Below are 110655 nucleotides of genomic sequence, written 5' to 3'. Positions count from 1 at the left end.
CCCATGTCCCCTCTGTGCCCCCCAACCCCAAGTCCCCAAGACCCCCCCCATTTCCCCCCCATGTCCCACTGCACCCCTTTAGGGTCCCCCCCATCCCAACCCCAAAACCCCTCAAGACCCCCCCCTCTCATTTCCCCCCCCCCCCATGTCCACACCCTCCCTCCATATCCCACTGCACCCCTTGAGGCCCCCCACCCCATATCCCCAACCCCAAAACCCCTCAGAGCCCCCCCCCAAATGACCCCCCACATCTCTTGGCATCACTCTATACCCCCACCACCACCAGCCCCCCCCCACCCCACAATGACAAAAAAAACCTCACGCTGTGACAACACCGTCACTCCTCTCCATCGCCACAACCCTCCATACCTCAGGGGCGGCTTGGTTTGGAATTCAACCCCAAACCCATTAATTTTTTGGGGCTGGTGTTGGGCCTCCCACGTCACATGAGGGGTCTCCATCTTCTCCATCTTTTCATGGAGACGGTGGCAACTCCAGCAGCCACCCATGTCCCCATCCTCTGGTGTCATCCCTCTGCCAACTGGGGGTCACCAGAGTGGGAATGGGACGGAATGGGGAAGAATGGGGACTGGGGGGTGGTTTTGGGGGTTTTGGCTCCCCTTTTTAGTCATAGAGGCCATGGCGGCCATCATGGCGACGCCACCAAACCCCAGCCCCACATCCCCATCCCATCCCCATCCCCAGCGTCCCCTTCATGGTGGGGGTCACCAGAAATAGGAACGGGGACAGAATGGGGATGGGGGTGGGTTTTGGGCTTCTTTGGTTCCCCCTCCAACTCATAGCAGGCGATGGCGGCCATCATGGCGACGCCACCACAAAACCCAACTCCACATCCCCGTGGCGTCGTCCCTTTCCATGGGGTCACCAGAATGGGAATGGGGACAGAACGGGGAGTTTAGGGGTCACCAGAAATGGGGATGAGGATGGGGGGGTGCTTTTAGGGTTTTTAGGGGTTTTTGGTCCCCCACACGACCGTAGCAGGTGATCGTGTGGAGATGGTGGGGCCCCCACCCCAAAACCCAACTCTCCATCCCCGTAGCATCATCCCCCTTCCATTGAGGATCACCAAGAATGGGGACGGGTGCTGGGTTTTAGGCTTTGGCTCCCCTTTTCACTCGTAGAGGCGATGGCGGCCATCATGGCGACTGACCACTACAAAACCCAACTCCCACATCCCCGTGGCGTTGGCCCCTTTCCAATGGGGGTTCACCAGAATGGGAATGGGGACAGAACGGGGAGATTTTAGGGGTCACCAGAATGGGAATGGGGATGGGGGGGTGCTTTTAGGGTTTTTAGGGGTTTTGGCCCCCCCATTCACTCATAGACAGGCGATGGTGTGGGAGATGGTGGGGCCCCACCCCAAACCCAACTCTCCATCCCCAGCATCATCCCCCTTCCATTGAGGATCACCAGAATGGGGACGAGGATGGGGGTCTGTAGGGGTTTTTGGCCCCCCTTTTCACTCGTAGCAGGCGATGGCGGCCATCATGGCGACGCCGGCCAGCAGGGCCAGGAGCTGCAGCAGGGACTGGAGGGGCGGCCTCGCGAAGAGCAGCTGGGGCAGCACCGCCACCGTCCCCACGTACACCCCCCGGCGGTGAAGGGCAGCACCCAAATTGGGGCGGGGGGCCCGGCCCCGTTGCCGTCGCCCCCCCCGGCCTCGGCCAGCAAGGAGCAGGCGGCCCCCGCCACCGCCCCCAGAGCCGTCAGCAGCTGGAGGCGCATGGCCTGGGGGGGGGGAGGAAAAAAAGGGATGGGGGGGTTACTGGGGGGACTGGGGGGACTGGGGGTGTTTGTACCACCCGGTGCTAGCTGGGGCAGGGGGGCTTGGGGGGGCTTTTGGGGTTGGGGATGTGGGGGGGGACACTAAAGGGTGTAGTGGGATATGGGGGGGGGTCTGGGATTGTGGGGGGGGAATGGGGGGGACCCTGAGGGGTTTTGGGGTTGGGGACATGGGGGGGGGACCCTAAGGGGATGTAGTGGGGCATGGTGGGGGATCTGGAGCGAGGGGGGGGAATGGGCGGGACCCTGAAGGGTTTTGGGGTTGGGGACGTGAGGGGGGGACCCTAAGGGGATGTAGTGGGGCATGGGGGGTCTGGGAGTGGAGGGGGGGGGACCCTGAGGGGGACCCTGAGGGGTTTTGGGGTTGGGGACATGGGGGGGGGACCCTAAGGGGATGCAGTGGGACATGGGGGGGAAAATGGGGGGGACCCTCAGGGGTGTTGGGGTTGCGGGCACGGAGGGGATGTGGGGGGGGACACTAAAGGGGTGCAGTGGGATATGGGGGGGGTCTGGGAGTGGAGGAGGGAAATGGGGGGGGTCTTGAGGGGTTTTGGGGTTGGGGGCACAGAGGGGATGTGGGGGGGGACACTAAAGGGGTACAGTGGGACATGGGGGGGTCTGGGAGTGGAGGGGGGCCATGGGGGGGACCCTGAGGGGTTTTGGGGTTGGGGGCACAGAGGGGACGTGGGGAGGGGCCCTGAGGGGCCATTGGGGTAATGGGGGACACTGGGGGGGGGGGGCGTGAGGGGACACAGGGGGACCTTGGAGGGGATGGGGTGGGATATGGGGGGGGTCTGGGAGCATGGAGGGGGTCCATGGGGGACTTTTGGGGTTGGGAACATTTGGGGGGGGGAGGTCTGGGAGCATGGGGGGGAGTCAACGGGGGGCTTTTGAGGTTGGGGTCATGAGCGGGGAAGGGTCTGGGAGCATGGGGAGGGGTCCTGAGGGGTTTTTGGGGTCCCTGAGGGGGTTTTGGGGTCCCTGAGGGTTTTTTGGGGTCCTTGGGGTCCTGAGGGGTTTTTGGGGTCCCTGGGAGGTTTTTGGGGTCCCCTGAAGGGGTTTTGGGGTCCCTGAGAGGTTTTGGGGGTCCCTGATGGTTTTTTGGGGTCCGTGAGAGGTTTTGGGGGATCTTAAAAAGGGTTTTGGGCTCACCTGGCGCTTGGTGCACCCCGACTGCACCAGGATGGCGAGGTCGCCCACCTCGTGGGGCACCTCGTGGAGCAGCACCGTGAGCGCCGTCACCGTCCCCAACCCTGTCCCCGCCAGGAAGGAGGCGCCGATGGCCAGCCCGTCCGTGAAGTTGTGAGCCACATCCGCCGCCAGGTTCAGGTAGCCCGACACCTGCATGGCTGTTTTTTTTGGGGGGGGGGGGGACGTCAAAGGGGTTAGTGACACGCCCCTCGTGTCCCCAACATGGTCACCAACTGATCTGTCGAGCGGTGATCCCAACACGGTTCCCAGTAACGGCCGTGATGTCCCCATTAATGTCGCCAACGCTACCTCCATTGACGTCCCCATCAACATCTCCAAGAACACCCCCCAAGATCCCAAAAACACCCCAGTGGTGTCCCCAGCAGTGTCCCATCAATGTCCCCAACACTACCTCCATCAATGTCCCCAACACCACCTCCATCGATGTCCCCAATGCGACCATTTTTGATGTCCCCAACACCACTCCAACAATGTCCCCAATGCTATCTCCAATAGTCCCCATCAATGTCATCTCCAACGCTATCTCCATCGATATCCCCATCAACATCTCCAAGAACGCCCCCCAAGATCCCAAAAACACCCCAGTGGTGTCCCCAGCAGTGTCCTATCAATGTCCCCAACACTATCCCCACCAGTGTCCCCAATGCTATCTTCAGTGTCCCCATTGCCATCTCCAAGACCACTCCCAGTGTTCCCAGTGATGCCCCAATGACGTCCCCAACGCCATCTCCAAGGGTGTCCACATCGACACCCCGAACAGACTCCAAACATGTGTCCCCAACGCTGCCCCCAACAATGTCCCCATCAACGTCTCCAAGAACGCTCCCCAAGATCCCAAAAACACCTCAGTGGTGTCCCCAGCAGTGTCCCCACCAGCGTCCCCACCACTATCTCCAAAAACGCTCCCAACAATCCCAATGATGCCCCAGTGGTGTCCCCAGTGGTGTCCCCAATGATGCCCCAGTGGTGTCCCAGTGGTGTCCCCAGTGGTGTCTTCAACAGCGCCTCCCAACGCCCTCCCCATTGATGTCCCCAACGCTACCTCCAATAATGTCCCCAACGGTTGTCTCCAAGAATGTCCCCACTGATCCCAGTAATGCCCCAGTGATGTCCCAGTGGTGTCCCCAACAGTGTCCCCAACAATGTCCCCAAGAGCACCTCCCAACGCTCTCCCCATTGACGTCCCCAATGCCCTCCCCATCAACATCCCCAACGCCACCTCCAACACCATCCCCAACAGCACCTCCAAGACGTCCCCAACGCTCCCATCAGTGTCCCCAACGCCCCCAGCAGTGTCCCCAGCGCCCCCCCAGCGCCCCCCCCCCCTTACCTGACCCCTCTTCCTCCTTCTCCACCTCCCGGCTCCTCCTCTTGGCCTCACGACCCTTGGTGGCCTTCCCGTCCCGGCGCCCCGCGGCGCCCCGCGGCTCCTCCTCGCCCTCGCTGGAGCTGTCCTTGGCCTTGGGCGCTGGGGAGGGTTGGGGTCAGCACCCCCAAATCCCCCTCCCCTAGCAGGGGACGGGGACGGGGGCTACGCACCGTGGCTGTGGCCGTGGCCGTGGCCGCCCTTCACGTGCCGCACGAATTTCTCCACCACCAGGAAGGCCACGATGCCGGCCAGCACCCACATCCCCACCGCCAGCATGCGGTCGTGCTCCGGGCCTGGGTGAAGGGACGGGGTCACTCCAGTCCCCAAAAGTCCCCAAAAGTCCCCAAAAGTCCCCAAAAGTCCCTTCCTACCTTGGTGTGAGTGCCCGTGACCGCGCGGCTCGGCGGGGACGTGCGCGTGGCCGCCGTCCGCGTGGTGCGCGTGGGGCACTGCGGGGACAAACGCCGGGAGCGTGAGCGTCCCCCTGTCACCCCCGTTGTCCCCATGGGGTTAGGGGGGGACACACTCACCCAGCGCGTGAGGGATGAGGTGGAGGAAGGCGTCCCCCAGCAGCCCCCCCGCCGCGAAGCTGAGCAGCAGCCGCAGCAGCGCCTGGTGCCGCGGGGCGTTGGACTCCAGCGGGATGAGGAAGAGGAGGAGGTACGGCGCCGCACTGATCACCAGGGTGGCCCCCAGCGTCTGGGGTAAGGGGGGGACAACGGGGAGGGGTGGGGGGCGTCATGGTGGTGGACAACCCCCACCCCAAGACCAGGTGTGGAGGGGTGCTCACCTGCAACCACAGCGTCAGCGTGTCGGGGCGCTCCCGCACCGGGGGATGCCGCATCTCGGGGGGCTTCTGGTGGCCCTGGGGGGCGTGGTGGTGGTCTTCATGGGCATGACCATGGCCATGGTGGAGGTCTTCGTGGGAATGGCCATGGCCATGGTGGAGGTCGTTGTGCGAGTGGCCATGGTCATGGTAGAGGTCTTCATGGGAATGACCATGACCATGATGGAGGTCTTCATGAGTATGACCATGACCGTGGTGAAGGTCTTGATGGGAATGACCATGACCGTGGTAGAGGTCTTCGTGGGAATGACCATGACCATGATGAAGATCTTCATGGGCGTGACTATGACCATGATGAAGGTCTTGATGGGAATGACCATGACCATGGTGAACGTCTTCATGACCATGACCATGACCGTGGTAGAGGTCTTCATGGGAGTGACCATGGCCATGACCATGGTGGAGGTCATCATGAAAGTGCCCGGGACCGTGGTACAAGTCCTCGTGGGAGTGCCCGTGGCCATGGTACAAGTCCTTGTGTGAATGCCCATGACCATGGTGGTCTTCATGCCCATGACCATGACCATGACCATGGTGGAGGTCTTCATGGCCATGACCGTGGTAGAAGTCCTCGTGGGAGTGCCCGTGGCCGTGGTGGAGGTCCCGATGCGAGTGGCTGTGGTGCAGGTCCTCGTGGCCGTGGTCGTCGGCGTGGGGGACGCGGCGGGGAGGAGGCAGAGGGCCAGCACCGCGCCGGCGGCCATGGTGGCAGCGAGGGGCGAGCCGAGTCGCCGCGTGCGGGAGGCCGTCGCCATCGTGCCGGCGTCCCTGCGGGAGAGAGGAGGGGGACGGGGATTGGGATGAGGATGAGGATGGGGACGAAGAAGGGGATGGGGATGGGGATGGGGATGAGGATGGGGATGGGGATGGAGATGAGGATGAGGATGATGGGGATGACGATGGGGAAGAGGACAGGGATGGGAACGGGGATAGGGACAGGGATTGGGATGAGGATGGGGATGGGGATGAAGATGGGGATGAGGATGGGGACAGGGATGAAGATGAGGATGGGTCGGGGACGGGGATGAGAATAGGGATGGAGATGAAGATGGCGATGAGGATGATAGGGATGAGGATGGGGATGAAGATGAGGATGGGGATGGAGAAGAAGATGGGAATGGGGATGAAGATGAGGATGATGGGGATGAGGACGAGGATGGGAACGGGGATGGGAACGGGGATCGGGGCAAGGGTGGGTATGAGGATGGGGATGAAGATGAAGATGGGGATGGGAACAGGGATGAAGATGAGGATGAGGGTGGGGACGAGGACGAAGATGAGGATGAGGATCAAGTTGAGGATGAGGATAGAGATGAAGATGAGGATGAAGATGGGGATGGTGTTGAGGATGAGGACAGGGATGAAGATGAGGATGGGGATGGAGATGATGGGAACGGGGATGAAGATGAGGATGATGGGGATGAGGACAGGGATGGGGATGAAGATGAGGATGGGAACGGGGATGGGGACAGGGATTGGGATGAAGATGAAGATGGGATGAGGATGGGGACAGGGATGGGGACGGGGATGAAGATGAGGATGAGGATGGGGACGAAGATGAGGAAGGGGATGGGAATGGGGACAGGAATCGGGACGAGGTTGGGGATGAAGATCAAGATGAAGACGGGGATGAGGATGAGGAAGAGAGTGAGGATGAGGATGAAGATGAGGATGAGGACGAGGAACAAGTTGAGAATGAGGATGGAGATGAAGATGGGGTGAGGATGAAGATGAGGATGGGGATGAAGATGAGAACAAGGATGAAGATGATGATGAAGATGGGGATGAAGATGGGGATGGGGATGAAGGTGATGATGAAGACGGGGGTTGAGGATGGGGATGAAGATGAGGTTGAAGATGATGATGATGATGAAGATGGGGATGAAGATGGGGGTGAAGATGGGATGAGGATGGGGATGGGGATCAAGATGAGGATGAAGATGATGATGATGAAGATGAGGATGACGATGGGGATGAGGATGAAGATGAAGATGGAGATGAAGATGATGATGATGAAGATGGGGATTACGATGATGATGAAGATGGGGATGAAGATGAAGATAAGGATGATGATGGTGATGATGAAGATGATGATGATGAAGATGATGAAGATGAGGATGGGGATGAAGATGGAGATGGGGATGATGAAGATGAAGATGATGATGAAGATGATGAAGACGAGCACGTGGCCGCGCCCCCCCCCCCGCTACCGTGGGCGTACCCGGGGGGCGGACCCCGAGCCCCCCCGGAGGACCCCGTACCATAGAGACGACACCGCTGGGCGCCTAGAGCGGCACCCGGAGGGGGGGGGGGCATACCATAGAGACGGCTCGCGCCGAACCATAGAGCGGCGGCACCGCGCGGGGCACCATAGAGACGAGGGGGGTGGGGGGGGTGCAGGGAGGGGTAGAGCGGCCCCGGGGGGGGGTGGGGGCCCCTCTAGGCTCCTCTCTATGCCCCTGGGGGTCTCTCACCGTCCGCGCGCTGCCTCCGGCTCCGGCCCCGACGTGGCACCGAGGCCCCCGCCCCCCTTGAGGGAATCTCGCGAGGCTTCGAGCGAGAGGAAGGAGACAGAGAGAGGGCGGAAGTAGGCTTGACGCCGCCGCCGCCATCTTGGATGCGGGCGAGCCATGGTGGTTTAGGGGGAAGGGGGGGGGGGAGAAACGCGCGCGCGGGGGGCTGCCGGGAGCGGGCGCGGGGCATTGTGGGGCCGGGGGGGGAACCGCAGGCGGCGGCGCCCGGAGCTAGGCCCGAGCCCTGGGGGGGGGGGGGGGGGCGGCGGGGGGAGGAGGCCGAGCCCGGAGCCCCCCCGGCGGCGCGGGATGGGAGACAGCGACCGCGGTCAGCGGGGGGGGGTTTGGGGGGGGTTGGAGGGGGTTTAGGGGGGTGGGGGGCGGTGGGGGGGCTCTGAGGGGGCGAATGGGGGGGGTGGGGGGGGCCTAGGGGGGGAGTGGGGGGGACTGGGGCCTTGGGGGGGCTCCTGAGGGGGGGTGGGGGGGGTCCTGGGGTCTTTGGGGGGGGGCTTGGGGGGGTTGAGGGGACCAGGGGGGCTTGGGGGGTTGGGGGGGCTCCTGGTGGGGTCTTTGGGGGGCTCTGGGGGGGGCTTGGAGGGGGTGGGGGGCTCCTGGGGGGGGCTGGGGACTTTGGGGGGGGGACTGGGGGCTTGGGGGGGGCTCCTGAGGGGGGGTGGGGGGTCCAGGGGTCTTTGGGGGGGGGCTCCTGGGGGGGTTGAGGGGGCCTAGGGGGGGCCTAAGGGGGTGGGGGGCTCCTGGGGGGGGTACTGGGGGCTTGGGGGGGCTCTGGGGGGGGCTTCGAGGGGATGGGGGGGGGTTGGAGGGGGTGGGGGCCTCCTGGGGGGGGCCTGGGGGCTTGGGGGGCTCCTGAGGGGGGCTTTGGGGGGACTTGGAGGGGTTGGGGGGGCTGGAGGGGGCTTGAGGGGGGTCCTAGGGTCTTGGGGGGGGCTTGGAGGGGTGGGAAGGCTTGTGAGGGGTCTGGGGGGGCCGTAGGGGGGGTGAGGGGGCTCCTGGGGGGGTTTGGGGGGCTTGGAGGTGGTGGGGGGCTCTTGGGGGGGGCCTGGGGGCTTGGGGGGCTCCTAAGGGGGGCTTTATGGGGGACTTGGGGGGTTGGGGGGGGCCTGGGGGCTTGGGGGGCTCTGGGGGGGGTCTCTGGGATGGGTTTGGGGGGCTGAGAGGGACCTGGGGGGGCCTGGGGGGGGCCTGGGGGGGTCTTGGGGACTTGGGGGAGCCTATGTTTTTTTTTTGGGGGGGGGGGTCTTAGGGTGTAAAAGGGAATTTTAACCATTAAGAGGTTTTTTTTTTTTGGGGGGGGGGCTGGGGGTTGCTGCGTGTTTTGGGGGGGCTCCTCACTCTTTTTTTTCTTTTTTTTTCCTTTTTTTCTTCCCCCCCCCCCCCCCCCCCCCCAGACTGCAGGAGCCCCGACAGCTCGTCCCTCAGCTCCTCACCCCCCCCCGCCGACCCCTCCGTCCCCCCCGTCCCCCCCCCACCCCAAACCCAACCCCAACAACCCCAAACCCCCCCCCAAACCCTCCTGGGCCCCACCATGGCCGCTTCCCTCAACGCCCCCCCCCCGCCGCCCCCCCCGGCCGTTTCCAGCCTGGGCTCCCCCTTCCCCGTCATCAGCTCCTCGCTCGGCTCCCCGGGGCTCCCCGCGCCCCCCCCCATCCCCTACGGCCCCGTCAGCAGCCCCCAGGTAAGCGCCCCCCCCCTAAAAACCCTATAACCCCCCCCCCGCGTTCAATTTTACCAATTTTGGCTTTTTTCACCCCAAGATTAACTCCACGGTCAGCCTGCCGGGGCTGCACGGGGCCGTCAGCAGCTCGGACGACGTGAAGCCCCCCCTGGGCTTGCGGCCCCCCCCTGCCACCCCACGGCCCCGGTGCCAAGCGGCTCTGCGCCATCTGCGGGGACCGGTCCTCAGGTAATGGGGTGGGGGGGGGGCCCTAAATAGGGTTTAGGGGGGTGCAGGGGGGGGATCCCGATGAAATGGGGGGGTTTGGGGGGGGGAAATGGGGTGGGGGGGGGAATGGGGGGAAATCCTATAAAATGGGGTATGGGAAATCCTATAAAAGGGGGGAATGGGGGGAAATCCTATAAAATGGGGTATGGGAAATCCTATAAAATGGGGTTTGGGGGGAAATTCTATGAAATGGGGTATGGGAAATCCTATAAAATAGGGAACGGGGGGAAATCCTATGAAAGGGGGAACGGGGGGAAATCCTATGAAATGGGGTATGGGAAATCCTATAAAATGGGGAACGGGGGGAAATCCTATAAAAGGGGGTATCGGAAATCCTATAAAAGGGGGAACGGGGGAAATCCTATAAAATGGGGTATGGGAAATCCTATAAAATGGGGAACGGGGGGAAATCCTATAAAAGGGGGTATCGGAAATCCTATAAAAGGGGGAACGGGGGGAAATCCTATAAAATGGGGTATGGGAAATCCTATAAAATGGGGTTTGGGGGGGAAATCCTATAAAAGGGGGTATAGGGGGAAATCCTATAAAGTGGGGTATGGGGGGAAATCCTATAAAAGGGGATGGAGGGGATGGGGTGATGGGATCCTATAAAATGGGATGTAAGGGGTAGGGGGTGGGGGGATCCTATAAAATGGGATGTAGGGGATGGGGGTAGTAGGATCCTATAAAATGGGATGTAAGGGGTAGGGGCAGAGGGATCCTATAAAACAGGACTTAGGGGATAGGGACAATGAGATCCTATAAAACGGGATGTATGGGATAGGGGCAGCAGGATCCTATAAATTGGGATGTAAGGGGCAGGGGCACTGGGATCCTATAAAGTGGGATGGAGATAATAGGGGCAGAGGGATCCTATAAAATGGAACGTAAGGGATAGGGACAATGAGATCCTACAATATGGGATGTAGGGGATGGGGTGGAGGGATCCTATAAAATGGGATGCAAAGAAGCAGGGATAACGGGAATGGGGACGTCTGGGGCCCCTCGAAATTGTTTTAGGATGGGATGTGGGGATATCTGAGATGGTTTTGGGTTGGAATAATGGAGATGGGGACATCTGGGGTCCCTGAAATTTGTTTTAGGGTGGTTTTGGGGATACCTGGGATGGTTTTGGGGTGGGAAAATGGAAACGGGGACATCTGAGGGTCCGTCATATTTGTTTTAGGCTGGGATATTGGGATTTTTGGGGTGGGATAACGGGAATGGGAACATCTAGGGCTCCTTAAATTTGTTTTAGGATGGGATGTGGGGATACCTGGGATGGTTTTGGGTTGGAATAACGGGAACAGGGACAGCTGGGTCTCCAAATTTGTTTTAGGATGTAATGTGGGGATACTTGAGATGGTTTTGGGATGGGATAATGGGAATGGGGACACCTGGGGCCCCTGAAATTTATTTTAGGGTGGTTTTGGGGATACCTGGGGTGGTTTTGGGTTGGAATAATGGGAATGGGGACATCTAGGAGCCCTCAAATTCATTTTAGGATGGGATGCGGGGATACTTGGGATGGTTTTGGGATGGAATAACAGGAAAGGGGACACTTGGGGCCCCTGAAATCTGTTTTAGGGTGCGATATGGGGATACCTGGGATCTTTTTGGGTTAGAATAATGGGAATGAGGACATCTAGGAGCCCTCAAATTCATTTCAGGTTTGGAAGTGGGGATTTTTGTGGTGGGATAACAGGGACAGGGATATTTGGGGCCGCTCAAATTTGTTTTAGGATGGGATATGGGGATACTTGGGATGGTTTTGGGGTAGAATAATGGGAACAGGGACATCTGAGGGCCCCTCAGATTTGTTTTAGGATGTGATGTGGTGGTACCTGGGGTGGTTTTGGGGTGAAATAATGGGAGCAGGGACATCTGTGTCTCTTCAAATTTGTTTTAGCCTGGGATGTGGGGATTTTTGGGATGGTTTTGGGTTGGAATAATGGGAACGGGGACATTAGGAGCCCTTAAATTCATTTTAGGATGGGATGCGGGGATACTTGGGATGGTTTTGGGATGGAATAACAGGAAAGGGGACAGCTGGGGCCCCTGAAATTTGTTTTAGGGTGGGATGTGGGGATACTTGGGATCTTTTTGGGTTGGAATAACGGGAATGAAGACATCTAGGAGCCCTCAAATTTGTTCAGGATGGGATGTGGGGATTTTTGTGGTGGGATAACAGGGACAGGGATATTTGGGGCTGCTCAAATTTGTTTTAGGATGGGATGTGGGGATACCTGGGATGGTTTTGGGTTGGAATAACAGGAATGGGGACACCTGGGTCTCCTGAAATTTGTTTTAGGATGGGATGTGGAGATAGTTGGGATGGGATAATGCAAATGGGAACATCTAGGACCCCTCAAATTTGTTTTAGGATGGGATATGGGGATACTTGATGGTTTTGGGGTGGGATAATGGGAATGGGGACATCTAGGAGCCCTCAAATTCATTTCAGGATGGGATGTGGGGATTTTTGGGGTGGGATAACAGGGACAGGGATATTTGGGGCTGCTCAAATTTGTTTTAGGATGGGATGTGGGGATACTTGGGATGGTTTTGGGGTAGAATAATGGGAACAGGGACATCTGAGGGCCCCTCAGATTTGTTTTAGGATGTGATGTGGTGGTACCTGGGGTGGTTTTGGGGTGAAATAATGGGAGCAGGGACATCTGTGTCTCTTCAAATTTGTTTTAGCCTGGGATGTGGGGATTTTTGGGATGGTTTTGGGTTGGAATAATGGGAATGGGGACATTAGGAGCCCTTAAATTCATTTTAGGATGGGATGCGGGGATACTTGGGATGGTTTTGGGATGGAATAACAGGAAAGGGGACAGCTGGGGCCCCTGAAATTTGTTTTAGGGTGCGATATGGGGATACTTGGGATCTTTTTGGGTTGGAATAGCGGGAATGAGGACATCTAGGAGCCCTCAAATTCGTTTCAGGATGGGATGTGGGGATTTTTGGGGTGGGATAACAGGGACAGGGATATTTGGGGCCGCTCAAATTTGTTTTAGGATGGGATGTGGGGATACTTGGGATGGTTTTGGGGTAGAATAATGGGAACAGGGACATCTGAGGGCCCCTCAGATTTGTTTTAGGATGTGATGTGGTGGTACCTGGGGTGGTTTTGGGGTGAAATAATGGGAGCAGGGACATCTGTGTCTCTTCAAATTTGTTTTAGCCTGGGATGTGGGGATTTTTGGGATGGTTTTGGGTTGGAATAACAGGAAAGGGGACACTTGGGTCTCCTGAAATTTATTTTAGGGTGGCTTTGGGGATACGTGGAATGGTTTTGGGGTGGGATAATGGGAACGGGGACATCTAGGAGCCCTTAAATTCATTTTAGGATGGGATGTGGGGATACTTGGGATGGCTTTGGGATGGAATAACGGGAACGGGGACGCATAGGCCTTAAATTCGGGCTTGGGAACACCCGAAACGACCTCAGCGCACCCACCGCAACCTGGATACGTGTTCCTACACCCCCCCAACCCCCTTTTTTCCCCTTTTCCCCCTATTTTTTCTAGGGAAACACTACGGGGTGTACAGCTGCGAGGGCTGCAAGGGCTTCTTCAAGCGCACCATCCGCAAGGACCTGACCTACAGCTGCCGCGACAACAAGGACTGCGTGGTGGACAAGCGGCAGCGCAACCGCTGCCAGTACTGCCGCTACCAGAAGTGCCTGGCCACTGGCATGAAACGGGAAGGTTCGAGGGGTTTTGGGGCTAAAAACCGGCCCAAAGGGTCGTGGTGAATGGGTCAGGTCCAGTTGGAGGCCGGTCGTTAGTGGGATCCCCCAGGGCTCGGTGCTGGGGCCGGTCCTCTTTGATATCTTCATCGATGGTTTGGATGAGGGGATGGAGCGCACCCGAAATTTGTAGATGACCCCAAGTTAGGCGCGTGCCTCGATCTGCTCGAGGGTAGGAAGGCTCTGCAGGAGGATCTGGATAGGCTGCGCCGATGGGCTGAGGTCAACTGCATGAAGTTCAACAAGGCCAAGTGCCGGGTCCTGCACCTGGGGCGCAATAACCCCAAGCAGAGCTGGGAGATGAGTGGTTGGAGACATCGAGGTGCTCGAGGTCTTCAAAAGCCGTTTAGATGTAGAGCTTCGGGATATGGTTTAGTGGGGACTGTTAGCGTTAGGTCAGAGGTTGGACTCGATGATCTCGAGGTCTCTTCCCACCTAGAAATTTTGGGATAAGGCCGGGAGGGCTTCTCGAGCCCCCCCCCGGTGTTAATTGTAGGGTTTTTCCTCCAGCCGTGCAGGAGGAGAGGCAGCGGGGCAAGGAGAAGGAGGGCGAGGGCGAGCTGGGCGCCAGCGCCAACGAGGAGATGCCGGTGGAGAAGATTTTGGAGGCCGAGCTGGCGGTGGAGCAGAAATCGGACCAAAACGTGGACGGATCCGGCACCGGGGGCAGCTCGGTGAGTATCCAAATCAAAACAAAAAACAACCCCAAAAAGGGTTTTTTAGTTTTTTGGGGGGATTTTTAGGGGTTTTTAGTTTTTTTTTTTAGGGTTTTTTTAGGTTTTTTTTAGGGTTTTTTAGTTTTTTTTTAATTTTTTTAGGGTTTTTTTAGTTTTTTTTTTTATATTTTTTTAGTTTTTTTTTATTTTTTTTTAGGGTTTTTTATTTTTTTTTAGGGTTTTTTAGTTTTTTAGGGTTTTTAGTTTTTTTAATTTTTTTTAGGTGTTTTTTAGGGTTTTTTACGTTTTTTTTATTTTTTTTTATTTTTTTAGGGTTTTTTTAGGGTTTTTAGTTTTTTTTTAGGGTTTTTTTAGTTTTTTTTTAGTTTTTTTAGGGTTTTTAGGTTGTTTTAGGGTTTTTAGGTTGTTTTAGGGTTTTTTAGGTTGTTTTAGGGTTTTTTAGGGTTTTTTAGGTTTTTTTAGGGTTTTTTTAGGGTTTTTTAGGGTTTTTTTAGGGTTTTTTAGGGTTTTTTTAGGGTTTTTTAGTTTTTTTTTTAGGGTTTTTTAGGGTTTTTAGGTTTTTTTTTAGGGTTTTTTAGGGTTTTTAGTTTTTTTTTTTTAGGGTTTTTAGGGGTTTTTAGGTTTTTTTTTAGGGTTTTTAGGGGGTTTTAGGGGGGTTTAGGGGTTTTTAGGGGTTTTTAGGGGGTCTCCGCGCCGCCCTGCTGACCCCGTTGCGTCCCCGTCCCCGTGCATCAGCCCAATGACCCGGTGACCAACATCTGCCAGGCCGCGGACAAGCAGCTCTTCACCCTGGTGGAGTGGGCCAAGAGGATCCCGCACTTCTCCGAGCTGCCCCTAGACGATCAAGTCATCCTATTGAGGGCGGGTGAGCCCCGGGATTTAGGGTCGGGGGGGATCCGGGGGGGTTGGGAAGGGGGGGAGGCACCAAATAGGGTGGGGAGGGTTGGAGGAGGAGGGGGAGGGAAGGGTTGGGGGGGGTATAGGAAGGGGGTTGTGGGTTTTAGGGGATGGGTGTCCCGTAAATTGGGGGGTTAGGGTCTGGGGGTGGGGGTTTGGGGTTGTGGAAGGGGGATCTGGAGAGATGAGACCCCATACGGGGGGGGGTTGGGGGGTGGAAAGGGGGTGTCTGCCCCATAGGGGATGTTGGGGTGGGTGTTTGGGGGATGGGATTTGGGCGCTTGGGGGGGATTTGGGGGCTTGGGGGGGGGTTGGGATATGGGGATTTGGAGGGGGGAATTTGGGGGTTTGAGGGGGGATTTGGGGAATTGGGAGTGGGATTTGGGGGGTGTGGGGGGTGGAATTTGGGGATTTGGGATGGGGATTTTGGGGTTTGGTGCGTGAGGTTTGGGGAGTGGGGTTTGGGGGTCTGGGGTTACAGAATTTGGGGATTTTGGGGAGTGGGGAATGGGATTTAGGGGCTGGGGAGGCAAAATTTGGAGCTCGGGCTGGAATTTTGGGGTCAGGGGCTGGAATTTGGGGGTCTGGGAATGGAATTTTGGGTCTAGGGGCTGGAATTTTGGGGTCTGGGAATGGAATTTTGAGTTCTGGAGGAAGGAATTTGGGGCTCTGGGAGTGGAATTTTGGGCTCTGGGGCTGGAATTTTGGGCTCTGGAGGAAAGAATTTTGGGTCTGGGGGTAGAATTTGGGGATTTGGGGGAGAAATTTTGGGGAGTGGGGTTTGCGGGTCTGGGGCACGGAACTTGGGGATTTGGGAGGGGGGATTTTGGGGTGTGGGGAGTGGGATTTAGGAGCTGGGGGGCAGAATTTGAGGCTCAGGGTATGGAATTTGGGGTCTGGGGGGTAGAATTTTGGGGTCTAGGGTCTGGAATTTTGGTGTCGGGGGCTGGAATTTTGGGGTCTCCGGGGCTGGAATTTGGGTCTCCGGGGCTGGAATTTTGGGGTCTGGGAATGGGATTTTGGGCTCTGGAGAAAGGAATTTTGGGGGTCTGAGGCTGGAATTTTGGGCTCTGGGGGCTGGAATTTGGGGCTCGGGCTGCAATTTGGGGTCTGGGAATGGAATTTTGGGTCTGGAATGGAATTTTGGGGCTCGGGCTGGAAGTTGGGGTCTGGGAATGGAATTTTGAGGTCTAGGGGGTGGAATTTGGAGCTCTGGGGCTGGAATTTTGGGGTCGGGGGCTGGAATTCTGGGTCTAGGAATGGAATTTTGGGGCTCTGGGGCTGGAATTTTGGGGCTCTGGGAGTGGAATTTTGGGTCTGGGGGGTAGAATTCGGGGATTTGGCGGAGAAATATAGGCAGGCGCTATCAGGGGAGGCCGAGAAGCGCCTCTGGGATTCCGGGGGGGTGTCTTTGGGGCTGGAGTGTTGTTTTTGGGGCGGAGGGGTGTCTTTGGGGGCCGGGTATTTTTTTGGGGGCTGTTTTTTTTTTTGGGGGGGGCGCTGGGGTTTTATTTTGGGGGCCGTTCTTTTTTTTTGGGGGCGGGTTTTTTTGGGGGGGGCCAGGTTTTTTTTGGGGGGGCTGTGGGTCGTCTTTGGGCTGGGGGGATGTCATCTTTGGGGCCGGGGATCGTCTTTGGGGCCGGGTTTTTTTTTGGGGGGGCGGGTTTCTTTTTGGGGGCCGTTTTTTTTTATTTTGGGTCCGAGGGGGTATTTTTGGGGGCTGGGGTTTATTTTTTTGGGGCCGGGGGGGTGTCTTTGGGGCCGGGTTTTTTTTGGGGAGGCTGTTTTTTTTGGGGGGGGGGGGGGGGGGGCGGGGGTGTTTTTGGGGCTGTTTTTTTTTTTGGGGGGGGGGACCAGTTTTTTTTTTTGGGGGGGGGGGCAGGGGGGGGTGTTTTTGGGGCCAGGGGGTGTCTTTGGGGCCGGGTTTTTTTTTGTGGGGGCCGTTTTTTTTTTTTGGGGGGGGGGGGGCATTTTTTTTTGGGGGGGTCTGGGGGGGTATTTTTGGGGCCGGGGGGGGGGCCTGACCACCCTCCCGGTGCCGCAGGCTGGAACGAGCTGCTGATCGCGTCCTTCTCGCACCGCTCCATCTCGGTCAAGGACGGGATCCTGCTGGCCACCGGCCTCCACGTGCACCGCAACAGCGCCCACAGCGCCGGCGTGGGGGCCATCTTCGACAGGTGGGGGGGCTTTTTAGGGTGTCCCCCCCCCACCTTAAATCCTGTTTTTTTTTTATTTTTGGGGGGGGCGGCAGGTCCACGCGCACCCCAACAGCGCCGGGGTGGGGGTCATCTTGGACACATGGGGGGGTCTCGGGGAGGAGCTGGGGGGGTTTTTTGTGTCCCCCCCACCCCACCCTAAATCCTGGGGTCTCCTTTTTTTTTTTGGGGGGGGGCGCAGGGTGCTGACCGAGCTGGTCTCCAAGATGCGGGACATGCGCATGGACAAGACGGAGCTGGGCTGCCTCCGCGCCATCATCCTCTTCAACCCTGGTATGGGCACCCCAAAACACCCCCCCTCATTAATTTCAACCCCCCTTTATTCATTTTACCCCCCTCTCATTAATTTAACCCCCCTTATATTAATTTTAACCCCCCTTTATTAATTTTAATCCCCCCTTTATTAATTTAACCCCCTCCTCATTAATTTTACCTCCCCTTTATTGATTTTTACCCCCCTCATTAATTTTACCCCCCCTTTATTAATTTTAACCCCCTCCCATTAATTTTACCCCCCCTTTATTAATTTCAACCCCCTCCTCATTAATTCTAACCCCCCTTTATTAATTTACCACCCCCATTAATTTCCCCCCCCATTAATTTTAACCCACCTTATTAATTTAACCCCCCTTTATTAATTTTACCCCCCCTTAATTAATTTTACCCCATCTTCATTAATTTTACCCCCCTTTATCAATTTTACCCCCCTCTTCATTAATTTTACCCCCTCCCATTACTTTTAACCCCCGTTTATTAATTTTACCCCCCCATTAATTTTACCCCCCTTTATTAATTTCAACCCCCTCCTCATTAATTTTAACCCCCTCCCATTCATTTCGACCCCCCTTATCAATTTTGACCCCCCTTTATCAATTTCACCCCCCTTTATTTATTTTCACCCCCTTTTATTAATTTTAACCCCCCCTCATTAATTTTAACCCCCCTCATTAATTTAATCTCCTCCCATTAATTTTACCCCCCTTTATTAATTTAACCCCCCCCTTATTAATTTTGACCCCCTCCCTTTATCAATTTTACCCCCCCATTAATTTCAACCCCCTCCTCATTAATTTTACCCCCTCCTCATTAATTTTACCCCCCTTTATTAATTTAACTCCTCCTCATTAATTTTACCCCCCCCATTAATTTTACCCCCCCTTTATTAATTTTAACTCCCTCCTCATTATTTTTACCCCCCCTTTATTAATTTTACCCCCTCTTCATTAATTTTACCCCCTCCCATTAATTTTACCCCCCCATTTATCAATTTTACCCCCCCTTTATTAATTTTACCCCATCCTCATTAATTTTAACCCCCCTTTATTAATTTAACCCCCCCGTTTATTAATTTTACCCCCCCCTTTAATTTTAACCCCCACCTTTATTACTTTTACCCCCCTCCTCATTAATTTTATCTCCCTCCTCAATTTCACCATCCTCCTCATTAATTTTGCCCCCCCATTAATTTTACCCCCCCTCTTTAATTTCCCCCCTTTATTAATTTTAACACCCCCCTTTATTAATTTTAACCCCCCCATTAATTTTAACCCCTCTTTATTAATTTTACCTCCCCTTTATTAATTTTAACCCCCTCCCATTAATTTCAACCCCCTTTTATTAATTCTCCCCCCATCAATTTTTCCCCGTCCTCATCAATTTAACCCCCTTTTATTAATTTTACCCCCCTCCTCATTAATTTCCCCCCCCCTTATTAATTCCCCCCCCCCAGACGCCAAGGGCCTTTCCAACCCGGGCGAGGTGGAGCTGCTGCGGGAGAAGGTTTACGCCTCGCTGGAGTCCTACTGCAAGCAGAAGTACCCCGAGCAGCAGGGCCGGTAAGAAAAGGGTTTAATTAAAACGGGGGGGGGCTTTTAGTGTTATTAACCCCCCCCCTAATTAATTTCCCCCCCCCAGGTTCGCCAAGCTGCTGCTGCGCCTGCCGGCGCTGCGCTCCATCGGGCTGAAGTGCCTGGAGCACCTCTTCTTCTTCAAGCTGATCGGGGACACCCCCATCGACACCTTCCTCATGGAGATGCTCGAGGCCCCCCACCAGCTGTCCTGAGACCCCCCCCCGAAAAAAAAAAACACAAAAAGACAAAAAAAACATCAAAAACGCGAAAAAAAACGACAAAAACGCAAAAAAAAACGACAAAAAAAGGGGTTGGGGAGCCCCCAGGATTAAAAAAAAAAACGGGGAGGGGAGCGGCAGGGCCCCCCTGGGGGGGGCTGGGGGGGCTCCCCCCCCCCCCAAAAAAAATAATTAACCCAGGGCCGGCCCCTCCCTCCTCGCCCCCCCCCCTTGTATAATAACCGTGCCCCCCCCCCCTCAAAAAAAAATATTTCAGGCCCCCGGGGTGCCGGTGCCCTGCGGCCGGGGGGGGGGCCCCCAAAACCGTGGCGTGCCCCCGGGGGGGGGGGTTATTTTTTGGGGGCAGCCCCCCCCCCTTTATGCCCCCCCCCCCACTCAGGCACCCGGATAGCACTTTGAATCCCTCCCTCCCCCCCCCACTATGCAGCAGGGGGGGGCCTGGAGGGGGGGGGTCTCCCTTTGCGCCCCCCCCCCCTTCCTCTCCCAGAGCTTGGGGGGGGGGGGGGTTGTTTTTATTGTAGGTCCTACCCCCCCCGCGCCCCCCCCTCGCCCTTTCCTCGTGGTTTTATTTCAGCTTCGGCGTTTGCCCCCCCCCTTAAAAAAAAAAAAAGCCCCCCCCCCCCCCCCGTCGCTTCGGAGTTCAGTGATTAAAGTTGCTGCTTCTCGGTGGGGGGCTCCGTGTGCGTGTGTCCCCCCCCTCCTCCTCCCTCTTCGGGGCTATTTTTGGGTCGAAATTCCAGGTTTTTGGCTCGCCCCCCCCCCCCCGGGAGCACAGAGGCGGCTCTGTGCGAGCTGAAGGGCCGAGTGTCTGCGCCTGGGCGGGGGCCATATGGGGGGGGGAATGGGGTTTTTTTTTGGGGTGGGGGGGGCGCTGCCACGTCCCATGGGGTGGGGGGGGAAATGGGGGGGTTTAGAGGGGGCTTGGGGGGGTGGGATTGGGGTGGGGTTTTGGGATGGGGTGGGGGGGCAGGAGGGGGGTTGTGGGGTGGGGACAGGGGATATGGGATGGGGACAGGATTTGGGGGGGGGGCTTTGGGGTTGGGACAGGGGCTGGGGACATGGGACAGGGGTGGGGACAGGGATGGGGTCCAGGATGTGGGATGGGGGCAGGGATTTGGGGTTGGGGCTGTGGGGTGGGGACGTGGGACATGGGATGGGGTTTGGGACATGGATTGGGGATGGGGACGTGGATTGGGGACAGGGGACATGGGACAGGGATGGGGACATTGGATGGGGTCAAAAGAGAGGGGATGGGGACATAGGATGGGGTCCAGGATATGGGGTGGGGACAGGGGTTTGGGGACAGGGCTGAGTGGGGCTGTGGGGTGGGGACATGGGATGGGGTTTGGGACATGGGATTGGGGATGGGGACATGGGTTGGGGACAGGGGCACGAGATGGGGGCATGGGATGGGGTCCAGGACATGGGATGGGGATGGGGATATGGGACAGGAATGGGGACCAGGATATGGGATTGGGACAGGGGTTTGGGTATGGGGCTGTGGGGTCGGGACATGGGATGGGACATGGGACAGGAATGGGGTTCGGGATATGGGATTGGGATGGGGGTGGGGATGGGGGCCAGGAGCGGGGCAGCTGGGAAGGGGATGTGATTTGGGGATGGGGATATGGGGACAGGGGTTGGGGATGGGGTGGGAGTAGGGTAGCGGGGATATGGGATGGGGAATAGGAATTAGGGGCATGGGATGGGGACAGGAAGGGGGGTATGAAATAGGGGAGGGAGATTTGGGGTGGGGACGGGGATATGGGATGGGATATGGGGTGAGGATGGGGATATGGGATAAGCTGGGGACACGGGATGGGGATATGGGATGGGGATAGGGGATGAGGATATGGGACAGGGCTGGGGATATGGGATACCAATATGGGACTGGGATATGGGATGGGAATGGGAATATGGGATGGAGATATGGGACTGGGCTGGGGGTATGGGATGGAGATATGGGATAGGGGATGGAATGGGAATTTGGGATGGGGATATAGGGTGAGGATGGGGGTATGGGGCAGGGCTGTGGATATGGGATGGGGGTGGAATGGGGATATGGGACTGGGCTGGGGACAGGGGATGGGAATATGAGATGGGGACTGGGATGGGGATATAGGATGGGGCTGGGCATATGGGATGGGGATATGGGATAGGGGATGGAATGGGAATTGGGGATGGGGATATGGGACTGGGCTGGGGATATGGGATGGGAATGGGGACAGGGATATGGGATGGAGATATGGGATAGGGGATGGGGATATGGGATGGGGACAGGAATGGGGATATGGGACTGGGCTGGGGCTATGGGATGGGGACGGGGCTATGGGATGGAGATATGGGATAGGGGATGGAATGGGAATAGGGGATGGGGTTATGGGATGGGGACAGGGTTGGGGATATAGGATGGGGATGGGATGGGGATACGGGACCGGCTGGGGATATGGGATAGCGATACGGGATGGAGATATGGGGATGGGATGGGGATATGGGATGGGATTAGGGATATGGGATGGGGACAGGGCTATGGGATGGGGACAGGGCTATGGGATGGGGATGGAATGGGAATAGGGGATGGGGATATAGGATGGGGACAGGAATGGGGATATGGGATGGAGATATGGGACGGGGCTGGGGGTATGGGATGGGGACAGGGGTATGGGATGGATATGGGATAGGGGATGGAATGGGAATAGGGGATGGGGATATGGGACTGGGCTGGGGCTATGGGATGGGAATAGGGCTATGGGATAGGGACGGGGCTATGGGATGGGGCCACGGCCCGGGGCCGGGGGCGTTCCCCTTGGGGGGGGGCGGGTTCGTTCCGGGGCAGCCCCGGGGGCCGGGCGGGGGCGGGCCGGGGGCGGCGGGGCTGGGACCGGGACCGGGAGCGGGCAGCGGCGGGGCCCGAGCGCACTCGGGACGGGACCGGGACCGGGAGCGGAGCGGGAACGGGAACGGGAACCGAGCCCCCCCCACCCCGACCCCAAAAATCCCCCCCCCAGCCATGGCCCGGAGCGGCCCCGCGCTGCCCCTCGCCCTCCTCGGGCTCAGCCTGGCTCTGGCCGCCGCAGGTGGGAGAACTGGGGGGGACTGGGAGGGACTGGGAGCACTGGGAGGTGCTGCTGGGGGGACTGGGAGGACTGGGAGATGGTGCTGGGGGGACTGGGAAATGCTGCTGGGGGGACTGGGACGGACTGGGAGCACCGGGAGATGTTACTGGGAGCACTGGAAGATGCTGCTGGGGGGACTGGGAGCACTGGGAGATGCTACTGGGAGGGACTGGGAGCCCCGGGAGATGCGACTGGGAGAACTGGGAAGGACTGGGAGCACCGGGAGATGTTACTGGGAGGACTGGAAGATGCTGCTGGGGGGACTGGGAGCACTGGGAGATGCTACTGGGAGGGACTGGGAGCACCTGGAGATGCTACTGGGAGAACTGGGAGCCCTGGGAGATGCGACTGGGAGGACTGGAAAGGACTGAGAGATGCTGCTGGGAGGGACTGGGAGCACTGGGAGATGCTGCTCGGAGCACCTGCGGTACTGGATCTGACTGGGAGCTGTTACTGGGATGGACTGGGGCTGTCTGGGAGCTGTTACTGGGAGGGAGCGGGGAGGCGATGCTTGGAGTAATGGGGGTACTGGTTCTTAATGGGAGCTGTTGCTGGGAGTACTGTGAGGGAGGTGCTGCTCGGAGCACCTGTGATGCTGCATCTAACAGAGGTGTTACTGGGAGCACTGGGAAGGACTGGGAGCTGTTACTGGGAGGACTTGGAGGGACTGGGGAGGTGCTGCTCAGAGCACCTGGGGTACTGGTTCGAACTGGGAGGGACTGGGAGCACGGTGAGGAGCTGGGAAGATGCAGCTCAGAGCAGCCAGGATACTGGATCTAAGTGGGAGCTGTTACTGGGAGCACTGGGAGGGACTGGGAGCCCTTCTCAGAGCACTGAGGACGCTGGGTGCTCACTGGGAGCTGTTACTGGGAGGACTGGGGTGCTACAGCTCAGAGCACCCAAGACACTAGACCTAACTGGGAGCTCTTACTGGGAGGACTGGGGACCTACAGCGCGGAGCACCAGAGGTGCTGGGTCTAACTGGGAGCTGTTACTGGGAGCACTGGGCAGATGCCGCAGGGCTCTAACTGGGAGGCACTGGGGAGCCGATACTGGGAGTGCTGGGGGATCCCGGAGATGGTAACTGGGAGGCGCAGAGGGGTGGTAGGTCGGAGAACTGGGAGAACTGGGCTGTAACTGGGAGACACGGAGGAGCCCTCACTGGGAGCTGGGAACCGCAGCGAGGCTTTAACTGGGACATACTGGGAAGGCTCTAACTGGGGAGCTGGGAACTGCGGGGAGGCTTAACTGGGACATACTGGGAGGGCTCTAACTGGGGAAGGGGGGGACGACTGGGAAATCCGCCGGGACTGTAAGCGGGACGTGGGGTGAGTGGCACTGGGAGCTACTGGGAGTACTGGGACCTGCTGGGGGCCGGCACTGGGAGCACTGGGAGCACTGGGAGCACTGGGGTGGCCGCGGCACGCCCAGCACCGCACTGGTCCCACCCGGGATATTTTTAGCCCCGTGGCCACCGCGGGCGGCTCCGGGCTTTTTATAGCCCTTGGGGTGTGGGGGGGGGGACACCGGGGGGGGGGACACCAGTGCCACCCCCCCACCCCCCCCATGGCACCAGGGGGTCCCGGCGGCCCCCACCCCATAAAAAACCCCAAAGAAACCTGGGCACCCCCTGGGGACCCCATCCTCTCCATCCCCTTTTCCCCCCCCACCCCATCACGGGGGTGCCCCAGGTGTCCCCCCCCCACTCCCCGTGTCCCCCTCACCCCCTCCCCGTGTCCCCCCCCCCACGGTGTGCCCCGTGTCCCCCCCCCCGGCCCCATAAACCCGGCTCCCGCCCCGGCTCATTTTCCACTCGCTCCCTGGCAGCGGCTGCTGGAAATTCCTTGGGTCGGGATCAGGCGCCGGCTGCGTGCCCCCCCCCCGTCCCCCCCCCCCCCCAGATCACCTTCCTCTCCCCCCCCCATACACACACAAAACCTTTTTTCCAGAATCGGACCCTTTTCGCCCCAAAAAAATTAACCCCGCAAACAAGCGGTGGAGGAAAGCCCCGGCACCTGGGGGATGGAGGGGAAGGGGGGTTTTGGGGGCGCATGGGGGGGGGGGCTTGGGGACACCTGGGGGGATTTGGGGACACCTGGGGGTCTTGGGGACACCTGGGGGTCCTGGGGACTCCTTGGGGTCTTCCTGGGGGTTTTCGGGACACCCAAAATTCTTGGGGACACCTGGGGGGCTTTGGGGACACCTGGGGAGTTTTGGGAACATCTGGGGGGGCTTTGGGGACACCCAGGAGTCTTGGGGACACCTGGGGGTCTTCCTGGGGGTCTTGGGGACACCCAAGGGTCTTGGGGACACTTGGGGGATTTTGGGGACACCCAGGAGTCTTGGGGACACCTGGGGGGTTCTGGGGACACCTGGGGGTCTTGGGGACACCTGGGAGACTTTGGGGACACCCGAGGGGCCTTGGGGCACCCTAGGGTCTTCTTGGGGGTCTTGGGGACACCCAGAAGTCTTGGGGACACCTGGGGGGGCTTTGGGGACACCAAGAGTTTTGGGGACACCTGGGGGTCCTGGGGACACCCGGGGGTCTTCCTGGGGGTCTTGGGGCCACCCAGGGGTCTTGGGGACGCCTGAGGGTCCTTGGGGACACCTGGGGACCTTGGGGCCACCCGGGGGTCTCCCTGGGCATTTTGGGGCCACCCAAGGGTCTTGGGGCCACCCAACGGGGTCCACCCGGAGCCCCGGGGGTCTTGGGGGCTCCCCGGCCCCGCACGGGGAGCTTTGGGTTCGGCGCCCTCGTTTTGGGGTCCCCAATTTCCCCCCTCCCCAATCCCAGGGGGAGACGAGGAGACGGCGAAAAACGGGATGGGGGCAGAGAGGGGAGGACGAGGGAAGGAAAAGGAGGGGGGGGCTGCATTTTTTTTTTTAATTTTTCCCCTGTGCCCCCCCCCCGGGAATTGAGTTATGCATCCGTAATGGGTTTTCCTCTCGCTGCGGGGCAGAAGAAAGGTGTCTCTGTGCCGGCCTGGGTGGGGGCCAAGCGCCGCGGGCGGCGAGGAAGAGGAGGGGACCTTCGGCCTCGTGTGTGCACGCGTGGCCCCCCCCCCCCCAAAAAAAAAAATATATAAAAAAATCCAGAGCATCCTTTATAGGGTCTTGGAAAGGGGGGGCTGCGAGCTTCCCCGCCGCGGTGCCCCCTCCGAAATCCCGGCCTGGGGAGAGGGGGGAGGAAGGAGGGTGAGGATGATGAGAAACGCAGGCTGGGGGCTGGCTGGGGAAGGCTAGGAGAGGGGGGGGCGGGGGGATGGAAAAAAAAATCAAAAAAATCAAAAAAATTAAAAAAATTTAAAAAAAGGGGGGGGGAGGACAGGAGGATGGATGGACGGAAGGACGGACGCGGGGCGCGCGCACGGTGTGGCCCCCGTCCATATGGGGTTGGGGGCTTGTGGGGGGTCAGGGAAAGGAGGGAGGGGAAGGGTTGGGGGGGTTTTGGGGAGGGGGAGGCCCCAGTGCGCACCCCCCGCCCTCCCCATGTCCCCCCCCCCCAAAGCTTGGCCGCGGCCCCAATGGGTTCTGCAGATGGTGGGGACGCGGGGCCGGCGCTGGGAGCTGGGCAGGGGGATTTGGGGTGGGGGTGGGGGGAGGTTTTTTGGGGTCTGCTTGGGGTCTTTGGGGTGGGAGGGGGGCGGGGAGGGGGGGGCGCGGGCACAGGTGAGAGCCCCCCGCTGCCGCCCGGCCGAACAAAGCCGCCCTTCATGGGCGTCCCGGGAGGGGGGGGGAGATTGGAATTCGGATAGCGGCCGGACGGGTGTGCCGGGCACGGCTGCGGTGCCCCACGGCGCCCCACAGAGCCCCATTGTGCCCCACAGCGCCCCATTGTGCCCCACGGCACCCCACGGTGCCCCACGGCACCCCCGTGGTACTCTTGGGGCAGCCCCTGTAGAGCATGGGGCACCCCACGGCACCCTATAGCACCCCATAGTGTATGGGGCACCCTATGGCACCCCATGGCATCCTATAGCACCCTGTAGTGCTTGGGGCACCCCATGGCACCCCATGGCACCCCGTGGCATCCTGTAGCACCCCGTAGTTCATGGGGCACCTCGTGGCACCCTTTGGTGCCCTATAGCACCCCGCAGTGCATAGGGCACTTTATGGCACCCCATGGCATCCTATAGTACCCCATAGTGTATGGGGCACCCTTTGGCACCCTCCTGCCCCCCTGGCACCCCTGCAGTGCTTGGGGCACCCTATGGCACCCCAGGGTACCCTACAGTGCTTGGGGCAGCCCTTGGTGTCTGGGGTACCCTATGGCACCCTATGGGACTCTTGGGCACCCTATGGGATCTTATGGGACTCTGGGACACCCTATGGGACTCTGGGGCACCTATGGGACTTAGGGGCACCATATGGCACCCTATGGGACTCCAGGGCACCATATGGCACCCTATGGGACTTTGGGGCACCTATGGGACTTTGGGGCACCTATGGGACTCTGGGGCACCCTATGGCACCTATGAGACTCTGGGGCACCCTATGGCGCCATATGGCACCCTACAGGACTTTGGGGCACCTATGGGACTCTGGAGCATCCTACAGGACTTTGGGGCACCCTATGGCACCCTATGGGACTCAGGGCACCATATGGCACCCTACAGGACTTGGGGCACTCTATGGGACTTTGGGGCACCTATGGGACTCCAGGGGACCATATGGCACCCTATGGCACTCTAGAGCACCCTACAGGACTTTGGGTCACCAATGGGACTCTGGAGCACCCTATGGGACCCTATGGGACTCCAGGGCACCATATGGGACTCTGGGGCACCCTATGGGACTTTGGGACACCTATGGGACCCTATGGGTCTCTGGGGCACCCTATGGCACCCTATGGGACTTTGGGGCACCCTACAGGACTTTGGGTCACCAATGGGGCTCTGGAGCACCCTATGGGACTCAGGGCCACCCTACAGCACCCCACCACCCCCACTTTCCCCCCCATGCAGATCCCGTCGACGTCCTCCAGGTCCTGCAGCTCCACACCCTGCCCGAGGGCGTGAAGAAGGCTCCGGGCTTCTGCTCCCGGCACGGCACCGGTGACACCAGTGGCACCAGTGGCACCGGCACCGACACCGCGTACCGGATAACGCGGCGCGCCCAACTCAGCGCCCCCACCCGCCAGCTCTTCCCCGGTAAGCCCCGGCGCGCCACCGGCACCGGTAACCACTTCCGAACCGCTCTCTCCATTTTGGGGTGATTCCCTGCGTTTTTAGGTAAATTCCCCGCCGATTTCTCCATCATGGCGCTGGTGAAGGCCAAGCCGGGGGTCCGGGCGTTCCTCCTCTCCGTCTACGACCGCGACGGCGCCCAGCAGCTGGGCCTGGAGCTCGGCCGCTCGCCCCTGTTCCTCTACGAGGACCAGCACGGCCGCCCGGCCCCCGAGGACTACCCCCAATTCCGCGGCGTCGACCTGGCCGACGGCGAGTGGGTACCCCAAAACCCACCCCTGGGTGACAAAAGCGGTCCCGTATCTCTAAGTTCTTGGGAACCCAGCATCGCCCCGTAGACACGTGCCGGTGACCCCGCAGGTGGCACCCTATGGGGTTCTGGGGAGCCCTATGGGGCTTTGGGGCACCCTAGGGCACCCTATGGGACTCTGGGGCACCCTATGGGGCTCTGGGGCACCCTATGGGACTCCTGGGCACTCTATGGCACCTTATGGCACCCTATGGCACTTTATGGCACCCTATGGGGCTCTGGGGCACCCTATGGGGCTCTGGGGCGCCCTATGGCACCTTATGGGACTCTGGCGCACCCTATAGCACCCTATGGGACTCTAGGACACCCTATGGGGTCTGGGGCACCCTATGGCACCTTTTGGCACCCTATGGGACTTGGGGCACCCTATGGCACCCTATGGGGCTCTGGGGCACTCTAGGGCACCTTAGGGCACCCTATGGGGCCCTGGGGCACCCTATGGCACCCCATCACCACCACTTGGATGTCCCCGCAGGTGGCACCCTCTGGGACTCTGGGGCACCCTATGGGGCTCTGGGGCACCTTAGGGCCCCCTATGGGACTCTGGGGCACCCTAAGGCTCTCTATGGGACTCTGGGGCACCCTATAGCACCCTATGGGTCTCTAGGACACCCTATGGGGTCTGGGGCACCCTATGGCACCTTATGGCACCCTATGGAGCTCTGGGGCACCCTATGGGACTCTGGGGCACCCTATGGGACTCCTGGGCACCCTTTGGCACCCTACGGCACCCTATGGGGCCCTGGGGCGCCCTATAGCACCCCGTCCCCACATCCCGCTGTCCCCGCAGGTGGCACCGGGTGGCCCTGAGCGTCCAGGGCCGGGGGGTGACGCTGCTGCTGGACTGCCAGGAGCGGGCGCAGCGCCCCCTGCCCCGCAGCCCCCACCCCGTCCTCGACACCCGCGGCATCACCGTCTTCGGCACCCGCATCCTGGACGACGAGGTGTTCCAGGTAAACCACTTTTTAAAATTAATTTTATTATTATTATTAATTATTAATTATTAATTTTTATTTTTATTTATTATTATTTTTATTTATCATTAATTCATTATTTTTTATTATCATTTATTAATTATTATTTATTACTATTATTTTTACTATTATTTATTATTCATTATTATTAATTAATTATTATTATTTTTATCATTTATTATTACTATTTATTATTATTTTTAAACTATTATTATTTATTATTATTATTATCACTTATTATTTATTATTATTATTTATAATTTATTATTTCTTCTTCTTCTTCTTCTTCTTCTTCTTCTTCTTCTTCTTCTTCTTCTTCTTCTACTTCTTCTCCTTCTTCTTCTTCTTCTTCTTCTTCTTCTTCTTTATTATTATTTATTTATTATTATTATATTTTATTCTTATTATCATATATTTTATTATTATCATTTTTGGGGAGTGGGGGTCTCGCCTCGCCCCTAAGGACCCCCAATTTTTAATTTTGTCCCCCCCCCCCCCCCAAAAATGTCCCTAGGGTGACATCCAGCAGCTGCTCATCGCGCCCGACCCCCAGGCGGCCTTCGAGTACTGCGAGCACTACGCCCCCCGTTGCGCCCCCGGCGGCCCCCAGGCGCAGGAGCCCCCCCGGCAGCGGCACGAGGTGGGGGCGCAGGGGCTGGGGGGGTGGGGGGAGCTTTTTTTTTTGGGGAGGGGGTGGATGGACTTGAGGGGAGGGCACGCGGAAAGGAGAGGCTTGGGGGTGAACGTGGTGCCCCCCAAGTTGAATTTGCGCCCCCCTGGGTAGATTTGCACCCCCCCCAAGTTGGATTTTGTGCCCCCCCAAGGAGGATTTGCGCCCCCCAAGTTGAACTTGCGCCCCCCAAGTTGGATTTGCACCCCCTAAGTTGGATTCGCGCCCCCCCAAGTTGAATTTGTGCCCCCCTGGGTGAATTTGCGCCCCCCAAGTTGGATTTGCGCCCCCCCCAAGTTGGATTTTGCGCCCCTAAAAATTTGGAGGGGGTGTCCCCCCCCCACCTCACCCCTTCCCCTTTGGGGGCGGCGTTACGGTGACGTCTCCTTCTTCTCGCCCCACGTCCGTCCGTCCGTCCGTGTGTCCGTCTGTCCCCCCCCCCCCTTAAATCCCCCGCCCCAACCAGTACTTTGAGGAGGACGCGGAGTACTACGAGTACCCCTACTACTACGCCAATAGCCAGGAGGGGCCCCCGCAAGGGGGGGGGCCCGAAAAAAAGGTAACGCCGGGCAGCCCCGTCCGTCTGTCCGTCTGTCCGTCCATCCGTCCGTCCGTCTGCTGTGTCGCAGCGCCCCCCCCCCCCCAATTTATTTGTGTGTCCCCCCCCCCCACATTATTTGTGTCCCCCCCCCCCATTAGTGGCTGGATAGGAAAAGAAGGGGAGGGCTGAAAGGGGGGGGGACACCCATTGTCGTCGTGGTGTCCCCCCCTCATTTTTTTTGGGGTCCCTCGTGGTGATATTGGGTGCTCTGCCCCCCCCCGACCTGGGTGGGTTCCTCATCGCCTTCCTCCTCCTCATCATCATCATCTTCATCCTCATCCTCGGAGCCGGACACCCCCTGACCCCCCCCTCGGGGGCCAGCCCCAAAAACCCTCAGATAACGATGATTTGGATGATCTTGATGATGATTTTGATGATTTGGATGATGATTTGGATGATGATTTTGATGACGATTTTGATGATTTTGATGATGATTTGGATGATTTGGATGATTTTGATGATGAGTTTGATGATTTTGATGATTTGGATGGTTTTGATGATTTTGATGATGATTTGGGTGATTTGGATGATTTGGATGATTTGGATGATGATTTTTTTGATGATGATTTTGATGATTTTGATGATTTTGATGATGATTTGGATGATGATTTGGATGATTTTGATGATGATGATGATGATGATGATGATGAAGAACACGCCGCCCACCTTCCGGGTACTATCCCGGCGGTGGCAAACATCCCAAAAACGGGATTTCTCCCCCAAAATAACACAAGAGGCGGGGGGGGCCAAGCCGTGCCTCCCCCCCCCCCACCCTTTGGGACCAGGGCTGTATGGAAGGGAGCCGACAGCCCCCAGCAGGTAGAAAACGACCCCAAATCCCCCCCCCCGACCCCAAATCCCCCCCCCCGACCCCATTTCACGCCCCCCCCACAGGGGGGGCCGCTATCACCCCGCGATCGTTTGGCTTCGCTTGTCCGTCCGTCTGTCCGTCCGTCCGTCCCATGACCCCCCCCATGACCGCTCTCCCCCCCCACCCCAATATCCCCCCCTCGCCCCCCCCCTCCCCCCCACCCCCACCCCAGGACCCCCATGGGGCCACCGCCGCCCCGGATCTGTGGGACCCCGAGGGCGATATGGGGCCGGCGGCCGCCCCCCCCCCGCTGGAGGTAACGCCGGGGTCTGGGGGGAGGGGTCCTGGTGGTGGTGGTGTTGGGGGGGGGTCTTAGGGTGGGGGGGTCCAAGATGATTTGGGGATTTGGGGGGGGGCACCATGTGTCTGTGCGTCCTGTCTTGAAGTCCTTGCGTCCGTCTCCTTGGCATCGTTTGTGTGCCCCCCCCCACCCCATTTGCCCCCCCCACCCTATATCCCACCCCCCCTCCCCATCCCCAATCCCTAAAATCCCCTCTCCTTTTGGGGGGGGGGCTGTTTTGGGGGTGGGGGTGTCACCTCGTCGTGCGCAGCTCATTGTGCGGAGAGGGGGGGTGAGTGCTAATTACGCCTGTGTTAATTGTGTGTGTCTGGGAGGAGGGGGGGGGGAGCGCTAATTAATTGGGGGGGGCCCATACTGACCTCTGACCTTTTGGGGTTACCTCCCTGCCCCCCCTCCCACAGGCTGTGCGAGGGGCCAGGGGCTACAAGGGTGAGAAGGGCGAGCCGGCCGTCATCGAACCGGTACGTGCCCCCCCCCCCAGCCTTAAAACCCCCCCAAAAAAAACCAAAACCAAACGGGGGGGGGCACATCCCCCCCTCCCCGTGTCACCGCCCTGTCCCTAATGTCCTTCTGTCCGTCCGCAGGGGATGCTGGTGGAGGGGCCCCCCGGCCCCGAGGGACCCGCGGTAAGACCCGGGGGGGGGAAAATTGGGTGGGGTGGGGGGGGGGGCAGCACCAGGACCCCCCCTCATCATGCTGCCCCCCCCCCTCCCCTCCCCAGGGTATGTCAGGCCCACCGGGGACGCAGGGACCACCGGGAGCCCCGGGAGAACCCGGCGAGAGGGTGAGTAGGGGGCTTTTTGGGGGGGGGGGGGGGTCACCGTGAGGTCACCGCCCGTGACCGTGACCCCCCCACCCCGCTCGTCCCCCCCCAGGGCCCCCCCGGCCGTGCCGGGCTGCCCGGCTCCGACGGGACCCCCGGCCCCCCCGGCACCTCCATGATGCTGCCGGTGAGTTTTTGGGGAAGGGGTTGCAGGGGGGAGGATTGGGAAAATTGGGGGTGGCCCCCCCCCTCCCCAAAATTAAATTTTGTGTGTCACCCCCCCCACCCCATCCCAGTTCCGTTTCGGCAGTGGCGGCGGCGACAAGGGGCCGGCGGTTTCGGCGCAGGAGGCGCAGGCTCAGGCCCTCCTGCAGCAAGCACGGGTGAGTTTTTTTTTTGGGGGGGGGCTCCTGGGGTGGGGGTGGGGGGCCCTCATGTCCCTCGTGTCCCCTCGAGGCCCCCCCATCCCCTTGGGGTCAAGGGACAGAGGCCGCCACCGTCGCCCTTCCCATGGCTTTGCACCGGCTTTTGGGGTGCGTGGCCCCAGAAAGATGCAAATTTTGGGGTGCCCCCCCCGGAAAAATAACCCCCCCCCTCTTTTTTTCTGCTTCTCCTCCAGCTCGCCCTCCGGGGCCCCCCCGGACCCATGGGGTACACCGGCCGCCCCGGACCCATGGTGGGTATCGGTGGGATTTTGGGGGGGTGGGAAGGGGGCTGCAGGTGCCTTTTGGGGTGGCTGGGGGGGGGTCTGGTGTACCCGTGCCCCCCCCCAAAATACCCCTTTTTGTTGCCCGCTTACAGGGGCAGCCTGGAAGCACCGGGATGAAGGGCGAATCTGGAGATTTTGGGCCCCAGGTGAGAGCCCCCCCGGCGTCGTGGTGGTGTCCCCCCCCCCCTCTCCGTTGGGCTCCGAGCCCCCTCGTTATGGGGGACCCCATTAATTTTTGGCCTTCCCCCCAGGGTCCCCGCGGCCCTCAGGGACTCACAGGACCCCCGGGGAAGCCAGGCAGGAGGGTGAGTTTTTTGGGGGGGTGGGGGGTGGAGATTGGGGTCAATGGGGGGGGGGTCCGTGCCCCTCTCACCCCTCCGTGTCCTGCAGGGTCGGCCGGGAGCTGACGGCGCCCGGGGGATGCCCGGAGATCCCGGTGTGAAGGTAACGGGGTCGGGGGGGGCTGCGGGATCCCCTCGGGATCTGGGGGTCCCCAGGGTGCCAGTGACCCACAAGGATCCCGCGGGGGGTCCTGGTGCCGGGGGGGACGCTCGGGATGTGGGGCGCTTTTGGTGGCACCGCGGTGCCATGGGTCTGGAGTGGATCTGGTGTGGGTTTGGTGTGGGTCTGGAGTGGGTCCTGTGTGGGTCTGGTGTGGATCCGGAGTGGGTCTGGTGTGGATTCAGTGTGGATCTGGAGTGGATCTGGTGTGGATCTGGTGTGGGTCTGGTGTGGATCTGGAGTAGGTCCTGTATGGATCCGGTGTGGGTCCAGTGTGGGTCCAGTGTGGGTCTGGTGTGGGTCTTGTATGGATCCGGTGTGGGTCTGGTGTGGATCTGGTGTGGATCTGGAGTGGATCTGGAGTGGATCCAGTGTGGGTCTGGTGTCGGTTTGGTGTGGGTCCAGTGTGGGTCCTGTATGGATCCGGTGTGGGTCCAGTGTGGGTCCAGTGTGGGTCTGGTGTAGATCTGGTGTGGATCTGGAGTGGGTCCTGTAAGGATCTGGTGTGGGTCTGGTGTGGATCCAGCATGTGTTTGGAGTGGATCCGGAGTGGATCCGGTGTGACTCCGGTGTGAATTCGGCACGCATCCCTCCCTGACCTCCCTCCTTCCCCCTCCCCAGGGTGACCGAGGCTTCGATGGGCTGCCGGGGCTGCCGGGTGACAAAGGGCACAGGGTGAGTGACGGGGAGGGGGGGGGACACCCACCCCCCACCCCCCACCCCCACAGCGGGGGTCCGCTGCCAAACCCTTCTACTCCCCCCCCCCAAAAAAAAAACCCACACACCCCCCCTCTCCGCCTCCCCTCCCGGTGCGCACCGCGGGCTGAGCAAACACTGGCGCCCGCCGCCAGCCGCGTTGTCCCCCCCTCAGCCCCCCCTGCAGCCAGCACAGAGCCCCCCATTGAGGGGGGGGAGGCGGCGCAGACACTGTGTGCATTCATGGCCCCCCCTCACCCCCCCCCCACCCCAAACCCGCTGTCGCTCAACACCCCATAGCCGCCGGTGCCACCGGTGCCGCCACGCTCCGGCACGGGGATGTGACCCCCCCTGGCTTTTCCCCCCCCCAGGGTGAAACCGGCTCCCAGGGCATGCCAGGACCCCCCGGTGAGGACGGAGAGAGGGTGAGTGGTGCCGTGGGGGGGGGGGTTATAGGGTGGGGAGGGGGTCGGTGGTCCGGCCCCGCTCACCTTTTTGCGCCCCCCCCTTGCAGGGAGATGACGGCGAGGTGGGACCCCGAGGGCTGCCCGGAGAAGCGGTACGGAGCGTGGGGCTGGGGGGGGGGGCACACAAAGACCCCACACCCCCAGGCGTTGGCATGAACCCCCTGAGGGTGAGGGTCTCGGGGCGAAGACCCCCCCATGGGTGCTGCCCCCCCCCCCCCGTAACGCCCCCTCTCCCCGCACAGGGTCCCCGAGGTTTGCTCGGCCCCAAAGGCCCCCCGGGAATCCCCGGTCCTCCGGTAAGTGCCGTGGGGGGGACCCCATCCCCGTCCCCTCCCAAACCTGTTGGTGGCCCCCCCGTGTCCCCCCCCCACGGTGCCCAAATTGTGTCTCCCCCACAGGGCGTGCGCGGCATGGACGGTCCTGTAGGGCCCAAGGGGAACCTGGTGAGTGCCACCATCCTCCCCCCCCCCAACACTGGGACCCCCACCTGGGGGGGTTGTCCCCCCCCCCACTGGGGTCCCCAGTGCTTCCTCTGGGGTCAATTTTGGGAACTGATCCCGTGTCCGATCCGTCACAGGGGCCGCAAGGGGAGCCCGGACCCCCCGGCCAGCAGGGGACCCCCGGCACCCAGGTGAGCACCCCAAGGACTGGGGGGGGGCAAACAGAGCCCTGCCCCCCCCCCGGCACAACCAGAAATGCTGAGGGGGGGTCACAGGAGGTGACTCCCACCTCACCTCTGTATTTTAGGGTCTGCCGGGCCCCCAGGGCGCCACGGGACCTCCTGGAGAGAAGGTGACGCGTGGGGGGGGACGACGCGTGGGGACGGCGCTGCCCTCTGCCCCTCGGTGACACCCTGACCCTATTCTGACCCTAATTTTCTTCCTATAGGGCCCCCAAGGCAAACCCGGCCTCCCCGGCATGCCCGGCTCCGACGGCCCCCCCGTGAGTGCCCCCCCTGCCCGGTGTCACCGCAGGCGCTGCCCCCTGCCCGCGGCGGTGACGCGCGGAGGGGCCCCGGTGCCTTGGGGTGGGGGGAGGGCTGCGTGCCCTGTTTTGGGGTCTCTCCATCTCCATCCCTTCTGCTTTAGGGTCACCCCGGCAAGGAGGGACCCCCCGGCACCAAAGGCCACCAGGTAAGGGCGCAGGGGGGCGGCGGTGAGGGGACGGGGTCCCCGCGTGGATGGCACCCGTCCCTCACCCCCCCCCCCCCTCCTCTCCTCCCCAGGGCCCCTCGGGTCCCCAGGGTCCCATCGGATACCCGGGCCCCCGCGGCGTGAAGGTCAGTGCCTAAAATTTGGGGGGGGGGGACGGGGGCAGTTTTTTGGGGGAAGAAGAGGAGGAATCGGGGCAGGAGCCCGCCTGCGGTGCTCGGGGTCTCCCCGTGACTCTCCCCCCTCCCCAGGGCGTGGACGGCATCCGAGGGCTGAAGGGCCACAAGGGTGAGAAGGTAGGAGCCCCCCCTCGCCCCCTCGACATGGAGGGGCACCACATGACCCCCAAAAACCCCAAAAAACCCCCAAAACTGCCTCTCCAACCCCGCAGGGCGAGGAAGGCTTCCCCGGCTTCAAGGGGGACATGGGCGTGAAAGGAGACCGGGTAGGTGCACGCGGGGGGCCGTGACCCCATAGGGGCCGTGACCCCATTGAGGCCATGGTCCTGGTGAGGCCGTGACCCCATTGGGGCCGTGACCCCATTGAGGCCGTGACCCCACTGAGGCTGCCCTGACGCCCCCTCTACCCCCAGGGCGAGGTCGGCGTGCCGGGGTCCCGCGGCGAGGACGGACCCGAGGGTCCCAAGGGGCGCACAGGCCCCACCGGTGACCCCGGCCCCATTGGGCTGGTGGGCGAGAAGGTGAGGGGCTGCGGGGGGCTTGGGGGATTTGGGGGGGTGCAGCGGGTGCCCTGTGACACCCCCTTTTTCTCTCCCATAGGGCAAATTGGGAGTGCCGGGGCTGCCCGGGTACCCGGGGCGCCAGGGCCCCAAGGTGAGCGCGGTGGCGGTGGCCGTGGGGCTGCCCCATTTTCACGTCCCCGTTCCCCCTCCCCAAATATTGCTGCCCCCCCCCCAATCCCCAAATTCTCCCTCCCCAGGGCTCGCAGGGGTTCCCCGGTTTTCCGGGCAGCAACGGCGAGAAGGGCGCTCGGGTGAGTGGCCGCCCCCCGCTGTGGGGCTGTGTCCCCATGGGGGGGGCACGATGCTATGGGGTCCTGCCCCATGGCACGTCCCTGAAGCTCTCTCTCTTTTATAGGGTCTCTCGGGGAAATCGGGGCCCAGGGGTGAGCGTGGCCCCACGGTGAGTCCGGGGTAGGGATAACGGGGAGGGGGGGGGTCCTCTCCAGCTGGTTTTGGGGTCCCAGCACCCAAATCTATGGGGCGGGGGTCCTCGAGCCACCTCTGCCTCTTCCCACAGGGTCCCCGGGGCCAGCGGGGTCCGCGAGGAGCCACCGGGAAGTCGGGGGCCAAGGTCAGTGTTTTGGGGTGGGGGGGTGCGCTCGGCGGGGTGCCCGCACTGGGCGCCCTAAACCCCGCTCTCCCTGCTCCCACAGGGCACCTCCGGCAGCGACGGCCCCCACGGTCCTCCGGGAGAAAGGGTAAGAGGGTGCCGGGATTTTTTTGGGGGGGGGCGAGGGGGGGTCCCATGCGCCCTAAATACCCCTCTCCGCTCCGCTTTAGGGCCTGCCGGGACCGCAGGGCACCAACGGCTTCCCGGGACCCAAAGGACCTCCCGTGAGTAGTGGGGTCCCCGTTCCCCCCCCCACCCTGGGGTGCCACCCGCACCTCTCACCCCCTCCCACTCCTCTCCCACAGGGCCCCCCCGGCAAGGACGGGCTCCCCGGGCACCCCGGGCAGCGAGGAGAAGTCGTGAGTGCCCCCCCCCTCACCCCACACCCTAAAATTGCCCCCAAACCACCTTGGTGGAATTTCACCTTGACCTCTCCCCCCCCCCCAAATTTCCTTCCTCCTCCAGGGTTTCCAAGGCAAGACCGGCCCCCCCGGCCCCCCCGGGGTGGTGGGACCGCAGGTGAGCATCTCCCTGGGGGGGGGGGTGCTGCACTTTAGGGGTGCACCCGCTCCCTTTTTGGGGTCATGCTGATTCTCCCCCCCCCCCATACCCTATACACCAGGGCCCCGCTGGGGAGTCTGGCCCCATGGGGGAGCGCGGCCACCCGGGCCCCCCCGGCCCCCCAGGAGAACAAGGGCTGCCGGGACCCTCGGGCAAAGAGGGCACCAAGGTGAGGAGGTTTCGGAGAGGGTTTTCAGCACCGTCCCCACACGGGGGGGCTCGGTTCAACCACCGGGGAGCAGGGTCCCCTTTGGCTCAGACCCCCCCCCTTTTTTTTTTTTCCTCCCCCCACCCTAGGGAGACCCCGGCCCCACCGGCTCCCCCGGGAAGGACGGCCCCGCCGGTTTGCGGGGTTTCCCCGGCGAGCGGGGTCTGCCCGGCACCCCGGTGAGTATCACCCACCCTCGGGTGCCCCCCATCACCACCCCACCCCAAAAGCGCGCCGATGACCCCCCCCTCTTTTTGCAGGGCGGCCCAGGGCTGAAGGGCAACGAGGGTCCGGCGGGACCCCCAGGACCCGCAGTAAGTGCGCGCGCCCCCCTCATCCACTATCCACGATCCCACTGCCCCCCCCCCCCGCCTCATCCCCATCCCTTTCGCCCCCCCAGGGCTCCCCAGGGGAAAGAGGAGGACCAGGACAAGGTGGCCCCGTTGGCCCCCCCGGGCGACCGGGGCCACAAGGACCACCGGGCCCTGCCGGAGAGAAAGGCGTCCCCGTGAGTACCGGGGGGAACGGCGAGGTGTCCCCAGATGTCCCCGTGCCCCTCACCCTCATTTTCTCTTCCCCCCCCCCCCATTCAAGGGAGAGAAAGGTCCCATGGGTCCCGCTGGCCGCGACGGCGTTCAGGGCCCCGTGGGTCTCCCCGGCCCCGCTGGCCCCCCCGGTGGTCCCGGTGAGGACGGTGACAAGGTGAGGTGCCACCCGGTCCCCCCCCCCAATGTCCCCGCACCCCCCGGTTGGGGCTGATCCCTCAGCGTCTTCCCGCAGGGGGAGGTGGGCGAACCGGGCCAGAAGGGCAGCAAGGGCAACAAGGGCGAGCACGTGAGTAGCCCGCGTCCCCCCCCCGTGTCCTCCCCCACCCTTCTGGGCTGTCCCAGCCTCGCTGACCCTTCCCTTCCCCTCGCAGGGTCCCCCCGGTCCCCCCGGACCCATCGGGCCGGTGGGGCAGCCCGGAGCCGCCGTGAGTAGGGGATGTGGTTGGGAGGGGGGGTCCTGCTCATGGTGTGACACCCCGGGGAGGGGGTGACAAGGGCCAGGAGGTGTCCCTGTGTGTCTGTGTCCCCCCCCAAACCCCATATTGGGGGGGGGGAGCCGGGCGGCACTGACCCTCCTCCCTACCCCGCAGGGCGCCGACGGGGAGCCGGGTGCCAGAGGTCCCCAGGGCCACTTCGGTGCCAAGGGTGACGAGGGGACGCGGGGCTTCAATGGGCCCCCTGGCCCCATCGGCCTCCAGGTGAGCACGGAGACCCCCAAAGACCCCCAGAGAGCCCCAAAGACCCCCAAAGACCCCCAGAGACCCCCAGAGTCCCCCTGGCTTTACCCTGCCCTGCACCGAGCGAGGCGGGCGCTGTCCCCACAGTGCCACCGCATCCCCATCCCACCTGGCCCCAAGCATTTATCACTGTTACCCCGTCCCCCTTTTTGACACCCAGTGCCCCCCACCTGCCCCCCAAGACCCCCAGCACCCCCTCCACCCCCCCCATTTTAACCCTTTCTCTTTGCTCCTAGGGTTTGCCTGGTCCGGCTGGTGAGAAGGGCGAAACGGGTGACGTAGGACCCATGGTGCGTGTCCTTGCCACCCCCCCCCAATACCACATCACTTTTTTAGGGGAGACACCCCCCAGACCCATCCTTATGCTGTGTTTTTCCCCCATTCTAGGGCCCTCCCGGCCCCCCAGGCCCACGTGGCCCCGCTGGACCCTCCGGAGCTGACGTGAGTGACCCCCCCTCTCCCCCTGTGTCCCCGGTGTCCTTTCCTGGGGGGCACCGGGGTGACCGCCTCTGCTCTCCCCCCACTGCAGGGACCCCAGGGACCCCCTGGAGGTGTTGGCAACCTGGGCCCCCCCGGGGAAAAGGTACGTTTGTGGGTGGTGGACAGCAGGGTCTGCCCCGAGCCTCTGCGGGGGGGTGGTGGTGGCTCAGTGGGGCCAAGGGACCCCGCCGGGGGGGGGGGGGCTTGGATTTGGAGGGGGGGGGGCGCTCACTTCTCTCTCTTCCCATTTTAGGGGGACCCTGGTGAATCGGGGGCTCCAGGCATCCAAGGGGAACCGGGAGTCAAGGTGAGTGCCCATGGGGGGGGACCCCAAAGCCCCTCCCTGTACCCCCCTGCCCCGTTGCCTCTGCGGGGTGCTGACCCCTTTTCTCGCACCCCAGGGCCCGCGAGGAGAGCGAGGGGAGAAAGGAGAAGCCGGAGCTGCTGGTGTGGCCGGGCCACCAGGGGGAAAAGGCCCCCCCGGCGACGATGGGCCCAAGGGCAACCCTGTAAGTGTGGGGGGCACGGGGCTGGGTGGCTGCAGAGGCCCTTTGGGGTCCCCCCATGCTCACAGCTCTTTCCATGCCAGGGTCCCGTTGGTTTTCCCGGCGATCCGGGCCCCCCCGGCGAAATGGGCCCCAGGGTGAGTGTCAGGTCCCCGAGGGACTGCAGGAATTATGGGGGGGGTTAGGGGGGACACTTGGGGCCGTGGGCTAACCCTGGTTTTTCCCTTCCCAACAGGGCCAGGACGGTGCCAAGGGTGAGCGCGGGGAGGACGGCGAGCCTGGGGAGCCGGTGAGTGCCTGGATTTGGTGGGCACCCCACTCCCTGCGCCCCCCTCCTCGGCTGCCCGGGGCCGTCCCCATCACGCAGCCGATATTTTGGGGTGCTGTGGCGTGGGGAGAAGGGGCCACACTCACGTCCATGCGCCCATCCTCCGGCTGCGCCTGGCACCCCGCAGCCTGGGTTCTCCTCGTGCGCCCCGGGATCCTCCTCGCCACCTCGCTCTCTGCCCTGGTTTTGGGACCAGGCCAGCTCAAATTCACTCCTCTCTCTCTTTTAGGGTTCGCCAGGTCCGACGGGTGAAAATGGGCCCCCAGGGCCCCTGGGGAAGAGGGTAAGTGGTGGGTGAGGCTGGCTCCGCACCCGCCTCACCGCGTCCCCATCCCTTGCCACGTCCCCGTCCCTCACCACGTCCCCATCCCTCACGGTGTCCTCGTCCCTCTTGGTGTCCTTGTCCCTCACCGCCCTATTTCTCCTCCCCGCAGGGCCCAGCTGGCTCCCCCGGCCCCGAGGGGCGTCAGGGCGAGAAGGGCGCGAAGGTGAGCGATGCTGGGGGGGTCCCGTGGGGAGACCCCAGTGGGGCTGTAAGCCCAAGCACGGGATCGGCCTCACCCGGTTCCTCCGTGCCCGCAGGGAGAACCCGGAGCCGTGGGTGCCCCCGGCAAGACGGGTCCCGTGGGGCCGCAGGGTCTTGCTGGCAAGCAGGGACCGGATGGTCTCAGGGGTCTGCCGGGCTCGGTGGTAAGTGATAATATCCTAAAATCCCGGGGGGGGGGACACATCGAGGTGCAGCTGCCCTCGCCGTGCGCCCCCGAGGGTGGCGGTGATGGATAGCGACGTCCTCTGACTTGTGCAGGGAGAGCAAGGCAAGCCGGGCACCACGGGGCAAGCTGGGCCACCGGGACCCGTGGTGAGTGTGCCCCCACACCCCCTCTGCCGCCCCCCGAATTGGGGGGCACCCCCGCTTTGTGCTCCCTGCATCACACGAGCCCTCCCCGTCTACCCCCTCCGCAGGGTCCCCCGGGTCTCCCCGGCCTCAAAGGTGACACCGGTGCCAAAGGAGAGAAGGTGAGCGAGGCGCCCTGGGTCACCGTGAGGAGGGGACGGTGACGCTGTCCCCACCCCGCATCCCCCCCCCCCACGTCCCTGTGCTGACCTCCCGTGTCCCTCCCCCAGGGCCACCCTGGTCTCATCGGCCTGATCGGACCCCCAGGGGAGCAGGGGGAGAAGGGAGACCGGGGTCTGCCCGGCCCCCAGGGCTCCACGGGGCAGAAAGGAGAAACCGTGAGTGTGGGGAGACTGGGGGGGGGGCAGGAGGAAGGGTTTAGAGCGGGGTTGGGGTTTGGGGGGGGTCTCCAGGACTGGGGTGCTGTGGGAGGTGGGGTGGTGGAGGTGGGAACGGGGCAGCCCCCGGTGTCCTCACGCCGCTGTCCGCTCTCCTCCCATCCCGCAGGGCATCCCCGGAGCTACTGGACCCATCGGCCCCGCTGGCCCCCCCGGCCTTCCCGTGAGTGCCCCCCCTGCCTGCTGCTGGTCCTGCATCCCTCCTTCCTCTGCCTCCATTCTCGTCCTTGCCCTCCCTGCTGTCACCCTTCCCCCCCCCAGCACTGACAGACCTGGTCTTGCTTTGTAGGGCCCGGCAGGTCCCAAAGGTGCCAAGGGAGCCATGGTAAGCACCGAGACCCCCTCCCCGCCGCCCCCCAACCCCCTTGCCCAACGCCTGTCCCCTCTGAGCATCCCTTTCCTCTAGGGCCAAGCAGGACCCAAAGGCGAACGCGGACCTCCAGGACCCCCCGGTCACCCGGTGAGCGCCCCAAATTTTGGGGCTGGGGGAAGGGGTGGCTGGACACGACGGCCAGGAGCCCTGAGCCATGGGGTGTCGGGCTCCTCATTTTGGGGTGCTGAGGGTGCTGTGCCCACCACAGGGACCCCCCGGGGAGGTGATCCAGCCCCTGCCCATCCAGCTGCCCAAGAAGAGCAAGCGCTCCATCGACGCCAGCAAGCTGGTGGAGGAAGAGGAGGAGGAAGAGGGTGGAGAGCGCGCGGCCGCCGACCAGGCGGCTGGTGACTACGCCGACGGCATGGAGGAGATTTTTGGCTCCCTCAACTCCCTCAAGCAGGAGATCGAGGGCATGCGGCGCCCGATGGGCACCCAGGACAACCCGGCCCGCACTTGCCAGGACCTGCAGCTCAGCCACCCCGGTCTGCCCGACGGTGAGCGGCGCCACGGGGGCGAGGGTGGGCGGTGGGTGCCGCGGCGCTGCCCCCAGTGCACTGAGTGAGCCCTCTCGTTCCTCCGCAGGCGAGTACTGGATTGACCCCAACCAAGGCTGTGCCCGAGACTCCTTCAAGGTCTTCTGCAACTTCACAGCGGGCGGGGAGACCTGCGTCTTTCCCAGCAAGGACGTCGAGGAGGTGAAGGCTGCGGGAGGCAGGGCGGTGGGGGTCCACGGCTAGAGGTCCGCTCACGGCCACCTCTCCTCTTGCAGGTGAAGGTGTCGTCCTGGGAGCAGGAGGAGCCCCAGCGGTGGTTCAGTCAGTTCAAGGAGGGCAGCAGGGTAAGGGTACTGCTGGCTCACGGGGGATGTGCTCGATGTCCCCCTGTCCCCGAGCAAGCACTTTGCTTTCCGGGTGCCCGTCTTCCTCCACCAGGAACGTCCTCCACCAGGCTTTGAGCCCATCACCCCTTCCCTGGCTGCCTCCTCTATGAAACGCGGGGGTCCACATCCCCGCAGAACCCCTCCAGCCCCCCTTTTCCGCACCCCCCTCTGGCCACCGTCCCCTGTTCATTCATCTCCCCTCCTGTGTCCCCGCAGTTCTCCTACACGGACTCGGACGGGCAGCCCCTCGGCGTGGTGCAGCTGACCTTCCTGCGGCTCCTCAGTGTCTCCGCCCGCCAAAACTTCACGTACCACTGCCACCGCTCGGTGGCCTGGCACAGCACCAGCACCGGGGACCATCGGCATGCCCTCCGCTTCCTGGCGGCCAACGAGGAGGAGCTGAGCTACGACACCAGCCCCTACATCAAAGCCGTGGCCGACGGCTGCGCGGTGAGCGCCGCAGCGGAGCGGAGGGGTTGGGCACGGCGGGGAGGGAGATGAAAAGGAGAGCAAGGTTTTGGGGGCGTGGAGGAATAGTGGGGACAGAAGGATGAACAAAAAGGGGTGGATGAAATGGGTAATGAGGGCAGAGGAGTCAAAAGAAGGTGCTGAAATGGAGAGAGAGTTGAGGTTGTTTGACCTAGAGAAGGGAAGGCTCCGTGGGGACCTTGCTGGACCCGGAGGGGGACTCAGCAACAGCAGAAGTGGGATAAAGAGAAGGGCTGTCCGGGGTGTCCCCAGTGTCCCCAACCCTTGTCCCATCTCTCTCCCTACAGGCACGAAAGGGCTCCAGCCGAACGGTGCTAGAGGTGAGCACGCCCCGCCTGGAGCAGCTCCCACTGACGGACGTGCGAGTCGTGGACTTTGGCGAGCCCAACCAGAGGTTCGGGTTCGAGGTGGGACCAGTCTGTTTCCTCGGCTAGGACCAACCCCGTTCCCCTACAACTGTCACCCTCCCTGCCATACCCTGGCCTCCCCCGTGGGGCGATCCTTGCCCCCCTCGCCTCCCCTCGTTGCTGCTGCGAGGGGCGGAGGGCTCAGCCCCGTCTGCGCGCGTCGAGACCGAAACGCCGCCACCTCCGCTGGGGCCAGGGTCTGGAGAGATGCCAAAGAGACTTTAACGCTTAGAATAAATCTATATTTTAATATGTAGAGAGACAGAGAGGAAAATTTTTAACTGATCCACTGGCTACCTCCCTCGACGCCCAGCAGTGCTCCCTTCCTCCCAGTATCTCCCCTCCCCGAATCCCAGTGCTCCTTCCCTGCACTCCCAGGGCTTCGTTTTCCACGCTCCCACCTCCACCACCCTGGGGAAGCCCTCGAGGAGCACACCCATGAGCAAAGGGAGCATTGCTTGGCTTTGCTCTCTGCCCGGAGAGCTGAAGGGTTTCAAGGCACACCCAGGACGCCGCCGCCCTCGGTGGTCATGCACCGCTAGCGAGCACTCGGGGTTAGCACGAGAGCTCTCGTATCCCCCTTTCCACGTGGATTTGCACCACAGCAGCCCTCGTGCTTCCAAGTTATGGTCAAAGGGACTGGACCCGGGGCCAAATCTGTCCCCAGGCGTGCTATCACCCGTATATACAACCCCACGGCAGCAGTGCCTGACCACCTCCGAGAGCTGAGGGACATTTGTGGGATCCCTAACCCGGCCCAGCCTGGCTCGTAGAGGTGAAGCTGCTGCTTGACTTCGTTAACTCCGTTAAACCAGGCTAATTAATTTGAAAAATCTTCCCTGTCGCACCGGGGTGCCGCTTCACAGCCCCGCAGCACCCATCAAGGCGAAGGGTGCCGGTCCCTGTCCTTCCGTCACCGCGCGGCGTCCTCACCATGGGTGTGCTTAAAAAGCCTCCAACACCGCCTGCCCGTAGCCCCTGGAAACCAGTGAGGAAGAAGGACGTTGTGTTTTTACTGTGTTTTTATTTTTTTTTTCTATTTTAAATTAATTATATTATTTAAAGGAGTGGATACAACCATCAGTACTGGTCCCTGCTGCGTAATTTTTGGATTTCCCACCCCATAAAAAAAAAAAAAAAATGAGATGTGAATTTCTGCATGACCCAGCACAGTGCCTGGGGGAGGAGGGAGGAAAGAAAAAAAAAAAAAAAGTAAAAAATTATTTTCTTGGCGCCGTCCCATAAAAAGAAGTTTAAAGGGCACCCGTCTTTGCTTTTTTGTTTTCTTAAAAAGCAGAGGCATGCCCCCTGGTGCTGAGCCGGCGGCGTGTGTAATGTTTTGTAAGTAATTTTTTAAGTTGTATTGTAATATATCATCTATAATTTTGCTGCTTTTGGGGGGTCGGTTATTATTATTTTTTTTGTTGCCTTTCTCTCACTTTCCCCTCGCTTGCCGACGTGAGCTCCTCCGTGATGAAACTCCCCACAGTTCCCATTTTTGGGGAGAAAATGGGGAATAAAGAGGCAGGCGCCTCCATCCCTTGCTTGTCAACCCGCTGTGAAGGGGCAGTGCTCGCCCAGAGGGGGCCATCACTGGACTGGACATTACTTCTGGGGTAAAAATGCCCCAAGAACGCACTTTTCTTAGAATCACAGAAATCGTTAAGGTTGGAGGAAACCTTCCAAGCTCACTTGGTCCAACCACCACTAAACCACGTCCCTAATCACCTTTCCTTGCACACCCCCAGGGAGGGTGACTCCACCGCCTACCTGGCCATCCCCAATGCCTGAAAGCTCTTTCTGAGAAGAAATATCTTATAATTTCCAACCTGGCACAAATTGAGGCCATTCCCTACAATCCTATCACTAGATATTCTAGATATACCTAAATTATACTAGTATACCTCTACTATACTAGTATACCTGTACTATATATACTACTCTGTTGAGACCGTGACGTCTTTTTTGGGTCATCATCTCACCCTTCTGCCCCTCGTAGCGATGCCACCACGTCGCATTTGCCTTTTGGTGGGGGAGAAGCACGTTGCCTGCTGGCATCGTGTCAGTAAGGAAATGCCAAATTATGTTTTATTTTGCTGGGTGAGGCTCGGTATCTTTGATAAACGCAGTAATTTACAGCACGTCCACTGTGGTATGTGTGATCCCAAACTGCTTTTGCCTTCCCATATCATCCCATGAGCTCCCCAAAGCAAGGAGAGTTCCCTTTGTTGTAATTTTAGGGGCTTGTGGCCCATGAGGGACGTGGATGTGGTGAAAAAGGAGCAAAACGTAGTGTGCAAATCAAGGGCTTGGCCAGAAGGTGTCAGCAAGACTGGGAGGACGCCCCGAGTTCCAGCTGGCCTCGATCCTGATGCGGGTCCAGGCGGGACCTGAGCTTTCAGAGCGCATCGCAGGCAGCATCAGCATCTCTCAAAATTAAATGAGCTCTGCTGGGTGTCGTGGCTGGGGGGCACATCCCCAGACCCCGATCCCTCTTGCTTACCGGATCCCTTTTGACCTGCCGGTGCCTGCACCAGGAGATGGACTTCGGAACAGGGCAGGGTGAAGGCACGTGGAGCCCCGGTGCCCCTTTGTGAAGTGCTGCCAAGTCCAAAGGGCTCGCCACGGACCTCGTGCTTGCACGCCATGGGGTTGGGGTTGGGGTTGGGGTTGGGGTTACCTCGTGCATCACTTTGGGGTTAGCTCCCACCTCGGCATCTTCATCCCTCAAGGGCAGGTCACCCTCCAACCAGGTGTTGGAAAAGGGGTGTTTTGGGGGATCTTTTGGTCTCTCCTCCATGCTGGGGGCACTGGCATCATCACACCACCCTGGGGGTGTGTGTGGGGGAGTTCATTTCGGTGTGGTGTTCCCCCCTGGGACACCGTGTGATGGAGCGTGAGGCCATCACCTGGGCTCGGCTCTACCCTCGCAATTTTCCCCCGGCAACTGGTGACATGACAGCAGTTTTTTTTTGGGGGGGAACTGCCTTTTGGAAAGTCCCTGGCACGCTTTGCACCCATTTCCCCCTTCCTGTGACTCCCAGAAAGCAGAAGGCACCCATGGTATGGGGCTGGGGGTGGAGGTTTGGGGAGGGGGTGGCCCCCTCCAGGACCACCCTGGGAGGGGGGAACTGGAGCTGTCTGAGCACGGAGCATCACAAAAGGTCCCCCCCCCCATTTACTGGCCCCAGCGATCCCTCCTTGGCCTCAAGACCCTGATGCTGTGAGGCTTGGCGTCCTCAGGGCGGGGGGGGGACACACACACAGAGCTCCCCCGGGCGGCTCTGTCCGTCTGTGTGTCCTGGTGGGTGCCGTGCGCCCCCCCCCCCCCCCCCCCCCGACCCCGCCACGCAGGGGATTTCCACCAAAGCCAGTGTCACCCCACCCCCAGCCCGTGGGGCACGCCAGCATTTCGGGGAAACGGCCCTGCCTGCTTCCCTTGCCCGCCAGTAACCCCAGTACAACCAGTCAGCGGGCGGCACTGGGCTGCGTCACCAGTCTCCGGCAGACTCCGAGCAGCCCAGGTCCCAGTGGGAGCAGTGTTGGGTCACCTACGTTATACTGGGAGCACTGGGGGCTCAGCACGGAGCCCCCCCTGCCCTACCTCCAGCTCTGCACACGTCCGTGCCCACCAGGGGCTCGTTTTTTAGGATTTTTGCCCCCGTGGGGCTCTGAGTCCTGTCCAGTCCCTGCCTCCATCCCCGTTGGTATTTTTAACTGGTCCCCAGTAGCTGCTGTGCGACACCACAGGTCTGCACTTGGCTGCGGCCACTACTGAATTTATCCTCCTAGAAATACCTATTTCCAGCTAGTTTTTATTCGGGCTCTGCCCCACAGCCCTCCCCCTTCCTGCGCTGCCCACCCAGGGGGGCTCGGATCCCCGCGTGACCCCAGCGTGCTCCCCGCGTGCGAGGCCGTGGGGGTTTCACATCCTCCCCGCCGCACGCCGTCCGCTTTCTGTTCCCGCTGCTCCTTCCCCTTCTGCCCCCAGGGGGGGAAGGAAGCAGCCCCGAGCCGCTGCTGCTCTGCTGCCTTGACCACGGTGCCTCCCCTCCCCGGGAAGGATTTGCTCCTTCTCTGCTCCTCAGAGCCTCCTCCACAGCTCCCAGTCTGTTTTCCCCTGAGCACTGGTGTCACCAGTTACCAGGCAGAGCGGCTGCTGGGGGAACTGGTCTGGCTGAGGGCAAGGTCCAGCTTTACTTCCCTCGTGCCCGTGGGCTCCCCCATGCCCCCTGTTCCCCCCAGGACCTCCCTGACAGATACAGGAGGGAACCCCCTGCCCATGGTCGGGGTGCCTGCGACCCCCCGGGAGCCATCAGTGGGGTCTTCCTCCTGGAAGCCCACCCTAGAGGTGCCAAGATCCCACCACCAGGAGAACCCAGAAGCCCTGCCCCACACTTGAGACCCCCCCCCCCTCACCCCATAGATCTCCCCCCCAACAGATGACCAAGGAGCTAGTGCGGCCGCAGTGCGGAGAATGGACGCGCGGTGAGGGTCGCGCAGCAGGATCAACCCCAATCCACTTTATTGCAGTGTCAGAACAGCAGAGGAGGAGTGGCGGGCATGGAACTGGGTGCCAGGGGGAAGCTGGGGGGCAGGACCCTCCCCCGCTCACCCCAAAGGTCTCCCACAAAAGAGACCCCCGCATCTGGGCGAGGAGGAGACGTGGTGCGTGCTGGATGCTGGGACCAGCGCAGGCGGTGCGGTGACATCCCCTGACAGCGGGCAACTCGGGGTGGCCCCGGGGGCTACCTCTGCTCACCCCCATCCCATTGTGGGGTGGGAATTCAGCCACCCCGGAGCAGCCTGAGGGGCGTCTTCATGCAGCATGTGCAGGAGAAGGAAGCGCTGGGGAGGCGCGGAACCGACGTGGGGCACAGGAGCGAGCAGCTCTTGGCGGGGGGAGGGGGGGCTGAAGCAAGGGGGTGGCTGAAGGGGCACAGGGTCCGGCTGGGGGGAGGCCCGGCCTCTGCCTCCTCACAAGAGGCCCCGCTGGTTGCGGGCGTTGTTCATCTTCATGGCCTTGATGATGAGGATGGTGCCCACGACGATGCCGACGATGCCCACGGCCAGGCCCAGGGCGCACACCAGGGTCTCGGTGCTCTCGGAGACGGGGAGGGGCACCTGGGGCTCTGCGAAGGGACAGGGGGGTGAGGACGGGGAACCGAGCCCCCCACCACAGGCGAGGGCGAGGGGAGAGTCCCATCCTCACCCCAGTGCGTCATCAGCGGGTCGCGCAGCCCCCAGTGCTCCACACGGCAGTCGTAGTAGTCGCCCCGCGTGGGGATGAAGGGCAGGTAGGAGAACTTGTAGAAGCCGTTGTCTGCCTGGCGGTAGAAGACGGTCTCGGAGACGCCCTCCGTCACCTCCTGCCCGTTCTTCATCCAGGTGATGGTGATGACGGACGGCCAGAACTTGTCCACGTAGCAGATGAGGATGTTGGGATCCCCCAGCTCCACGGGGTCCTCGGAGAACACCGTCACCTCGGGTGGCGCTGGAGGAGGTGGAGAAGGGCTCAGTGCAGTGCGGGCTCAGCCCAGCTTCTGGCCCCACAGAGAGGACCCTTTGTGCCCCGGTGCCACCCAGGGGGACCCCGCACACAGCTCGGGGCACAGCCTGGGGGCTGCGCTCCCCACTGCTGCCCACAGCTTGGGTGCAGGGAGAAGCCGTGCCGTGGCCGGGTTGTTACCGATGGTGCCCTGCGAGCGGTTGGACCTCTTCATCATTATCTCCATGTTCTGCTTGTCCACGGCAATGTTCTGCAGGGCTCCCTGGGCCTCGAAGCTGGTAAAGGTGGTGAAGATGGGCAGGCGCCAGATGGTCTCCGACTTCTCCAGGTCCACATGGAAGATCTCATCCCCGTCGAAATCGAACATGAACTGGCCGCCCTCTCTGTTCCGCGTCTCGTCCCGCTGGTAGAATTCAGTCTGCATCAGCACGTGGCCCACTGGGAAGGGACAGGCATGAGTGGCAGCCCCCCCTCCCACTGCCTGAGCCCACCAAGAGCTCCCCGGGCTCTTCACCGCCTGGGGCTGGGGGCAGTGACAGGTTGTGGGGACCCAGCTCGGTCCCCAGGAACACCACGGGCTAGGGTGGTGGTCCCGGCAGCCCCAGGACTCGGGCAGGAGGTGCCGTGGCCCCAAACGCGTCCCTTTGTCCCCCAGCCCCCCCTTAGCAGCCCACCCTGCTCCCTTACATCTGCGGGGCCACAGCTCCCCACTCCCAGCCCTTACAGCAGCACCGACACCCCCCTGCTCCGCTGTGGCTCCGGGACCCCCCATTCCCCAGCCATGTCCCCCCCGACACGCACCTTTCACGGCCCCCGAGCCCTGCAGGGCCAGCACGGCCAGCAGCACCAGTGGGACGCTCGGTCCTGTGGCCATCACCTCTGTGACACCGGGCAGTGGGTGCGAGCGAAGGGCGAGCGTCACTGGGGATGGGGAGCCCAGTGCTGGGGGCCCCGTGCCCGGGGGCTCCCCCCAACTCCCGAGCCAATAGCCGGGTGCCCCAGGGTTGACTCAGCTGTTCCCAGGCAGAGCACCAGCGCCGAGCACCCTGCACGACAGACAGACTGACGGACACTGTGCAGGGTGCTGAGGGGGCACCCCGTGGGGCTGGGGGAGTGCAGGGACCTGGAGGGGAGCATAGGGGAGAGGGGGAGACAAGGGGGGAGCCCCACTGTGGTCTGGGCTCAGCTGATTGCTCCCTGGGGTCGCTACTGGAACACGTCTGTGGTGTTGGACAAGTGTCAGAGGGAGTCCTGCGGGGAAAGGTTCTGCCTGGTGACGGGTGATGCTGCCCAGCCCTGCTGCTCACTGGTTGTAACTGGGACGCCCAGTCCCAGCACTGGGCAGAGCCTTGCCTTGCCTGGGGTCCCGGCACCCCTCATCCTGTGCCCAGCAGCCATGGGGAGCGGCCGCATCCTGGGAGCTGGGGCCGTGCTGGTGGCACTGGTGGTGCTGGGAGCCCACCCGGCTGGAGGCGAGGAGGCCAAGGGTGAGCTCAGCCCCACGCCGTGGGGCAGGATCCCACGTGTGGCTGCTGGGGGGGAGGTGGGATGGGGGGGGACCCTCGGCCCTGGCACTGCCACATGGGGTGTGGGCATCCGCAGCGACTGCCTCGGCCTCTGCCCTGGAAGCCTGGCAGCAGAGGGCTTTGTGGGGGGGTCTCAGGGAGCTGCGGGGGTGCTGCCCCCACCCTGGGGCTCTATTGCGTCCTGACTCCCTCCTCTGGGCTCCTTCCCTGCGCTCCCCCCATCTCCTGTCCCCTCCTGCCCCCAGCACCCTCCCCAGGAGCCCCTCAGCCTCTTCCCGTCCCCAGCACGTGTGGCTCCAGGGGGAGCCATCTCCTGTCCCCTCCTGCCTCCAGAACCCTCCCCAGTAGCCCCTCGGCCTCTTCCCCATCCCCAGCATGTCGGGCTCCAGTGCGTCAGGGTCATGGTGTCGGTGTGACCGCGGCTGGGAGGGGAGTGGGGATGGGGAGGGGGCTGGAGGTTGGGGAGGGGGCTCCAGGGCGTCTGCTGGGTAACTGGGAAGGGGGTGTGGGACCCCCTAACCTGCCCTGCCCGTACAGAGTTCTTCCAGCAGATGGTGGTGTTTGAGTGTCAGTACCACAACGGCACCGAGCGGGTGAGGCTTCTGATGAGGGTCATCTACAACCGGCAGCAGTTACTGCACTTTGACAGCGACCTGGGGCGTTTTGTGGCTGACACGGAACTGGCCAAGCCTGATGCTGACAATTGGAACAGTCAGACCGAAAAACTGGAGCAGTTACAGGCTCAAGTAGACACTGTCTGCCGGCACAACTATGAGGTGTTGGAAGATTTCATCCTGAACAGGAGAGGTGCGTGGACACGAGCCCGGGGCTGGTGGGGCTGGGCGTCCTCTGCACCCTGGGGGCCAGGCACATCCCGGGGGGGCAGCGCATCCATCCCCGTCCCGCCCGGTGCCGGGGGCAGCGGTGCAGGTGAGCGCTGGGCTCTCGCCGCCCGCGCCCAGCTCTCTCCCTCTCCCCGCAGTTGAGCCCAAGGTGAGGGTCTCTCCCATGCAGTCGAGCTCGCTGCCCCAGACCGACAGGCTGGCGTGCTACGTGACGGGCTTCTACCCCGCCGAGATCCAGGTGAAGTGGTTCAAGAACGGCCAGGAGGAGACGAAGCACGTGGTGTCCACGGACGTGATCCAGAACGGGGACTGGACCTACCAGGTGCTGGTGATGCTGGAAAGCACCCCGCAGCACGGGGACACCTACGAGTGCCACGTGCAGCACGCCAGCCTGAAAAGCCCCATCACCTATGAATGGGGTAAGGCCCCACCCCGCCTCCTGGGGGCATCCCGGGGGTCCCGAGCCCCCACCCTGCTGCAGGAGGGGAGCGGGAGCACGGCCCCGGGCCTGAGCCCCTGCTCCTGTCCCCGCAGTGCTCCCAGCGGATGCCGCCAGGGGCAAGATGCTGACGGGCGTCGGGGGCTTGGTGCTGGGGCTCATCTTCCTGGCGCTGGGGCTCTTCCTCTACGTGCGCAGAAAGGTGAGCGGCCGGGGCGCTGGGGGTGGCGTGGGGCTGGGGGGGCCATGGGGCACAGGACGGTGCCGCTGACCTGGTCTCGCTGTGTTGCAGGGCGCATCGCTCCCCCGGCTGCAGGTAACGCCCCCCACCTGCGGCCCTGCTGCACCCTCCCCATGCGGGCTGCTTCCCCTTGCCCCCTCCCAGCACCAGGGCAGCGCGGCCCTGGGGGGCCGTGGGGCACAGGGCTGGGGCGCTGCCCCCCACCCGCTGCTCACCCCCTGCTCTCTCCCCGCAGGGCTCCTGAAGCAGCTCCGGCTCCTGCGCCTTGGCTCCTCCATGCCCAGCACCGCCTCTGCCCTGTGCTTGCCCGGCTCCTGCCCTCGATACCCGGTCCCGCAGCCCCACAGCCCTCTGCTGCTCCCCATGGTCACCCCCTCCCTCGCTCCCATCCCAGTCCGGCTTGGCTGGGGCCACTGGGAGCCCCAAATAAAGTGTCCCAGTGCCCTGCGTCCCTGCTGCTGTGGGGATGGTGGGGCAGGGGCGGGCACCGCCATTCCCGTGCACGCGGCTCCAAAGCCTTGGGGGGGATGGGGCTGCTTGGCATCTGGGTCTTCAGAGCCCGGGGGGGCTGCTGAGTAAAGGGGTGAAGGCAGCGTCCTGTGGAAGGGGGGCTGGTGGCAGAGCCAGCGTCCTGCTGCCTCTGGGTGTTGGGGATGGGCGCGGGGTGCGAGGGTCCTGGGCAGGGCTTTTGGGGTCTGGGAGCTGGGGCACCCATCCATCTCCCTCAGGGACCCCTCTCCCCACCCTGAGCCCCAACACGGCCCCACCAGAGCCTGCTGCTCCCCTGGTCCAGCCACAAACTGGTCGCCAGGCTGGGACACTCCGCAGCACCCCTGGACCACCCAGCACCCCCACACGGTACCCCGGGGGTCACGCCACCGTCCCACCCAGGTCCCACTGTGCTCCCCCCAGACCCCCCAGTCCCCACAGCCCTGCATTTTGGGGCCGAGCACCCCACAAAGTGGCGACAACGGGGCTCCAGTGACACTGGGCTGCCCCCAAGCACCGTTGCTCCGCCAGGCAGCACGGGGGGTGCCGAGGAACAGCCTCAGGGGGTAGTCGGGGCTGAGGACAGAGGGGACGAGGGGCGTGGGGCCACCGTGGCACCCTGGGTGTTGGGGGAGTGAAGGCTGGTAGGAGGACGTGAGTAGCCCACGGCTCTCGCACGCCACAGGTCGTGGCCACGGCGCTTGTCCTGCTGCCCCTCGCTGCCGGAGCGCTCCGGCAGCGTCACCCACTCGGTGGTGGTGGGGAAGTGACACTGCAGCTGGAGGTGGAACTGGAAGAACCCTGCGTGGGCAGGGAGGGCAGGGGGTCCTTCCCCTTCCCAGTCCCCCGGACCCCCTTACAGACGCCCTTGGAGCCCAATCCTCCTGCCCACTCCCCTACCAGCCGCGGTGACACCAACGCCGTTACCCTGACCCCTTGGAGGCACTGCAGGAACTGCCCCGTTCCTCTGCCTGCTGCCCCCACTCTGGTGTCTGAAGGGTCTGGAGGGCTGCGGCCAAGGGCAGCCACAGTGTGTGGAGCTCCTTTGGAGGAGGAGCCCCCCCGGGACGGGGTGGGTTTGGGGAAATGGGAGGGCAGCTGAAGGTGCCCGTAGCGGAGCAGGAGAAGCGGAGGATGCCCTCTGCAGACAGAGGAGCAGCCTCACGCCCACAGGCTCTGCTTCTCACGGGGTGCTTCCCTCAAATCTGCTGGACGGACAGCACAGCAGGGCATCAGCAGCCCCGGTGGCTCCTTGGACGCTGACTGGACCATGGACTGGATGTCTGATTGAAGGGTTAGATGGACACGTGGGTGGATGGATGGGATGGGATGGAAGATAGATGGATGTGGTGGATGGAGTGAAAGACTTATGGTTGGTTGGATGAAGAGCTGGAGAAACGAATGACTGGGTAGTTCCTAAGACAATACCCATCACCGCCAAAAAGTCATGGCAGACTGGCGAAGTCCCCAGCGAATGGAAAAGGGGAAACCTAACCCCCATTTTTTTGTCACCAGGCAACTGGTGACAGCCAGCGGGGCTTCACTAAGGGCAAATATTCCTGACTGACTTGGTGACCTTCAATGAGAGTGACAGAATTGGTGGATAAGGGACGAGCAACTAACTTCATCTACCGAGACTTGTCCAAATCATTTGATACTGTCTTGGACAACATATCACAAAATGTTTTGGGTTGATAGGGACCTTAAAGATTGTAAAATTCCAACCCCCCTGCCATGGGCAGGGACACCTCCCACCAGACCCGGTTGCCCAGAGCCCAATCCAGCCTGGCCTTGAACACCTCCAGGAAAGAATTTCCTCCTATATCTAAACCTGCCCTCTTTTAGTTTAAAAACGTTTCCCGTAGTCCTAGCACTACACTCCTTGATGATGAGCCCATGTTCTTTCTAATCCTCCTGGCCACGCAATTTCTGACACAACCCAGGATGCTGGTGTTCTTCTTGGCCACCTGAGCAGGCTGCTGGCTCACATGCAGCCCCATCCCCACCAAGGCTTTGGAGCCGCGTGTGCAGGGATGGCGGTGCCCACCCCTGCCCCACCATTCCCACAGCAGCAGGGACGCAGGGCACTGGGACACTTTATTTGGGGCTCCCAATGGCCCATGCCAAGCTGAAATGGGACAGGAGCAAGGGAGGGGGCGATGATAGGGAGCATCAGAGGGCTATGGGGATGCGGGACAGAGTATCGAGGTCAGGAGCTGGGCGAGCACGGGGCAGAGGCGGTGCTGGGCACGGAGGAGCCGAGGCGCAGGAGCCGGAGCTGCTTCAGGAGCCCTGCGGGGAGAGAGCAGGGGGTGAGCAGCGGGTGGGGGGCAGCGCCCCAGCCCTGTGCCCCACGGCCCCCCAGGGCCGCGCTGCCCTGGTGGTGGTAGGGGGGCAAGGGGAAGCAGCCCGCACGGGGAGGGTGCAGCAGGGCCGCGGGTGGGGGACGTTACCTGCAGCCGGGGGAGCGATGCGCCCTGCAACACAGCAAGACCAGGTCAGCGGCACCGTCCTGTGCCCCATGGCCCCCCCAGCCCCACGCCACCCCCAGCGCCCTAGCCGCTCACCTTTCTGCGCACGTAGAGGAAGAGCCCCAGCGCCAGGAAGATGAGCCCCAGCACCAAGCCCCCGACGCCCGTCAGCATCTTGCCCCTGGCGGCATCCGCTGGGAGCACTGCGGGGACAGGAGCGGGGGCTCAGGCCCGGGGCCGTGCTCCCGCTCCCCTCCTGCAGCAGGGTGGGGGCTCGGGACCCCCGGGACGCCCCCAGGAGGCGTTGGCCAGGGCCTTACCCCATTCATGGGTGATGGGGCTTTTCAGGCTGGCGTGCTGCACGTGGCACTCGTAGGTGTCGCCGTGCTGCGGGGTGCTTTCCAGCATCACCAGCACCTGGTAGGTCCAGTCCCCGTTCTGGATCACGTCCGTGGACACCACGTGCTTCGTCTCCTCCTGGCCGTTCTTGAACCACTTCACCTGGATCTCGGCGGGGTAGAAGCCCGTCACGTAGCACGCCAGCCTGTCGGTCTGGGGCAGCGAGCTCGACTGCATGGGAGAGACCCTCACCTTGGGCTCAACTGCGGGGAGAGGGAGAGAGCTGGGCGCGGGCGGCGAGAGCCCAGCACTCACCTGCACCGCTGCCCCCGGCACCGGGCGGGACGGGGATGGATGCGCTGCCCCCCCGGGATGTGCCTGGCCCCCAGGGTGCAGAGGACGCCCAGCCCCACCAGCCCCGGGCTCGTGTCCACGCACCTCTCCTGTCCACTGTGAAACCTTCGTTCACCTCATAGTTGTGCCGGCAGAACCTGTCTACTTCAGCCCGTTTGCGCTCCAGTACTTCGGGCTGACTGTTCCAGTAGTCAGCTGAAGGCTTGCCCAGTTCCGTGTCAGCCACATAATGCCCCACGTCGCTGTCAAAGTGCGCTCTCTGCTGCCGGTTGTAGATGACCCTCACAAGATACCTCACCCGCTCAGTGCCATTGAGGTAGTGACACTCAAACGCCACCATCTCCTGGAAGAACCCTGTATGGGCAGGGCATGTTAAGCGGTCCTGGTCCCTTTTCCCAGGCCCCCAGCAGATGCCCTGGAGCCCCCTCCCCACCCTCCAGTCCCCTCCCCATCCCCACTCCCCTCCCATCTGCAGTGACACCGACGCCGTGACCCTGAGGCCTTGGAGCCCCACGTGCTGGGGAAGGGAATAGACCAAGGGGCTCCCAGGGAGGGTCCTGGGGGCAGGAGGGGACAGCAGATGGCGGGAGCGCAGGGAAGGAGCCCAGAGGAGGGAGCCAGGACTCAACAGAGCCCCAGGGTGGGGGCAGCACCTCCAAACTCACTGAGACCCCCCTCCCCCCCAAAGCCCTCTGCTCCCATGCTTCCAGGGCAGAGGCCGAGGCAGTCGCTGCGGATGCCCACACCCCGCGTGGCGGTGCCAGGGCCGAGGGCCCCCCCCCATCCCACCTCCCCCCCAGCCGCCACACGTGGGATCCTGCCCCACGGCGTGGGGCTGAGCTCACCCTTGGTCTCCTCGCCTCCAGCCGGGCGGGCTCCCAGCACCACCAGTGCCACCAGCACGGCCCCAGCTCCCAGGATGCGGCCGCTCCCCATGGCTGCTGGGCACAGGATGAGGGGTGCCGGGACCCCAGGCAAGGCAAGACTCCACCCAGTGCTGGCACTGGGCCTCCCAGTTACAACCAGTGAGCAGCGGGGCTGCGCAGCATCACCCGTCACCAGGCAGAACCTGACCCCAGAGGGCACCCTCTGACACTTGTCCCGAGCTACAAAGGTGTTGGAGGAGGAACCTCAAGAACCGGGAGGTAAGGGTTTTTGGACCCCCCAGGGGGCACCAAGAGGCACTGGTGGGGGTGTGGGGTCCCAGTGCCCCGGGACAGGAGAGGAGCAGCAAGGGACACGGGCACCCAGCCCACAGCACCGGTCACTTCCCTGTGGGAAACCTCAAGGAGGCCGAGCCCCGGGGGAACAGAATCATAGACTGATGGAATATCCCGAGTTGGAAGGAACCCAGGAGGATCATCGAGTCCAGCTCCTGGCACCGCACAGGTCTACCCAAAATGAAGACCCTGTGACTAGGTGCCCAGTCCAAACACTTCTTGAACTCCGACAGGCTTGGTGCGGTGACTGCTTCACTGGGGAGCCTGTTCCAGTGTGCGACCACCCTCTCGGTGAATAACCTCTTCCTGATGGCCAGCCTGAACCTCCCCTGCCTCAGCTTGACACCATTCCCTCAGGTCCTATCACTGGTGACTAAAGAGAAGAGATCGATGCCTGCCCCATCACTCCCCCTTGTGAGGAAATTGTAGACCGCGATGAGGCCTCCCCTCAGCCTCCTCTTCTCCCGGCTGAACAGGCCAAGTGACCTCTGCCTCTCCTCATACATCTTCGCCTCTAGGCCCTTCACCGTCTTTGTGGCCCTTCTCTGGACACTCTCCAACAGATTTACATCCTTTTTGTACCGTGGTGCCCAGAACAGCACACAGTGCTTGAGGTGAGGCCGCAGTGGCCTTGCTCTTGTTAAACTGCATGCAGTTGCTGATCGCCCAGCTCTCCCATCTGTCCAGATCCCTCCGCAAGGCCTGCCCACCCTCAGCCGAGTCCACAACTCCTCCAAGTTTGGTGTTATCGGCAAATTTGCTCCAAACACCTTCTAGTCCTATATCCACATGGTTTATAAAGACATTGAAGAGGACTGGCCCTAAAATGGAGCCTGAGGGGACCCCACTAGTGACCATCCGCCAGCCTGAAGCAGCTCTGTTTCTCACGACCCTTTCAGACCTGCCCATAACTCAAGAAACTGGCTGCTCGTGGCTTGGACGGGCGCACGCTTTGTTGGGTTAAAAACTGGCTGGATAGGCGGGCCCAAAGAGTCGTGGTGAATGGAGTCAAATCCAGTTGGAGGCCGGTCACTAGTGGCGTCCCCCAGGGCTTGGTGCTGGGGCGGGTCCTCTTTAATATCTTCATCGATGATCTGGATGAGGGGATCGAGTGCACCCTCAGTAAGTTTGCAGATGACACCAAGTTATGCGCGTGTGTCGATCTGCTCAAGGGTAGGAAAGCTCTGCAGGAGGATCTGGATAGGCTGCACCGATGGGCTGAGGTCAACTGCATGAAGTTCAACAAGGCCAAGTGCCGGGTCCTGCACCTGGGGCGCAATAACCCCAAGCAGAGCTACAGGCTGGGAGATGAGTGGTTGGAGAGCTGCCAGGCAGAGAAGGACCTGGGAGTGATGGTGGACAGTCGGCTGAATATGAGCCAGCAGTGTGCTCAGGTGGCCAAGAAGGCCAACGGCATCCTGGCTTGTATCAGAAACACTGTGACCAGCAGGGCTAGGGAGGTGATCGTCCCCCTGTACTCGGCTCTGGTGAGGCCGCACCTCGAGTACTGTGTTCAGTTTTGGGCCCCTCGCTACAAGAAGGACATGGAGGTGCTTGAGTGGGTCCAGAGAAGGGCAACGAAGCTGGTGAGGGGCCTGGAGAACAAGTCCTACGAGGAGCGGCTGAGGGAGCTGGGCTTGTTCAGCCTGGAGAAAAGGCGGCTCAGGGGCAACCTTATCGCTCTCTACAGATACCTTAAAGGAGGCTGTAGTGAGGTGGGGGTTGGTCTGTTCTCCCACGAGCCTGGTGACAGAACGAGGGGGAACGGGCTAAAGTTGCACCAGGGGTGGTTTAGGTTGGATGTTAGGAAGAACTTCTTTACTGAGAGGGTTGTTAGACACTGGAACAGGCTGCCCAGGGAAGAGGTGGAGTCACCATCCCTGGAGGTCTTTAAAAGACGTTTAGATGTAGAGCTTAGCGATATGGTTTAGTGGAGGACTTGTTAGTATTAGGTCAGAGGTTGGACTCAATGATCTTGAGGTCTCTTACGACCTAGATAATTCTGTGACTCTGCGATAACAGGGCTCAAGAGCCCCGGGGAGAATAGGGGGTCCGTGTGTGTGTGGGGTGGTGAATGGGGCATGAATGGGGCAGGGGCCCTCAGCAAGGCCTTTCCCAAGGCCTTTCCATCCTCAGCCGAGTCCACAGCTCCTCCAAGTTTGGTGTCGTCAGCAAATTGGCTCCAAACACCTTCTAGTCCTACATCCACATGGTTTATAAAGACATTGAAGAGGACTGGCCCTAAAATGGAACCTGAGGGGCCCCAACTATTGACCATCCGCCAGCCTGATGCGGCCCCATTTCCTACAACCCTTTGAGGCCTGCCCGTAACAGGGCTCAAAGAGGCCAAGAGCCCTGGGGGCAACAGGTCTCAACACAACCCAATATGTGTGTGCGTGGGGGAGTGAATGGGGCAGGAACGACACGGGCACGTGTCCCCAGAAACAGCCGGGCTGGGAACAGATCAAGGCAGGGGGCGACCCCGGGGAGCAGCAGAGGGCTGTGGGGCTGCGGGACTGGGTTTCGAGGGCAGGAGCCGGGCGAGCACAGGGCAGAGGCGGTGCTGGGCACAGAGGAGCCGAGGCGCAGGAGCCGGAGCTGCTTCAGGAGCCCTGCGGGGAGAGAGCAGGGGGTGAGCAGTGGGTGGGGGGCAGCGCCCCAGCCCGGTGCCCCACGGCCCCCCAGGGCCACGCTGCCTGTGGGCCCCGGGGTGCTGCCCTGGTGCTGGGAGGGGGCAAGGGGAAGCAGCCCGCACGGGGAGGGTGCAGCAGGGCCGCGGGTGGGGGACGTTACCTGCAGCTGGGGGAGCGATGCGCCCTGCAACACAGTGAGACCAGGTCAGCGGCAGCGCGGGGGGAGAGCGCGGCCCCCCCAGACCCACGCCACCCCCAGCACCCCGGCCGCTCACCTTTCTGCGCACGTAGAGGAAGAGCCCCAGCGCCAGGAAGATGAGCCCCAGCACCAAGCCCCCGACGCCCGTCAGCATCTTGCCCCTGGCCGCATCCGCTGGGAGCACTGCGGGGACAGGAGCGGGGGCTCAGGCCCGGGGCCGTGCTCCCGCTCCTCTCCTGCAGCAGGCTGGGGGCTCGGGACCCTCGGGAGGCATTGGCCAGGGCCTTACCCCATTCATAGGTGATGGGGCTTTTCAGGCTGGCGTGCTGCACGTGGCACTCGTAGGTGTCCCCGTGCTGCGGGGTGCTTTCCAGCATCACCAGCACCTGGTAGGTCCAGTCCCCGTTCTGGATCACGTCCGTGGACACCACGTGCTTCGTCTCCTCCTGGCCGTTCTTGAACCACTTCACCTGGATCTCGGCGGGGTAGAAGCCCGTCACGTAGCACGCCAGCCTGTCGGTCTGGGGCAGCGAGCTCGACTGCATGGGAGAGACCCTCACCTTGGGCTCAACTGCGGGGAGAGGGAGAGAGCTGGGCGCGGGCGGCGAGAGCCCAGCGCTCACCTGCACCGCTGCCCCCGGCACCGGGCAGGACGGGGATGGATGCGCTGCCCCCCCGGGATGTGCCTGGCCCCCAGGGTGCAGAGGACGCCCAGCCCCACCAGTCCCGGGCTCGTGTCCACGCACCTCTCCTGTCCACGGTGAAAGAGGCCATAAAGTAATTGTATCGGCAGAACCTGTCTACTCTAGCCCGCATGTCCTCCATTATTTTGGGCTGATTGTTCCAGTAGTCAGCTATCGGCTTGCCCAGTTCCGTGTCAGCCACAAAATGCCCCACGTTGCTGTCAAAGTGCACGTCCTGCTGCCGGTTGTAGATGTCCCTGTACAGGTATCTCACTTGCTCGGTGCCGTTGAGGTAGTGACACTCATCCACCGTCAAGTAGTGGAAGAACCCTGTATGGGGAGGGCAGGTTAGGGGGTCCCACTACCCCTTCCCAGCTCCCCAGCAGATGCTCTGGGGCCCCTCCCCACCTTCCAGCCCCCTCCCCATCCCCATTCCGCTCCAAACCGAGGTGACACCGATGCCGTGACCCTGACCCCCTGGAGCCCCACATGCTGGGGATGGGAAGAGGCCGAGGGGCTCCTGGGGAGGGTTCTGGGGGCACGAGGGGACAAGAGATGGGGGGAGCACAGGGAAGCAGCCCAAGGGAGGGAGCCAGGATGCAACAGGGCCCCAGGGTGGGGGCAGTACCCCCGCCGCTCCCTGAGCCCCCCCAAAGCCCTCTGCTCCCATGCTTCCAGGGCAGAGGCTGAGGCAGTGGCTGTGGATGCCCACACCCCGCGTGGTGGTGCCAGGGCTGAGGACCCCCCCCCCAACCCACCTCCCTCCCAGCAGCCACACGTGGGATCCTGCCCCACGGCGTGGGGCTGAGCTCACCCTTGGTCTCCTCGCCTCCAGCCGGGCGGGCTCCCAGCACCACCAGTGCCACCAGCACGGCCCCAGCTCCCAGGATGCGGCCGCTCCCCATGGCTGCTGGGCACAGGATGAGGGGTGCCGGGACCCCAGGCAAGGCAAGACTCCGCCCAGTGCTGGCACTGGGCCTCCCAGTTACAACCAGTGAGCAGCAGGGCTGCGCAGCATCACCCGTCACCAGGCAGAACCTGACCCCAGAGGGCACCCTCTGACACTTGTCCCGAGCTACAAAGGTGTTGGAGGAGGAACCTCAAGAACCGGGAGGTAAGGGTTTTTGGACCCCCCAGGGGGCACCAAGAGGCACTGGTGGGGGTGTGGGGTCCCAGTGCCCCGGGACAGGAGAGGAGCAGCAAGGGACACGGGCACCCAGCCCACAGCACCGGTCACTTCCCTGTGGGAAACCTCAAGGAGGCCGAGCCCCGGGGGAACAGAATCATAGACTGATGGAATATCCCGAGTTGGAAGGAACCCAGGAGGATCATCGAGTCCAGCTTCCCCAGGAAGCCTGTTCCAGTGTGCGACCACCCTCTCGGTGAAGAATCTCTTCCTGATGGCCAGCCTGAACCTCCCCTGCCTCAGCTTGACACCATTCCCTCGGGTCCTGTCACTGGTGATTAAGAGGAATAGATCAGCTCCTGCCCCTTCACACCCTGTTGTGAGGAAGTTGTGCACCACGATGAGGCCTCCCCTCATCCTCCTCTTCTCCTGTCTGAACAGGCCCTGTTCCCTCAGCCGCTCCTCATACCTTTTCCACTCTAGGCCCTCCAGTGTCTTTGTGGATGACTGCAGATGACACCAAGCTCTGCGCGTGTGTCGATCTGCTCAAGGGTAGGAAAGCTCTGCAGGAGGATCTGGATAGGCTGCACCGATGGGCTGAGGTCAACTGCATGAAGTTCAACAAGGCCAAGTGCCGGGTCCTGCACCTGGGGCGCAATAACCCCAAGCAGAGCTACAGGCTGGGAGAGGAATGGTTGGAGAGCTGCCAGGCAGAGAAGGACCTGGGAGTGATGGTGGACAGTCGGCTGAATATGAGCCAGCAGTGTGCTCAGGTGGCCAAGAAGGCCAACGGCATCCTGGCTTGTATCAGAAACAGTGTGACCAGCAGGGCTAGGGAGGTGATCGTCCCCCTGGACTCGGCTCTGGTGAGGCCGCACCTCGAGTACTGTGTTCAGTTTTGGGCCCCTCGCTACAAGAAGGACATGGAGGTGCTTGAGCGGGTCCAGAGAAGGGCGACGAAGCTAGTGAGGGGCCTGGAGAACAAGTCCTACGAGGAGCGGCTGAAGGAGCTGGGCTTGTTCAGCCTGGAGAAGAGGAGGCTCAGGGGCGACCTTATCTCAATCCACAGGAACCTTAATGGATTCTGAAGTGAGGTGGGGGTTGGTCTGTTCTCCCACGAGCCTGGTGACCGAACGAGGGGGAACAGAGTAAAGTTGCACCAGGGGAGTTTGAGGTTGGATCTTAGGAAGAACTTCTTTACTGAAAGGATTGTTAGACACTGGAACAGGCTGCCCAGGGAAGTGGTGGATTCACCATCCCTGGAGGTCTTTAAAAGACATTTAGATGTTGAACTTAGCGATATGGTTTAGTGGAGGACTTGTTAGTATTAGGTCAGAGGTTGGACTCAATGATCTTGAGGTCTCTTCCGACCTAGATAATTCTGTAACTGTGATAACAGGGCTCAAGAGCCCCCAGGAGAATAGGGGCTCTGTGTGTGTGTGTGTGTGGGTGAAAGGGGCATGAATGGGGCAGGGGCCCTCAGCAAGGCCTTTCCCAAGGCCTTCCCACCCTCAGCCGAGTCCACAACTCCTCCAAGTTTGGTGTCAACGGCAAATTTGCTCCAAACACCTTCTAGTCCTACATCCACATGGTTTATAAAGACGTTGAAGAGGACTGGCCCTAAAATGGAGCCTGAGGGGCACCCACTACTGACCATCCACCAGCCTGATGTGGCCCCATTTCCTACAACCCTTTGAGGCCTGCCCGTAACAGGGCTCAAGGAGGCCAAGAGCCACGGGGGCAACAGGTCTCAACCCAACCCTATATGTGTGTGCGTGGGGGAGTGAATGGGGCAGGAACGACACGGGCACGTGTCCCCAGAAACAGCCGGGCTGGGAACGGATCAAGGCAGGGGACGACTCCAGGGAGCAGCAGAGGGCTGTGGGGCTGCGGGACCGGGTGTCGAGGGCAGGAGCCGGGTGAGCACGGGGCAGAGGCGGTGCTGGGCACGGAGGAGCCGAGGTGCAGGAGCCGGAGCTGCTTCAGGAGCCCTGCGGGGAGAGAGCAGGGGGTGAGCAGCGGGTGGGGGGCAGCGCCCCAGCCCTGTGCCCCATGAATCCCCAGGGCCACGCTGCCCTGGTGCTGGGAGGGGGCAAGGGGAAGCAGCCCGCACGGGGAGGGTGCAGCAGGGCCGCGGGTGGGGGATGTTACCTGCAGCCGGGGGAGCGATGCGCCCTGCAAAACAGCGAGACCAGGTCAGCGGCACCGTCCTGTGCCCCATGGCCCCCCCAGCCCCACGCCACCCCCAGCGCCCCGGCCGCTCACCTTTCTGCGCACGTAGAGGAAGAGCCCCAGCGCCAGGAAGATGAGCCCCAGCACCAAGCCCCCGACGCCCGTCAGCATCTTGCCCCTGGTGGCATCTGCTGGGAGCACTGCGGGGACAGGAGCGGGGGCTCAGGCCCGGGGCCGTGCTCCCGCTCCCCTCCTGCAGCAGGCTGGGGGCTCGGGACCCTCGGGAGGCATTGGCCAGGGCCTTACCCCATTCATAGGTGATGGGGCTTTTCAGGCTGGCGTGCTGCACGTGGCACTCGTAGGTGTCCCCGTGCTGCGGGGTGCTTTCCAGCATCACCAGCACCTGGTAGGTCCAGTCCCCGTTCTGGATCACGTCCGTGGACACCACGTGCTTCGTCTCCTCCTGGCCGTTCTTGAACCACTTCACCTGGATCTCGGCGGGGTAGAAGCCCGTCACGTAGCACGCCAGCCTGTCGGTCTGGGGCAGCGAGCTCGACTGCATGGGAGAGACCCTCACCTTGGGCTCAACTGCGGGGAGAGGGAGAGAGCTGGGCGCGGGCGGCGAGAGCCCAGCGCTCACCTGCACCGCTGCCCCAGGCGGGACGGGGATGGATGCGCTGCCCCCCCAGGATGTGCCTGGCCCCTAGGGTGCAGCAGCCCTGGGCTCGTGTCCACGCACCTCTCCTGTCCACGGTGAAAGAGGCCATAATGTAGTTGTGCCGGCAGTTGTCTACTGCAGCCCGTCTCTGCTCCATTATTTCGGGCTGACTGTTCCAGTAGTCAGCTGTAGGCTTGCCCAGTTCCGTGTCAGCCACATAATGCCCCACGTCGCTGTCATAGTGCGCTCTCTGCTGCTGGTTGTAGATGTGTCTGTACAGGTATCTCACCTGCTCAGTGCCGTTGAGGTAGTGACACTCATGCACCGACGTTAAGTGGAAGAACCCTGTATGGGCAGGGCAGGTTAGGGGGTCCTGCTCCCCCTTTCCAGGCCCTCAGCCCCCAGCAGACGCACTGGAGCCCCCTCCCCATCCCCATTCCCCTCCCAGCCACTCTGACACCGACGCCGTGACCCTGAGTCCTTGGAGCCCCGCGTGCTGGGGATGGGAAGAGGCCAAGGGGCTCCCAGGGAGGGTCCTGGGGGCAAGAGATGGGGGGAACACAGGGAAGGAGCCCAGAGGAGGGAGCCAGGACGCAACAGAGCCCCACAGTGGGGGCAGCACCTCCAAACTCACTGAGCCCTCCCAAAGCCGTCTGCTCCCAGGCTTCCAGGGCAGAGGCCGAGGCAGTGGCTGCGGATGCCCACACCCCATGTGGAGGTGCCAGGGCTGAGGACCACCCCCATCCCACCTCCCCCCCAGCAGCCACACGTGGGATCCTGCCCCACGGCGTGGGGCTGAGCTCACCCTTGGTCTCCTTGCCTCCAGCCGGGCGGGCTCCCAGCACCACCAGTGCCACCAGCACAGCCCCAGCTCCCAGGATGCGGCCGCTCCCCATGGCTGCTGGGCACAGGATGAGGGGTGCCGGGACCCCAGGCAAGGCAAGACTCCACCCAGTGCTGGCACTGGGCGTCCCAGTTACAACCAGTGAGCAGCGGGGCTGCGCAGCATCACCCGTCACCAGGCAGAACCTGACCCCAGAGGGCACCCTCTGACACTTGTCCCGAGCTACAAAGGTGTTGGAGGAGGAACCTCAAGAACCGGGAGGGAAGGGGGTTTCGACCCCCCAGGGGGCACCAAGAGGCACTGGTGGGGGTGTGGGGTCCCAGTGCCCCGGGACAGGAGAGGAGCAGCAAGGGACACGGGCACCCAGCCCACAGCACCGGTCACTTTGTTGTGGGAAACCTCAAGGAGGCCGAGCCCCGGGGGAACAGAATCATAGACTGATGGAATATCCCGAGTTGGAAGGGACCCAGGAGGATCATCGAGTCCAGCTCCTGGCACCGCACAGGAGTACCCAAAAATTCAGACCTTGTGACTAAGCGCACAGTCCAAAGGTTTCTTAAATTTAGGCAGGCTTAGTGCAGTGACTTCTTCCTTGGGGAACCTGTTCCAGTGTGCGACCACCCTCTCAGTGAAGAATCTCTTCCTGATGGCCAGCCTGAACCTCCCCTGCCTCAGCTTGACACCATTCCCTCAGGTCCTATCACTGGTAATTAAGAGGAACATATCAGCTCCTGCCCCATCACTCCCCCTTGTGAGGAAATTGTAGACCATGATGATGTCCCCCCTCATCCTCCTCTTCTCCAGGCTGAACAGGCCCTGTTCCCTCAGCCGCTCCTCATTCGTTTTCCCCTCTAGGCCCTTCACCGTCTTTGTGGCCCTTCTCTGGACACTCTCCAACAGATTTACATCCTTTTTGTACCGTTGTGCCCAGAACAGCACACAGTGCTTGAGGTGAGGCCGCAGTGGCCTTGCTCTTGTTAAACTGCATGCAGTTGGTGATCTCCCAGCTCTCCCATCTGTCCAGATCCCTCCGCAAGGCCTTCCCACCCTCAGCCGAATCCACAACTCCTCCAAGTTTGGTGTTATCGGCAAATTTGCTCCAAACACCTTCTAGTCCTATATCCACATGGTTTATAAAGACATTGAAGAGGACTGGCCCTAAAATGGAGCCTGAGGGGACCCCACTAGTGACCATCCGCCAGCCTGAAGCAGCTCTGTTTCTCACGACCCTTTGAGACCTGCCCATAACTCAAGAAACTGGCTGCTCGTGGCTTGGACTGGCGCACGCTTTGTTGGGTTAAAAACTGGCTGGATAGCCGGGCCCAAAGAGTCGTGGTGAATGGAGTCAAATCCAGTTGGAGGCCGGTCACTAGTGGCGTCCCCCAGGGCTTGGTGCTGGGGCCGGTCCTCTTTAATATCTTCATCGATGATCTGGACGAGGGCATTGAGTGCACCCTCAGTAAGTTTGCAGATGACACCAAGCTATGCGCGTGTGTCGATCTGCTCGAGGGTAGGAAAGCTCTGCAGGAGGATCTGGATAGGCTGCACCGATGGGCTGAGGTCAACTGCATGAAGTTCAACAAGGCCAAGTGCCAGGTCCTGCACCTGGGGCGCAATAACCCCAAGCAGAGCTACAGGCTGGGAGAGGAATGGTTGGAGAGCTGCCAGGCAGAGAAGGACCTGGGAGTGATGGTGGACAGTCGGCTGAATATGAGCCAGCAGTGTGCTCAGGTGGCCAAGAAGGCCAACGGCATCCTGCCTTGTATCAGAAACAGAGTGGCCAGCAGGGCTAGGGAGGTGATCGTCCCCCTGGACTCGGCTCTGGTGAGGCCGCACCTCGAGTACTGTGTTCAGTTTTGGGCCCCTCGCTACAAGAAGACATTGAGGTGCTTGAGCGGGTCCAGAGAAGGGCGACGAAGCTGGTGAGGGGCCTGGAGAACAAGTCCTACGAGGAGCGGCTGAAGGAGCTGGGCTTGTTCAGCCTGGAGAAAAGGAGGCTCAGGGGCGACCTTATCGCAATCCACAGGTAACTTAATGGATGCTGAAGTGAGGTGGGGGATGGTCTGTTCTCCCATGTGCCTGGTGACAGGACCAGGGGGAATGGGCTTAAGTTGCGTCAGGGGAGTTTTTGGTTAGATGTTAGGAAGAACTTCTTTACTGAGAGCGTTGTTAGACATTGGAACAGGCTGCCCAGGGAAGTGGTGGAGTCACCATCCCTGGAAGTCTTTAAAAGACGTTTAGATGTAGAGCTTAGGGATATGGTTTAGTGGGGACTGTTAGCGTTAGGTCAGAGGTTGGACTCGATGATCTTGAGGTGTCTTCCAATCTAGAAATTCTGTGACTCTGTGATAACAGTGCTCAGAGGCCCCGGGGGGAATAGGGCTCAACCCATACGCATGGGTGTGTGTGTGTGGGTGAATGAGGCATGAATGGGGCAGGGGCCCTCAGCAAGGCCTTTCCCAAGGCCTTTCCACCCTCAGCCGAGTCCACAGCTCTTCCAAGTTTGGTGTTGTCAGCAAATTTGCTCCAAACACCTTCTAGTCCTACATCCACATGATTTATAAAGACATTGAAGAGGACTTGCCCTAAAATGGAGCCTGAGGGGACACCACTGTTGACCATGGAGACTGATTCAGCCCCATTTCCTACAACCCTTTGAGGCCTGCCCGTAACAGGGCTCAAGGAGGCCAAGAGCCCCGGGGGCAATAGGTCTCAACCCAACCCAATATGTGTGTGCGTGGGGGAGTGAATGGGGTAGGAACAACACCAGCACCTGCCCCCAGAAAAAGCCGGGCTGGGAACCGATCAAGGCAGGGGGCGACCCCGGGGAGCAGCAGAGGGCTGTGGGGCTGTGGGACCGGGTATCGAGGGCAGGAGCTGGGCGAGCACAGGGCAGAGGCGGTGCTGGGCACGGAGGAGCCGAGGCGCAGGAGCCGGAGCTGCTTCAGGAGCCCTGCGGGGAGAGAGCAGGGGGTGAGCAGCGGGTGGGGGGCAGCGCCCCAGCCCTGTGCCCCACGGCCCCCCAGGGCCGCGCTGCCTGTGGCCCCCAGGAGCTGCCCTGGTGCTGGTAAGGGGGCAAGGGGAAGCAGCCCACACGGGGAGGGTGCAGCAGGGCCGCGGGTGGGGGACGTTACCTGCAGCCGGGGGAGCGATGCGCCCTGCAACACAGCGAGACCAGGTCAGCGGCAGCGCGGGGGGAGAGCGCGGCCCCCCCAGCCCCACGCCACCCCCAGCGCCCCGGCCGCTCACCTTTCTGCGCACGTAGAGGAAGAGCCCCAGCGCCAGGAAGATGAGCCCCAGCACCAAGCCCCCGACGCCCGTCAGCATCTTGCCCCTGGCGGCATCCGCTCGGAGCACTGCGGGGACAGGAGCGGGGGCTGAGGCCCAGGGCCGCGCTCCTGCTCCCTTCCTGCAGCAGGCTGGGGGCTCGGGACCCCCGGGATGCCCCCAGGAGGGGTTGGCCAGGGCCTTACCCCATTCGAAGGTGATGGGGCTTTTCAGGCTGGCGTGCTGCACGTGGCACTTGTAGGTGTCCCCGTGCTGCGGGGTGCTTTCCAGCATCACCAGCACCTGGTAGGTCCAGTCCCCGTTCTGGATCACGTCCGTGGACACCACGTGCTTCGTCTCCTCCTGGCCGTTCTTGAACCACTTCACCTGGATCTTGGCGGGGTAGAAGCCCGTCACGTAGCACGCCAGCCTGTCGGTCTGGGGCAGTGAGCTCGACTGCATGGGAGAGACCCTCACCTTGGGCTCAACTGCGGGGAGAGGGAGAGAGCTGGGCGCGGGCGGCGAGAGCCCAGCGCTCACCTGCACCGCTGCCCCCGGCACCGGGCGGGAGGGGGATGGATGCGCTGCCCCCCCGGGATGTGCCTGGCCCCCAGGGTGCAGAGGACGCCCAGCCCCACCAGCCCCGGGCTCGTGTCCACGCACCTCTCCTGTGCAGGATGTAACGGTCCAACATCTCATAGTTGTTCTGGCAGAACCTGTCTACTGCAGCCTGTAACTGCTCCAGTACTTCGGGCTGATTGTTCAAGTAGTCAGCTATAGGCTTGCCCAGTTCCATGTCAGCCACATAATGCCCCAGGTCGCTGTCATAGTGCACGAACTGCTGCCGGTTGTAGATGTGCCTCTCCAGAAACCTCACCCGCTCGGTGCCGTTGCGGTACTGACACTCAGACACCACCATCTCATGGAAGAACCCTGTATGGGCAGGGCAGGTTAGGGGGTCCCACTCCCCCTTCCCAGTTACCCAGCAGACGCCCTGGAACCCCCTCCCCACCCTCCAGCCCCCTCCCCATCCCCACTCTCCTCCCAGCTGTGGTGACACCGATGCTGTAACCCTGACCCCTGGAGCCCCAAAAGCTGTAATCAGGAATAGGCCAAGGGGCTCCTGGGGAGGGTCCTGGGGGCAGGAGGGGACAGGAGATGGGGGGAACACAGGGAAGGAGCCCAGAGGAGGGAGCCAGGACGCAACAGAGCCCCACAGTGGGGGCTGCACCCCTGCCACTCCCTGAGCACCCCCCAAAGCCCTCTGCTCCCAGGCTTCCAGGGCAGAGGCCGAGGCAGTCGCTGCGGATGCCCACACCCCGCTAGGAGATGCCAGGGCCGAGGGTCCTCCCCCCATCCCACCTCCCCCCCAGCAGCCACACGTGGGATCCTGCCCCATGGCGTGGGGCTGAGCTCACCCTTGGTCTCCTCGCCTCCAGCTGGGCGGGCTCCCAGCACCACCAGTGCCACCAGCATGGCCCCAGCTCCCAGGATGTGGCTGCTCCCCATGGCTGCTGGGCACAGGATGAGGGGTGCCGGGACCCCAGGCAAGGCAAGACTCCACCCAGTGCTGGCACTGGGCGTCCCAGTTACAACCAGTGAGCAGCGGGGCTGCGCAGCATCACCCGTCACCAGGCAGAACCTGACCCCAGAGGGCACCCTCTGACACTTGTCCCGAGCTACAAAGGTGTTGGAGGAGGAACCTCAAGAACCGGGAGGTAAGGGGCTTTGGACCCCCCAGGGGGCACCAGGAGCCACTGGTGTGGGTGTGGGGTCCCAGTGCCCCGGGACAGGAGAGGAGCAGCAAGTGACACGGGCACCCAGCCCACAGCACCGGTCACTTTGTTGTGGGAAACCTCAAGGAGGCCGAGCCCCGGGGGAACAGAATCATAGACTGATGGAATATCCTGAGTTGGAAGGGACCCAGGAGGATCATCGAGTCCAGCTCCTGGCACCACCCAGGAGTACCCAAAAATTCAGACGTTGTGACTAAGCGCACAGTCCAAAGGTTTCTTAAATTTAGGCAGGCTTGCTGCAGTGACTGCTTCCTTGGGGAGCCTGTTCCAGTGTGTGACCACCCTCTTGGTGAAGAACCTCTTCCTGATGTCCAGCCTGAACCTCCCCTGCCTCAGCTTGACACCATTCCCTCGGGTCCTACCACTGGTGATTAAGAGGAATAGATCAGCTCCTGCCCCATCACTCCCCCTTGTGAGGAAATTGTAGACCACGATGATGTCCCCCCTCATCCTCCTCTTCTCCAGGCTGAACAGGCCCTGTTCCCTCAGCCTCTCCTCATTCGTATTCCCCTCTAGGCCCTTCACCCTCTTTGTGGCCCTTCTCTGGACACTTTCCAACAGATTTACATCCTTTTTGTACTGTGGTGCCCAGAACAGCACACAGTGCTTGAGGTGAGGCCGCAGTGGCCTTGCTCTTGTTAAACTGCATGCAGTTGGTGATCGCCCAGCTCTCCCATCTGTCCAGATCCCTCCGCAAGGCCTGCCCACCCTCAGCCGAGTCCACAACTCCTCCAAGTTTGGTGTCGTCGGCAAATTTGCTCCAAACACCTTCTAGTCCTACATCCACATGGTTTATAAAGACATTGAAGAGGACGGGCCCTAAAATTGAGCCTTAGGGGAACCCACTAGTGACCATCCGCCAGCCTGAAGCGGCCCTGTTTCTCACGACCCTTTGAGACCTGCCCATAACTCAAGAAACTGGCTGCTCGTGGCTTGGACTGGCGTACGCTTCGTTGGGTTAGAAACTGTCTGGATAGCCGGGCCCCAAGAGTTGTGGTGAATGGAGTCAAATCCAGTTGGAGGCCGGTCACTAGTGGCGCTCCCCAGGGCTCGGTACTGGGGCCGGTCCTCTTTAATATCTTTATTGATGATCTGGATGAGGGGATCGAGTGCACCCTCAGTAAGTTTGCAGATGACACCAAGCTATGCGCGTGTGTCGATCTGCTCGAGGGTAGGAAAGCTCTGCAGGAGGATCTGGATAGGCTGCACCGATGGGCTGAGGTCAACTGCATGAAGTTCAACAAGGCCAAGTGCCGGGTCCTGCACCTGGGGCGCAATAACCCCAAGCAGAGCTACAGGCTGGGAGATGAGTGGTTGGAGAGCTGCCAGGCAGAGAAGGACCTGGGAGTGATGGTGGACAGTCGGCTGAATATGAGCCAGCAGTGTGCTCAGGTGGCCAAGAAGGCCAACGGCATCCTGGCTTGTATCAGAAACAGTGTGACCAGCAGGGCTAGGGAGGTGATCGTCCCCCTGGACTCGGCTCTGGTGAGGCCGCACCTCGAGTACTGTGTTCAGTTTTGGGCCCCTCGCTACAAGAAGGACATCGAGGTGCTTGAGGAAGTCCAGAGAGGGGGGACGAAGCTGGTGAAGGGCCTGGAGAAGAAGTCCTACGAGGAGCGGCTGAGGGAGCTGGGCTTGTTCAGCCTGGAGAAGAGGAGGCTCAGGGGCGACCTTATCGCTCTCTACAGGTACCTTAATGGATGCTGAAGTGGGGTGGGGGTTGGCCTGTTCTCCCACGAGCCTGGTGACAGAACGAGGGGGAATGGGCTAAAGTTGCGCCAGGGGTGGTTTAGGTTAGATGTTAGGAAGAATTTCTTTACTGAGAGGGTTGTTAGACACTGGAACAGGCTGCCCAGGGAGGTGGTGGAGTCACCATCCCTGGAGGTCTTTAAAAGACGTTTAGATGTAGAGCTTAGGGATATGGTTTAGTGGAGGACTTGTTAGTATTAGGTCAGAGGTTGGACTAAATGATCTTGAGGTCTCTTCCAACCTAGATAATTCTGTGATTCTGTGATAACAGGGCTAAGAGCCTCGGGGCGAATAGGGCTCAACCCATACGCATGGGTGTGTGTGGGGGGTGGTGAATGAGGCATGAATGGGGCAGGGGCCCTCAGCAAGGCCTTTCCCAAGGCCTTCCCACCATCAGCCGGGTCTACAACTCCTCCAAGTTTGGTGTCGTCGGCGTCAGCAAATTTGCTCCAAACACCTTCTAGTCCTACATCCACATGGTTTATAAAGACATTGAAGAGGACTGGCCCTAAAATGGAGCCTGAGGGGACCCCACTAGTGACCATCTGCCAGCCTGATTCGGCCCCATTTCCTACAACCCTTTGAGGCCTGCCCGTAACAGGGCTCAAGGAGGCCAAGAGCCCCGGGGGCAATAGGTCTCAACCCAACCCAATATGTGTGTATGTGGGGGAGTGAATGGGGTAGGAACGACACCAGCACGTGTCCCCAGAAACAGCCGGGCTGGGAATGGATCAAGGCAGGGGTGACCCCGGGGAGCAGCAGAGGGCTGTGGGGCTGCGGGACCGGGTATCGAGGGCAGGAGCCGGGCGAGCACAGGGCAGAGGCGGTGCTGGGCACGGAGGAGCCGAGGCACAGGAGCCGGAGCTGCTTCAGGAGCCCTGCGGGGAGAGAGCAGGGGGTGAGCAGCGGGTGGGGGGCAGCGCCCCAGCCCTGTGCCCCACGGCCCCCCAGGGCCACGCTGCCCTGGTGCTGGGAGGGGGCAAGGGGAAGCAGCCCGCACGGGGAGGGTGCAGCAGGGCCGCGGGTGGGGGACGTTACCTGCAGCCGGGGGAGCGATGCGCCCTGCAACACAGCGAGACCAGGTCAGCGGCAGCGCGGGGGGAGAGCGCGGCCCCCCCAGCCCCACGCCACCCCCAGCGCCCCGCCCGCTCACCTTTCTGCGCACGTAGAGGAAGAGCCCCAGCACCAGGAAGATGAGCCCCAGCACCAAGCCCCCGACGCCCGTCAGCATCTTGCCCCTGGCGGCATCCGCTGGGAGCACTGCGGGGACAGGAGCGGGGGCTCAGGCCCGGGGCCGTGCTCCCGCTCCCCTCCTGCAGCAGGCTGGGGGTTCGGGACCCCTGGGACTCCCCCAGGAGGGGTTGGCTAGGGCCTTACCCCATTCGTAGGTGATGGGGCTTTTCAGGCTGGCGTGCTGCACGTGGCACTCGTAGGTGTCCCCGTGCTGCGGGGTGCTTTCCAGCATCACCAGCACCTGGTAGGTCCAGTCCCCGTTCTGGATCACGTCCGTGGACACCACGTGCTTCGTCTCCTCCTGGCCGTTCTTGAACCACTTCACCTGGATCTCGGCGGGGTAGAAGCCCGTCACATAGCACGCCAGCCTGTCGGTCTGGGGCAGCGAGCTCGACTGCATGGGAGAGACCCTCACCTTGGGCTCAACTGCGGGGAGAGGGAGAGAGCTGGGCGCGGGCGGCGAGAGCCCAGCGCTCACCTGCACCGCTGCCCCCGGCACTGGGCGGGACGGGGATGGATGCGCTGCCCCCCCGGGTTGTGCCTGGCCCCCAGGTTGCAGAGGACGCCCAGCCCCACCAGTCCCGGGCTCGTGTCCACACACCTCTCCTGGTCAGGATGAAATCTTCATACACCTTATAGTTGTGCCGGCAGAACCTGTCTACTTCATCCCGTCTCTGCTCCATTTCTTCGGGCAGACTGTTCCACTTGTCAGCTGAAGTCTTGCCCAGTTCCGTGTCAGCCACAAAATGCCCCAGGTCACTGTCAAAGTGCACGAACTGCTGCTGGTTGTAGATGTACCTCAGCAGAAACCTCACCTGCTCGGTGCCGTTGAGGTAGTGACACTCACCCACCAGCATCTCATGGAAGAACCCTGTATGGGCAGGGCAGGTTAGGGGGTCCCGCTCCCCCTTCCCAGGCCCCCAGCCCCCAGCAGACGCACTGGAGCCCCCTCTCCACCCTCCAGCCCCCTCCCCATCCCCATTCCCCTCCCAACCGATGTGACACCGATGCCGTGACCCTGACCCCTGGAGCCCCATGTGCTGGGGATGGGAAGAGGCCAAGGGGCTCCTGGGGAGGGTCCTGGGGACAAGAGATGGGGGGAGCACAGGGAAAGAGCCCAGAGGAGGGAGCCAGGACACAGAGCCCCAGGGTGGGGGCAGGACCTCCAAACTCACTGAGCCGCCCCCCCCCCCAAAGCCCTCTGCTCCCAGGCTTCCAGGGCAGAGGCCGAGGCAGTCGCTGCGGATGCCCACACCCCGCGTGGCGGTGCCAGGGCCGAGGTTCCCCCCCCCCATTCCACCTCCCCCCCAGCAGCCACACGTGGGATCCTGCCCCACGGCGTGGGGCTGAGCTCACCCTTGGTCTCCTCGCCTCCAGCCGGGCGGGCTCCCAGCACCACCAGTGCCACCAGCACGGCCCCAGCTCCCAGGATGCGGCCGCTCCCCATGGCTGCTGGGCACAGGATGAGGGGTGCCGGGACCCCAGGCAAGGCAAGACTCCACCCAGTGCTGGCACTGGGCGTCCCAGTTACAACCAGTGAGCAGCGGGGCTGCGCAGCATCACCCGTCACCAGGCAGAACCTGACCCCAGAGGGCACCCTCTGACACTTGTCCCGAGCTACAAAGGTGTTGGAGGAGGAACCTCAAGAACCGGGAGGGAAGGGGGTTTCGACCCCCCAGGGGGCACCAAGAGGCACTGGTGGGGGTGTGGGGTCCCAGTGCCCCGGGACAGGAGAGGAGCAGCAAGGGACACGGGCACCCAGCCCACAGCACCGGTCACTTCCCTGTGGGAAACCTCAAGGAGGCCGAGCCCCGGGGGAACAGAATCATAGACTGATGGAATATCCTGAGTTGGAAGGGACCCAGGAGGATCATCGGGTCCAGCTCCTGGCACCACAGAGGAGTACCCAAAAATTCAGACGTTGTGACTAAGCGCACAGTCCAAAGGTTTCTTAAATTTAGGCAGGCTTGCTGCAGTGACTGCTTCCTTGGGGAGCCTGTTCCAGTGTGTGACCACCCTCTCGGTGAAGAATCGCTTCCTGATGGCCAGCCTGAACCTCCCCTGCCTCAGCTTGACACCATTCCCTCGGGTCCTATCACTGGTGATTAAGAGGAATAGATCAGCTCCTGCCCCATCACTCCCCCGTTGTGAGGAAGTTGTGCACCACGATGAGGCCTCCCCTCATCCTCCTCTTCTCCAGGCTGAACAGGCCCAGTGCCCTCAGCCGCTCCTCATACGTCGTTCCCTCTAGGCCCTTCACCGTCTTTGTGGCCCTTCTCTGGACACTTTCCAACAGATTTACATCCTTTTTGTACTGTGGTGCCCAGAACAGCACACAGTGCTTGAGGTGAGGCCGCAGTGGCCTTGCTCTTGTTAAACTGCATGCAGTTGGTGATCGCCCAGTTCTCCCATCTGTCCAGATCCCTCCGCAAGGCCTTCCCACCCTCAGCCGAGTCCACAACTCCTCCAAGTTTGGTGTCATCAGCAAATTTGATAAAAACACCTTCTAGTCCTACATGGACAAGGTTTATAAAAACATTGAAGAGCAGTGGCCCTAAAATGGAGCCTGAGGGGCCCCCAGTAGTGACCATCCGCCAGCCTGAAGCGGCCCTGTTTCTCACGACTCTTTGAGACCTGCCCATAACTCAAGAAACTGGCTGCTCGTGGCTTGGACTGGCGCACGCTTCGTTGGGTTAAAACTGTCTGGATAGTCGGGCCCCAAGAGTTGTGGTGAATGGAGTCAAATCCAGTTGGAGGCCGGTCACTAGTGGCATCCCCCAGGGCTCGGTGCTGGGGCCGGTCCTCTTTAATATCTTCATCAATGATCTGGACGAGGGCATTGAGTGCACCCTCAGTAAGTTTGCAGATGACACCAAGCTATGCGCATGTGTCCATCTGCTCGAGTGTCGTAAGGCTCTGCAGGAGGATCTGGATAGGCTGCACCGATGGGCTGAGGTCAACTGCATGAAGTTCAACAAGGCCAAGTGCCGGGTCCTGCACCTGGGGCGCAATAACCCCAAGCAGAGCTAGAGGCTGGGAGATGAGTGGTTGGAGAGCTGCCAGGCAGAGAAGGACCTGGGAGTGGTGGTGGACAGTCGGCTGAATATGAGCCAGCAGTGTGCTCAGGTGGCCAAGAAGGCCAACGGCCTTGTATCAGAAAGTGTGACCAGCAGGGCTAGGGAGGTGATCGTCCCCCTGGACTCGGCTCTGGTGAGGCCGCACCTCGAGTACTGTGTTCAGTTTTGGGCCCCTCGCTACAAGAAGGACATGGAGGTGCTTGAGCGGGTCCAGAGAAGGGCGACGAAGCTGGTGAGGGGCCTTGAGAAGAAGTCCTACGAGGAGCGGCTGAGGGAGCTGGGCTTGTTCAGCCTGGAGAAGAGGAGGCTCAGGGGCGACCTTATCGCAATCCAGAGGTAACTTAATGGATGCTGAAGTGAGGTGGGGGTTGGTCTGTTCTCCCATGTGCCTGGTGACAGAATGAGGGGGAATGGGCTTAAGTTGCACCAGGGGAGTTTTAGGTTAGATGTTAGGAAGAACTTCTTTACTGAAAGGGTTGTTAGGCATTGGAATGGGCTGCCCAGGGAGGTGGTGGAGTCACCATCCCTGGAGGTCTTTAAAAGACGTTTAGATGTTGAACTTAGCAATATGGTTTAGTGGTGGACTTGTTAGTATTAGGTCAGAGGTTGGACTCGTTGATCTTGAGGTCTCTTCCAACCTAGATAATTCTGTGATTCTGTGATAACAGGGCTAAGAGCCTCGGGGCGAATAGGGCTCAACGAAACCCCATGTATGTGTGTATGTTGGTGAATGGGGCATGAATGGGGCAGGGGCCCTCAGCAAGGCCTTTCCCAAGGCCTTCCCACCATCCGCCGAGTCTACAACTCCTCCAAGTTTGGTGTCGTCGGCGTCAGCAAATTTGCTCCAAACACCTTCTAGTCCTACATCCACATGGTTTATAAAAACATTGAAGAGCAGTGGCCCTAAAATGGAGCCTGAGGGGACACCACTAGTGACCATCCGCCAGCCTGATGCGGCCCCATTTCCTACAACCCTTTGAGGCCTGCCCGTAACAGGGCTCAAGGAGGCCAAGAGCCCCGGGGGCAATAGGTCTCAACCCAACCCAATATGTGTGTGCGTGGGGGAGTGAATGGGGCAGGAACGACACCAGCACCTGTCCCCAGAAACAGCCGGGCTGGGAACAGATCAAGGCAGGGGTGACCCCGGGGAGCAGCAGAGGGCTGTGGGGCTGCGGGACCGGGTATCGAGGGCAGGAGCCGGGCGAGCACAGGGCAGAGGCGGTGCTGGGCACGGAGGAGCCGAGGCGCAGGAGCCGGAGCTGCTTCAGGAGCCCTGCAGGGAGAGAGCAGGGGGTGAGCAGCGTGTGGGGGGCAGCGCCCCAGCCCTGTGCCCCACGGACCCCCAGGGCCGCGCTGCCCTGGTGCTGGTAGGGGGCAAGGGGAAGCAGCCCGCACAGGGAGGGTGCAGCAGGGCCGCGGGTGGGGGACGTTACCTGCAGCCGGGGGAGCGATGCGCCCTGCAACACAGCGAGACCAGGTCAGCGGCAGCGCGGGGGGAGAGCACAGCCCCCCCAGCCCCACGCCACCCCCAGCGCCCCGGCCGCTCACCTTTCTGCGCACGTAGAGGAAGAGCCCCAGCGCCAGGAAGATGAGCCCCAGCACCAAGCCCCCGACGCCCGTCAGCATCTTGCCCCTGGCGGCATCCGCTGGGAGCACTGCGGGGACAGGAGCGGGGGCTCAGGCCCGGGGCCGTGCTCCCACTCCCCTCCTGCAGCAGGCTGGGGGCTCGGGACCCTTGGGAGGCATTGGCCAGGGCCTTACCCCATTCGTAGGTGATGGGGCTTTTCAGGCTGGCGTGCTGCACGTGGCACTCGTAGGTGTCCCCGTGCTGCGGGGTGCTTTCCAGCATCACCAGCACCTGGTAGGTCCAGTCCCCGTTCTGGATCACGTCCGTGGACACCACGTGCTTCGTCTCCTCCTGGCCGTTCTTGAACGACTTCACCTCAATCTTGGCGGGGTAGAAGCCCGTCACGTAGCACGCCAGCCTGTCGGTCTGGGGCAGCGAGCTCGACTGCATGGGAGAGACCCTCACCTTGGGCTCAACTGCGGGGAGAGGGAGAGAGCTGGGCGCGGGCGGCGAGAGCCCAGCACTCACCTGCACCGCTGCCCCCGGCACCGGGCGGGATGGGGATGGATGCGCTGCCCCCCCGGGATGTGCCTGGCCCCCAGGGTGCAGAGGACGCCCAGCCCCACCAGCCCCGGGCTTGTGTCCACGCACCTCTCCTGTCCACTGTGAAACCTTCGTTCACCTCATAGTTGTGCCGGCACCTGTCTACTGCAGCCCGTGCGTTCTCCAGTGCTTCGGGCTGACTGTTCCAGTAGTCAGCATCAGGCTTGCCCAGTTCCGTGTCAGCCACAAAATGCCCCACGTTGCTGTCAAAGTGCACGTTCTGCTGCTGGTTGTAGATGAGCCTTGCAAGAAGCCTCACCTGCTCAGTGCCATTGAGGTAGTGACACTCAGCCACCACCATCTCCTGGAAGAACCCTGTATGGGCAGGGCAGGTTAGGGGGTCCCGCTCCCCCTTCCCTGGCCCCCAGCAGATGCCCTGCAGCCCCCTCCCTACCCTCCAGCCCCCTCCCCATCCCCACTCCCCTCCCAGCCGCGGTGACACCGATGCCGTGACCCTGACCCTTGGAGCCACACGTGCTGCAATCAGGAAGAGGCCAAGGAGCTCCTGGGGAGGGTCCTGGGGGCAGGAGGGGACAGGAGATGGGGGGAGCGCAGGGAAGGAGCCCAAGTCAAGGGAGCTAGGACACAACAGAGCCCCAGGGTGGGAGCAGCACCCCCGCAACTCCCTGAGACCCCCCCCAAAGCCCTCTGCTCCCAGGCTTCCAGGGCAGAGGCTGAGGCAGTCGCTGCGGATGCCCACACCCCGCGTGGAGGTGCCAGGGCCGAGGACCCCCCCCTCATCCCACCTCCCCCCCAGCAGCCACACGTGGGATCCTGCCCCACGGCGTGGGGCTGAGCTCACCCTTGGTCTCCTCGCCTCCAGCCGGGCGGGCTCCCAGCACCACCAGTGCCACCAGCACGGGCCCAGCTCCCAGGATGCGGCCGCTCCCCATGGCTGCTGGGCACAGGATGAGGGGTGCTGGGACCCCAGGCAAGGCAAGACTCCACCCAGTGCTGGCACTGGGAGTCCCAGTTACAACCAGTGAGCAGCGGGGCTGCGCAGCATCACCCGTCACCAGGCAGAACCTGACCCCAGAGGGCACCCTCTGACACTTGTCCCGAGCTCCAAAGGTGTTGGAGGAGGAACCTCAAGAACCGGGAGGGAAGGGGGTTTCGACCCCCCAGGGGGCACCAAGAGGCACTGGTGAGGGTGTGGGGTCCCAGTGCCCCGGGACAGGAGAGGAGCAGCAAGGGACACGGGCACCCAGCCCACAGCACCGGTCACTTCCCTGTGGGAAACCTCAAGGAGGCCGAGCCCCGGGGGAACAGAATCATAGACTGATGGAATATCCCGAGTTGGAAGGGACCCAGGAGGATCATCGAGTCCAGCTCCTGGCACCACACAGGTCTACCCAAAAATTCAGACCTTGTGACTAAGCGCACAGTCCAAAGGTTTCTTAAATTTAGGCAGGCTTGGTGCAGTGAGTGCTTCCCTGGGGAGCCTTTTCCAGTGTGTGACCACCCTCTCGGTGAAGAATCTCTTCCTGATGGCCAGCCTGAACCTTCTCTGCCTCAGCTTGACACCATTCCCTTGGGTCCTACCACTGGTGACTAAAGAGAAGAGAACGATGCCTGCCCCATCACTCCCCCTTGTGAGGAAGTTGTGCACCACGATGAGGTCTCCACTCAGCCTCCTCTTCTCCAGGCTGAACAGGCCCAGTGCCCTCAGCCACTCCTTGTACATTCTCCTCTAGGCCCTTCACCGTCTTTGTTGCCCTCCTCTGGACACTCTCCAACAGTTTAATGTCCTTTTGTACTGGGAGACTCGGTGGTGGGGGTCTACTACAGGTCTCCCGATCAGGAGGAGGAAGGCAATGAGGCCTTCTACGAGCAGCTGTTACTAGCCTCACAATCACGAGTGCTGGTCCTCATGGGGGACTCCAATTACCCCGACATCTGCTGGGTAAGCACCTCGGCCAGGCATGAGGAGACCAAACAATGCGTTGAGGACAATTTTCTGACGCAGGTGGTGGAGGAGCCGACGAGGCGGGGGGTGCTCCTGGACCTCATTCTTCCCAACAGGGATGGGCTCGTTGGGGATGTGAAGGTTGGGGGCGATGCTTGGGATGCAGTGACCATGAGATGGTGGAGTTCCAGATGGAACTTTGAGCCAACTTCGACCTCTTCTGGGACCTGTTTGGGAGTATCTCATGGTCCAGGTTGCTAGAAGGCAAGGGTGCGTGTGAGAGCTGGGCTACATTTAAGCAGCACTTCTTCCATGCTCAGGATCGGTGCATCCCAAGGAATAGGAAATCGGGGAAGGCGGGCAGGAAACCTGCGTGGATGAGCAAGGAGCTCATTGATAAGATCAAAAGGAAGAGGATGGTCTATGAAAGGTGGAAAAAGGGCTTGGCCTCTTGGGAGGAGTATAGATGTGTTGTCATGGCCTGCAGGGATGCGACGAGGAAGGGTAAAGCCCACATAGAGATGAGGCTTGCGAAAGAGATAAAGGATAATAAGAAGGGTTTTTTCAAGTATGTAAACAGCAAGAGGAAGACTAAGGATAATGTGGGTCCCTTACTGAATGAGGGGGGTGTCCTGGTCACGGGAGATGCCGAGAAGGCAGAGATACTGAATGCTTTCTTTGCGTCAGTCTTTGCTTCAAGGACACTCCCCCAGGACTCCTCGCCCCTGGCAATAGGACAAAGGGTCTGGGAAATGGAGGGCTCCCCCCTGGTGGACGTGGGAGTGGTTCAGGAGCATCTGTGTGGGCTCAACACACACAAATCCCTGGGTCCCGATGGGATGCATCCGTGTGTGCTAAGGGAGCTGGCAGATGCGATTGTTGAACTGCTTTCTATCATCTTTGAAAGGTCCTGGAGAAGGTCCTTTGGTCTTCAAGAAGGGCAGGAAGGAGGATCCATGAAACTACAGGCCAGTCAGTCCCACCTCTGTCCTTGGAAAGGTGTTGTAAGAGCCTGTACTGGATGCCATCTCCAAGCAATTGGAAGAGAAGAAGGTTACGAGGAGCAGTCAGCATGGATTCACCAAAGGGAAGTCGTGCTCGACCAACCTCGTTGCCTTCTACGATGGCATCACCAGCTGGGTAGATGGTGGAAGAGCAGTGGATGGCATCTACCTTGGCTTTAGCAAGGCTTTTGGTGCTGTCTCCCATGACATCCTGGAGATATTTGAGGCCCATCTGGACACCCACCTGGGCAGCCTGCTCTGAGGACCCTGCTTTGGCAGGGGGGTTGGACCCGATGATCTTTTGAGGTCCATTCCAACCCCTACAATTCTGTGATTCTGGGAGTCCACAGCTCCTCCAAGTTTGGTGTCGTCGGCAAATTTGCTCCAATCACCTTCCAGTCCTACATCCAAATCATTTATAAAGACATTGAAGAGGACTGGCCCTAAAATGGAGCCTTGAGGGACCCCACTGGTGACCACCCTCCAGCCTGATGCAACCCCGTTAACCACAAACCTTCAAGCCATGCCCATAACAGGGCTCAAGGAGGCCAAGAGCCCAAGGGGATGGAAAATAAGGCTCAACCCAACCCCATGCGTGTGTTTGTGGGGTGAACAGGGCAGGAATGACACCGGCACCTGTCCCCAAAACAGCCCTTGTGACCACAGGGAGCCCGGCTCAACTCGAATAATATTTTCTTTATTTACATGTTAAAGAATCGAAAGGTTTGAAACATACAATAAGATGAAAACACGGCTCTAAGGGTCTAATAGTGGGGACGGGGAGGGGGGAAGAGGAGGAGGGGCGGGAGAGGGTGAAAGGAAGAGGAAGAGAGGGGAAAAAAAAAAAAATAAAACGAGTAGAAAAAAATTATACAGTCAACGTAAAAAACAGGCGGCCCCTCCCTCCCCCCTGCCCCGCCGGGGAACATGCTGCCCTGCTCGTGTGCCGGGGAGGGCTATGTACAACGGGCCGGGGCCCGCGCCAGCACGACGCAGCTCAAATAAATTAAAATCCTCCACAGACAAGGGGACGGGGTCGGCGGCGGCTCCCCCCGGCCGAGGAAGGGCTGCGGCCATGGGGCGCTGCTGCCTTCCACGGCAAACCCAAATATTCGGGACTGTTAACCCCTTTTTTTTTTTGTGTGTGTGTGGTTTTTTTTCACCTTTAAATGTTTTAAGATTTTTTTTTTTTTCGTTTTTCTTATATTTTTTTTTTCTTAAAAACCCCAAACTTTTCCCCCTCGGAAAAAATCCCACAAGTCAGAAAAAAAAAAACAAAAAAACAAAAAAAAACCCTAAAACAACAAACAGTAAAACCTGCTGGGGATGGGGTGGTGGCCGTACCCCCCCCTCCCCAAGCCCAGCCCGGCCCCAGGGGCCTGAATGTAGCCCCCCCTGCCCTGGCGATACCCGGGAACCTCCAGCCCGTGACCCCCGGCCACCCCCCCAACCCCAAGAAGTCCGTGGGGGCGTCGCTCAGGCACCGGGAGGGCTCCTCAGCACCCCCCCAGCCCACCCTGGGGGCGCAAGTTGGCCGGGCGGGGGGGCTCTCAGTCCGGTTCACGCGGGCCCGGTCCCGCAGAGCCGCTTCCGAACCTGCCCGTGGCTCCACCCGGCCGCGCCGCTCGCAGCCGTTTTGGCTGCTCCGGCCTCCTCCTCCCCCCCTAACCCGAATCCGAATCGCTGGTGTCCGAGGACGAGGATGAGGAGCTGGAGCTGCTGGAGTCCGAGCTGGAGCTGGAGGCGCTGAGCCGCGACACGGCCACCTGCTGCGCCGACTCGGGCTTCTCGCTGGCTGTAGGGTTGAGAAGAACACGCTCAGCACCTGTGGCAGCCAAAACGTGGCCCCCCCGACCCCTTAAATCCCACCCCGCAACCCCAGCACTCACCCTTCTTCGGGGGTTTCTTGGTGGAGTTGAGCTGGCCGCTGACGTCCTGCAAACGCTTCTCCAGCTCCCGCTTCTTTTCCAGCGCCAGCTCCTCTTTCGTCTTCCCCACCGGCTTCTTCATGGCTGTAGGGAGGAGGAGAGGGGATGCTCAGCTCAAGCCATGGCCCCACAGCCCCCAGAAGCCCCCCAAAACCTCCCCACAACTCACTTTCGCTGTAGGGCTTGCGGGGTTTCTTCCGCAGGCAGGACAGCACGTAGCGCTCCAGCTCGCGCAGCGTCGAGGGCTTGAGGGTCTCGAAGTCGATCTCGATCTCCTCGGGGTTGGAATCTCGCAGGGAGGGCTCCCGGGACTGGATGATGTGCACCACCCGGCCCAGTTTCTCGCCGGGCAGCTTGTTGATGTCCAAACTGAGCTGGCGTTTCTCGTCGTAGGTCATGGGCTTGCTCTCCTCCTCCTCCTCCGAGTCGTAGAGCGCCGGGGGAGGCGGCAGCGCCGCTTTCGCCGCCTTCTTCGAGTTCCTGCCGGGAGCAAAGCCTCAGAAACGCTGCAATCCCCCCCAAAAAAGCCCCCACCCCACATTCTCCCACCCCACGGGCTCCCCCCAATGCGTTCTGGCAGCACTCAGACGGTTTTTGGCTTGTTTGTCTCAAAGTCATCGCCACAGTCGATCTGACGGGGAAAGGGTCATCACCGCTGCTGCCCGCACCCCAAACCCTGCAGGGGCACCCGTGGGGCCCCCCACTCACTTGGAGCTGCCTCCGCTGCCTCCCCCGCTGGTCCCTCCGCCGCCCCCGGCCTTCTTGGCTTTGCGCAGTTGGGCCTGACGCGCCCGGGCTTCCTCGTCGCCTCCCCGGCCTTTGTGCTTCTCCGATTTCTTCTTCTTCTTCTTCTCCCGCTTCTTTTTGGGTTTGGAAACGGGGCCCTGTGAGAGGGCAGCCAGCTGCTCGTGCACGGCCCGCAGCTGTGGGGGGAGACAGGGGGGTGAGGCGGGCATGGGGAGCGGGCGCGGGTGGTGGCACCGGCCCTGCTCCGGCCCTCACCTGCTCCTGCAGCTCGGCCAGGCGGTTGGCGCGCTCCTCCTCCGAGTCCGAGCTCTCCTCGCTCTCCGACGAGCTCTCGCTGCTGCTTTCGTCCTCGTCGTCGTCTTCATCGTCCTCATCATCCTCGTCCTCGTCGCTGGAGGACTCCTCGGATGAGGATTTGGAGAGGGCACCGGGCAGCGGCGCCGACACCGAGGGCGGGCTGGCGTCCTGCGGCTCATCAGGCATCTTGGCGTAGCTGAACTCGAAAACATCCTGAGAAAAGTAAAAAAAAAAAATAAAATAAAAGGGTGAGGGGGGTCAGCACGGCTTTTTGGGGTCCGGTGGGGGGTTTTGGGGAGCCCACCCACCTGCAGCTTGCGGGCCATGGCCACCACGTCGTGGTCAGGGGGGTTGTACTTGTAGCAGTTGGAGAACATTAACCGGACGTCAGCGGCGAACTCCTGCGCGTCGTGGTAGTCCCGGTTCTCCATCTTCCGCTGCGGGGAGCAAAAACGGGTGAAAACGGGTAAATTCAAGACCCCCGGCCTCCAAGAACCCCCTGTTGGGGCCCCAAAATTCGCCCCCTCCAAACCTTGATGGTGCTGAGGTCCATGGGGTGCTTGATGATCTCGTGGTAGTCGTGCAGCCCCAGGGCCGAGGCGTCGACGGGCTTATAGAAGGGCCAGGCGTAGGCGGCGTGTTTTTTGGAGAGCAGCTCCTTGAGGATGCCGTTGCAGTACTTGAGCTGCTCCGACAGTTTGCCCTTCTTGGACGTCTGGTGCTGCTGGGAATCCGGCAAGTCCTTCTTGGGGGGTTTAATGGGGCGGCCGCTCTCGCGCCGGGCGGGGATTTTGGCCGCTTTGGCCTCCAGCAGCGTGGCCGAGGGCGAGGACTCGCCGCTGGTGGCGATGATGGCCGTAGTGGTGGGGGTGGTGGTGTCGGCTTTCCGCTTCACCCCCTTCTTCTACCGGAGGAAAAAATAAAAAAAGGGGGTGAGCGAGGACAGAAACTCTCGGAGTTTTTCCCCAAACCTCATTTTTCGTCCCAATCTCGGAGTTTTTCCCCCAAGCCTTTGTTTTTCGTCCCGATTCCTACCTTGGCCACGGGCTGGGTGGGCGCGGGGGTGGGCAGCACGGCCGGGGTGGTGGAGTGCAGCGATTTGAGGAGCGGCGCGGAGATGACGGAGGGGTGGGGAATGTTGACGATGGTGGTGGGGATGTCGGGGCTGGGGGTGTACACCGTGCTGTGCGACACCGAGGAGACGGCCGGCACTTGCTGAGCGGCCGTCAGGCCCGCCAGGAGCGCTGGGCACGGAGAGAAAAACCCCAATTCCTGTTAAAATCTGACCCCAAAACGATACAAAACCCTTTTGGGGTCCCAAACCCAAGTAGCCACCCCAAAAAGTGCAACACCAACGTACCCGCTGCCCTGGACGCCCCCTTCTTGTGGCTGTTTTTAGCCACCGGGACCACGATCTCCTGCTCTTCCGGAGGCATCTGAGCCACCTTCTGCAGGAAAATCTTCTCCAGGGTTTGGGCCATCAGCACGATGTCATCCGTGGGCTGCGGGGAGGGACGGAGGCAACGTCAGGAACCACGGGGGGAGGCTCCAACCCGGCCCCCCCCCCGGCCGCGAAGCCCCCACCTTGTTGTAGATGTAGCAGTTGGTGAACATGGTGTTGAAATCCTGCATGCACTCGGCAGCCCCCCAGTAGTAGTTGTTCTCCAGGCGCCGTTTGATTGTCCCCATGTCCATGGGCTGCTTGATGATCTTGTGGTAGTCCTGCCAAAAAAAAATCGGGGGGCGCAGGGGGTCAGCTGCAAGCCAAAAATCAAAACACGCCCCTGCCCGCCCCCCTTTTGCACCCCGAGCCACCCTCGACGCGTTTTTGGGGGGGCTCGAGCTCCTGCCAGCCCCCCCGCTCACACATCCGCTCTCACTCAAAAAGCAGGCAGGGGGTGCGGCGGGTTGACAAAATAAAATAAAAACTAATAAAAATAATAATAAAAAAACTGCCTCCGGACCTGGTCCCCACCCTAGAGTGCCACCATTCGGATTTTAATAGGGGAGGGTCCCTAGGTGAGCCCTGGAGGGGTGGGGGGAGCCTAAATTTGTGGGGACGGCCTCGAGGGCCAAATGGGGCTGGGGGGGGGCGACGCTAACGCTAAGGTGCAGAGCGAACCTACGTGGAATTTACCTCCGGGCTTTAAATCCTTGGGCGCCACAGGTGCACGGGGGGCTGGCGTTTATTATTGGGGTCACAGGATGTCTTCTACAAATTCATGGATGGGAATCTGCAAAACGCATTCAGGGCACAAGAGATTAGGTGGGGAGGGGGGGGGGTAGATAAGGGTAAGGGGGAGGGAAGCTTTTGGGTTCCCTCCGGAGCGGCTGCGTCACCTCACCCCTACCTGCACGGGGGGGGGGGAACGGGGACGAGCCGAGCGGGCCGGCCGCCTACCGGGACCTTTATGGGGTCGGGGAGGAATTGGGGGGGCTTCAGAACCCGTAGGGTTTACGCCCCTGGGAGAAAAAGGGGGGGGGACAGCACAGCCCAGGCACCTGCAGCTGCATCTTTTTTTTTTTGGCGGAGCCCCAGGAGGGGCCCTGGCACTCTGAGGCTTGGGGACCACGTTTTGGGGCCGGGGCGATGCTAGGTGACCCTAAAAACACCCCGTGCCTGCCTACCCGCGCCCCCCGGGTTGGGGGCAAGCGGGGGACACACAGACACACACGCGCTCGCCCCCCTTTTACCCCCCACGTGCCCGCTGTGCCCCCCCAACCCCCCCAAAAAATAAAAAACCCAGCTCGTTACCGGCAGGCCCAGCTTGACGGCGTCGACGGGCTGGCGGAAAGGCCAAGCAAACTGGTGCTTCCACAGGGCTTTCATCACCACCTTGTGCAGGTATTGCAGCTGGTTGGTGACCCGGCCGGGTTTTTTGGGGTTGGAAACCTCCGGCGGTGGGGGGTTGACCTGAGGGGACTGCAAAGCCGGCACCGAGGCCATGGTGGGGCTCTCGAATCCCTCGTAGAGGAGCGAGGGTTTGCGGATCCGCTTGCCGGGGGTCGATTCCGTCGCCAAGCCCATGAGGCCGGCATTGCCCTCCCCCAAAATCCTGCAGCGGGATCGGGGGGAGAAGCAGGGACACCGTTAGTGAGGCGGCTCCGCACCATCGCTACCCAAAACATGAATAAAGACCCCAAAAAATTAAAAAATTAAGAAAAAAAAAAAAAGGGCGGGCGGGAGCTGGCGCGGGTCCAGGTCCGGCGGCGAACAAAGAAGCCGGCGCGGGGGTGACGAGGGTGCCCCGAGGGGGTGGCCCTGGTGGCTTTGAGGGGGGGGTTTGGGGACCCGTTAGGAGGCGGTGGGGGGGGTGTCGCCTCCTTACGGGGGTCCCCAGAGGGGTTTTGGGGGAAAAAACAGCGCTGGGGGGGTGGGAAGGGGAGGAGGAAGCCCTAAAAGCTGAAGGGGGGGGGGATTGGCCTCAAGGCGGCAATGGGGGACACGAATATTTGGGTGGGGGGTGGGAAAAGGCAGAAATGGCCCAAAAACAGGTCTGGGGGGGGCACACAGGGGGGGCTCGCAGCCCCTCAGGGCCCCGCAGGCCACCCAAAGGGGGTGCCAAAGACACCAGGGTGACGGAAGGACGGCGCCACAGCAAACTGGGAGCACTGGGAGGCGACTGGGAGGCAACTGGGAGAGGCCCAACCCCACTGCAGCCCCCTGGGGCACCCCATGGGGTGGATATAAACCCCCAACAAGACGCAAGACCCCCACACAAGCCCCCCACCCCCTAAAAAAATTAAAAAAAGACTTAAAAAAAATTAAAAAGCCACCTACTTGCTCTGGGGATTCACATTCTGCAGCATCCCGGCGGCTGCGTGCCCGGCTCCCGGCCTTCCTCCTCCTCCTCCACAACCTCCTCCTCCTCCTCCTCCTGCCGCCGCCGTCTCCTCCGACGCCCCCCCCACTTTGCCCGCCGGGGAGGAGCCTCCTCCCCCCGCCCCACCTCAAGGAGCCGGCCCCCGGCCGGGCATCACCGAGCGGCGGCGGCTCGGGCCCGTCCAGCGGCCCTCACATCGGGCGGGCGCCGAGAAAATGGCGGCGAGAGCTGAAAACAGGGGGGGGGGGGGGCGCCTCTTGATGGCCGCCCACCGGCCCCGAGCCCGGCGCGATGCCGCCAATACAGCCCCGGAGGTGTCGCTGGGAGCCGGAGGGATCCGAAAAGCGCAGCGGAGGGGCCGGGCGAAGCGAGGCTGGCGGCGGATGGCGGCGGATGGCGGCTGCAGGCGTCAGCGGCCGGGCTCCATCTTGGCTCCGTGAGGGGCGGGAAAGGGGAAGGGGGAGGGGGGGGGGAAAAAAAGGGGGGCGGGGGGGGCTCCCCGCGCTGCAGGCCGCAGGCAGGGGTCGCTACGGAGGCCGGGGAGGGTCCGGCGGAGCCCTCCGGGAGCGCGGAGGCGGGGGCTGGGCCGCCCGGTGGAGGATGGCTCCGGATTGGGGCCGCCCCCCCCTCTGCTTCCTCCTCCTCCTCCTCCTCCCTGCGCGCACCGGGCCCGACCCGCTCCGTCCTTCAGTCCCCGCGAAATGGCGCCTCTCGGCCTGCCCCCGGCCGGCCTTATATAGGCAGCCGCCGGCCCCTGATTGGGCGGCGGCGCCCGTGACGTCACCGCCCCGCCCCCACCCGCCCCGCCGCGGCCTCATTGGGCGGAAGCCGCCGTGGCGCGGCTCGCTCATTGGCCGCCCGCCCCGTCGCTCACTCCCCGCCGCGCTCCCCCGCCCTTCCGCCCTTCCGCCCGGCGCCCGGCGGCGCCGCCTCCTATTGGCCCGCGCTGCCATTCGTTGCGCCCTGATTGGCTGCAGGGTCACGTGAGGGGGGGGGCGGCGCCCGCCCGTTGGCTGTTGTTGTCGCGCGCCCGGCGGGCTGAAGGAGGAGGAAGGAGAAGGAGGGGGGGGGGGCGGCGGCCATTTTGTGAGGCGGCGGCGGACAATGAGGGCGGCCGGGCCGGGGTCTCCGCCGCCCCCACAGCCCCCACGGGGCCCACGCGGGACACGGGGGGGCTCCGGGGGGGTTGGATCCCACCCGCGACCCCCACGCCGAGCCCTAAGGAGGGGGGGGGGTGCCGGTGACCCCCCCCACGCCCCCCCCATAAGCTGGGTTGGGGGCTCTGAGGGGGGGTCCACGCGGGGCCGGGACACGCGTGGGGACCCCCCAAAAAAAAAAAACAACAGCTGTGGGGGGGAAAAACCCAGTCCCAGCACCCCCTCGGTGGATTTGGGACCCCCCCACGCCGGTTTAAGCCCCCCCTGGCAGCCTCCAGCCCCCCCCCGTCACCCTCGAGCCCCCCACGCAAACCTCAGGACCCCCACGGCGAACACGAGACCCCCCCACGGACACGAGACCCCCCCCCACGAACAGCTCGGCACCCCCCCGCCGAGCCCCTCACGCCACTCGCGGGGTGCTCAGCCCCATTTCCCCCCCCTTTCTCCCCCCAGAAAAATTTAGGGGGACCCCACGGTGGTCCCGGACACGCGTGGGGGGGGGAAGACCCCTCTTGCATGAGAGGAAGGGGCTCAAAAGGGACTCCCAAAAAAAGGGACGGGGTCAAAGGGACCCCCCCCATGCCGCCACGCCGTGACACAGCACTTTGGGCCCCACGGGCCCTGCCCGCCGCCGCCCCCGCGCGAACACCCAAACATGGCGCTTTTCGCCCCAAACCGCCGCCCCCCCCCACCCCCCCTCCTCCTGCCCGTCACCGCCGCCCGCGCCTCCCATTGGCTGCTGGGCCCCCCAAGGGGCGGGACATCGGTTTGATTGACAGCTCAGCCCCACGTGGCCTCCTCCCCCCCCCCCCCCCCCGTGGGTTTTATGGGGAAAAAAATTAAAAAAAAATTAAATAAATAAAAAAAGGGGGGGGGGTGAGGTCGCGCCCCCCCCCCCTTGCCCGACACTCACCTGAGCAGCCCCAGAGCGGGGTCGCGCCCGGCCTCATCCGCCCTGCCCGGCCCCACCCCCCCCCCCCGTAAGAAAAGCCCCCGGTTTGGGGTAAAAAAAGGGGAAAAAAAAAAAAAAACATCCCAGGGCAGAAAAAAAAAGGGAGCCACGCGCTACGTCACCCGCGCCGCGATTGGCTCCCCGCCGCCACGTGACCCCCCCGCGGCTCCCACGGCCCCCCATTCATGCCCCCCCCCAGTGGGGGGGGGGCCGCGAGGCTCCGCGGGGTCCTAGCGCCGACCTCCCCCCCCCCCGGGTATGGTTGGGGGGGGGGTGAAAGGAGGGGGGGCGCATGCGCTGTGAGGGCTCTCTGCAGCCCCCACCCCCTGGGGAGGGGGGGTCAGGGGGAAAGGGGGGGGTCAGGGGGAAAGGGGGGGGTTGGGGGAGGGAGAACGGGGAGGGGGGGGCGCCTATGGGTGCGTCCTGCGTTGCAAGGGTGATCCTGTGGGGGGTGCAACCGTGCACGGCATTGCAAGGGTGCACGGCGTTGCAAGGGTGCACGCGTGGGGGGGGGGCATGGCATTGCAAGGGTGCACCCGGGGGGGTGCACGGTATTGCAAGGGTGCACGAGTGGAGATGGGGGGAGTTGCAAAGCGTGCCCAACATTGCAAGGGTGCACCCGTGGGGGGTTGCATGGCATTGCAAGGGTGCACCGCATTGCAAGGGTGCACCCAGGGGTGTGCACAGTATTGCAAGGGTGCATCTATGGGGGTGCACGGCATTGCAAGGGTGCACGCGTGGGGTTGCACGGCCTTGCAAGGGGTGCCCACGTTGCAAGGGAGCGCCTATGGGGATGCATGACACTGCAAAGGTGCACCCCTGGGGGTGCGTGACATTGCAAGGGGGTGCCTGGCATCGCAAGGGTGCACTTAGGGGGGTGCCCCGTATTGTAAGGGAGGAGCTATGGGGGTGCACGGCGTTGCAAGGGGTGCACGGTGTTGCAAGGGTGCACCCGTGGGGGTCCGTGGCATTGCAAGAGTGCATATTTGGGGCATTAAATGAATTAAGGGTGCACCCAGGGGGTTGCACGGCATTGCAACGGTTGCACAGCATTGCAAGGGTGCACCCATAGAGGTGCACGGCATTGCAAGGGTGCACGAATGGAGATGCAGGGCGTTGCAAAGCACGCCCAGCATTGCAAGGCTGCACATATTTGGGGCATTAAATGAATTAAGGGTGCAGCCATGGGGGTGCACAGCATTGCAAAGGGTGCACGGCATTGCAAGGGTGCACGAATGGAATTCCACATACTTGCAAAGGGTGCTCGGCCTTGCAAGGGTGCATCTAGGGGGGGGTGCACGGCGTTGCAAGGGTGCACCCAGGGGGGGTGCACGGCATTGCAAGGGTGCACGAATGGAGACGCGGGGCGTTGCAAAGCATGCCCGGCGTTGCAAAGCGTGCCCAAAATTGCAAGGGTGCACCGTGGGGGGGGGGTTGCATGGCCTTGCAAGGGTGCACCTCGGGGGGTGCCCGGCATTGCAGCAGTGCCGTGCACGCCCTCGGGGCCGTGGCGGCTGCAGCGCCTGCAGCTCAGTGGCTGCAAAGCGGTGCAGTGTGCGGAGGGGGGGGGGTGCAGGGCTGGAGGGGGGGGGTGCACCGTCACCGCCACATCCCCACGGCCCCGTTTTTACCCCAAAACCCCGCGTTTTTACCCCATAACCCCTCGCAGCAGCACCATCCGGTGGTGGTGGTGGTGGGGGTGTGTGTGTGGGGGGGTTCCCCTGCTTAATTAATTAGGGCAATTAATTAATGAGGTCAACGAAGGCGAGCGTACGCGAGGGGGCGGTCGCGGGTGCGAGCTCGGCGGGGTCGTGTCGTGTCCCCGTGTCCCCACCCCCCCCCCAAAAAAAAAAAAAGCCCCAGCGGCTATCACAGCACCGGGGCTCCCCGCCGGCGACTTCTGCCTAGCAACCGATGACGCGGGGGGGGCGCGGGGCGCGGCCATTGGCGGAGCCGGGCGGCGGGGGAGCAGCGCTGGGATGGGGGCTGCGGGCGGGCGAGGGGCGCTGCTGGGAGCCCTGCTCGGGGTGGCCCTGGTCGGCGCCGCCACCCCCGGTAGGATGGGGTCGTGTTGGGGAGGGGGCGGGGGAGGTGTTGGGGGGGCGTACAAGGGGTGTGCGTGGTCCCCGGGGGGGAGTTTGGGGGTTTTTGGGGGTTTTTGGGGGGTTTTGGGGGTGGGGAGGGGGGCGTCGCGCGGTTGTGCACTGGGGGGAGTGGGAGGAAGGGGGGTGCAAGGGGTGTGAGGGGGTGGGGGTAGTAGTGCAAGGGGCTGGGGGGGTGGGTGGAGGGGTGGCCGTGCGGTAGTGTAAGGGGTTGTGTGCTAGTGCAAGGGGCTGTGCGGTGTGCAAGGGGTTGTGTGCGGTAGTGCAAGGGGTGGCTGTGAAGTAGTGCAAGGGGCTGTGTGCTAGGGCAAAGGGCTGTGCACAGTGTGCAAAGGGTGGCCGTGCAGTAGTGCAAAGTGTGGCTATGCAGTGTGCAAGGGGCTCTGTGCAGTGGTGCAAGGGGCTGCATGTTGTAGTGCAAGGGGTGGCTATGTAGTGTGCAAGGGACTGTGTGTAAGTGCAAGGGGCTGTGCACAGTGTGCAAAGGGTGGCCGTGCAGTAGTGCAAAGTGTGGCTATGTAGTGTGCAAGGGGCTGTGTGCTAGTGCAAGTGGCTGTGCAGTGTGCAAGGGGTTGTGTGTGGTAGTGCAAGGGGTGGCCATGCAGTAGTGCGAGGGGCTGAGTGTTGTAGTGCAAGGGGTGGCTATGTAGTGTGCAAGGGACTGCGTGTAAGTGCAAGGGGCTGTGCACAGTGTGCAAAGGGTGGCGGTGCAGTAGTGCAAAGTGTGGCTATGTAGTGTGCAAGGGGCTGTGTGTAAATGGAAGGGGCTGTGTGCAGTAGTGCAAGGGGTGGCTGTGAAGTAGTGCGAGGGGCTGTGTGTTGTAGTGCGAGGGGTGGCTATGTAGTGTGCAAGGGACTGCGTGTGAGTGCAAGAGGCTGTGCACAGTGTGCAAAGTGTGGCTATGCAGTAGTGCAAGGGGCTGTGTGCTAGTGCAAGGGGCTACGTCCAGTAGTGAAAGGGGCTATGCAGTGTGCAAGTGGTGTCTGTGCAGTAGTGCAAGGGGGGCCATGCACTAGTGCAAGGGGCTGTGTACAGTAGTGCAAGGGGCTGTGTGCAGCATGCAAGGGGGGACTGCACACTACTGCAAGGGGCTGTGTGCAGTGTGCAAGAGGGGGCTGTGCATTAGTGCAAGGGACTTTGCACGGAGCTGTATGCCCATTAATGCATGAGGTGTGAGCAGGACAGGATGTATGCTAGTGCAAGGGGCTCTGTGCTAGCACGCAGAGCCGTGCATGGGTTTGTCTGCGCATTTGTGCACACGAGTGTGAGCAGGAGTGTACACATAGCAGGGCAAAGTGCTGTGGGTAGGGTGCAAGGGGGGGTTATGCACAAGGCCATGGGGTGGCCCCTTGCATAAGTAGCAGCAGTGTGTGTGTTGCTGCATGTTTTCATGCATGGTGAGCGTATGCAGAGTGTGCGTGCACAGTGGGTGTGAACACAGCATGTGTGCAAGGCCAGTGCACGCATGCAGCGTGCCCACGCACAGCATGGATGCACCCAAGCAGAGCACGTGTGCGCATGCACACTCTGCGTGTGTATCCCTGCACAGCACGTGTGCATGCAGCGCGTGTGGACAAGCAGACGGATGCGTGTGCGCAGGGTGTGTGTGCTCACGCGACGTGTGAGCACGTGCACATGCAGCGTGCCCATGCAAGGAGTGCATAAGCAGACTGTGAACCTTTGCATGGCGTGTGCGTGTGCAAAGTGGATGTCCACACTGCACAGTGTGCGTGCATGCATGGTGTGTGCAAATGTGCATATACAGTGTGTGCAAATGTGCACACATGGCGTGTTCAAATGCACGTGCATGGATGGTGTGTGCAAACGCACATGGATGGCGTGTGCAAATGTCATGCACAGGGTGTGCGAATGCACATGCACGGTGTGTGCAAATGTGCATACATGGTGTGCACAAATGCACGCGCATACATGGTGTGTGCAAAGGCACATGGATGGTGTATGCAAATGTACATGCACAGGGTGTGCAAATGCACATGCACAGGGTGTGTGAATGCACGCGCATACATGATGTGTGCAAATGCATGTGCACAGTGTGTGAAAATGCACGTGCATGCACAGCGTGTGCAAACGGGCACGCATGGTGTGTGCAAATGCAACCGCACGGTGTGTGCAAATGTGCATGCACTGTGTGCACAAATGCTCACGCACAGTGCGTGCAAATGCACAGCACGCCGTGCATGCACACTACACATCTGGCTGCGTGCAGTACATGCATGCATGCACCGCGTGCGCGTGTTGCACGCCTGCCACTGACCCTGCACCCACGCCGCAGAGCCGCCGGTGCACAGCCTGTCCGAGGTGCTCTTCTGCCAGCCGGACATGCCCTCGCTGGGGCTGGCGGTGACGTTCGACAACGAGCAGCTCTTCTGGTTCGACGCCCCCCTGTCGCGGTGGCAGCCGCGCCTGCCCGACTTCCCCGCGTGGCCCGAGGCCACCGAGCCACCGTCGGAGCTCGTCCACGACACCACGCTGTGCCAGAACATGCTCGAGTCCCTCACCGCCTTCACTTCGAAGTATTTGCCCATGGCTGAAGCCAAGGGTAGGTGTCCCCTGTCCCCTCCTGCCACCCCCGTGCTGGTGCCACCCTTACCGGTGCCACCCGTGCTGGTGCCACCCCTACCGGTGCCACCCCCCGTGCCGCAGGCATCCCGGTGGCCAACGTCTTTCTGAAGCGCCCGCTGGAGCTCGGCCGGCCCAACACGCTGGTGTGCATGGTGGGGAACATCTTCCCGCCCGCCGTCACCATCGGCTGGCAGCGGGACGGCGTCCCCGTCACCGACGGCGTCACCGACACCACCTACACCCCCATCGAGGACCTGGGCTTCATGCGCTTCTCCTACCTGGAGGTGACGCCCCGCGCCGGGGACGTCTACTCCTGCATTGTCACCCGCGAGCGGGACAACACCTCCGTGCTCGCCTACTGGGGTGAGTGGGGGGTCGCTTTTTGGGGTTGGGGGGCCCACCTTTGGGGCCACCTCTGATGGTGCCCGCTGTGTCCCCGCAGTGCCGCAGGACCCCGTCCCCTCCGACGTGCTGGCCACGGCGCTGTGCGGCGCTGCCATGGCGCTGGGCATCCTGCTGGCACTGGTGGGGCTGGCGCTGCTGGTGGCCACCTACCGACACCGCCACGGTACGTGGGGACAGACAGACAGCGGGGGGGGACAGTGACCTAGGTGACACGTCCCCCCCCCCCTGCTCATTTATATCCCACCCCCCTCTTCCAGGTTGAGTGCTCGGCGTGGGGACGGAGCCGAGCCGGTGCCACGGTGCAATTAAAACCCCTTCGTTTGCAGCCTCGTGGGGGTTTTGTGTCCTGGTGGTGCTGGAGGGTGGATTCTCCGCTGGCTCGTAGCGGGGTTGCGCCGTGCGGTTCCGCGCCCTCAGGGTGGTGCCACCCGTGTCACCCCCCTCCTCCTGCACCCAAGGGTGCTGACCCAACCCTGGGCACAGTCCATCGCCCTTGCGCCTCCCACGGGGATGACGTTGGATCCCGGGAAAGAAGAAAACAGGAGGAGGAGGAGGAAGAGAAGGAGAAAGAGGAGGAGGAAGGCGCGCAGCGGGTGGTGCGGGGTGGGATGAAGGCTCCGAACCCCGATGCCGCCGCCAGGGATGTGGGCGCTGGGGGTGCTGGGGCTGGCGCTGAGCTGCCGGGGCGCAGGTAGGACGCGGGGTGCAAGGGTGGGGAGGAGGCTGCAGACCCCTTCCTGGGGGGCCGTGCCCACCCTGGTGTCCGCGTGTCCATCCCCGGGGCAGGTGCTTTCGTGATGCACATGGCCAGCTCCTGCTCGCTGGCGGCCAACGGCTCCGAGCAGGGCTTCGACTTCACCCTGGCCTTCAACAAGCAGCAGCTGGTGTGCTACGCGCCCGGCGCTCGCATCTTCTACCCGTGCCACGGGGGGCTGCTGCAGAACGTCGCCATCGTCCTGGCCATCGTCCTCAACAACAGCACCTTGGTGCAGCGCGCTGAGGCTCGGCGCCAGGCTTGCAGCGACCTGGCCCCGCGCTACTGGGCTCAGACGGCGCAGCGGAGGAGTGAGCCCCGGGGCGCGGTGCACGGGGACGTTGCACGGGGCGGGGTGTTGCACGGGGACGTTGCACGGGGTGACGCGGGGCGATGGCGTATGGGGTGCAGCACGTGGTTGTCGTACAGGGAATCGAGGGGATTGCACGGGGGCGCTGCACGGGGCATTGTGTGGGGCACTGCGCAGGGAAGTTGCACGGGGAAATTGCACAGGGAATGCACGGGGATGTTGCATGGGGACATTGCTTGGGGAAATTGCACGGGGTCATTGCACGGGGACACGGAGTGGGAGATTGCACAGGGGTGTTGCACGGGGATGTTGCACAGGGACATTGCTTGGGGAAATTACACGGGGACATTGCACGGGGACATCGGGAGGTTACACAGGAGTGTTGGACGGGGATGTTTTATGGGACATTGCAGAGGACATTGAACAAGGGACATTGAACACGGGGTTGACTGGGAGATTGCACGAGCAGATTGCACGGGCACACTGCGCAGGGCATGGTACGGGGTGCTGCTGCACGGGGAAGTTGAGCGGGAGCCACATGGGGACGTTGCACGGGGACATTGCACTGGGCGTTGTGCGGGACATGGCACGGGGACACTGCACGGGGAATCGGATGGGATATTGCACCGGGAAGTCGCACGGGGGGTTGTAGGGAACGTGCCCGGGGGAACATTGCCCAGGGAAATTCCAGAGGGACGTTGCATGGGTGCTGCAAGGGGACGTTGCATGGGGTAAGGCACAAACATGTCGCGTGGGGACACGCGGGGACGTTGCATGGAGACATCGTGCATGGAATTGGCCGAGGGATTGCACGGGGATGTCACGGGGTGTCACAGGGACCATTGCATGGTTCCATCGCACCGGCTACCCCGCGGGGTGGGAAGGGGACTGTCCCCCTCCCTGACTGTCCCCTCCTTGCTCCAGCACCGCCCCAGCTCCGCGTCGTCCCCACGCCCCTCACCAACGTCCCTGACGCCGTCCTCCTCACCTGCCACGTGTGGGGCTTCTACCCCCCCGAGGTGAGCATCCAGTGGCTGCACGGCGGCGACGTGGTGGCCTCGGGGGACACTGCCAAGCTCCTGCCAGCCGGCGACTGGACCTACCAGACCCAGGTGGACCTGAGGACCACCGCCAAGACTGGGGACACCTACACGTGCTTGGTGCAGCACGCCAGCCTGGAGCAGCCCCTTCGGGAGAGCTGGAGTGAGCCCCGGGGCTGGGGACGCGGCTGTGGCGCACCGGGGTCACCGGTTGCTCAGCGCGCCCGCTCTCGTCCCCCTTGCAGGTCCTGGATTGTCCCGGGAGATGACGGTGATGGTGGCGGTGGCAGGCACCGTTCTGGCCGTGGGGTTGGTGGTCCTGGCCGCCGGCGTCTTCGTCTACTGCCGCCAGCCTCGGGCAGAGGGTGAGGGATGGGGTGGAGGGGGTGGGATATGGGGTTGGGGACGCGCTGGCTCGGGGCATCCTTCCTTATTCATCTTCTTAGGTCCGCTTGGTGCTGGTCCTGCTCCTGGTTCTGCTCCTCATCCTACTCCTGGTCCTACTCCTGGTCCTGCTCCTGGTCCTGCTCCTCATCCTACTCCTGCTCCTGGTCCTGGTCCTGGTCCCGGTCCCCACCCGGGTCCCCCCCCGGCCGAGTGGGGCCAGGCTGTGACCAAGCTCTGAGTGGGACCCCCCTTCCCTCCAATTTGGGGTCTTGTGGGATCCCCCCTCCTCACGGACCAAGCCTGGGATCCCCCAATTTTGGGTGAGCGAGGTGCCGGGGGTGCTCTCCCCCCCCCTCCCACCCCAAATAAACCAAGTGGGGACCCCGCCGGCGTTCACGACCCCCGCTCGGCGGAGAGCTCCCAGTGCTCCCAGTTTGGACGCGTGAAGTTCCTGGCAAGGGGTTGAAGCAGAGGGTGGGGGGTGTCCCCTGGTGGGGGGGGGGGTTGCAATCAGCCGTGAACCCACGGGGTGCGCCCACGCGGGACGGTGACAGCGGTGTCACCGCGCTATGTCCCCCCCGACGGCGGCTCCGAGCCGTTCTGCTCCGGCAACCGGTGACGTAGGCACGGCTCGGGGCTCTCATTGGTTGCCCGTGGCCCCCCCCACCCCCCTCCCACGGGACACGCGGCGTGGGGGTGCGTGGAAGTTGGGGGGGGGGGGGGGCGCAGAGCGCTGCCGGACGACCCCACGATGCTGGTGCTGCTCGGCCTGGCCCTAGGAGTGCGGGGGGCAGGTGGGGACGGGGGGGGGGACACCCCGGGATGGGGTGGGTGGGGGCGACCCTTGGGGGCCCCCCGGGATGGTTTTGGGGTGGGGCTGCTCTATGGGATCCGCAGGGATGGGCTGGGGGGGCTCAGCATTGTGGGACCCTGGGGGTAGTTTTGGGGGGCTCTGCTCTATGGGGCCATGGGGGAGTTTTGGGGGTGCTGAGCATCATGGGACACTAGGGATAAGTTTGGGGGGGGCTCTGCTCTATGGGACCCCTGGGGACAGTCTTGGGGGGCTCAGCATCGTGGGACCCTGTGGTTAGTTTGGGGGGGGCTCTGCTCTATGGGGCCATGGGGACGTTTTGGGGGGGGATCAACATCATGGGGCCCTAGGGATAATTTCGGGGGGTTCTGCAATGTGGGACTTTGGGGGGGTTGAGGGGAGGTCTGCTCTATGGAACTGTGGGGTTGTTTGCGAGGGGCTTTGACCTGGGGGACCCTGGGGGAGGTTTGGGGGGGGCTCTGCTCTATGGGACTGGGAGATGCTTTGGGGGGGGCTCTGCTCTGTGGGACCCTGGGGATGGTTTGGGGGGCTCTGCTCCATGAGACCCCATGGGGGGGGCATTGGAGGGGCTCTGCTCTACGGGACCCTGGGGATCTGGGGGGGGCTCTGCTCTGCACGGAGGTGGTTGGAGGCACAGAGATGACATTCCTGCCCCCCCACCCCCCCGCAGGCGCGTTCCTGATGCAAGTGGCCAGCTCCTGCCCGCTGGCGGCCAACGGCTCCGTGATGGGCTTCGACTTCACCCTCTCCTTCAACAAGAACCCGCTGGTGTGCTACGACCCCGACAATCAGCGCTTCGTCGCCTGCAACTGGGGGCTGCTGCAGCGGCAGGCCATGCAACTCGCCGCCCACCTCAACAACGGCAGCACCTGGGTGCAGCGCATCGAGGCTCGGCGCCAGGCCTGCAGTGACCTGGCCCTGCGCTACTGGGACTGGACGGCGCTGAGGCGCAGTGAGCCCCTGGGGGGGCTTGGTGTGGGGCTGTGGTGTGGAGGCATTGCAGGAGAATATTGCCTGGGGTGTTACGCAGGACTGTTGCAGAGCATGTTGCATGGGGGTGTTGCATGGAGGATAGCAGAGGAGTGTTGCAAAGGGCATTGCATGGAGGTGTTGCAGAGCTTGTTGCATGGAGTTGTTGCATGGGGGCATTGCACAGGGGTTTTGCAGAGCATGTTGCATGGGATTGTTGCAAAGGGGTGTTGTAGAGAATGTTGCAAGGAGATGTTGAACCTGGCATTGCACGGGGCTGTTGCAGAGCACGCTGCGTGAGGACATCACAGGGGGATGTTGCACAGAGCACTGCACAGCGCATTGCATTGGGCATTGCAAGGGGATGTTGCACAGAGCAATGCCTCTTGCAGGGTGTGGCACAGGGGCGTTGCACAGGGCATCGCATGGGGATGTCGCATTTGACATCGCATGGGACAATGCCTAGAGCTTGGACAGGGCGTTGCATGGGGAAGTGGCATGGGGAAGTTGCGTGGAGCTTTGCATGGGAGCTTTGCACGGGAGCATTGCACAGGAGCATTGCACGGGAGCATTGCACAGCATTGCGTGGGGACGTTGCACAGGGCAGGGAAAAGGGGCTCGCCCACCACTGACCCCATCCCCAACCCTGCTCCAGCGCAGCCCCAAGTCCGCATCATCCCCGCGGAGACGGGGAACGCCCGTGTGCCCGTGCGCCTCACCTGCCACATCTGGGGCTTCTACCCCCCCGAGGTGACTGTCATCTGGCTGCACAACGGGGACATCGTGGAGCCCGACGACTACAACCCCATCTCCGCCATCCCCAACGGCGACTGGAGCTACCAGACGCACGTGTCCCTGCTGGTGGCCCCGGTGGCAGGCGACACCTACACGTGCTCGGTGCAGCACGTCAGCCTGCAGGAGCCTCTCCTGGAGGACTGGAGTGAGTGGAGAGGCGCAGGACCGCATCCTGAGGCTGGTGGTCTTGGCTCCTTGCTGCCACTCACCCGGCCGTGTCCCCGCAGGTCCTGGACTGATGCCGGAGGTGACGATACTGGTGGTGGCGGCCACCGTGCTGATGGTGCTGGGACTTGGCTTATTTCTCGCCGGCGTCTACCGCTACAAGGCCAGGCCTCCTGCCCCAGGTGAGGGTCTGGGGAGAGCCGGGGCTGTGGTCAAGGGTGACGAGGACTCTGCTCACTCCTCTTCTCTCCCCCGCAGGTTACACTCCCCTCCCTGGAGACAACTACCCCGCAGGTAATGGTGTCCCCATCTGCATTGGCGAGGGGTGAATCATCCCATCTCTCATCCTGTGTGTTCCCCCCTTCCCCAGGCAGCATCTGAGGACCCCCAGAAGGACACCTCCTGGCACCGGCGGCTCCCGGTTGGCCCCATCTCAGACCCGATGCTGTGGTGCTGACAATAAAGATGCTCCACAAGCCCTGCTGGTGTCTCTGCAGTGTTCTGGGCACAGGGCAGAGGCTCACACACTCCTACAGTGTGTTACCAAGAGGAACGGGTGTGTGGGGGCCATGGCATGGGACCCCAAAGGGCCCTGGGGTGCCTCAGGCACGGCACTGCTGGCCGGCCGAGGGAAGGGATTGTCCTGCTCTGCACGGCCTGCTGCGGCCTCGCCTCGAGCACTGCGTGCAGCTGTTGGCACCACAGCAGACGAAGGGCATGAAACTGTGCGAGAGCCTCCAAGGGAGGGCTACGAGGACGGCGAAGGCTCTGCAGGGCAAGGCGTGTGAGGAGACGGTCTGCTGCAAGACACCTTCCCAGGCAGCAAGGCCTCAGGACACAAAGCACCCAGGAAATGCCACTGCCAGACTCCATCTTCCTGTACAAAACTTTATTTGCCACAGTCCTGCTGCTGCTGGGCCTTGATGTGTTCCAGAGCAGGGAACAAAGAGCCCCCACAGGCTGCTCATGCTCAGCACCAGGCACAGAGCAAGGATCAACCCCGAACTAGGAGGCAAAGGTGGCCTGCACTGGCCAGCAGCACATGGTGACCACATCCCTTGCCCTGGGGTCTGCAAGCAGTTCAAGCAGAGGGGAGAGGAGCGTGGAGAGCTGCTGCAGCCCCTGTGCTGCCCGCTGGGGCTCAGAGGCAGGGTGAGACCCGTGGGTGCCAGCAGGGCTTGTGCCCCAGCACAGGAGCCCTGTGCAGGGCAGAGCCCAGGGGCTGCAAGGGGCCTGGCACCTGCTTGTAGCATCCCAGCCCTCCTCCAGCAGCAGGGAGGAACACGGGGCAGCCCCTGGCCCCATTGCCCCTCATACCTGTTCTGCTCCTGCAGGACCAAGTAGAGGTGATGCAGGAGTGTCTGGAAAAGGGCTGGAGCCCCCCAGGGCTGGGGACAGGGTCTGGGGGGTGCTGTCCCTCAGGTACAGCTGAATTCCCGATTTATCCAGCCAGAACCAGGGGCGGATGCTCTCCCCATTGAAGGAGGCTGCTGTGAAAGTGAAGATCTGGACCCCATTGTCAGCGTTGATGAAAGACACCTGCCCCTGGGTACAGTCCAGACAGACCCAGATCCTCGTGGGGATAGGGGACAGGGACAAGGGGGTGGGAGGAGATGTGAGAGACTTGAGCTGCCCCTCATCGTACTGCAGAGCCCAGATCCCTCCTTCAGGGCTCATGTTCATCCTCTTCCTTCTCTCCATAGAAGCCCCGGCCACCCCCACAGCCCACCCTGAGTACTTTACCCACTCTCCCTCCACCTCCACCAACCAGCAGTGCCTCCCCTCTCTGAACTCCTCAAGGCCCAGCACACACCACCGGTTCTCAAATCTCTCTGATGTGTCAGGAACCTGCTTCTGTTCAATTTCGCATCTCACACTGCTCTTGTCCTGAGACACAACAAGTTCAGGATGAGCTGTGTCCGGATCCAGGGTCACCTTCTCTGCAGGGACAGAAGGAGCCAGGCCATCAGGGGCAGAGCTCAGCCCTGGGCAGGCTTTCCCCAGCTCGGGGCCAGGATTTGCCCCACGGGGCAGGAGATGGGGCACCTCTGGGCTGCTGAACATGCCCCAGCAAGGGCAGGAGAAGCACCTCAGAGGGCAACCCAATGCACACCTACCTCTATTATGAGACATCAGAAACCTTCTCCATGCTGGAAGGAGAGGGGAGAGCTGGTCTCAGCCCACGGCTGGTGCCCAGTGGGTGTGGGCAGGGTGAGCGGCCAGCCCTGGGCTTCTCTGTCCCAGCTGCCCACCCTCCCCTCACATTGCCTTAGTGTGGCCATGGGGCCCAAGGAATGTGATACTCACCCAGCTCTGCAGCTTGTTTCTCTGAAAAGGAAAGTGAAAGTAATATATGATGGGTAAGAAAGTAAAGCATGAGGGAAGACTTGCTTAGCCCGTACTTGACCCTATGACATCCCATGAAAGGGTAAAACACTGCCTTGATCAGAGGTGTGACTAAAGAAATAGTCATTGTGGTCCAGCTTTGTACAATGCTCTTGTAAGCAGAACTTTAAGGACTGACATTTCTGCAGCTTTTATCTTTGTGCCACTGAAGCCATTACAGAAGTGAAGAAAGGATTGTTGGAGAATGTCCGTTTCCCGAAAGCATCAGTGCTGAGCGGGGCAGCCCCACAGCTCGCTCCCCGTCCCCACCTTGATCCCCGTTCCTTTCAGCCATCCCGGCCGTGTCCCGTGCCCAGGGCAGCCCCAGCCCCAGCACTCCCCACTCCCACCCCAGGCTCCAGCTGCTCCTCCAGCACCCCCGAGCCACCAGCACACAAGCGAATGAAGGATGATGGGGTTTTGGAGATGCTGAGACCCCACTGGGGTGAAGGTGGATGGGGTTTGTGGTGGTGGATCCCCACTGGAGTGGCGGACAATGGGGTTTTGTGATGGTGGGACCCTGCTGGGATTAAAGAGGATGGGGTGTGAGGATGGTGGGATCTTAATGGGATGAAGGATGATGGGATTTTGGGATGGTGAGACCCCACGTGCATGAAGATGGATGGTTGGGTGTGGAGACCACTCAGCTTGGCATTGAGAACCAGCTGGAGGAGAGCATCTGTGTCTCCTCATTGTGTAGCTGGGTTCAAAACCTATTCTTAGCTTCCCACCTTCATATAGTTAAACCTTCGAAGAGGGCAAGGGAGTCCTGCAGCCACAGAGGCTCCATCTCACTGAGGTTCGGTCTGTTTGGATCACCTGCTTCTATCGGATGCAGTGTCTTCTGAAAGCATTTCCTTCCCTTGTTTCCCCACTGTGTCTGCTCCTGATTTTAATGCTGCGAGGTTTAAAACATGCTGCAATGAATTTGGCTCGAGAATGTCAGCTTGTTTCCCTGCTTGCTTTTAAACAAGGTGCAAAAAGTGGCACTGGTTTTCTGGGAGTGCAGGATTGTTACTGATTGCTGAGGGTTGGTGAAGCTGGGGTGGCCCCATGGCTCCTGCAAGCCCATTTCTGGCTGAACCCTGCCCTGAGCAGTGGAAAATAAAGCAGCCACGGGAACAACTTGGGTGGTAGAAGAGAAACATGGGACATGGAGATGGCATGAAAGGACCTGACGGACAGCTTTAAGGTTGACGCCACCTGCTGCCTCTTCTTGGAGGACTTCAAAAAGCTGGTGATGCCCCCCCTGCAGGCAGAGCCTCTACCAAGCCTGTGTGATGGGAGGATGGAAGCTCTTGGGGATCCACTTGTCCCAGATGGGTCATTACCCTGTCTAGGCCAGGGCAGGGCAATGACCCAGATGGGACAAGAGGGTGCCAGGGAACAGATGGAGAACCAAGGGGCAGTTGGCGCTTTGGTTCCTCTTGGCTCTGACTCCCAGGACCAACACCAAGGAGAGGACTGCTGCAAGATGCCTTCCCAGGCAGCAAAGCCTCGGGACACAAAGCACCCAGGAAATGCCACTGCCAGACTCCATCTTCCTGTACAAAACTTTATTTGACAGAGTCCTGCTGCTGCTGGGCCTTGATGTGCTCCAGAGGAGGGAACAAAAAGCCCCCACAGGCTGCTCATGCTCAGCACCAGGCACAGAGAACAGATCAACCCCAAACTAGGAGGCAAAGGTGGCCTGCAGTGGCTGTCAGCACACAGTGACCACATCCCTTGCCCTGGGGTCTGCAAGCAGTGCAAGCAGAGGGGAGAGGAGCGTGGAGAGCTGCTGCAGCCCCTGTGCTGCCCACTGGGGCTCAGAGGCAGGGTGAGACCCGTGGGTGCCAGCAGGGCTTGTGCCCCACCACAGGAGCCGCGTGCAGGACAGAGCCCAGGGGCTGCAAGGGGCCTGGTCCCTTCTTGCAGCATCCCAGCCCTGCTCCAGCAGCAGGGAGGAGTGCGGGGCAGCCCCTGGTCCCACTGCCCCTCATTCCTGTGCTGGTCCTGCAGGACCAAGGAGAGGTGATGCAGGAGTGTCTGGAGAAGGGCAGGAGCCCCCCAGGGCTGGGGACAGGGTTTACAGGGTGCTGTCCCTCAGGCACAGCTGAATTCCCTTCGTCCTCAGCCAGAACCAGGGGTGGATGCTCTCACCACTGAAGGAGGCTGCTGTGAAAGTGAAGATCTCGACCCCATTGTCAGCGTTGATAAAAGACACCTGCCCCTGGGTACAGTCCAGACAGACCCAAATCCTTGTTGGGATAGGGGACAGGGACAAGGAAGTGGGAGGAGATGTGAGAGAATTGAGCAGCCCCTCATAGTACTCAACAGCCCAGATCCCTTCTTCAGGGCTCATTTTGAAATGCCCCTTTCTCTTCACAGATGCCTTGGCCACCCCCACAGCCCACCCTGAATACTTTAGCCGTTCTCCCTCCACCTCCACCAACCAGTAGTGCCTCCCCTCTCTGAACTCCTCACGGCCCAGCACGCACCACCAATAGTCAAATCTCTCTGGTGTGTCAGGAACCTGCTGCCATTTACTTTTCCATCTCACACTGCTGTTGTCCTGAGACACAAGAAGCATGGGATGAGCTGTTTCTGGATCCAGGGTCACCTTCACTGCAGGGACAGAAGGAGCCAGGCTATCAGGGGCAGAGCTCAGCCCTGGGCAGGCTTTCCCCAGCTCGGGGCCAGGAGCTGCCCCACGGGGCAGGAGATGGGGCACCTCTTGGCTCCTGAACATGCCCAAGCAAGGGAAGGAGAAGCACCACAGAGGGCAACTCAGTGCACACCTACCTGTATTGTGAGGCAGCAGAAACTTTCTCCATGCTGGAAGGAGAGTGGAGAGCTGGTCACAGCCCATGGCTGGTGCCCAGTGGGTGTGGCAGGGTGAGGGGCGAGCCCTGGGCTGCTCTGTCCCAGCTGCCCACCCTCCCCTGCACATTGCCTTGGTGTTGCCCTTGGGCCTGTGCACCAGGAGACTTACCCAGCTCTGCAGCTTGTGTCTCTACAAATTAAAGAGAAATCAAAATATGAGCAGAAGGCAGTTTCTGAGTCTCTCACTATGATGCCATTTTTTTTTTTTTCTGTTTGAGAGCAAGACTTACCCAGCTCTGCAGCTTGTTCATTTACAAACGGAAGAGAAAAGCAATGCATGGATGAGACGATTGTGCTTCTCATCAATGACTGCTACAACCCAATGACCCCGTTTTCCTTCAGTTGTCGGGGGGAAGAGAGACTCACCCAGTCTTGCAGCTTTTTCGTCTGGAAAAGAAAAGCATAAGGAATGCATGATCAGAGGGAAAAACTTCTCATCCATTGTCTACACTGCAAATTCTTCCAGGTCATGGATGGACACTCACCTATCTCTGCAGATTGTTCCACTGAAAAGGAAAAAGAAAAAGAAAAGCAATGTGAGGAGTTTTAGGTTGGATGTTAGGAAGAACTTCTTTACCGAAAGGGTTGTTAGATAATGGAAAGGGCTGCCCAGGGAAGTGGTGGAGTCACCATCCCTGGAAGTCTTTAAAAGGCATTTAGATGCAGAGCTTAGGGATATGGTTTAGTGGAGGACTTGTTAGTATTCGGTCACAGGTTGGATTCGATGGTCTTGAGGTCTCTTCCAACCTAGAAATTCTGTGATTCTGATATGTGTGGTCAGAACGGAGTATGCCTGTGGAAAAACAGCAAATGCCTTCTCTTTGGGGAAGGAGACTTACCCAGCTTTGCATCCTTTTTCGCTGCTATAAAAAGCAAAAGGAATGAATGGTCAGAGTGGAGAGACTTTCACCCCATTCTTGCTGCCATGGTTAAGCCCCCAGATTTTTGCTCTCATGCATGGGCACAGACGGCCTTGCTCCCAGACTTGTAGTGACCAGACTAACAAGGACCGAGGCCCAGCATTTTGCAAGACTTGTAGCAGTAAGGACAGACACTTGTGCAGCTCTCTGCACCGTGCCACCAAAACACAAGGGGAAGTGAATGGGGATGAATGGAGGATGTCCCTGTCCCAGAAGCGTCAGTGCAGAGCGGGGCAGCCCCGCAGCTCGCTCCCCATCCCCACCTTGATCCCTGTTCCTTTCAGCCATCCCGGCCGTGTCCCATGCCCAGGGCAGCCCCAGCCCCAGCACTCCCCACTCCCACCCCAGGCTCCAGATGCTCCTCCAGCACCCCCGAGCCACCAGCACACAAGCCCCCTGAGCCCACCCAGACCAGGCCCTCCCGCAAGGGCACCACTTCCCCAGGGGCTGGGGGCAGGGACTGCAAGGACTCACCCAGCTCTCGGCTCTGTGCCGCTGAAAAGCAAAGGCGGAGGAAGAGGTGGTGAGCAGAGCAGCTTGGTTGCTGGGTGGGAACATGTGCAGGGGGGCTGCGCCTTGCCACCAGCCCCACGCTGCAGCCATGCTCCCTGGCCTCCCACCCAAGGCCCCTTGCTCCAGACCCACGCGGGACCCTGCAGAACACCTCCCTGTGCTCCATCCCTGTGCTGCCAGCTTACCTTGCTTTCGAAAGAGATAAACACCGAGGCCAATGGACACAGCCAAAAGCACGAGGACCAGAGCCAGAGCCACCATCCAGGGCTGGGCATTGTGGAAGAAGGGAGCTGAGAAAAGGCACCAGGAAAAGGGCTTTGTTTACATGCCTGCAGGTGGAAGAGGAAGACCCAGACGTCTCCTGGAATGGGACAAGTGCAGGGGCCAGGAATACCTCACCCTGGCTGTGCCATTTGTACCTGCGATGTGCAGGGAAAATTTCCTCTCCTGCTGGATGCGGCTGTTCCTGACCACACAGGACAAGGGCCCCTTCATACTGCCGGTCACGACGACGGCGCCTTTAATTTCAAAGAGCCCCTCCTGGTCCTGGGAATGTGTCTGGGAGACCGAGGGAAGGTGCTGCCCACGAGCATCCCTCCACAGCAGCTGTGGCAGCGGGTACCAGCCGGCCGATCGACACAGCACCCGGACGCCTCTGGCGTTGTAGCCCCCCAGGGAGAGGTGGGGGTCAGCGCCTGTGGCTGGGGGAAGAGCGCGTGGATGGTACTTGACTTGGGGAGGGATTCATTTCAAGGCAAAGACCCCATGTGCTCCCATGCCAGACACAGCACAGACCAGCCATGTCCCCAGGGGCTCAGGGACTGGATGCTTCACGGAGCCACTCTCACCCCTAACCCACACCTATTGTTGGCACAGCTGAAGGACCTGCTCAGAAACCTGTGCCCACTGCCCACACAACAGCATGGGGATGGAGTTCAAATAGGGTCCCTGAGACTGAATTAAATCATTGCATTCATGCAGTTCTCTCTCAATAAAAAGCCTGCAAGGGCACAGGTGTACTTCTTGGTGGACAAGTGCTCACTGACAGAGGAGAAGCCTCATCACACTCTACTGTTTGAAAGGCCACGTAGATGGCCATGAGGATGGGACCGGGTCCTGGGTGGGACACACAAACCCGGGGACACCTGCACCACCCCTTGGATACATCACCCCAGCCACTAACCTGACACCTCCAGCTCCACAATGGCTTCGTCATAAGCATCAGCATCTCCCACAGTGCAGATGTACAGGCCATCATCAGAGGGTCTCAGCCCCATGATTCGCAAGTCCAGGCTTCCAGCAGAGAGACCATCTCTGACCAACTCTGTCCTCCCGGCATATGCCCCCATCTGCTCCCCGTACAGGTCCTCTCCATTGCGGTAGTGGTGGACTGTCTCAGAGATGTGGTCCCGGATCCACCTGACCTCCAAGCTGCGAGCATCGCGTTGAGGGGACAAGTGGCAGGGCAGCACGACATCCTGCCCCACGGTGGCAGTGACAGGCTGGCCTGGTCCCACCACTGTAAGCTGAGCTGGGCAATGGAGAAGGGCACAGAGAGGAGGTGAGTTTTTGCGATAGTAAATTTAGGGTCAGTGAGTGACAAAGGGCGAGCTGTGTGTGAGTTGGTGCGTGCTGCGTCCCCCGTGTCCCATGGGAAAACACCGGGTAAACAAGAGAGGGAGAGGGATGGCGTGCAGGAGAAGGAGGTGTGCTGGGAGTGGGAGCCCTCTCTGAAGCATTCGGGCAGGTGAAGGACACAGAAAGGGCAGGCAAGGCAGCCCCCATATTGTGTGAAAGAACCAAAGTGAAAGTGAAACCCAGCACGGTCGAGCTGTGGGCTCCAGTCCCCCCTTTCCCACAGCCGCTCCCCTACCCCACAGCAGCAAGTCTGCATGCAAAGGGGGGAGAGCCCCCAGCAGCCCCGCAGGATCCTACCTGAGCCCAGCTGGAGGAGGAGCAGAGTGACGAGGGAAATCAGGAGGCCCCTGACATGGCCGGTGAGGCTGGGGCGGCCGCAGTCCAAGGGGAGCCCCATCTGAGAGAGAAGTCCCCCACGGGGCAGTTGGCCCCCCAGGTGTTTTATTCCAAGCCAAGAGAGATGTCCCTCACGGCACCCAGCAGAGCAGCAGAAAGTACAAGACTACGCCCAACTTTCCCAACCTTTGCCCAGTTCCTGGCTGCAATAACCCTCCTGGAACAGCTCTGCCCCTGGGGCAATGTCTGTGGAGCTCTGCAGGGCTGGCACCACCATCCCATTGCAGCTGGGTGCCCAGTCCACTGCCTTTAGCAAGCACGAGGTGCTTGTCCCCAGCAGGGGCCTCTCCAGACCTCCAGGGAAAGCCACTGGCTAAGCTCGTTCATCTCCATGCATGCAAGGAGGAATCAAACTGTGAGCAATGGGAAAATGAGGAGAGATGGCAGTGAAGAGCTGAGCAGGATTGGAGGCTGCAGGGAACGGGGCACAGCTGGGTGTCGAGCCCAGAGCTGCCACCCTTTGCCCAGGGTGCTGAAGGCAAAGTGCCAGTGCCTCTCCCAGCTCCAGTAAAGCAGGCATGGCAGAAGGTTTGCTCAGATGGGCAGGGACCTTCTTCAAGAGCTTAGGTGGATAAGGAAAGTTTCTGTTTGCTGGAGGCAAGGTCAGTCAATATAGAAGGACTGCAGAGGTACTGTTTGCCTTTGTAGGGAGAAAATTCATATGGTCAAAGCTTAATTTGAGTTGAGGCTGGAAAGTAATGTGAGGGGCAATAAAAGTTTTTTCTTTTTTTTTTTTTTTTAAACTATCTTAACAGCAAAAGTAGGATGAGAGAAAGCATTGGTCTGTTACTTGATGGGGATGGTCAGACAGGGTCATTCACAGAGATGTTTATTGCTTTCTTTGCCTTTGCCTTCAGCATCACTGGGCTGTGGGACCCCAAGTGCCCTGAGCTGGAGGACAGTGACTGCAGGAACG

General features: G+C 61.6%; 15 protein-coding genes and 1 long non-coding RNA gene across 26 annotated transcripts; 5 read left to right on the top strand and 11 right to left on the bottom strand.

Annotated features, from left to right (window-relative positions):
• Window positions 1-1470: 1470 nt before the first annotated feature.
• Window positions 1471-7667, bottom strand: SLC39A7 (solute carrier family 39 member 7). The gene is given in 9 exon segments (XM_072024829.1): window positions 1471-1608; window positions 1611-1749; window positions 2956-3152; window positions 4346-4483; window positions 4555-4677; window positions 4756-4833; window positions 4915-5083; window positions 5175-5999; window positions 7550-7667. Coding segments are annotated over 9 exon segments (1851 nt in total). The 5' UTR covers window positions 7604-7667; the 3' UTR covers window positions 1471-1480.
• Window positions 7668-9153: 1486 nt separating this feature from the next.
• On the top strand, window positions 9154-19514 carry RXRB (retinoid X receptor beta). Its single transcript, XM_072024858.1, is given in 10 exon segments — window positions 9154-9440; window positions 9520-9617; window positions 9619-9668; window positions 13244-13423; window positions 13975-14138; window positions 14877-15006; window positions 17083-17215; window positions 17436-17527; window positions 18984-19089; window positions 19169-19514. Coding segments are annotated over 10 exon segments (1251 nt in total). The 5' UTR covers window positions 9154-9290; the 3' UTR covers window positions 19317-19514.
• A 2737-nt stretch (window positions 19515-22251) lies between these two features.
• Window positions 22252-45076, top strand: COL11A2 (collagen type XI alpha 2 chain). 3 transcript variants are annotated; one of them, XM_072024803.1, is made up of 66 exons: window positions 22252-22420; window positions 27424-27609; window positions 27691-27901; window positions 28746-28908; window positions 29444-29569; window positions 30066-30158; window positions 31244-31327; window positions 31774-31833; window positions 31957-31998; window positions 32094-32156; window positions 32248-32322; window positions 32432-32518; window positions 32755-32811; window positions 32937-32990; window positions 33096-33149; window positions 33235-33288; window positions 33967-34020; window positions 34413-34466; window positions 34556-34600; window positions 34751-34804; window positions 34907-34951; window positions 35086-35139; window positions 35256-35300; window positions 35397-35450; window positions 35597-35641; window positions 35734-35787; window positions 35911-35955; window positions 36051-36104; window positions 36252-36359; window positions 36439-36492; window positions 36599-36652; window positions 36757-36801; window positions 36919-36972; window positions 37055-37099; window positions 37182-37235; window positions 37317-37370; window positions 37477-37530; window positions 37634-37741; window positions 37870-37959; window positions 38041-38094; window positions 38181-38288; window positions 38375-38482; window positions 38561-38614; window positions 38700-38753; window positions 38919-39026; window positions 39302-39355; window positions 39453-39506; window positions 39595-39648; window positions 39799-39852; window positions 39947-40054; window positions 40135-40188; window positions 40287-40340; window positions 40609-40662; window positions 40814-40867; window positions 40962-41069; window positions 41185-41238; window positions 41343-41396; window positions 41505-41612; window positions 41782-41835; window positions 41962-41997; window positions 42079-42132; window positions 42254-42542; window positions 42631-42743; window positions 42818-42886; window positions 43145-43378; window positions 43705-45076. In XM_072024803.1, the coding sequence occupies exons 1-66, from the start codon at window positions 22354-22356 to the stop codon at window positions 43849-43851; spliced, it is 5145 nt and encodes a 1714-aa protein (XP_071880904.1). In that variant the 5' UTR covers window positions 22252-22353; the 3' UTR covers window positions 43852-45076. The 3 variants fall into 3 exon arrangements, with proteins under 3 accessions (XP_071880904.1, XP_071880905.1, XP_071880906.1); XM_072024804.1 differs by lacking the exon at window positions 31244-31327; XM_072024805.1 differs by lacking the exons at window positions 30066-30158; window positions 31244-31327 and having other exon boundaries at window positions 22253-22420.
• Window positions 45077-48801: 3725 nt separating this feature from the next.
• Window positions 48802-50207, bottom strand: LOC101804845 (HLA class II histocompatibility antigen, DR alpha chain). The gene is given in 4 exon segments (NM_001310349.1): window positions 48802-48956; window positions 49037-49318; window positions 49514-49771; window positions 50135-50207. Coding segments are annotated over 4 exon segments (768 nt in total).
• Window positions 50208-50660: 453 nt separating this feature from the next.
• LOC119718711 (class II histocompatibility antigen, B-L beta chain-like) lies at window positions 50661-52877 on the top strand. 2 transcript variants are annotated; one of them, XM_072024927.1, is made up of 6 exons: window positions 50661-50820; window positions 51397-51666; window positions 51842-52123; window positions 52239-52345; window positions 52436-52459; window positions 52620-52877. In XM_072024927.1, exons 1-6 carry the CDS (start codon window positions 50730-50732, stop codon window positions 52626-52628), a joined length of 783 nt encoding a protein of 260 aa, XP_071881028.1. In that variant the 5' UTR covers window positions 50661-50729; the 3' UTR covers window positions 52629-52877. The 2 variants fall into 2 exon arrangements, with proteins under 2 accessions (XP_071881028.1, XP_071881027.1); XM_072024926.1 differs by lacking the exon at window positions 52436-52459.
• Window positions 52878-54951: 2074 nt separating this feature from the next.
• Window positions 54952-57042, bottom strand: LOC119718708 (class II histocompatibility antigen, B-L beta chain-like). Its single transcript, XM_038187991.2, has 6 exons — window positions 56883-57042; window positions 56122-56391; window positions 55665-55946; window positions 55441-55547; window positions 55327-55350; window positions 54952-55165 (listed from the first exon to the last, which is right to left on the bottom strand). The coding sequence occupies exons 1-6, from the start codon at window positions 56971-56973 to the stop codon at window positions 55157-55159; spliced, it is 783 nt and encodes a 260-aa protein (XP_038043919.2). The 5' UTR covers window positions 56974-57042; the 3' UTR covers window positions 54952-55156.
• Window positions 57043-59754: 2712 nt separating this feature from the next.
• Window positions 59755-61746, bottom strand: LOC119718709 (class II histocompatibility antigen, B-L beta chain-like). The gene is made up of 6 exons (XM_072024922.1): window positions 61587-61746; window positions 60836-61102; window positions 60379-60660; window positions 60166-60272; window positions 60051-60074; window positions 59755-59869 (listed from the first exon to the last, which is right to left on the bottom strand). The coding sequence occupies exons 1-6, from the start codon at window positions 61675-61677 to the stop codon at window positions 59861-59863; spliced, it is 780 nt and encodes a 259-aa protein (XP_071881023.1). The 5' UTR covers window positions 61678-61746; the 3' UTR covers window positions 59755-59860.
• LOC139998910 (class II histocompatibility antigen, B-L beta chain-like) lies at window positions 59755-65677 on the bottom strand. Of its 2 annotated transcripts, none has more exons than XM_072024923.1 (6): window positions 65534-65674; window positions 64810-65073; window positions 64377-64658; window positions 64164-64270; window positions 64050-64073; window positions 59755-59869 (listed from the first exon to the last, which is right to left on the bottom strand). In XM_072024923.1, the coding sequence occupies exons 1-6, from the start codon at window positions 65622-65624 to the stop codon at window positions 59861-59863; spliced, it is 777 nt and encodes a 258-aa protein (XP_071881024.1). In that variant the 5' UTR covers window positions 65625-65674; the 3' UTR covers window positions 59755-59860. The 2 variants fall into 2 exon arrangements, with proteins under 2 accessions (XP_071881024.1, XP_071881025.1); XM_072024924.1 differs by lacking the exon at window positions 59755-59869 and adding an exon at window positions 63637-63889 and having other exon boundaries at window positions 65534-65677.
• Window positions 65678-67959: 2282 nt separating this feature from the next.
• LOC119718710 (class II histocompatibility antigen, B-L beta chain-like) lies at window positions 67960-70411 on the bottom strand. The gene is made up of 6 exons (XM_038187993.2): window positions 70258-70411; window positions 69503-69772; window positions 69046-69327; window positions 68822-68928; window positions 68707-68730; window positions 67960-68525 (listed from the first exon to the last, which is right to left on the bottom strand). The coding sequence occupies exons 1-6, from the start codon at window positions 70346-70348 to the stop codon at window positions 68517-68519; spliced, it is 783 nt and encodes a 260-aa protein (XP_038043921.2). The 5' UTR covers window positions 70349-70411; the 3' UTR covers window positions 67960-68516.
• Window positions 70412-73062: 2651 nt separating this feature from the next.
• On the bottom strand, window positions 73063-75150 carry LOC119718715 (class II histocompatibility antigen, B-L beta chain-like). Its single transcript, XM_072024920.1, has 6 exons — window positions 74974-75150; window positions 74219-74488; window positions 73762-74043; window positions 73538-73644; window positions 73423-73446; window positions 73063-73262 (listed from the first exon to the last, which is right to left on the bottom strand). The coding sequence occupies exons 1-6, from the start codon at window positions 75062-75064 to the stop codon at window positions 73254-73256; spliced, it is 783 nt and encodes a 260-aa protein (XP_071881021.1). The 5' UTR covers window positions 75065-75150; the 3' UTR covers window positions 73063-73253.
• A 2397-nt stretch (window positions 75151-77547) lies between these two features.
• On the bottom strand, window positions 77548-79825 carry LOC119718678 (class II histocompatibility antigen, B-L beta chain-like). The gene is made up of 6 exons (XM_072024921.1): window positions 79667-79825; window positions 78913-79179; window positions 78456-78737; window positions 78243-78349; window positions 78128-78151; window positions 77548-77967 (listed from the first exon to the last, which is right to left on the bottom strand). Exons 1-6 carry the CDS (start codon window positions 79755-79757, stop codon window positions 77959-77961), a joined length of 780 nt encoding a protein of 259 aa, XP_071881022.1. The 5' UTR covers window positions 79758-79825; the 3' UTR covers window positions 77548-77958.
• A 2625-nt stretch (window positions 79826-82450) lies between these two features.
• Window positions 82451-89839, bottom strand: BRD2 (bromodomain containing 2). Of its 3 annotated transcripts, none has more exons than XM_072024812.1 (12): window positions 88528-89839; window positions 87502-87802; window positions 86331-86468; window positions 86107-86248; window positions 85782-85990; window positions 85279-85650; window positions 85055-85183; window positions 84705-84959; window positions 84411-84586; window positions 83872-84182; window positions 83664-83786; window positions 82451-83569 (listed from the first exon to the last, which is right to left on the bottom strand). In XM_072024812.1, the coding sequence occupies exons 1-12, from the start codon at window positions 88554-88556 to the stop codon at window positions 83439-83441; spliced, it is 2316 nt and encodes a 771-aa protein (XP_071880913.1). In that variant the 5' UTR covers window positions 88557-89839; the 3' UTR covers window positions 82451-83438. The 3 variants fall into 3 exon arrangements, with proteins under 3 accessions (XP_071880913.1, XP_038043680.1, XP_071880914.1); XM_038187752.2 differs by having other exon boundaries at window positions 84411-84625; window positions 88528-89834; XM_072024813.1 differs by lacking the exon at window positions 88528-89839 and adding an exon at window positions 86884-86980 and having other exon boundaries at window positions 84411-84625; window positions 87502-87546.
• A 2742-nt stretch (window positions 89840-92581) lies between these two features.
• LOC101804125 (class II histocompatibility antigen, M alpha chain) lies at window positions 92582-96095 on the top strand. Its single transcript, XM_038187893.2, has 5 exons — window positions 92582-92734; window positions 95076-95342; window positions 95447-95728; window positions 95808-95933; window positions 96028-96095. The coding sequence occupies exons 1-5, from the start codon at window positions 92659-92661 to the stop codon at window positions 96030-96032; spliced, it is 756 nt and encodes a 251-aa protein (XP_038043821.2). The 5' UTR covers window positions 92582-92658; the 3' UTR covers window positions 96033-96095.
• A 154-nt stretch (window positions 96096-96249) lies between these two features.
• LOC113841477 (HLA class II histocompatibility antigen, DM beta chain-like) lies at window positions 96250-101502 on the top strand. 4 transcript variants are annotated; one of them, XR_011803873.1, is made up of 6 exons: window positions 96250-96461; window positions 96557-96835; window positions 97759-98037; window positions 98120-98239; window positions 98321-98581; window positions 99764-99902. XR_011803873.1 is itself a non-coding variant. In XM_038187936.2 (6 exons), exons 1-6 carry the CDS (start codon window positions 99013-99015, stop codon window positions 101401-101403), a joined length of 777 nt encoding a protein of 258 aa, XP_038043864.2. In that variant the 5' UTR covers window positions 98895-99012; the 3' UTR covers window positions 101404-101502. The 4 variants fall into 4 exon arrangements, 3 of the variants coding, with proteins under 3 accessions (XP_071880993.1, XP_038043864.2, XP_071880992.1); XM_038187936.2 differs by lacking the exons at window positions 96250-96461; window positions 96557-96835; window positions 97759-98037; window positions 98120-98239; window positions 98321-98581 and adding exons at window positions 98895-99055; window positions 100718-101002; window positions 101085-101204; window positions 101281-101316; window positions 101393-101502 and having other exon boundaries at window positions 99764-100045; XM_072024892.1 differs by lacking the exons at window positions 96250-96461; window positions 96557-96835; window positions 97759-98037; window positions 98120-98239 and adding exons at window positions 100718-101002; window positions 101085-101204; window positions 101281-101502 and having other exon boundaries at window positions 98441-98581; window positions 99764-100045.
• A 401-nt stretch (window positions 101503-101903) lies between these two features.
• Window positions 101904-103742, bottom strand: LOC113841481 (uncharacterized). Its single transcript, XR_011803861.1, has 3 exons — window positions 103330-103742; window positions 103140-103172; window positions 101904-102962 (listed from the first exon to the last, which is right to left on the bottom strand). It is a non-coding gene; the product is annotated as an uncharacterized lncRNA (long non-coding RNA).
• A 1222-nt stretch (window positions 103743-104964) lies between these two features.
• On the bottom strand, window positions 104965-107514 carry LOC139998948 (butyrophilin subfamily 1 member A1-like). 2 transcript variants are annotated; one of them, XR_011803898.1, is made up of 3 exons: window positions 106382-107514; window positions 106192-106224; window positions 105916-106014 (listed from the first exon to the last, which is right to left on the bottom strand). XR_011803898.1 is itself a non-coding variant. In XM_072025047.1 (2 exons), exons 1-2 carry the CDS (start codon window positions 106337-106339, stop codon window positions 105476-105478), a joined length of 687 nt encoding a protein of 228 aa, XP_071881148.1. In that variant the 5' UTR covers window positions 106340-107514; the 3' UTR covers window positions 104965-105475. The 2 variants fall into 2 exon arrangements, 1 of the variants encoding a protein (XP_071881148.1); XM_072025047.1 differs by having other exon boundaries at window positions 104965-106014; window positions 106192-107514.
• Between the last annotated feature and the right edge of the window lie 3141 nt (window positions 107515-110655).

Source organism: Anas platyrhynchos, chromosome 17 (assembly GCF_047663525.1).
Source record: "Anas platyrhynchos isolate ZD024472 breed Pekin duck chromosome 17, IASCAAS_PekinDuck_T2T, whole genome shotgun sequence".
Classification (NCBI taxonomy): Eukaryota; Metazoa; Chordata; class Aves; order Anseriformes; family Anatidae; genus Anas; species Anas platyrhynchos.
This window is presented reverse-complemented; position numbering and strand designations above follow the sequence as displayed.

What these genes read in the sequence shown, in the direction of transcription:
- COL11A2 (XM_072024803.1), top strand. Translation starts at nt 22,354, where the DNA reads ATGGCCCGGAGCGGCCCCGCGCTGCCCCTCGCCCTCCTCGGGCTCAGC. An exon ending in CGGGTGACAAAGGGCACAGG is followed by an intron (nt 34,021 to 34,412) that starts GTGAGTGACGGG and finishes TCCCCCCCCCAG; the next exon opens with GGTGAAACCGGCTCCCAGGG. An exon ending in CCGGTGCCAAAGGAGAGAAG is followed by an intron (nt 41,397 to 41,504) that starts GTGAGCGAGGCG and finishes TCCCTCCCCCAG; the next exon opens with GGCCACCCTGGTCTCATCGG.
- LOC119718711 (XM_072024927.1), top strand. Translation starts at nt 50,730, where the DNA reads ATGGGGAGCGGCCGCATCCTGGGAGCTGGGGCCGTGCTGGTGGCACTG. An exon ending in TGGAGGCGAGGAGGCCAAGG is followed by an intron (nt 50,821 to 51,396) that starts GTGAGCTCAGCC and finishes CTGCCCGTACAG; the next exon opens with AGTTCTTCCAGCAGATGGTG. An exon ending in CCCCATCACCTATGAATGGG is followed by an intron (nt 52,124 to 52,238) that starts GTAAGGCCCCAC and finishes CTGTCCCCGCAG; the next exon opens with TGCTCCCAGCGGATGCCGCC.
- LOC119718708 (XM_038187991.2), bottom strand. Translation starts at nt 56,973, where the DNA reads ATGGGGAGCGGCCGCATCCTGGGAGCTGGGGCCGTGCTGGTGGCACTG. An exon ending in TTTCACAGTGGACAGGAGAG is followed by an intron (nt 55,947 to 56,121) that starts GTGCGTGGACAC and finishes CTCTCCCCGCAG; the next exon opens with TTGAGCCCAAGGTGAGGGTC. An exon ending in TCCTCTACGTGCGCAGAAAG is followed by an intron (nt 55,351 to 55,440) that starts GTGAGCGGCTAG and finishes GCTGTGTTGCAG; the next exon opens with GGCGCATCGCTCCCCCGGCT.
- LOC119718709 (XM_072024922.1), bottom strand. Translation starts at nt 61,677, where the DNA reads ATGGGGAGCGGCCGCATCCTGGGAGCTGGGGCCGTGCTGGTGGCACTG. An exon ending in TTTCACCGTGGACAGGAGAG is followed by an intron (nt 60,661 to 60,835) that starts GTGCGTGGACAC and finishes CTCTCCCCGCAG; the next exon opens with TTGAGCCCAAGGTGAGGGTC. An exon ending in CCCCATCACCTATGAATGGG is followed by an intron (nt 60,273 to 60,378) that starts GTAAGGCCCTGG and finishes CTGTCCCCGCAG; the next exon opens with TGCTCCCAGCGGATGCGGCC.
- LOC139998910 (XM_072024924.1), bottom strand. Translation starts at nt 65,624, where the DNA reads ATGGGGAGCGGCCGCATCCTGGGAGCTGGGGCTGTGCTGGTGGCACTG. An exon ending in TTTCACCGTGGACAGGAGAG is followed by an intron (nt 64,659 to 64,809) that starts GTGCGTGGACAC and finishes CTCTCCCCGCAG; the next exon opens with TTGAGCCCAAGGTGAGGGTC. An exon ending in TCCTCTACGTGCGCAGAAAG is followed by an intron (nt 64,074 to 64,163) that starts GTGAGCGGCCGG and finishes GCTGTTTTGCAG; the next exon opens with GGCGCATCGCTCCCCCGGCT.
- LOC119718710 (XM_038187993.2), bottom strand. Translation starts at nt 70,348, where the DNA reads ATGGGGAGCAGCCACATCCTGGGAGCTGGGGCCATGCTGGTGGCACTG. An exon ending in TTACATCCTGCACAGGAGAG is followed by an intron (nt 69,328 to 69,502) that starts GTGCGTGGACAC and finishes CTCTCCCCGCAG; the next exon opens with TTGAGCCCAAGGTGAGGGTC. An exon ending in CCCCATCACCTTCGAATGGG is followed by an intron (nt 68,929 to 69,045) that starts GTAAGGCCCTGG and finishes CTGTCCCCGCAG; the next exon opens with TGCTCCGAGCGGATGCCGCC.
- LOC119718715 (XM_072024920.1), bottom strand. Translation starts at nt 75,064, where the DNA reads ATGGGGAGCGGCCGCATCCTGGGAGCTGGGGCCGTGCTGGTGGCACTG. An exon ending in TTTCATCCTGACCAGGAGAG is followed by an intron (nt 74,044 to 74,218) that starts GTGTGTGGACAC and finishes CTCTCCCCGCAG; the next exon opens with TTGAGCCCAAGGTGAGGGTC. An exon ending in CCCCATCACCTACGAATGGG is followed by an intron (nt 73,645 to 73,761) that starts GTAAGGCCCTAG and finishes CTGTCCCCGCAG; the next exon opens with TGCTCCCAGCGGATGCCGCC.
- LOC119718678 (XM_072024921.1), bottom strand. Translation starts at nt 79,757, where the DNA reads ATGGGGAGCGGCCGCATCCTGGGAGCTGGGCCCGTGCTGGTGGCACTG. An exon ending in TGGAGGCGAGGAGACCAAGG is followed by an intron (nt 79,180 to 79,666) that starts GTGAGCTCAGCC and finishes CTGCCCATACAG; the next exon opens with GGTTCTTCCAGGAGATGGTG. An exon ending in TTTCACAGTGGACAGGAGAG is followed by an intron (nt 78,738 to 78,912) that starts GTGCGTGGACAC and finishes CTCTCCCCGCAG; the next exon opens with TTGAGCCCAAGGTGAGGGTC.
- BRD2 (XM_038187752.2), bottom strand. Translation starts at nt 88,556, where the DNA reads ATGCTGCAGAATGTGAATCCCCAGAGCAA. An exon ending in TGGACCTCAGCACCATCAAG is followed by an intron (nt 85,184 to 85,278) that starts GTTTGGAGGGGG and finishes TGCTCCCCGCAG; the next exon opens with CGGAAGATGGAGAACCGGGA. An exon ending in CAAGAAACCCCCGAAGAAGG is followed by an intron (nt 83,570 to 83,663) that starts GTGAGTGCTGGG and finishes TCAACCCTACAG; the next exon opens with CCAGCGAGAAGCCCGAGTCG.
- LOC101804125 (XM_038187893.2), top strand. Translation starts at nt 92,659, where the DNA reads ATGGGGGCTGCGGGCGGGCGAGGGGCGCTGCTGGGAGCCCTGCTCGGG. An exon ending in GGTCGGCGCCGCCACCCCCG is followed by an intron (nt 92,735 to 95,075) that starts GTAGGATGGGGT and finishes CCCACGCCGCAG; the next exon opens with AGCCGCCGGTGCACAGCCTG. An exon ending in GCCCATGGCTGAAGCCAAGG is followed by an intron (nt 95,343 to 95,446) that starts GTAGGTGTCCCC and finishes CCCGTGCCGCAG; the next exon opens with GCATCCCGGTGGCCAACGTC.
- LOC113841477 (XM_072024891.1), top strand. Translation starts at nt 99,013, where the DNA reads ATGCTGGTGCTGCTCGGCCTGGCCCTAGGAGTGCGGGGGGCAG. An exon ending in CTGGACGGCGCTGAGGCGCA is followed by an intron (nt 100,046 to 100,717) that starts GTGAGCCCCTGG and finishes ACCCTGCTCCAG; the next exon opens with CGCAGCCCCAAGTCCGCATC. An exon ending in GCCTCTCCTGGAGGACTGGA is followed by an intron (nt 101,003 to 101,084) that starts GTGAGTGGAGAG and finishes GTGTCCCCGCAG; the next exon opens with GTCCTGGACTGATGCCGGAG.
- LOC139998948 (XM_072025047.1), bottom strand. Translation starts at nt 106,339, where the DNA reads ATGTGCAGGGGAGGGTGGGCAGCTGGGACAGAGCAGCCCAGGGCTCGC. An exon ending in TCTGCTGCCTCACAATACAG is followed by an intron (nt 106,015 to 106,191) that starts GTAGGTGTGCAC and finishes CTGTCCCTGCAG; the next exon opens with TGAAGGTGACCCTGGATCCA.